Below are 144,179 nucleotides of genomic sequence, written 5' to 3' on the forward strand. Positions count from 1 at the left end.
CCCAAAATGCGCATAGTGAAAACACCTCATGAGTGGCACGATGTATGGCTTCATTCCACACTGTAAACCATAACCTATACATTCTCTAGTAGGATGTACACTTCAAATGCCAGATTACATGCACCGGTACTGATGTGATTGTGCCTACAGTCTTTTTGAACACACCAAACAAACTAAACGCTTGGCTGTTCCTGAGTGGGCCGGAGTTCCTCATCAGTTCAAGGATGAGGTGCAAAAGAGAAATGACACCCTGAACCATATTCAAAGACTGGTGAGCAGTAATTTACACCGGGATGTTGGCAAGATTGTCTCAGGCAGAAGGGCCACAGAGTGGTAGGCAGAAAAAGTTTTGATCAATGTTGAACCAAACTATGTCCTTCCGTAGAAATGGTGGAACACGTGAGGCAATACTGACCTTACGACTTATCTTAGAAGAAAGATTAAGGAAAGGCAAACCTACGTTTCCAGCATTTGTAGACTTGGAGAAAGCTTTTGACAATGTTGACTGGAATACTCTCTTTCAAAATCTGAAGGTGGCAGGGGTAAAATACAGGGAGCGAAAGGCTATTTACAATTTGTACAGAAACCAGATGGCAGTCATAAGAGTCGAGGGGCATGAAAGGGAAGCAGTGGTTGGTAAAGGAGTGAGACATGGTTGTAATCTCTCCCCGATGCTATTCAATCTGTATATTGAGCAACCAGTAAAGGAAACAAAAGAAAATTCGGAGTAGGTATTAAAATCCATGGAGAAGAAATAAAAGCTTTGACATTCGCCGATCACATTGTAATTCTGTCAGAGACAGCAAAGGACTTGGAAGAGCAATTGAACGGAATTAACAGTGTATTGAAAGTAGGATATAAGATGAACATCAACAAAACCAAAATGAGGATAATGGAATGTAGTCAAATTAAATCGGGTGATGCTGAGGGAATTTGATTAGGAAATAAGACACTTAAATTAGTGAAGGAGTTTTGCTATTTCGGAAGTAAAATAACTGATGATGGTCAAAGTAGAGAGGATATAAAATGTAGACTGGCAATGGCAAGGAAAGCGTTTCTGAAGAAGAGAAATTTGTTAACATCGAATATAGATTTATGTATCAGGAAGTCGTTTCTGAAAGCATTTGTATGGAAGTGAAACATGGACGATAAATAGTTTGGCCAAGAAGAGAATAGAAGGTTTCGAAATGTGGTGCACAGAAGAATGTTGAAGATAAGGTGGATAGATCACGTAACTAATGAGGAGGCATTGAATAGAATTGGGGAGGAGTTTGTGGCACAACTTGACTAGAAGAAGGGATCGGTTGATAGGACATGTTCTGAGGCATCGAGGGATCACAAATTTAGCATTGGAGGGCAGCGTGGAGGGTAAAAATCGTAGAGGGAGACCAAGAGGTGAATATACTAAGCAGATTCAGAAGGATGTAGGTTGAAGTAGGCACTGGGAGATGAAGAAGCTTGCATAGGACAGAGTAGCATGGAGAGCTGCATCAAACCAGTCTTAGGACTGAAGACAACAAGAACAACAACAACTACTACTACTACTACAACTATGTCTTAGGCAGAATCCACTTTGCCAAACTTTTCTTTGATAGTTTCTACGATAACTAATGGTTTGTCGGTGGTAAAGGTGTCGCCACTAGTCCTGGTCTCACCCCAAACCAGTGAGCACAACCCTTCTCCCAGAGAGTGGCCAGGGAGTGATGGCGACAGGGTCATAAGAATCAACAGTAAAGAGATAGCCAGCTTTTTGGAGCACAGCATCCGGCCTGATGTTCCAGAATGACAAGCAACTATTCCTGGGCATACATAGGAAGGTAGCAGCTCAGGTATTAGAAGCATGATCACTGTGCTGTCAGGGGGTCTACCAAAGGAGTACATAACAACCCCACCACATAAACTGGCTACTGTGCTGGTTATATAGCATGCGTTGGACAACAGAATTGAGTAAAAGATGGAAGAGACAGTCAGGCCACACACCCAAAACGCTGTATATGGTGTTGTTCTCCAGTTGGTTTACGCTATGGAGTCAAAATTTTGTGGAGCAGGTCAAACCCTAAGGGGACCAAAACGCCGAAAAAGAAGGATGAAACAAGAAGAAGAGGAACAAAATCGAAAGGGACAGCAGAACGAGGAGGATAGCTGGGCCGACATAAACAAGGACACCAAGAAAGGAGAAGGAGGGGGAAGAGGGGAAGGAATGAGGACAGGGAGGGGCATAGGGAGGGGCATGCAGTCCAGGAATAAAGGAAGGGCAACAACTGCGTCATCCATGAACTCACAAGAGTGCCATGAACCCCTGGTGGGGGAGAGGAGAAGGGGAACAGGAATAGCCTATTGTTTTAGTAGTAAATTTAAAACCTCAAGCAGTCAGTGCATGGTATTAAAATCATATGTAAAAACGGTGTCAAAATAGCGTTATTCCTGACATACACTTGTCACGACTTTCCTTTCCCATCTCCCTCCTTACCACAGTCAATCATTACATTTAAGATGATGGATGTAGACCAGTTTTGCCTTATACCTCCTCTTTCCAATATATCAGAATTTAATACTAGAAAATTGCCCCAAATTCCATTATATACGCGAAAGGGCGTATTCGACCACCCACTCCTCTTCTCCGGAATAAAATGTGGAGTGGCTAGGGCTTCCTCTAGGGTAGAAGGGTCGCCTGGTGCAAGTCTTTCTAGTTGACACCACTTCGTAGACTTGCATGTCGACGGGGATCAGATAATTAAGATGAAGACAACACAACAACCAGTCCCTGGGCGTAGGAAATCTCCGACCTATCTGGGAATCGAACCCAGGCACCTCAACATACTGTTCCATCGCGCTGACCACTCACAGAATTGAAAGACCCCAATTACATTGTACCGCTATATGGGCTGTGCTCAGAAGTACCCAAATAACTTACATTGTGAATCAAAAGCAAATACGGGAAATGTACACACTTAGTATTTAACCGCTCATATTTAGTAGACGAAAAGGTTAAAATAAATGTCTTCCTGTACCAAATTACTGGTGGGTTATTTAGGAACAACATATTTCAGTTACACGTGTGAAACTTTTAGCACAAAGCTTAAATGTCAATAAAGTAAACATTCTGTTCATGCATACTTTCAGCTGTGTCATCTAAGATTACATGACATGTTGTTAAAGAGTACTCACTAAGATAAATCACAAGAAATTTCACTATGTCCTTCATAACATGTGCATCCTTAATGCCACCACTGCTAGCAAATATTACACTTGATCCAGTCTTCTGTGATAGGCTCCTTGTAGATTTCACCACACCCTGTCCAATTCAAAACCCCTTCTTGGAAACAAGTCGGTGTCAGGTTTTCGCTTACCTAGTTCTTCAGCGTCCTCATGACCTGGGACATACACTAGTTCATAGGATTATTTGAAAGTGCAGTGCATCTATTTAACAGTTCACATACAACAGGCTACTGCAACATATTCTAGTGCACTGACCCAATCTTTTCAATACTTACATCACTGCGATTTCAAACAGCCAATGAGCTTTAGGGTAAGTTACAACGATTTTAGTAGGTCCGTATCCTGTAGAGGGTCCACAGCTCGTGGTCTCACGGTAGCATTCTCGCTTCCCGAGCACGGGGTCTCGGGTTCGAATCCCAGCGGGGTCAGGGGTTTTCCTGCCTCGAGATGACTGGGTGTTGTTGTGTAGTCTTCATCATCATCATCATTCATCCCTATTGGAGGAAGGCAATGGCAAACCACTTCCACCAGGACCTTGGCTAGGAAGGCAGCACGGGTCTCTGTAACGAAGTATGGGACATCATCATCATCCTGTAGAGGAGAGTGATCCTGAGATCATCAGCGAGCTCAAATGGTCAAGCTGTCCACAAAACTCTGTTGCATAGTTATAGAAAACAGGTGTTGCAGGTAACATTTCCAATGCTTTTGTTGTCTTCTTTGTTTACCTGCATAGGGATCTTGAGAATAAAAGAGAAGGCTATTATGCCACATATCGATGCAATGCGAACAGTATTTTTCGTTGACCCAGTTTGAAAGGAATTAATCAATGTTCATATGGTGTACACTTTGCATTTCCTATTTTTTTTAAATCAGTATCCATATTCTGTAAACCACTCAACTAAATGGCTGAGGGTTCTTTCCACAGTATCACATAAGAGGTATTGCCTCTGTACATGCTACTATTATTTTTACGGTTCGATACATAGAGGTTTGCAGTATATTCCTCGATTTCTCTAGTAACAGTACCCAACGCTCATAAGTGTGCTTTTACAGGACAGTTGGTTTCTGTCTTCAGGCGCCAGCCAGTCCAGATTTCTCAGGATGTTTGTGATGCTCTCTTGTGAATCAAACAAACCTGTACTCATTTGAGCCACCCTTTCTATACATCTGAAATTTTCTCATAGTTCTATTTGCCATGGGTGTAACAAAGAGCAATATTAAAATAATACACAAAATAGGTGTGTTGTAAATAGTTTCTTAGCATCCTGTCAGAGCCTATGTCAACAAACCCTTTCACATCCCTAAAAACCGTTACACCCAGGTGTCTGTAAAAGTTGATTTATTCCATGTGTAACTCATTAACGTAGGAATCATAGGACACTAAGTTTTAATGTTCTATAAAGAGCACAGCACAATATTTCTGAATATTTAAAGCAAGTGCCAATCTTTGCACCAAAATTGAATCTTATTAAGATCATAGTGATTATACAGCTTTCATCAGATAACACGTCATTATGGGCAACTGTGTCATCTATAAAAACTCTGAAATTACCGTTATTCTCTGCTAGTTTATTAACATAAAATATGAACAGCACGTCAAAACAACGCAATGGGCTATACCTGAAGTTTTTTTTACTTTGTCAATGACTCTCCCTACCAAGAAAAGCTCAATTCAGTAACAAATTACATTTAACATCCCATGAAATCATACCTTCATCAATAAACATTGCTATGAAAATGAAAAATACTGTATCCATCTGACTGCACTAAATGATATATTTCATGTAACGTGTGATAAAATTGTGACTTGGATTTCACATAATCAATGTACTGAATCTGTGCTATCTGGCATGAATGATGTCTTTCTGTTTGACACACTGATTCAATGATTATATCAAATACAGGGCTATTACAAATGGTTGAAGCGATTTCATAAATTCACTGTAGCTCCATTCATTGACATATAGTCACGACACACTACAGATACGTAGAAAAACTCAAATTTTTGTTCGGCTGAAGCCGCACTTCAGGTTTCTGCCGCCAGAGCGCTAGAGAGCGCAGTGAGACAAAATGGCGACAGGAGCCGAGAAAGCGTATGTCGTGCTTGAAATGCACTCACATCAGTCAGTCATAACAGTGCAACAACACTTCAGGACGAAGTTCAACAAAGATCCACCGACTGCTAACTCCATTCGGCGATGGTATGCGCAGTTTAAAGTTTCTGGATGCTTATGTAAGGAGAAATCAACGTGTCGGCCTGCAGTGAGCGAAGAAACGGTTGAACGCGTGCAGGCAAGTTTCACACGTAGCCCGCGGAAGTCGACGAATAAAGCAAGCAGGGAGCTAAACGTACCACAGCCGACGCTTTGGAAAATCTTACGGAAAAGGCTAAAGCAGAAGCCTTACCGTTTACAATTGCTACAAGCCCTGACACCCGAGCAAAAAGTCAAACGCTTTGAATTTTCGGCGCGGTTGCAACAGCGCATGAAAGAGGATGTGTACAGTGCGAAAGTTGTTTTCAGTGATGAAGCAATATTTTTTTTATGGTGAAGTGAATAGACAGTGCGAATCTGGGCGGTAGAGAATCCTCACGCATTCGTGCAGCAAATTCGCAATTCACCAAAAGTTAACGTGTTTTGTGCAATGTCACTGTTTAAAGATTACGACCCATTTTTCTTCTGCAAAAAAAACGTTACAGGACACGTGTATCTGGACATGCTCGATAATTGGCTCATGCCACAACTGGAGACCGACAGCGCCGACTTCATCTTTCAACAGGATGGTGCTCCACTGCACTTCCATCATGATGTTTGGCATTTCTTAAACAGCAGATTGAAAAACCGATGGATCGGTCGGGGGTGGAGATCATGATCAGCAATTCACGTCGTGGCCTCCACGCTCTCCCGACTTAACCCCATGCGATTTCTTTCTGTGGGGTTATGTGAAAGATTCAGTGTTTAAACCTCTACCAAGAAACGTGCCAGAACTGCGACCTCACATCAACGATGCTTTCGAACTCATTGATGGGGACATGCTGCGCCGAGTGTCAGAGGAACTTGATTATCGGCTTGATGTCTGCCGAATCACTAAAGGGGCACATATCGAACATTTGTGAATGCCTGAAAAAACTTTTTGAGTTTTTGTATGTGTGTGCAAAGCATTGTGAAAATATCTCAAATCATAAAGTTATTGTAGAGCTGTGAAATCGCTTCAATCATTTGTAATAACCCTGTATATATATTGCCCAATATATATCTGCTTAGTTTATTTGGTTTTGTTTTGTTTTGTTTGTTAGGGCCTTAGGATGTGAAACAGCTGAGGACATGAAGCGGCCAATGTTGTTCTAGTAACACATCTGTGGTACATTGCTCGTAAGAATCTGAGTCATCCACACAATGAAAACTTCTCATTACTTTTTGAAATTGCAGCTCATAACTTACAACTTGAAGAACATTAGTGGTATAGATTTATAGAGATACTGTAATATGAGAGGCTGATTTTCAGCAGTTGACAATGCTTTCATCATTACAGAAAATCTTAACGTACATAAAAATTATGTATCATTTAGTGAAAGCCAGAGAAACTAAACAATTCCCATCGATAAACATATATTAATTTCCATTAAATAAGGCAACGGAAATACTTGTGTTAGACTTACACTGTCAATTACTCACTTTCTTTATGGGCCAAAGTAAAGCACTTTTTTTCATGTACTTTTGCGATTTTCATTACCACCTCATCTGTGTCCCATTTTGTGTGAATTGTGTTGTTCTCTTGTTGCATTCATAGTTGAAGGTCTCTCCGTTGCCTCAAGTGCAACAACAAATGTCTGGCCAGCAGCAGTCTGATGAAGAAGAGCATACACGACAATATTACAAGAATGGAGATTTAACTTATCACTGTATTGCTGCTACTGGTCATTTCTTCAACTGTTTTACACTAAACCCATCCCACAGAAGTCCCCCTGACTATCTCTGAATTCTGCAGCTAAAGTTTCTGAGTTCTATACAGGGTTCTGCTACATTACTGTTATGTCACTATTCGTAAGGTTGGCTGTTGTTACTACTTGGCAGTCAGTTGCAAAATCCTCTTTGGAAATTTAGACTGTTGGTCGTTGTGCTTTCTTAAATAATTAAGCAAAACTATGGCGTTGTGTCTGACTCCATAGTAATTTCGTAAAATATTATGTGGACCACTGGTTTCTATTCTTTTCGAATGGTGTAGCATTTACATCCTGTGTGACGTATTTAGTTTTGTGATCCAACTGTATGCATACATTCTTAACGTTACTCCATGAGCTGTACAGTTTGTTTGAGCCATAGTTAAGTAGGCTGGCCTCTGAGACAATGAGAGCGCAGTTGGCAGTGGCACATGCTGAACAGAGTTGTTGTGCAGTGGGTTGTGTGGTGGCCCTTACAGGCGCTCTGTCGAGATGACAGAAATGAGATTGTGAGAAATGTGGAAAGTATGAATATTGGCTACAGCGCTAACAATGTCACACTGCACCATCTGTACAGCAGACACAGAAGTAAATTCATTCTGAGATCAATCAGTTCTAAATAAGCATTCTAACCATACAGCTGGCATGTCAGAAATTTCGGAATGCTGCAGTTTTACACTAGTATAATGCAGCACCATACAAGCTCCTGCCAAATACTTTTGAGTAATCAAATAATGTAGAGGACTGGTTAAAATATCTTACAGGCTTGCAACTGGATAATGCATTACAACCACCAATATTTCCCCAGGTCAAAGTATCAGCAGTTGTCGAAGGGGTCACATCCCTGCATTAACTTAACTTGCTTGAGCATTCTATACCGCAGAAGAAATTAAAGTTTCAGGTAGTGACCTGACGTTTTTTGATAATTGTAGGAGTATTTTCAATCGCTGAGTTTTTAAAGGTTATTCAAAAATGTTTTTGAGGCTGTTCCCTCAAAATAGACGTTACATATGTTACTTTATATCTGTTATTGTTGCACCAATAAAAGTGTAACTGGAGAAGTTGTACGTATTACACAATGACAGATATGAACGAATAAAAATACAAGTAATTGCTTTTTATTTAAAAGATAACAAAGTCATGTAGTTAAGCTTTGTTTTACTCCACATACCCTCATAATAGTGTTACCTTTTTGATAGAATGTGTATGATCTGCTCGTTGTTGCACTCCCTGGCTATGTCAAAGGGGGTGTACCCCTCGTGATCTCTGGCAGTCCTGTCAGCTCCCACCTCAAGCAGTGCAACAGCTGCCTCAGTGGAGCCATTCTGTGCAGTGCAGTGCAGTGGCGTCCTCCCAGTCTCACTCATGGCATTGGGGTCTGCAGCGTATGATGCCAGTAGCCGCACCACGGCTGCCTGGTCATTCCATGCAGCCCTGTGCATAGGTGTGGTGAGCTTTTTGGACCTGGCGTCCACATCCACCCCACTCTCAAGCAGGCATCTCACCACCTCCACATGTCCCTTGCCTGCTGCCCTGCGCAGGGCCATCTTGATGTGTTTGTCGCTCTCCATTTGTGGATCTGCCGCCAGCAACACCCGCACATCTTCCACAGCTCCATCTCTTACTGCCTGCGACAGTCTCCTGATTCTCTCCGCACTAGAAAGGCTCCTGCACAAAATATTGAGATTTCTGTACTTTAAACACACATACACACATACCAGATTAAAGAAGGTATCATAGATGGGAAACTATGAGCATTCTGATCATGCATCTGCCCACTGACCAATCAGAAACCTCTCTCCTGTGGTACACAGTAGTCCAAAAGGCAGTGTGTAAAGAAAGGTTTTAAAACAGTATCCCCAATTAAGGTCATCACTCACTTTGCACTAAAAATTCCTACAGTCCATTTCACAACTAATTGACTTGCGATGTTTCGTCACAAATAATTCCTGACAGCGAGTTGCTTTTTACTGGCAGATGCAATTGTTATCCAATCCTTGACTTCTGAAACATACGCGTAATACAGCTACCATTAGCCCCCTGGCCACAACTTACCTTCTGACAATTTGGAAAACATGAAACTAATCACATTGCTAGGTACCAAAGAAACATCTCGAGATGGCTACTTGGAATTTCAGTCCAGTTATTGGTAAATTTTCTGACACACTGTCGCCAAATAGAAAAAAATTCTGGTTTTCCATGATATTTATCACTCGAAATATTTCAGATATAAAAATTATACTAAATCCATTCACCCCCCCTCCTCCCCCCCCCCGCCCTCTCTCTCTCTCACTCTCTCTCTCTCTCTCTCTCTCTCTCTCTCTCTCTCTCTCTCTCTCTCTCTCTCTCTCTCTCTCTCTCTCTCTCCCCCCCCCCTCTCTCTCTCTCTCACCCACCCACGCACCCACCCCCCTGCACACACAGTGTGTGATGGTGCCTGCAAATTAATACATGTCCACACATAATCAGCCATCAACTAAAAGCAAACACGCACACTCACATGCAGGCTCACATACTCAACCATGTTCAGTCATTTGCACACTTTCTAACCAGATTCTTGTGCCTTCCATGTGTCTGAATGCAGCAGCAAAATCTGTAAGCTTGGAGAGAAAGTTAATATTTCATGCACTTGTGTACATTACCATCATACATCTTCCTGTAAACCACCCTTGCCTTCTTGACCACACTGTATTCCTCACGTGATTGATGTAAGTACTGAGAAACAACACTGTGTCATTGGTATATGACAGCCTCACTAAAATAAACATAAAAAACCATACCTACAACCTGTTAACAAAAAATATGTGTTACATGTGGAGACGAGTAAAATACAACGAATTATTTATAAATCAAACGTAATTAAGAATAAATTAATTTCTCATTCTGTGGAAGGAAATGTTACAGCTAAGAAATCAAGTGTAAATCAACCACGCACCCAGTATCTTTTTCTTTAAATACCATATGCACATGCAGATGTTGATCTAGCTGTTTTCAACAGGAAATGAGTTTCCAGAATGAGATTTTCACTCTGCAGCGGAGTGTGCGCTAATATGAAACTTCCTGGCAGATTAAAACTGCGTGCCCGACCGAGACTCGAACTTGGGACCTTTGCCTTTCGCGGGCAAGTGCTCTACCATCTGAGCCACCGAAGCACGACTCACGCCCCGTCCTCACAGCTTTACTTCTGCCAGTACCTCGTCTCCTACCTTCCAAACTTTACAGAAGCTCTCCTGCGAACATTGCAGAACTAGCACCCCTGAAAGGAAGGATATTGCGGAGACATGGCTTAGCCACAGTCTGGGGGATGTTTCCAGAATGAGATTTTCACTCTGCAGCGGAGTGTGCGCTAATATGAAACTTCCTGGCATATTGAAACTGTGTGCCCGACCGAGACTCGAACTTGGGACCTTTGCCTTTCGCGGGCAAGTGCTCTACCATCTGAGCTACCCAAGCACGACTCACGCCCCGTCCTCACAGCTTTACTTCTGCCAGTACCTCGTCTACTACCTTCCCAACTTTACAGAAGCTCTCCTGCGAACCTTGCAGAACTAGCACCCCTGAAAGGAAGGATATTGCGGAGACATGGCTCAGCCACAGTCTGGGCGATGTTTCCAGAATGAGATTTTCACTCTGCAGCGGAGTGTCCGCTAATATGAAACTTCCTGGCAGATTAAAACTGCGTGCCCGACCGAGAATCGAACTTGGGACCTTTGCCTTTCGCGGGCAAGTGCTCTACCATCTGAGCTACCCAAGCACGACTCACGCCCCGTCCTCAAAGCTTTACGTCTGCCAGTACCTCGTCTCCTACCTTCCCAACTTTACAGAAGCTCTCCTGCGAACCTTGCAGAACTAGCACCCCTGAAAGAAAGGATATTGCGTAGACATGGCTTAGCCGCAGACAGGGGGATGTTTCCAGAATGAGATTTTCACTCTGCAGCGGAGTGTGCGCTAATATGAAACTTCCTGGCAGATTAAAAGTGCGTGCCCGACCGAGACTCGAACTTGGGACCTTTGCCTTCGCGGGCAAGTGCTCTACCATCTGAGCTACCCAAGCACGACTCACGCCCCGTCCTCAAAGCTTTACTTCTGCCAGTACCTCGTCTCCTACCTTCCCAACTTCACAGAAGCTCTCCTGCGAAACTTGCAGAACTAGCTCCCCTGAAAGAAGGATATTGCGGAGACATGGCTTAGCCACAGTCTGGGGGATGTTTCCAGAATGAGATTTTCACTCTGCAGCGGAGTGTGCGCTAATATGAAACTTCCTGGCAGATTAAAACTGCGTGCCCGACCGAGACTCGAACTTGGGACCTTTGCCTTTCGCGGGCAAGTGCTCTACCATCTGAGCTACCCAAGCACGACTCACGCCCCGTCCTCACAGCTTTACTTCTGCCAGTACCTCGTCTCCTACCTTCCCAACTTTACAGAAGCTCTCCTGCGAACCTTGCAGAACTAGCACCCCTGAAAGGAAGGATATTGCGGAGACATGGCTTAGCCACAGTCTGGGGGATGTTTCCAGAATGAGATTTTCACTCTGCAGCGGAGTGTGCGCTAATATGAAACTTCCTGGCAGATTAAAACTGCGTGCCCGACCGAGAATCGAACTTGGGACCTTTGCCTTTCGCGGGCAAGTGCTCTACCATCTGAGCTACCCAAGCACGACTCACGCCCCGTCCTCAAAGCTTTACTTCTGCCAGTACCTCGTCTCCTACCTTCCAAACTTGACAGAAGCTCTCCTGCGAACCTTGCAGAACTAGCACCCCTGAAAGGAAGGATATTGCGGAGACATGGCTTAGCCACAGTCTGGGGGATGTTTCCAGAATGAGATTTTCACTCTGCAGCGGAGTGTGCGCTAATATGAAACTTCCTGGCAGATTAAAACTGCGTGCCCGACCGAGACTCGAACTTGGGACCTTTGCCTTTCGCGGGCAAGTGCTCTACCATCTGAGCTACCGAAGCACGACTCACGCCCCGTCCTCACAGCTTTACTTCTGCCAGTACCTCGTCTCCTACCTTCCCAACTTTACAGAAGCTCTCCTGCGAACCTTGCAGAACTAGCACCCCTGAAAGGAAGGATATTGCGGAGACATGGCTTAGCCACAGCCTGGGGGATGTTTCCAGAATGAGATTTTCACTCTGCAGCGGAGTGTGCGCTGATATGAAACTTTCTGGCACATTAAAACTGCGTGCCCGACCGAGACTCGAACTTGGGATCTTTGCCTTTCGCGGGCAAGTGCTCTACCATCTGAGCTACCCAAGCACGATTCACGCCCCGTCCTCACAGCTTTACTTCTGCCAGTACCTCGTCTCCTACCTTCCAAACTTTACAGAAGCTCTCCTGCGAACCTTGCAGAACTAGCACCCCTGAAAGAAAGGATATTGCGGAGACATGGCTTAGCCACAGCCTGGGGGATGTTTCCAGAATGAGATTTTCACTCTGCAGCGGAGTGTGCGCTAATATGAAACTTCCTGGCAGATTAAAACTGCGTGCCCGACCGAGAATCGAACTTGGGACCTTTGCCTTCGCGGGCAAGTGCTCTAGCATCTGAGCTACCCAAGCACGACTCACGCCCGGTACTCACAGCTTTACTTCTGCCAGTACCTCGTCTCCTACCTTCCCAACTTTACAGAAGCTCTCCTGCGAACCTTGCAGAACTAGCACCCCTGAAAGAAAGGGTATTGCGGAGACATGGCTTAGCCACAGTCTGGGGGATGTTTCCAGAATGAGATTTTCACTCTGCAGCGGAGTGTGCGCTGATACGAAACTTTCTGGCAGATTAAAACTGCGTGCCCGACCGAGACTCGAACTTGGGACCTTTGCCTTTCGCGGGCAAGTGCTCTACCATCTGAGCTACCGAAGCACGACTCACGCCCCGTCCTCACAGCTTTACTTCTGCCAGTACCTCGTCTCCTACCTTCCAAACTTTACAGAAGCTCTCCTGTGAACCTTGCAGAACTAGCACCCCTGAAAGAAAGGTTATTGCGGAGACATGGCTTAGCCGCAGACAGGGGGATGTTTCCAGAATGAGATTTTCACTCTGCAGCGGAGTGTGCGCTGATATGAAACTTCCTGGCAGATTGGAAATGAGTTTGTACAGACAAGCAGATCTTAGTGTTCTTACAATTATGTGAAATGATTCATATATTTCCCATCTAATGGCGAGATACACTACATGAATTTTGTAGGAGTATACAGTGGCAACGATCTGGAAGCAGTTTCGACCACCACAGTGATTTCTTAGGCATGACCAGGCGGAGCCTGCATACATATGTAGGATTTCCCAGACCGCACACACAGTAACACTGGTAATACTGCCTTTTGAGGTACACAGAGCTATGACAGAGGTCAAGGCCATGTACTGATCCTACAACTGTGGATCAAACCATGGACTGATGACCTCAGATGTTAGGTCGCATAGTGCTCAGAGCCAATCTGAATCAAACCATGAAATGTCGAATCAGCAACTACAGCATGGAGCAACCAAAAGTGTTCATGTGCAAACATCTGTATCTGTGCCTACCACCTGCCCTGCTGTAATGACAATCCCAACCTGGTGGATCAGCGGCACTGTAAGACATTAGCCTTCCATGTGCTCCCATCATAGTAGATGGTGTCGGAAATTCCATGCGGCTTTTCGTGGGTGATGCTGTAGTATACAGAGAAGTTGCAGCATTAGAGAATTGTAGCGAAATGCAGGAAGATCTGCAGCGGATAGGCACTTGGTGCAGGGAGTGGCAACTGACCCTTAACAAAGACAAATGTAATGTATTGCGAATACATAGAAAGAAGGATCCTTTATTGTATGATTATATGATAGCAGAACAAACACTGGTAGCAGTTACTTCTGTAAAATATCTGGGAGTATGCGTGCGGAACGATTTGAAGTGGAATGATCATATAAAATTAATTGTTGGTAAGGCGGGTACCAGGTTGAGATTCATTGGGAGAGCCGTTAGAAAATGTAGTCCATCAACAAAGGAGGTGGCTTACAAAACACTCGTTCGACCTATACTCGAGTATTGCTCATCAGTGTGGGATCTGTACCAGATCGGGTTGACACAGGAGATAGAGAAGATCCAAAGAAGAGCGGCGCGTTTCGTCACAGGGTTATTTGGTAAGCGTGATAGCGTTACGGAGATGCTTAGCAAACTCGAGTGGCAGACTCTGCAAGAGAGGCGCTCTGCATCGCGGTGTAGTTTGCTCGCCAGGTTTCGAGAGGGTACGTTTCTGGATGAGGTATCGAATATACTGCTTCCCCCTACTTATACCTCCCGAGGAGATCACGAATGTGAAATTGGAGAGATTCGAGCGCGCACGGAGGCTTTCAGACAGTCGTTCTTCCCGCGAACCATACGCGACTGGAACAGAAAAGGGAGGTAATGACAGTGGCACGTAAAGTGCCCTCCGCCACACACCGTTGAGTGGCTTGCGGAGTATGAATGTAGATGTAGACATCATTACAGCACATGTCATTGAACCAGCACTTCAATTGGCAACTACTCATCTCACTGTCACTTCCAATGCCCACTTGCTCCAGTTCATCACATATTCTGGAAGGCTGTGTTAGTGGAAGTCTACATTCTGTATGCTGGAAGATTCATGTGGGGATTTCAGTGCAACTGAGTAATTGGCAGTTAAGAGAAGGGGAATTATGTACTTTACATCCATTGTCGCAGGAGCCACCTACGTCATCTACAGTGGCAGGTGGTTCTGCTTTACATGTGTGGCTACTTGGGCTGGCAGTTAACCCCAGCCTATCGGGATGTGCCTGAGGTGTGAAATGAGGACAGCTTCCCACCACACTCTGATGACCTGTGGCAAGTAAATAGCCCATGAAACAGTTTGGTGAGGAGGGGCATTCCTCTCACTAATGTCAGTGAGTATAAGAATGACTTATGAACTGGGCAACAAATAACTGCATGTATGAATGTGGAGGCAGTCTCAAGGTCTACAAGGTGCTGTTCCAGAACGTTTACCACTCCATTTATATCACCACTTTCTCTACAGTTTTGCTCAAAAACTACACTCTCATTAACTTCAGTAACAACAATAAATTAGTCGAAACTGCCGCAGGGTTGCCAGCAATCAGTTTCTACATGTTACTGGTTGCTTTGCCATATTTGGAGTACTGTATGTACAAATTCTGAAGAAGAGCTGACAGAAGATGGATGAAGCTAATGATTTAGTTACAACAATGTTACATACACTATCTAAACAAAAAAAACTATTACTCTTCAGGTTTTATAACTTTATGATTCTGGAAATAATATTTTCGTTTCAAATTTTTTTTTTCCTCTCTCATTTTGTGAAGAAAAATGTCTCATCTGATGATAGCTGGCTGCAAAAAAGAAGGTAATCTCGAAATATTATTGCATTATCTTCAGAAGAATTTGTGGATATGTGGCATACACAAACAATAATGTAAGTGAAATGCACTGTAAAGAAACGAATGATTCAGTCCTATCTGAATCAATGAAGATGACATGAAATGAAATTTCAGTGCAGACCTCTCAGTTATGCCCAACATGCAGTGTAATAAACCTATGATATAACAATCTAAAATTTCTGTCATGCCATCACTAAGGCGTGATTTCAATAAAGACACTCTTGAAGATATTGCCATGTGATACTAACTGGTATAATACTGCCTGTGTTCTGCTAGCAAATGTGTCAGGCAGTTGAAGTATCCTGCTAATGATTTATTTTATCGATAGTATATGCATTCATGAAGATTGTCATTTTCAATTTAGTACAATTTCTCGTTTAACGGCCCATTATCGTTGCAAGAACTGCCATACATTTATGCTCACAGTTAACTAAAATCACGTCTCCCAAACACATGAAATCAGCAACTAGTTAGGTTGTTAATAGGCATGTCTAATTCCATGACTTGGGGCTTTGTATAATCGCTTTTCAGTCCTGTTAGTTGGACACATATTGCCAAAATTTGTTTGTTTTCCTGCATATCTTCCTTCCTCTTGATCAGTAAACTGTCGATCAGCATTTTATGTTCATCCTACTGACATGTCGTCTTCATGTTGAAAAATATTCTACTAATTCAAGACAGGTTCCATGTCAGCTGCATGTAACGTTGCAGGCCACAGCCATCCTTATCGAATGGCCTTTTTAACAACAATAGTGTCTTAAGTTATTCTGTAATGTTGACTGTGGAGGCCTTATCTTTTCTAATGTTGAACATAATGTTAGTCATCTTTTTGCACTTAAGTTAGTCATACATGTTGTCAAAGCACACAAACAATATGGCTCATTTTCATCTGCGGGTCAGGTACAATATGTACCTGTATATTCTGTCAACGGCTCTAGCATCCTCATAATTTCATTTAAACTTTATTGGTATTAGCCTAGATCCTTGTTTAGTAGTGGCTTTTGTCTGCTTTTGACCAGGCATGCTAAAATTTGTAGGCAGCATTAAGTAACATCAATCTATAGCCTTGCAGTGACATTCTTAGTTCTTTGAATGCTGCTAGACCCTCGATAGGAAATAATGAGCCTCCTTAAAGTTCATTGTATACATTTGTCGAGTCTCTCCCAATCATAGCCAATATATGCTCAAAAAAATTTGAAAGACATTTCATCATTCCTGATTCTTCATTTCTGAAGGTGATTTGATCATCTTGCTTATTCCTTGTTTGGTGAAAAGTAGAAGTACATTGTCGTTAGATATGCAGCACAGGTTTTAGATAAATGACGTCGAATTCCAGGAACTGATATAATAAGAAGGGGTGGGGGGTGGGGGGTCATTCCAGCATCTGGTAACGACTTATAAGGTGTCTGGTTACATCTGAGGTAAATGAGCAAGATCGCCCTCATGCCCTTCCCCCCAGGGAACCCCTGCCCACTTCCCTTCCACCTCTCCCTTCACTAACCCCATTTCTCTCTAGACAAACAGGAGGGCTTAGAAAAGCAGGAAACTTGTAGACCAATAGGAATCGTGTTTCCCATCCTCTCCTTCCTTTCAGTATTAAGAATCCATTCTGGGTGTGTCCTTTCATTCAAGGACTGGAGGCTGAAATGGAACAACGATCAGGGTGTGAGTATTTGTTATAAATATTCATATTAATATTCCAGTTACCTACGTTTCGTAAATTGAGGTCCTATCCATTGTTGGAATATTTGCTATTGTAGTGTTGGGCAGTTGGATGCGAACACCGCGTAGTGTTGCGCAATTGGAGGTGAGCCGCCACCAGTGGTGGATGTGGGGAGAGAGATGGCGGAGTTTTGAGAGCGGATCATCTGGACGTGTGTCCGCCAGAAAGAGAAAATTTGTAAGACTGGATGTCATGAACTGATGACTTTTGAACACACAGGATTAGTGTGCGAGTATTTGTTATAAATAATTTTAATGTTATAACAGTTACTCTAGTTTCGTCATTTTAGGTCTGTCGGCTGTAGTGAGAGATTTAAGATGTGGTTATTGCTTATAAAAGAATTTATGGTTACTCCATTTACACAAGTTTTGTGCCACTGTTCTCAACATCATGGCATAATTCTCTCAGCCAACCACAATGGAACCTGTCCCCAAAAATATCTGACTGCTCTATCAATCATGCACTAGTGCACTCCATTTGAAGGCTGTTCTTTGCAGAATAATTGTTAGGTTCTTAATATATTTGTGTTGTTCCAGATGCACAAAGTGTCTGTGATCTTGTATTGCTAATTTACTGATTTCCATATATATCATAAGCAATCCCCATAGTACATTATTTAACAACAAATACTCCCTTCTAGAGACGTTAACTGCAAAACAAATAAAATCTTGTTACATACAAAGAGTACATTACTAGTGTGTGTAAGATTCAAAATGAAGGCACTGTCCTACTATACAAAAAGTGGTGTCACGGCATATTCTGCAAAAAATACCATGCGTTTTAGTCCTCCAATATCTATCGCTCTTCTACTAATAATAGAAACATCATCTATACTAATTTCAGCACTCGTAACAGGAAATGACGTGTTAAACATTGTGGTTCATAAGTCTCAAGATGCAGCTGGTATAAGCCATGTACACATCGCACTACTCCTCTTATTTTTTCAGTACTCTCAGCGAGTATGCTGCAAACTGGTAATAAATATTAATGTAGGACAACGCAGTATATAGTTGTTTTACGTAATTTAATGATATTACAGCATATTCTGCAAAATGACGTTAGTCCATCACCTCAGCAAGGTGAGCGATTTCCTTCCAGTGTGTGTAGGAGTGACGTAATATGAGGAATGCATTGGACTATGCCCCCAGTTCACATGGAAAAAAAAATTGTGCGACTTCGCTATTGAAGTCATAAGAAAGCCGAAGTATATCCACCCAAATGAGTGTGAGCATAGTGCAGTAACAATAAACAGGTTCTACATACCAAGCGACAAAGTCCTCCAGATAACGAGAACATCTGCCAGTATACGATCAAGATGTTCCTACATGTTCCCATCTGTCAATAAACCTTGACGACTCAGCCCAACTGTCTACAACGTTATGAGTCACCTAATGCAGACGTCTACAAAATGAGATCGACAGGAAGTGCAAAATGGCTAAGCAGGGATGGCTAGAGGACAAATGCAAAATAGTAGAGGCATATCTCACTAGGGGTAAGATAGATGCTGCCTACAGGAAAATTAAAGAGACCTTTGGAGAAAAGAGAACCGCTTGTATGAATATCAAGAGATCAGATGAAAACCCAGTTCTAAGCAAAGAACGGAAATCAGAAAGGTGGAAGGAGTATATAGAGGGTCTATACTAGGGCGATGTACTTGAGGACAATATTGTGGAAATGGAAGAGGATGTAGATGAAGATGAAATGGGAGAAACGATACTGGGTGAAGAGTTTGACAGAGCACTGTAAGACCTGAGTTAAAACAAGGACCCGGTAGTAGACACCATTCCATTGGAACTACTGACGGCCTTGGGAGAGCCAGTCCTGACAAAATTCTACCATCTGGTGAGCAAGATGTATGAGACAGGCGAAATACCCTCAGAATTGAAGAAGAATATAATAATTCCAAAGCAGGTGTTGACAGATGTGAGAATTACCGAACTATCAGTTTAATAAGTCACAGCTGCAAAATACTAACGCGAATTCTCTACAGAGGAATGGAAAAACTAGTAGAAGCCGACCTCGGGGAAGATCAGTTTAGATTCCGTAGAAATGTTGGAACACGTGAGGCAATACTGACCTTACGATTTTATCTTAGAAGAAAGATTAAGGAAAGGCAAACCTACGTTTCTAGCATTTGTAGATTTAGAGAAAGCTTTTGACAATGTTGACTGGAATACTGTCTTTCAAATTCTGAAGGTGGTAGGGGTAAAATACTGGGAGCGAAGGCTATTTACAATTTGTACAGAAACCAGATGGCAGTTATAAGAGTGGAGGGGCATGAAAGGGAAGCAATGGTTGGGAAGGGACTGAGACAGGGTTGTAGCCTCTCCCCGATGTTATTCAATCTGTATATTGAGCAAGCAGTAAAGGAAACAAAAGAAAAATTCGGAATAGGTATTAAAATCCATGGACAAGAAATAAAAACTTTGAGGTTCGCCGATGACATTGTAATTCTGTCAGAGACAGCAAAGGACTTGGAAGGGCAGTTGAACGGAATGGATAGGGTCTTGAAAGGAGGATATAAGATGAACACCAACAAAAGCAAAACTAGGCAAAATGGACTGTAGTCGAATTAAGTCGGGTGATGCTGAGGGAATTAGATTAGGAAATGAGGCACTTAAAGTACTAAAGGAGTTTTGCTATTTGGGGAGCAAAATAACTGATGATGGTCGAAGTAGAGAAGATATAAAATGTAGACTGGCAATGGCAAGGAAAGCGTTTCGGAAGAAGAGATATTTGTTAACATCGAGTATAGATTTAAGTGTGAGGAAGTCATTTCTGAAAGTATTTGTATGGAGTGTAGCCATGTATGGAAGTGAAACATGGACGATAAATAGTTTGGACAAGAAGAGAATAGAAGCTTTCGAAATGTGGTGCTACAGAAGAATGCTGAAGATCAGATGGGTAGATCACATAACTAATGAGGAGGTATTGAATAGAATTGGGGAGAAGAGGAGCTTGTGGCACAACTTGACCAGAAGAAGGGACCGGTTAGTAGGACATGTTCTGAGGCATCAAGGGATCACCAATTCAGCATTGGAGTGCAGCGTGGAGGGCAAAAATCGTAGAGGGAGACCAAAAGCTTGCACAGGATAGAGTAGCATGGAGAGCTGCATTAAACCAGTCTCAGGACTGAGGACCACAGCAACAACAACAATGCAGAAATTCCATAGTACATTGCTATGAGCAAATACCACTGCTCATTATTTTAACAACATTGACTAAGTTCTCGTCGCTCATTACTGATAAGAGATTTACTGATTCTCCATCAGCATCTCAAAAGACGCACACGTAAATACAGGCGAGTTAGCCCTGTTTCGAGGCAACATGGAACTATCCACAACACCGTTGGCGTCAACGTTCTCAGTAAAAGACTCCAGCAAGTGCTCCTATCTGTTCGAGACACGCAACGTGTCTGAGGCGCATTTAGTTAAGTGTGAGCCAGGGGAGCGTCATCACAGTCCCATCTTTCGGGCAACACTAGCTCATTCGCTACCAGTTTTTTTTTTTTTTTTTTTTTTTTTTTTGAGCCATCAGTCTGGTATGACGCAGCCCGCCTCCAATTCCTCTCCGACTCTGCCCAGAACCTCCTCATTCCTCACCTCATCAGTCTACTTAATTTTTTGCTTTCGTCTGTAGCACCACATCTCAAATGCTTCGGTTCTTTTTTCCAGTTTTCCCACAGTCCATGTTTCACTACTATACAATGCTGTACTCCAGACGTACATCCTCAGAAATTTCTTCCTCAAATTAAGGCCGGTATTTGATACTAGTAGACTTCTCTTGTCCAGGAACGCCCTTTTTGCCAGTGCTAGCCTCCTTTCGATGTCCTCCTTGCTCCGTCCGTCATTGGTTATTTTGGTGCCTACGTAGCAGAATTCATTAACTCCATGTACATTGCGACAATTAATCCTGATGTTACATTTCTCGTTGTTCTAATTTCTGCTACTTCTCATTACTTTCTTCGATATAGTCTCAGTCCATTACCTGTGCTAATTAGACTGTTCATTCCATTCTGCAGATCATGTAATTCTTCTTCACTTTCGATCAGGATAGCAATGTCATCAGCAAATCGTATCACTGATATCCTTTCACCTTGACTTTTAATTCCACTCCTGAACCTTTAATTACTTCCATCATTGCTTCTTCAGTGTAGAGATTGAACAGTAGGGGCGAAAGACTACATCCCAGTCTTACACCCTACGGCGTACTTAATCTGAGCACTTATTATTTCCACTTGGCTGTTGTACATAATGTATATTACCCGTCTCTCCCTATAGCGTACCCCTATTTTTACAAAAAATTGGAACATCATGTACATTTCTGAACGCTTTTTCCAGGTCGACAAATCCTATGAACCTGTCTATATTTTTCTTTAGTCTTACTTCCATTATCAACCGCAACATCACAATTGCCTCTCTGGTGCCTTTACCTTTCCTGAAGCCAAACTTATCTTCATCTAACACATCCTCAATTTTCTTTTACATTCTTCTGTGTATTATTGTCAGCAGCTTGAATTTTTCTGTGTATTATTGTCAGCAGCTTGAATGGATGAGTAATTAAGCTGATTGTGCGATAATTCTCGCACTTGTCAGCTCTTGCAGTCTTCAGAATTGTGTGGATGTTTTTCCGAAAGTCAGATGTTACGTCGCAACATTCTACACACCAACGTGAATAGTCGTTTTGATGCCACTTCGCCGGCCGGTGTGCCCGTGCGGTTCTAGGCGCTTCAGTCTGGAACCGCATGACCGCTACGGTCGCAGGTTCGAATCCTGCCTCGGGCATGGATGTGTGTGATGTCCTTAGGTTTAAGTAGTTCTAAGTTCTAAGGGACTAATGACCTCAGATGTTAAGTCCCATAGTGCTCAGAGCCATCTCACCCATTTTTTTGATGCCACTTCCCCCAGAGAGTTTAGAAATTATGATGGAATGTTATCTATAGCTCCTGCCTTATCTGACCCTAAGTCTTTCAAATCTCTCTTAAATTCTGATTCTAATACTGGATCCCCTATCCCTTCTAAATCGACTCCTGTTTCTTCTTCTATCACATCAGTCCAATCTTCCCCAACATAGAGGCCTTCAGTCTACTCTTTCCACTTAACTGCTCTCTACTATGCCTTTAGCAGTGGAATTCCCTTTCCACTCTTAATGTTAACATCCTTGCTTTTCATTTCACCGAAGGTTGTTTTCACTTCCCTATATGCTGAGTCAGTCCTTCCGACAATCATTTGTTTTTCGATGTCTTCACATTTTTTGTGCACTTATTTTGTCTTAGCTTTTGTGCACTTCCTAATTATTTCATCTACATCTACATCTACATTTACATTTATACTCCGCAAGCTACCCAACGGTGTGTAGCGGTGTGTGCTGCAACTTCTCTGTATACTACAGCATCATCCGCGAAAAGCCGCATGGAACTTCCGACACTATCTACTAGGTCATTTATATATTGTTGTTGTTGTTGTGGTCTTCAGTCCTGAGACTGGTTGGATGCAGCTCTCCACGCTACTCTATTTAATGCAAGCTTCTTCATCTCCCAGTACCTACTGCAACCTACATCCTTCTGAATCTGCTTAGTGTAGTCATCTCTTGGTCCTTTTTACCCTCCACGCTAACCTGCAATCGTAAATTTGTAATCCCTTGATGCCTCAGAACATGTCCTACCGACCGATCCCTTCTTCTGGTCAAGTTATGCCACAAACTTCTCTTCTCCCCAATTCTATTCAATACTTCCTCATTAGTTATGTGAGCTACCCATCTAATGTTCAGCATCCTTCTGTAGCACCACATTTCGAAAGCTTCTTTTCTCTTCTTGTCCAAACTTTTTATCGTCCACATTTCACTTCCATACATGGCTACACTCCATACAAATACTTTCAGAAATGACTTCCTGACACTTTAATCTATACTCGATGTTAACAAATTTCTCTTCTTCAGAAACGCTTTCCTTGCCATCGCCAGTCTACATTTTATATCGTCTCTACTTCGACCATCATCAGTTATTTTGCTCCCCAAATAGCAAAACTCCTTTACTACTTTAAGTGTCTCATTTCCTAATCTAATTCCCTCAGCATCACCCGACTTAATTCGACTACAGTCCATTTTGCCTAATTTTGCTTTTGTTGGTGTTCATCTTATATCCTCCTTTCAAGACCCTATCCATTCCGTTAAACTGCCCTTCCAAGTCCTTTGCTGTCTCTGACAGAATTACAATGTCATCGGCGAACCTTAAAGTTTTTATTTCTTGTCCACGGATTTTAATACCTATTCCGAATTTTTCTTTTGTTTCCTTTACTGCTTGCTCAATATACAGATTGAATAACATCGGGGAGAGACTGCAACCCTGTCTCACTCTCTTCCCAACCACTGCTTCCCTTTCATGTCCCTCGACCCTTATAACTGCCATCTGGTTTCTGTACAAATTGTAAATAGCCTTTCGCTCCCTGTATTTTACCCCTGCTACCTTCAGAATTTGAAAGAGAGTATTCCAATCAACATTGTCAAAAGCTTTCTCTAAATCTACAAATGCCAAAAACGTCGGTTTGCCCTTCCTTAATCTAGCTTCTAAGGTAAATCGTAGGGACAGTATTGCCTCACGTGTTCCAACATTTCTACGGAATACAAACTGATCTTCCCCGAGGTCGGCTTCTACTAGCTTTTCCATTCGTCTGTAGAGAATTCGTGTTAGTATTTTGCAGCTGTGACTTACTAAACTGATAGTTCGGTAATTTTCACATCTGTCAACAACTGCTTTCTTTAGGATTGGAATTATTATATTCTTCTTGAAGTCTGAGGATATTTCGCCTGTCTCATACATCTTGCTCACCAGATGGTAGAGTTTTGTCAGGACTGGCTCTCCCAAGGCCGTCAGTAGTTCCAATGGAATGTTGTCTAGTCTGGGGGCGTTGTTTCGACTCAGGTCTTTCAGTGCTCTGTCAACCTCTTCACGCAGTATCGTATCTCCCATTTCATCTTCATCTACATCCTCTTCCATTTCCATAATATTGTCCTCAAGTACATCACCCTTGTATAGACCCTCTATATACTCCTTCCACGTTCCTGCTTTCCGTTCTTTGCTTAGAACTGGGTTTCCATCTGAGTTCTTGATGTTCATACAAGTGGTTCTCTCATCTCCAAAGGTCTCTTTAATTTTCCTGTTGCAGTATCTACCTTACCCCTAGTGAGATAAGCCTCTACATCCTTACATTTGTCCTCTAGCCATCCCTGCTTAGCCATTTTGCACTTCCTGTCGATCTCATTTTTGAGACGTCTGTATTCCTTTTTGCCTGCTTCATTTACTGCATTTTTATATTTTCTCCTTTCATCAATTAAATTCAATATTTCTTCTGTTACCCAAGGATTTCTGCTAGCCCTCGTCTTTTTAGCTACTTGATCCTCTGCTGCCTTCACTACTTCATCCCTCAAAGCTACCCATTCTTCTTCTACCGCATTTCTTTCCCCCATTCTTGTCAATTGCTCCCTTATGCTCTCCCTGAAACTCTGTACAACCTCTGGTTCTTTTAGTTTATCCAGGTACCATCTCCTTAAATTCCCACTATTTTGCAGTTTCTTTAGTTTTAATCTACAGGTCATAACCAATAGATTGTGGTCAGAGTCCACATCTTCCCCTGGAAATGTTTTACAATTTAAAACCTGGTTCCTAAATCTCTGTCTTACCATTATATAATCTATCTGAAATCTGTCAGTATCTCCAGGCTTCTGTCATGTATACAGTCTTCTTTTATGATTCTTGAACCAAGTGTTACCTATCATTAAGTTGTGCTCTGTGCAAAATTCTACCATGCGGCTTCCTCTTTCATTTCTTTGCCCCAGTCGATATTCACTTACTACGTTTCCTTCTCTCCCTTTTCCTACTACCGAATTCCAGTCACCCCATGACTATTAAATTTTCGTCACCCTTCACTGTCTGAATAATTTCTTTTATTTGATCATACTTTTCTTCTATTTCTTCGTCATCTGCACAGGTAGTTGGCATATAAACTTGTACTACTGTAGTAGGTGTGGGCTTCGTATATATCTTGGCCACAATAATGCGTTCACTATGCTGTTTGTAGTAGCTTACCCGCACTCTTATTTTATTTATTCATTATTAAACCTACTCCTGTATTACCCCTATTTGATTTTGTGTTTATAACCCTGTAGTCACCTGACGAAAAGTCTTGTTCCTCCTGCCACTGAACTTCACTAATTCCCACTATATCTAACTTTAACCTATGCATTTCCCTTTTTAAAATTTCTAACCTACCTGCCCGATTAAGGGATCTGACATTCCACGCTCCGATTTGTAGAACGCCAGTTTTCTTTCTCCTGATAACGACATCCTCTTGAGTAGTCCCTGCCCGGAGATCTGAATGGGGGACTATTTTACCTCCGGAATATTTTACCCAAGAGGACGCCATCATCATTTAATCATACAGTAAAGCTGCATGTCCTCGGGAAAAATTACGGTCGTAGTTTCCCCTTGCTTTCAGCCGTTCGCAGTACCAGCACAGTATGGCCGTTTTGGTTAATGTTGCAAGGCCAGATCAGTCAATCATCCAGACTGTTGCCCCTGCAACTACTGAAAAGGCTGCTGCCCCTCTTCAGGAACCACACGTTTGTCTGGCCTCTCAACAGATACCCCTCCGTTGTGGTTGCACCTACGGTACGGCCATCTGTATCGCTGAGGCACGCAAGCCTCCCCACCGACGGCAAGTTCCATGGTTCATGGGGGGAGGTCATTTATATATGTTGTGAAAAGCAATGGTCCCATAAAACTCCCCTATGGCACGCCAGAGGTTACTTTAACGTCTGTAGACGTCTCTCCATTGATAACAACATGCTGTGTTCTGTTTGCTAAAAACTCTTCAATCCAGCCACACAGCTGGTCTGATATTCCGTAGGCTCCTACTTTGTTTATAAGGCGACAGTGCGGAACTGTATCGAACGCCTTCCGGAAGTCAAGAAAAATAGCATCTACCTGGGAGCGTCATTCCTCAGCGGCTTCTATTTCTGTATTGCTGAGTTTCCCTGAATATTTTTGTGTTTCCTCCTTTCATCAATCAGCTTAAGTATTTCTTCTGTTACCCATGGTTTCTTCACAGTTATCTTCTTTGTACCTATGTTTTTCTTTCCAATTTCTATGGTTGCCGTTTTTAGAGATATCCACTCCTCTTCAACTGTACAGCCATTTGAGCTACTCCTTATTGCCGTATCTATAGCCTTACAGAATTTGAAGCGTATCTTGCCATTCCTTAGTACTGCCCTATCCCACTTCATTGTATACTGGTTCTTCGTGACTAATCCCTTTAACTTCAGCACACTCTTCATCACTACTAGATTGTTGTTTGAATCTATATCTGCTCCTGGGTACACCTTACAATCCAGTATCTCATTTCGGAATCTCTTTCTGATCATAATGTAATCTAAAATTCCCTTATCACACGGCCTTTTCCACGTACACTTCCTCCTCTTGTGATTCTTGTTACTAGCTGAAATTTATCACAGAACTCAATTAGTCTTTCTCCTTGTCCCAAGCCCATACTCTTCTGCGAACTTTTCTTCTACTTCTTCCTCTACAACTACATCCAGTCCCCATGACTATCAGATTTGCATCTTCCTTTACGTACTGTATTACCCTTTCAGCATCTTCATATACTTCCTCTACTATTCATCTTCAGGTAGCGATTTCAGTGTGTATACCTGATCTATGCTTGCCACTTCCCCCAATAATTTTAGAAATTCTGATGGAATTGCTGTTGGTTTCCTGTCCATTCTGATAAGAACAACCCTATCACTGAACTCTTCAGCGTAACACACTCTCAGCCCTACCTTCCTGTTCATAACGGACCCTACGGCGGTTACACCATTTTCTGCCGCTGTTATCCTATATCCATCTCACCAGAAATCCTTTTCTTCTTTCCATTTCAGTGCACTGACCCCTACTGTATCTAGACTGAGCGTTTGCTTCTCCGATTTTCTAGCTTCCCCATCACGTTCAAGCTTCTGACATTCCAGACCCCAACTTGCAGAACGTCATCCTTTCATTGCTTATTCAATCTTTTACTCATGGTCACCTCGTCTTTGATAGTCCCCTCCCAGAGATCCGAATGGGGGACTATTCCGGAATCTTTTCCCAAGAGCTCGTAACGACACTTTTTTCAATTACAGGCCACCTATCCTGTGGATACACATTGTCTGTCTTTAATCCAGTGGTTTCCATTGCCTTCTGCATCCTCAGGCCCTTGATCATTGCTGAGTCTTCCTCCTTTAGGGGCAGTTTCCCATCCCAAGGACAAGAGAGTGCCGTGAACCTCTGTTCACTCCACTGCCCTTTTTGAGAAGGCCTCTGGCAGCGTGAGGGTGACTTCTTATGACGGAAGTCTTCGGCCGCCAACGTTGATTATTAATAATAATTAAAGCAGAGGCGAGTTTCGAGCCCTAAAGAAGCTACCAGTAGACCGTTGGCGCCGCCAGGAACTGCCGTAAAATGGCCTACACAAGCCCATCTTCTGTGTCATTAGCGGTAAAGGCTGAACAATTTCCGCCTTCGGAGGCCCCTTCCACTAACTATCTGCGAACGGTCAGAGATTCCATTTAGACCTGCTCTTGCTGGCAGGAAGCAGAGGCCTCAATAGAACACACCTGCCCAGACATCAGTTGCACAATTGTTCAAAGATAGCATCCACCAGAATTTCCCGTGAAAGAGAAATGAGATTAGAATGATGCGTGAGCTGTTAGAAACGGCGAGTGCGTCTAAAAAAGTGAATCAAATAATTTTTATTTTTTATTTACTCTCAGAGAACCAAATAAATGTTCTCCTCCAGGAGGCTAAAACGTATTGACAGTCCACGCATTAATTCTATGCTGAATTAATCTCTATGTTACTTTGCGGGTTTTAAAGTACTGGCTGCAGTTTGGAGACTATTTGGTAGTATTAAAACATTGGTTACTTGCGTAAACATGCAAAAATGCTTATGTTCGAGTATAATGACTTTTCTGGACACTAGAAATCTACTCTGTAGGAATCAGCATGGGTTTCGAAAAAGACGGTCGTGTGAAACGCAGCTCGCGCTATTCGTCCACGAGACTCAGAGGGCCATAGACACGAGTTCACAGGTAAATGCCGTGTTTCTTGGCTTCCGCAAGGCGTTCGATACAGTTCCCCACAGTCGTTTAATGAACAAGTAAGAGCATATGGACTATCTGACCAATTGTTCTTAGATATCAGAACGCAGCATGCCATTCTCAACGGAGAGAAGTCTTCCTCAGTAAGAGTGATTTCAGGTGTGCCGCAGGGGAGTGTCATAGGACCGTTGCTATTCACAATATACATAAATGACTTGTGGATGACATCGGAAGTTCACTGAGGCTTTTTGCAGAAGATACTGTGGTATATCGAGAGGATGGAAAATTGTACTGAAATGCAAGAGGATCTGCAGCGAATTGACGCATGGTGCAGGGAATGGCAATTGAATCTCAATGTAGACAAGTGTAGTGTGCTGCGAATACATAGAAAGAAAGATCTCTTATCATTTAGCTACAAAATAGCAGGTCAGCAACTGGAAGCACTTAATTCCATAAATTATCTGGGAGTACGCATTAGGAGTGATTTAAAATGGAATGATCATATAAAGTTGATCGTCGCTAAAGCATTTGCCAGACTGAGATTTATTGGAAGAATTCTAAGGAAATGCAATCCGAAAACAAAGGAAGTAGGTTACAGTACGCTTGTTCGCCCACTGCTTGAATACTGCGCAGCAGTGTGGGATCCGTAGCGGATAGGGTTTATAGAAGAGATAGAGAAGATCCAACGGAGAGCAGCGCGCTTGGTTACAGGATCATTTAGTAATCGCGAAAGCGTTACCGAGATGATAGACAAACTCCAGTGGAAGACTCTGCAAGAGAGACGCTCGGTAGCTCGGTACGGGCTTTTGTCGAAGTGTCGAGAACATACCTTCACCGAGGAAAGCAGTATATTGCTCGCTCCTTCGTATATCTTACAAAGAGACCATGAACATAAAATCAGAGAGATTAGAGCCCACACAGAAGCATACCGACAATCCTTCTTTCCACGAACAATACGAGACTGGAATAGAAGGGGGAACCGATAGAGGTACTCAGGGTACCCTCCGCCACACACCGTCAGGTGGCTTGCTGAGTATGGATGTAGATGTAGATGTTCTGGCGACTAATTTTGTAGAAGGCTTGCTCAGAATCAGTCACGTAATGCTATGTTAGTGATAGGTTCGATCAACATGCATGTGTTACGTGAACTCAAAACAGAATTGCTGGAGTGAAGAAGACGCGCAATCCATGGTTCAAGATCAACGTTGCTAAATGGATTGATATGAAAAATATAATAACGTTGTCAGAAAAAAAGTGTTTTGTGATCAAATACAGGGTCTCCATAGAGACACTTTACAACCTCAAAATTTTCGTACAACGGCAGTTGTTAAAATATTTTAACAAAATTTCTGTTATCGTAGTCAGTGTTTACTAAAGTTTTTATATACACTTAAGTTCTGTGTTTCAGATAATGTGTTGTTGGAAGGAACTGAACCTCTATAAAATGGCAACTCCTCAACACAAGGCACAATGTGTGTCCTGGTTAATTGAGACAAACTCGGATGTTCAGACTCAACGAAACTTCGTTCTGAAGTATGGAAGAAATCCACCATCGCGCCCTTCAATCTGTGCATGGCCCAAAAAATTTATGGAGACAGGGACAGTATTGGATAAAGGGAGGAGCGGGGGACCAAGAACCTGCGAGGGAAACATCGACCGCGTTTTAAACGTCTTCACCCGTTCACCTACTGCTGCCAGAAAGTTGCAACTACCACATCAAGCTGTGCATAAGGTCCTCCACAAGATCTTACGGTTGTACGCTTACAAAGTGCAACTATTACAGACACTTGAGCAAAACGACGAGCCAAAACAGACAGAGTTTGCACTCAACATGCTGGAACGCATTTCGGAGCATGAAACATTCCTCAAGTGAGTTTGTTTCAGTAACGAGGCAACTTTCCATGTTTCTTGGACATTAAACAGGCGGAGTGTGAGAATCTGGGGACCTGAACACCCCCATGTGACTAGGGGAGCTTCACCGGGATAGTCCAAAAGTGAATGTGTGGTGTGGAATCATGTGCGACAAAATAATCGGTCCCTTTTTCTTCAACGAGTGAACAATTGCTGCAGATGTTTAGCTCGACCTTCTGTCGGACTATGTAGCACCGCAACTGTTTGACTTACAACCAACTATCATTTTCCACCACATTAGGGACTGCATGTTCGTTGGTTCCTCAATGAAATATCTCCGGACAGATGGATTGGGAGGGATGGGTCAATTCCTTGGGCACCGCGTTCGCCAGATATCACTTCACTGGACCTTTTTTATGGGGGTATGAAAAGCAGATAGGGGGCATTGCTGACTTGAAGCAAAGGATTCGTAATGACATTGCCACCATTGATGCTACAGCGAACATGGCAAGAAATCGAGTACCGTCTTGATGCGCTTCTGCAACTAAAGGCGCCCATATGGAGGCCTGTTCAACACTGTCAAAAACACTTTTATAAACACAACTTACAATAAAAGAAATATTGTTAAAATATTTCAACAACTGCCGTTGTAATAAAATTTTGAAGTTGTAAAGGGACTTTATGGATATCCTGTATATTTAGAACTATCTTTAGATGTGAGATACGAAGTATAAAAATTCACTCAAGTCATGCCGTAATTTGTTGAATCGAACATTACAACTGAAGTAAAAAAACTTCTCAGGAGGAAAGATTCATTCCAACTGCCCTAAGGGCAATTAGTCTCACTAGACTTTTTCTGCATATTCCACATACCATCAAACCTTCGGGAAGGCGGTGCTGTTTCGGCAGTACGTAAACCCCAAATACTAAGCGTTGTACCCAGTATTGGTTCTATAAGTTTTCGACTCCAGAAACTGGACTGATGAATCTGTTTCCACGTAGATGAACAGTCTGTCATCCACTGCCTCCAAGCATTAAGAAGTGTAATGTTTAACGACTTCCATACTGATTTTGAAATATATTTTGCCAATGATGAACAGAGAATCATCCATCAGGGAACACAGAATTCCACCAATATAACTGCCAATACAACTGTTTGTATAATCGATATCCAAATTAAATAAGTAGAATTATACACACAGAGAGCATAGATTTATAATTCACTATCTGGCATTATTGCCTGGCCAGTTTTTCGATAATTATTCCAAACTAAAACCTTTGGAGTACTTGTGAAACTTTGACAGAACTAGTCCGACCGTATTCTTCGGTATTAGTTTACAAGAAAGTATATAAATGTGTGCCATTGTTGCGTGGTCATGGATTGATATAAGAATCGACAGGCAGCCAGCTGTATTTAAGCTATGGTTAAAGTTAGAAACCCATGTTTGTTGTAGCATATATAAGCGTGGGGCTGCACAGCTAATTCATGTGTTAGATTATGTTGTTATTTTTATTATTTTTTTTTAAGTAACAGTTTGTGAATGCTCTGGCCAGGCGGGGAACCAGTATCACAGTTGAAAGAAAAAGTCACCAACACCAGGTAATGTACAGGGTGTTTAAAAAATGACCGGTATATTTGAAACGGCAATACAAACTAAACGAACAGCGATAGAAATACACCGTTTGTTGCAATATGCTTCGTACAACAGTACATTTTCAGGCAGACAAACTTTCGAAATTACAGTAGTTACAATTGTCAACAACAGATGGCGCTGCGGTCTGGGAAACTCTATAGTACGATATTTTTCACATATCCACCATGCGTAGCAATAATATGGCGTAGTCTCTGAATGCAATTACCCGAAAACTTTGACAACGTGTCTGGCGGAATGGCTTCACATGCAGATGAGATGTACTGCTTCAGCTGTTCAATTGTTTCTGGATTCTGGCGGTACACCTGGTCTTTCAAGTGTCCCCGCAGAAAGAAGTCACAGGGGTTCATGTCTGGCGAATAGGGAGGCCAATCCACGCCGCCTCCTGTATGTTTCGAATAGCCCAAAGCAATCAGACGATCATCGAAATATACATTCAGGAAATTAAAGACGTCGGCCGTGCGATGTGGCCGGACACCATCTTGCATAAACCACGAGGTGTTCGCAGTGTCGTCTAAGGCAGTTTGTACCGCCACAAATTCACGAAGAATGTCCAGATAGCGTGATGCAGTAATCGTTTCGGATCTGAAAAATGGGCCAATGATTCCTTTGGAAGAAATGGCGGCCCAGACCAGTACTTTTTGAGGATGAAGGGACGATGGGATTGCAACATGGGGCTTTTCGGTTCCCCATATGCGCCAGTTCTGTTTATTGACGAAGCCCTCCAGGTAAAAATGAACTTCGTCAGTAAACTAAATGCTGCCCACATGCATATCGCCGTCATCAATCCTGTGCACTATATCGTTAGCAAATGTCTCTCGTGCAGCAATGGTAGCGGCGCTGAGGGGTTGCTGCGTTTGAATTTTGTATGGATAGAGGTGTAAACTCTGGCGCATGAGACGATACGTGGACGTTGGCGTCATTTGGACCGCAGCTGCAACACGGCGAACGGAAACCCGAGGCCGCTGTTGGATCACCTGCTGCACTAGCTGCGCATTGCACTCTGTGGTTGCTGTATGCGGTCGCCCTACCTTTCCAGCACGTTCGTCCGTCACGTTCCCAGTCCATTGAAATTTTTCAAACAGATCCTTTATTGTATCGCTTTTCGGTCCTTTGGTTACATTAAACCTCCGTTCAAAACTTCGTCTTGTTGCAACAACACTGTGTTCTAGGCGGTGGAATTCCAACACCAGAAAAATCCTCTGTTCTAAGGAATAAAACCATGTTGTCCACAGCACACTTGTACGTTGTGAACAGCACACGCTTGCAGCAGAAAGACGACGTACAGAATGGCGCACGCACAGACTGCATTGTCTTCTATATCTTTCACATCACTTGCAGCGCCATCTGTTGTTGAAAATTGTAACTACTGTAATTTAGAAAGTTTGTCGGCCTGAAAATGTACTGTTGTCCCAAGCATATTGCAACAAACGGTGTATTTCTATCGCTGCTCGTTTAGTTTTTATTGCCGTTTCAAATATACCAGTCATTTTTGAAACACCCTGTATATACTTGTACATTTACGCAAACACTATGAAAAATATGGAAAAAGACGTAAAAAAAATGTTTGAAATATATAACATTCCGGAAAAACAAAAAAATATGGTAAATAAAAATCCGGAAAAAATGTCGAATCTCATGCACTGTAGTAGAATTGTCTTCAGTGATACGTCCTGCTTCGAACTGAGCCTCGATGACCAGAAAAGTCTTGAGACGCCCCAGACAGCACTGGTGTAGCAGCCTGAATGTAATCCCCCATACAGCTGGACAACCAGGAGTGATGGTCTGGGGTACCATTTCTTTTCATATCTGGACCCCTTCGGTTTTCACTCCCACCACCTTTACAGGACAGTGGTATGTACTCGATTTTTTACACCCTGTTTTGCTGCCCTTCATGGCGAGCCATCCTGGGCTAAAACTTCAACAAGGTAATGCCCACCTCCACATGGCGAGAGATTCTTCGTGCATGCCAAACGTAACGTTGGCTAGCATGATCGCCAGATCTCTCCCAAACTGAGAACGTTTGAGGTATCATGGGCAGAGCCCACCAACCGCCTCGGGCTGTTGACGATCTAATGCTCCAGTTTCACAGAATTTGGCACGGTTTTAGACAGTATGGGACTGTGATGGTACTCACCCAAGCTAGACACTTTAAATAAGTGCGCCACAGACATGTTGCGCTTCTCGGACAGATATGAGTATTTTGCTGGGAACACGTCAGTGATGTGGTGACTAAGTTCCTTACAGACTTGCTACGAGGCTAATACATCTCTATTCACAAGTGCGTCTTTCGAGAAGCTGAGGCAGAATCAGTAAAACCGTTATCAGTAATGAAGAAAAATTGCTCTGAGCACTATGTGACTTAACTTCTGAGGTCATCAGTCCCGTAGAACTTAGAACTACTTAAATCTAACTAACCTAACGACATCATACACATCCATGCCCGAGGCAAGATTCGAACCTGCGACCGTAGCGGTCGCGCGGTTCCAGACTGTAGCTCCTACAACCGCTCGGTCACTCCGGCCGGCAGTAATGGAGAAATGAGATCTTCATCGATATTGTTAAAATAATTTACTTATACAAATAAATGGTGGAATGTTTGCTTCAGGTCAGTCACAAGCTTGTGGACAGCGCCAGTTGACTCATTGAGATTTGCTGAGACGCAATGCGCGATCGCAACATCTATGACTGCCTGCATATTTTACTGGCAGAGGTGCTTGTCACCTCAAAGGCTCTATCTCTTGGTATTTAGGTTTTTTTTGTAGTATACTACCAGTGTTCCATTTTAGTTTTGTTCACTCATTTTTACATACGCTGATCGTAAATCTTGTTTTATGTCGAATTAAGTCCTTTGTTAATTCTGTGTTGCATCACACCAGGGTACGATTTAAATAACGTCTACAGTGAATTGTCAAAACCAATTGCAATACTGCATCTCCTGTCATTAGCTGGCTGTAAGGTCAATTTCCAAAAGCCAATACATTAAAAAAAAAAAAAAAAACTTCGTGAGAGTGTTATTTTCAGACCACATTCGTTCTCAGAATCCATACGCTGGTGCCCAACATACAGGTAGCTGCCCTGTTGGTAAGATCAATTAAGTTTGACACGTGGGCAAAGTGCAATTTGATTCTGAAGACTCCATCACACAGGTAGATCTTCTATTTACGAGATCCACGCACCCCTTTCAGAATACCGCTTCCTGACAGATATAGTTTACATTTCTTCTGTTGTTGTTTAAGTTTTGGACCCAAATCATTTTCTCTCATAGCACAGCAATGTGTTTTGTTTGTTTTGACACGAAGAATGGTAACAAGTCTAGTTCACTAAAATATAAAAGGGATAAGCGAACAGGTTACAATGGTGGATGATGTTCTCGCTCATGATTTCCAAACACTACCACTAAAGGTTCTTCGATGCAAGATTTTGTAGTAACAGAAGCCACGGTCCTCCATCGAATCCATCCACCCACCCCCTCCGCCCTCCTCCCATAGCTGCTATCCCCACATACCTCGTGGGAGAAAATGTGATACTAGTGTTTCAAAATAAAAGATCAGTATATCAGTGACAATGAAAGTTTGAGGCAGCACTGGAGGTGTGCTCGGATGGCCTAATGATCCAGACAACTGCTTGCAGTAAGCAGGAAGCTCAGGTTCAAGTCATAGTGTGGCACAAATTTTCAGTGGTCTCTATAGACACTCATGCTCATAAATTAATGATAATGTCGATACATGGTAAAACAACGCTCTGGTGGGGGGTTTGCGGGTTAAAATCACTTTAGGGTATGACCAGGTGGTACATTTGACCTACGGTCGACGCACAGTGGCGCTGGCAGCAGTCCACATATGCAGAGGTGTTTTGGTGCATGCCAGAGGACGGTGCAGCGAGTAAGTGTGCAGACGTTTTCAGACGTGCTAATCGTGACTGTGTGTTGAAAATGGCTCAAAGAACACCTATTGATGACGTTATGAGGGGTAGAATACTAGGGCGACTGAAGTGATATCAGGTGTTCCACAGGGAAGCGTCCTGGGACCTCTGCTGTTCCTGATCTATATAAATGACCTGGGTGACAATCTGAGCAGTTCTCTTAGGTTGTTCGCAGATGAAGCTGTAATTTACCGTCCAGTAAGGTCATCCGAAGACCAGTATCAGTTGCAAAGCGATTTAGAAAAGATTGCTGTACGGTGTGGCAGGTGGCAGTTGACGCTAAACAACGAAAAGTGTGAGGTGATCCACACGAGTTCCAAAGGAAATCCGTGGAATTCGATTACCTCATTAAATAGTACAATTCTCAAGGCTGTCAATTCAACTAAGTACCTGGGTGTTAAAATTACGAACAACTTCAGTTGGAATATTGCTGCGCGGTGTGTGATCCTTACCAAGTGGGATTGACGGAGGACATCGAAAGGGTGCAAAAAAAAGGGCAGCTCGTTTTGTATTATCACGTAATAGGGGAGAGAGTGTGGCAGATATGATACGCGAATTGGGATGGAAGTCATTACAGCAAAGAAGTTTTTCGTCGCGGCGACATCTTTTTACGAAATTTCAGTCACCAGCTTTCTCTTCCGAATGCGAAAATATTTTGTTGAGCCCAACCTACATAGGTAGGAATGATCATCAAAATAAAATAAGAGAAATCAGAGCTCGAACAGAAAGGTTTAGGTGTTCGTTTTTTCCGCGCGCTGTTAGGGAATGGAATAGTAGAGAGATAGTATGATTGTGGTTCGACGAACCCTCTGCCAATCACTTTAATGTGAATTGCAGAGTATTCATGTGGATGTAGATGTAGGCTGGTCAAACACAGCAGGTCGAAACACAGGCCCTCCGTGTTCCACGAAGAGTGAAGATTATGGCAACGATTCCAGCAGACAGGAAACGCGTCCAGGTGCTACAGTACGGGACGTCCACAGACAACAACACCACAAGAAGACCGATATCTCACCATCAGTGCCGACAGACGGCCACGGAGTACTGCAGGTAGCCTCGCTCTGAACCTTACCGCAGCTACTGGAACAGTTGTGTCCAGAAACACAGCCTACAGACGACTGAACAGACACGGTTCATTCGCCCGGAGACCTGCAAGGCGCATGCCACTGACCCCTGGTCACAGGAGAGCCCGTAAAGCCTGGTGTGAAGAACAGAGTACACGGTCATTGGAACAGTGGTCCCAGGTTGTGTTACGGACAAGTCCAGGTATAGCCTGAACAGTGATTCTCGCCAGGTTTTCATCTGACATGAACCAGGAACCAGATACCAACCCCTTAATGTCCTTGAAAGGGCCCTGTATGGAGGTCGTGGTTTGATGGTGTGGGGTGGGATTATGATAGGTGCACATGAACCCCTGTATGATTTTGACAGAGGAACTGTAACAGGCCAGGTGTATCGGGACGTCATATTGCACCAGTATGTCCGCCTTTTCAGGGGTGCAGTGGGTCCCACCTTCCTCATGATGGATGATAACACACAGCCCCACCGAGCTGCCGTCGTGGAGGAGTATCTTGAAACAGAAGGCGAATGGAGTGGTCTGTCTGTTCTCTAGACATAAACCCCATCGAGCACGTCTGGGATGTTCTTGGTCGACGTATCACTGCACGTCTTCAAACTCCTACAACACTTCAGAAGCTCCGACAGGCAATGGTGCAAGAATGGGAGGCTATACCCCAGCAGCTGCTCGACCACTTGATCCAGAGTATGCCAACCCGTTGTGGGGCCTGTGTACGTGTGCATGGTGATCATATCCCATATGGTGTCGGGGTACATGCGCAGGAAACAGTGGCGTTTCGTAACACATGTGTTTCGGGACGGTTTTCTCAACTTAACACCAATACTGTGGACTTACGGATCTGTGTCGTATGTGTTCTCTATATGCCTATCCTCTTGGTGCCAGTTTTGTGTAGTGCCTCGTTGTGTGGCACCACATTCTGCAATTATCCTTAATTTATGAGCATGAGTTTATTTAAGTGCCCAGAAAATCATTTAAAGAAAATCCAAATTTCAAAAAAATGGTTCAAATGGCTCTGAGCACTATGGGTCTCAACTGCTGTGGTCATCAGTCCCTTAGAACTTAGAACTACTCAAACCTAACTAACCTAAGGACATCACACACACCCATGCTCGAGGCAGGATTCGAACCTGCGACCGTAGCAGCGGACTGGAGCGCCTAGAACCGCACGGCCACCGCGGCCGGCTCCAAATTTCATTTAAACACACTAGAAACAAGCCATCTCCTCACTTGTGTGCTTAATATCTGTTTTTTTTATCTCTCCTACTGCTATTTCTGCTTAGTCCTCCTTCAACATATCTGTCTGAGAACCTCCACATACTATATCCACAGTTACCAAATACTCATTCACATAACATCTACGTTTTGTTGTATGATAGTGGATCAACACCATGCTTGAACATCCATTTCCTTCAGGACTGGTATATCATGTACGAAAATCATAACTGAGAGCACAAATTGTCGTAAACACACCGATACATAATGAATCTTTAGGAAAGGATATGCTTCATATGGCACTTTCCCAGATAATTACATTTGAGTGATTCTGAACTAAAGATCATTCCACTGTCACTCCTGAGAAAGGTGTACATCTCTTATGCTCACTCACTCAGAATTTCACCATATCTCACCTCATCTTCACTTCAAGCATTAGGTCTGGGTTTTTTTGCCTCTTATTACTTCCTCTATCTTCCTAAAGTTCTTCTCCCAAGTGGGTTAAATCTTCTTATATGGAAAGGTAATCTTTTTCCACCTATTCTTTTGAATATTGCCGACTTTCTTGTACTTTATTGAGAATCGAAATCAGTCAGCTCTCTTGTGCATCCCTTTCTGACCTTAGAGACCTGACTTTTCTTAGGATTTTCTTATACAACTTCAATAGTTTTTCTTATTTCGTTTTATTCTTTGGACATCTCTTTATTGTTGAGCTGATTTCTTCCCTATGACTTTGTCATACTCAGATGTGACATCGTAGCCTAAATAGTTAAAATGCTGGAACTCTTACACTGTCAGCCACAATTTTTGTCTCTACAAGGTATTTTCCCTTAAAAGCCATTAATTGCGTCACTTTCCTGAAAACGTCAGACAGTGCTCTTCGCAAATCTTAATTAATGAATGTATTTCCCTTTGCAACTAATCTTCATTCTCCAGCAGTAACGTGGCATTGTCAGTTCAACTGGGGATTTGAGTTAGTATTAATTCTCCCATTAATATCTTCTTCCATTCCCAGTCTGCATCATCAAAATGAATGTTAAAAAGTGTGGGTGAAAAATGCTGCTTTCTAGCCAAACTCCTTTTCTTGCACTTATAGGCTGTATAAGAAAACCATTTATATCTAAAATTGCGGTTGTGTTTGAATAGACTCTTCGAAATGTACACAAGAAAAGATAAATTAATTTGCCTATACTATTTCCTCCATTTTTCGGCCGGCCGCGGTGGTCTCGCGGTTCTAGGCGCGCAGTCTGGAACCGTGCGACTGCTACGGTCGCAGGTTCGAATCCTGCCTCGGGCATGGATGTGTGTGATGTCCTTAGGTTAGTTAGGTTTAAGTAGTTCTAAGTTCTAGGGGACTAATGACCACTGCAGTTGAGTCCCATAGTGCTCAGAGCCATTTGAACCATTTCCATTTTTCGATTATTTGTTTAGTTATAAACACTGCATCTGTTGTCAAACTGCCCCTCCAAAGTGGTTCTGTGGCTAAAAAACTCTCAGCTATAACCTTCAGCCTTTTGTTTACTACACTTGCAGAAACTTAGTACGTGGTGTCCAGTAATCCGATTGCTCTTTAGTTCTCGCAAATGTTGCTTGTGACCATGCTCCTGAAATAACTACATTTCTCTATCGCATATTAAATAACTGTATTAGTCTCTTATGTAGACGAGTGTCTCCATGTTTTAGCAGTTGAGGATCTATGCCATCCACACCATTAGCTTTTCTTTTTACAGTTGAGGGCTTCTCTCTCGTGCTCTGACAACCTTATGTTTACTGGACGCCCGGCGTCGCCTACATACACCAGTCCACATTTGCACCCGATTTCATGAACTCCGGCGGCATGAAGCTTGTCAATTGTATCTTTTGTCGAGCCCAGAATGTCTTTTATTTTGTTGTTGCTACGAAAAATCAGCTTAATACCTGCCCGACAGAGAATTTCGCCCGGACGTTCAGTGACCCCTTGTACATATGGTAGCACGACGGTTTTCCGTGCTTCGTTCTGCATTTCCCTATTGCCCTTCTCCTTTGGCGGCATAGTTTTATGTATCATCATCATATGGTAGCCGTTTGCTCCAACAATCTGTGCAACGTGTTTGTTCATTCCACCAGTCTTTCTAATGTCCTACCCACTGTGATTGTTGGATGTTGTTTAAATGGGAAACTTCGTTTTTTGTTCGACTGAACATCTTCATTGCTTATAAGCTATAATTTACCTTCTATGAATACATTCTTCTACTATGCTTGTAACCTATCCCAAGATACATTTCACTGCTCGATTCCTCTTTTGTTCAGAGACTTAAAAAATATGATGTCCCTGTATTGCTTCAGTGAGATACTTGCGATAAGCTCTTTCGTTTTTCTTTACAACTTCATCTAATTCTGGTGTCCAGATTTTACCCTTCCTTCTCTCTCTTTTCTCTACGGCGTCATTAGATGCTTTCTTAACTGCAGTTTTAATATTTTTCCGTTCCTTTTCTATTTTTTTTCCACTCGTTCTTTCAGCTCTAGTTTTCGATTAACGCTCATCTAGTACTGACCTCGGTGCCATGTTCATTTAGTATATATACCGCGTGATCAAAAAGTCAGTATAAATTTGGAAACTGAATAAATCACGGAATAATGTAGACAGAGAGGTACAAATTGACACACGTGCTTGGAATGACATGGGGTTTTATTAGAACAAAAAAAAAATACAAAAGTTCAAAAAATGTCCGACAAATGGCACTTCATCTGACCAGAGTAGCAATAATTAGCATAACAAAGTAAGACAATGTAAAGATGATGTTCTTTACAGGAAATGCTCAATATGTCCACCATCATTGCTCAACAATAGGTGCAGTCCAGGAATAATGTTGTGAACGGCACTGTAAAGCATGTCCGGGGTTATGGTGAGGCATTGGCGTCAGATGTTGTCTTTCAGCATCCCTAGAGATGTCGGTCGATAACGATAGACTTGCGACTTCAGGTAACCCCAAAGCCAATAATCGCACGGACTGAGGTCTGGGAACCTGGGAGGCCAAGCATGACGAAAGTGGCGTCTGAGCACACGATCATCACCAAACGACGAGCGCAAGAGATCTTTCACGCGTCATTTTGTGAACTTTGTTTTTTTTTTGTTCTAATAAAACCCCATGTTATTCCAAGCACGTGTGTCAATTTTTACCTCTCTACGTACATTATTCCGTGGTTTATTAAGTTTTCAAATTTATACTGACATTTTGATCATCCGGTACTTCCTAGATTACTTACTTCATCTCTTCGTATGTCAATTTTTTGTTCAAGCCTCATTTGGAGTACATAACTGTTTCAGGTATCACAAAAAAAGTCTGTATATTCTTATGCCTCCTACCTCGCGCCGGCCGCGGTGGTCTCGCGGTTCTAGGCACGCAGTCCGGAACCGTGCGGCTGCTACGGTCGCAGATTCGAATCCTGCCTTGGGCATGGATGTGTGTGATGTCCTTAGGTTAGTTAGGTTTAGGTAGTTCTAAGTTCTAGGGGACTGATGACCTCAGAAGTTAAGTCCCATAGTGCTCAGAGCCATTTGAACCACCTTATCTCGCATTTCAATTTTATGTTAATGATAAAGTACACTATGACAGACTCAAATCATCGAGCTGGCTGCGTGTAACTTTCATTTGTTCTCCTCAATGAATACTGCCTTAACGTAGCACTATATATGAGTGAGGAAGTTTGCATGCTCTGGATCCAGAAGGCTGTGCCAGCACTAACTCAGCTACTAGAAGGATCACTGGAGCTGGACTTGCGAAAGGGGAGAGCCAGACAAAGTGTGACCCACAATAGCTTATTGGTGCCTTTCTCCTACCCTAACTCTGTCCTTACTATTTCCTTCTCCTCCATCTCCAGTTGAAGGATATTGGGAATATTAGGCCCAGGGAAGCTCCCTAGCCCTTGGAAAATCCCACTGCCCAACTATCCTTGAACAGGCGTTGAAAGGTGGCCAGGTGAATTATCCAGTTACTACAATAGTTGAATTCTTTTATCTCGGCGGTTCGCGCATGCCCGCCCAGACGCGGGAGATTGCTGCGTTGCCAGTTGCAAACGACGCACCCGCCGAGAGAAGCAGCGCCATAGTTCGCATACTTGCGTTTAGGGAGGGAGCGCGCAGTCTATGAAGTAAAGCCTCCAGGGCCGCATTAACCCTTTCGCTGCTACAGAGACGTGGCTCCCCGCATTCCGCGCTGTGGGCGATTTTTTCATCACTGCACTGCTCGCCTGTGCAGGCACACGGTGTCCCGACTGCTTTGACACACTTTATCATTTGATTTCACAAAACCTATTTGGCCCAAGAATTTCATTTTTACACATCGCAGCAGCGAAGCAAAGAATTGCGTCAGACAATCAAGTAGCTCGGCAACGTACGAGCCGAAATTCTGCTCTAAATAATACTTTTAATACTTGCGCAAAAGAGTAAATCTCAATATGATTAGTGAAACAGCGACAGCGGAAGTGAAGATATAGAAACAAAACAGATAACATGAATATTGTATGTGTGCCTTTTCATTGTTTTTAATTGGTGTGAAAAGAAGTATTGGAGGACAAAATTAGAAAAACCGAATTTTTTTTTGATTATTATGAAGAGACAAAGCACTAGAAATTTCAAAAAATTACATGAAGTAATGATATTGTCTTTAAATAAAGAAAATATTAAGCACTGAACAAGGTTTGATCTGAGAACCTCTCACTTGGCAACCAAACACCCTAACTATCACACTAGCGCAGCGCAGCTCAACAGAGTTCTTGTAGGACTGCAAAATATCAAGCAAAATACAGACAAACACTATTGGTATGATTATGAATTACTCACGCTTCGTCGAAGTACAATAGGAAATAAACAATTACCGGTGTTCTTTATTGCGAAGAAGCGGTTCGTGAGAATGATACAAACGCCTTTCCTTGCTATCGCCTGAATTAGGAGGCTTACTGCTTGTTGGGTTTAATTAATTAATAGAATATGAAGCAATTGGTATAAAGAATGATTTTTCCAAACTTTCTATAAAAGAAAGTCTGCTCTCAAGACTTTCTTTATGAGTGAACGTTTCTAAAACTGAAGACACTCGTCCGTGCTCTGCTCTGCAGTCGAGATCCGGCAACGTCGCTCTCTGTTCATTGGCCGACTGTGTTTTGTGACGTCAGGTGCGCAGAACGGACCTAAACTCGGCCTCCGTCGTAAATGACGCGCACTTTAGTACCCAAAGCAGCTATGTTTGAAGGTCAGGTTTGACCGTATCAGCCAAAAAGATACGAAAATGAGCCTTTTTTTTCTTCTGCTTTATCCGAAAGCTAAAAAAAATGGGAATTCGGTTTTCTACTTCGTTGGTGCCCCCAGGTGGCACCACGAGTGCATAAATTGTGCATGTGTAATGACAACTCACCGCATGCGAGAGACGGCAGCTGCATCGGGTGGTGCTGCTACAACAAGGGGCCCGCCGTCGTAGCCGTGGGGCCTCTCCGCCATGGTGGCTGCAAGTCTGCGCAGAGAGACACTGTGCGGGTGAGTCTGTCCGCACGTGGACCAGCTGCATGCTTGCTGCAAGTAGTGTAAAGGTAATAGGACACACACAGTCGCAACACGGATAGTTTGTCAATTAACATGAATGACTTTCCTGTAAATTAAACAAGTTTCTACGCAACTTCTTCTACTACATTCCCCACAGATGTAGCTTTGCATGTCTGGTGACAAACTGTTCAAAATGAGGCACGAACTAAAGATATACACAAGGGCCCACAATGTTGTTGGACTGACAGGATTGTTTGACAGGACACTTCAAATACATCACTACAGTAATGATAACACGGAAATTAGAAGGGCACTAATCAGGCTGTCTCAGATCTTTAAATGACCTCATTGCAACATATGATCAACCGACAGTGTTCACACCATTTGTATCTGAGTTTCATGGACTGGGCTATAAAAGGGCTAGACCAATAGGACGATGGAAGGTTTCGAATTTAGCAGAGAACGTAATTCAGAAACGGCAGCAGTGCTGAAAGATGACAATTCATGACACTAAGGAGCTAAGCCACTGGGAAATTTAACTGCCCTTAAAAATATTGTCACAGAAATTTCAGTACTTCCCTATATATAAAAGTTGATATTCACGGGCAAACAAGAACTCTCGCGCAATAGACCAGCTGCAATGCTTCGTCCAATTGCAATGTTGACAAAGTGTCTGAGGGAGAGCAGTAAAGAGAAGTGCTGTAAATTTGTCAAAACCTGGCATTCTATCAGAGTTTGTACGCCAATAAAATTCAGTGTAACCATACGCTAATGTACTTGACAAACGGGAAGTGCCTAGAAGATACACTCCTGGAAATGGAAAAAAGAACACACTGACACCGGTGTGTCAGACCCACCATACTTGCTCCGGACACTGCGAGAGGGCTGTACAAGCAATGATCGCACGTACGGCACAGCGGACACACCAGGAACCGCGGTGTTGGCCGTCGAATGGCGCTAGCTGCGCAGCATTTGTGCACCGCCGCCGTCAGTGTCAGCCAGTTTGCCGTGGCATACGGAGCTCCATCGCAGTCTTTAACACTGGTAGCATGCCGCGACAGCGTGGACGTGAACCGTATGAGCAGCTGACGGACTTTAGCGAGGGCGTATAGTGGGCATGTGGGAGGCCGGGTGGACGTACCGCCGAATTGTTCAACACGTAGGGCGTGAGGTCTCCACAGTACATCGATGTTGTCGCCAGTGATCGGCGGAAGGTGCACGTGCCCGCAACCGTCTCCATGAAGCTGGGCTACAGTCCCGCAACCCGTTAGGCCGTCTTCCGCTCACGCCCCAACATCGTGCAACCCGCCTCCAGTGGTGTCGCGATGAGAGTCGTTTCTGCCTTGGTGCCAATGATGGTCGTATGCGTGTTTGGTGCCGTGCAGGTGAGCGCCACAATCAGGACTGCATACGACCGAGGCACACAGGGCCAACACCTGGCATCATGGTGTGGGGAGCGATCTCCTACACTGGCCGTACACCTCTGGTGGTCGTCGAGGGAACACTGGATAGTGCACGGTACATCCAAACCGTCATCGAACCCATCGTTCTACCATTCCTAGACCGGCAAGGGAACTTGCTGTTCCAACAGAACAATGCACGTCCGCATGTATCTCGTGCCACCCAACGTGCTCTAGAAGGTGTAAGTCAACTACCCTGGCCAGCAAGATCTCCGGATCTATCGCCCATTGAGCATGTTTGGGACTGGATGAAGCGTCGTCTCACGCGATCTGCACGTCCAGCACGAACGCTGGCCCAACTTAGGCGCCAGGTGGAAATGGCATGACAAGCCGTTCCACAGGACTACATCCAGCATCTCTACGATCGTCTCCATGGGAGAATAGCAGCCTGCATTGCTGCGAAAGGTGGATATACACTGTACTAGTGCCGACATTGTGCATGCTCTGTTGCCTGTGTCTGTGTGCCTGTGGTTCTGTCAGTGTGATCATGTGATGTATCTGACCCCAGGAATGTGTCAATAAAGTTTCCCCTTCCTGTGACAATGAATTCATGGTGTTCTTATTTGAATTTCCAGGAGTGTATGTTCCGAAACTTTTTGAGAGCATAGAGACAAGCAGACGTCTCTCGGCACACTGCGACTGTATTCTCCGCTCAGTTGGGATGCTCATCCAAAGTTACACCCAAGTTCAGTCACCAACTTTCTCTTCGGAATGCGAAAATATTTCGTTGACCCCCAACCTACATAGGTAGGAATGATCATCAAAATAAAATAAGAGAAATCAGGGCTCGAACAGAAAGGTTTAGGTGTTTGTTTTTCCCGCGCCCTGTTCGGGAGTGGAATGGTAGAGAGATAGTATGATTGTGGTTCGATGAACCCTATTCCAAGCACTTAAATGTGAATTGCGGAGTAATCATGTAGATGTAGATGTATAAAAATCTTATGCCATACGGTAAATGGGGAAATAAATGAAACGCTTTGTTACAACATAACCATGGTTTTTATTTACGGTAAGCTACTTAAAACATTGATAGTAGAGGTTTCACTTGTCAGCTGGAATTGGTTTGTATCTTCCTTCTCTTTTTTCTTTGAAGCACCTTGTGTAGCTTTTTCTACCATGACTCGCTTCCTGAACTTCTCAGTGAAGTGACCAACAGTACTCCCCCACGATGTTGGTGTTCCAGCGGCCTTGGTAGCAATTTTTCCATCACAAGTTTTTGATGAATCGATAAACAACCTCCAGCCTTCCTTTTTGTATTCAATGCCAAACTCATTCATCAAAATGTCTGAGCAGTACACTAAATAAACTTCTTGTTAAAAAAAACCTTGCAAAATTGCTGCTCTCTACTCTATACATGTATATGCTGGTTCCAACTGCCAGTAAGTTCTTTTCTTTTCATCTAGAGCCAAGCAATTCAGCTTTTTCTTTCGTTAAGCCCAGATCCCTAATCAAATCGTTAAGCTCGGTCTGAGTAAACAATATGGGTACTAGACTTTCTGTATTACAACGGATTACATCATCATCTGATTCATGTAAATCAGGTTGTACATCAGAAAATACTATTGTTGGAATAGAATTTAAATCATCTGGTGGTTCAGGAACTGGTCGGATGGCGCACGTAAGATTAGGGCAGTTTTCGAATTATGACCAGTAATATCAACACTGCAAAAGTAGCAATCATCGGAATGATTTCTTGGCTCCATCCATATCATAGGAACAGCAAATCTAAAGGATTTTTTCTCCTTATTGGGCCATTTTCACAGACCTTCAACACACACATAACATACCTTACGCAGCGCCCAAGATTTATCCTGATCACCAAGTTTAGATCAAAACTATGATAGATAAAACTTTTTCTCAAAGTCTGTAATGTTTCTTTGGTGTTTTTTAATCACAAATTCGTCACAAAATGGTTCAAATGGCTCTGAGCACTATGGGACTTAACTTCTGAGGTCATCAGTCCCCTAGAACTTAGAACTACTTAAACCTAACTAATCTAAGGACATCACCTGGTCGAGGCAGGATTTGAACCTGCGACCGTAGCAGTCGTGCGGTTCCGGACTGCAGCGCCTAGAACCGCTCGGCCCCTCCGGTCGGCAATTCGCCACAGATGAAACAAAAACTGTCAGCAGAGTTTTTACAACCACGATCAGACATTGTACTGAGCACACGTACAGGAAATGCAGAAGTGAGGTTAGGCTGACAGTAAACAAAACACCATCTGTTAACACAAAAATAAAATCAACCATACCTGCCAGCAAATGTTTTTCAGCAGTGCTACCAACGTCATCTACATTACACCTCCTTTTTATTTTAACTACATAAAAGCTGTTAAATTCTTTAAAAAATCGTTTAATTTAATAAATTTAACTGTAAAATGCGAAGAATTTCCCACGCTAAAAAGAAAAAAAAAAAAACAAGAATATGATACATTCAGCAAAAAAGTTTTTCTATCGTTGGCCAGTGTAATTTGTCAAACCACTTTTAGTAATACATTCTGTTGAAATAATTCCTGTCTTAACGGTGCCACTAGTTGATAAGAAATAGTTACCTTTTCTTTATTGGTCGTAATTATAAGGTTAATGGGAATCTGAACTTACAAGAGTATGGATCCAAGAATCAGTTCCTTACTGACTTATGCCGGGAAGAGCATACGTCGTACAATGCAAAGTGTCGCTGATTCGTTGGTTGGTTGATCTGGGGGGGGGGGGGGGGGGAGAGGAGGGGAGAGGGGACCAAACAGCGAGGTCATCGGTCCATAAGTGTCGCTGACATGTCGCAATTACTTTAGAGGCTGAAGTCAAGGTCATTTTCTATATCCAGTTTAGATTACATGTGTTCGATGATGCAGCATCCGACTGTCGTTTATTCAAGGGAAAATGTATTTGTTTGAGATTTATTCTGTCGTTTCCTGTGGAGTATGTAAGTGTCGTTTGCAAATATCTAGTGACTTTTACTGGTAGATGTGCAGTTAGAGGCCAAGTACAGACCAGTTCTATAGGTCCCAATATTTGGTGTTTAGTGGACGAGTGCGATGCTGCTGAACTGGGTATGCACTCGCGAGGGAATTGCCTAGCCCTACATGTAGAAACCTGCCCCATAAGTTTTAGATGGGAAGAAATGCTGAAAGAAACTCAGTGTCAAAATTGTAGCTGCTAAGACGAACTGCAAGTATTTTTTTAAAAATGCCGATATTTGTCAAATTTATAGCTCGCTAGGTCGCCCTTGTCGTAGCTGCTGCACACACCACATGTTTGAAAGGAAACATATCACCACGAAAGGCTTTTCAAGAAATACTATTACTGAGACATAACGTGTAAACATAGCTTTAGCCGTCTTACACAAAAGTAAATTTTGAAAGTGCTCTCGTATTATAGGATACTTGTTCTGATTCATGACCATCATCTCCTTCATTCGCTGAGGCTTCACACACTGTCACATGGTACTTGTCCATCTAGTTGTCAATATCCCATGTCCTGCATGTGCAATGAAAGTTTCATGTTTTTTGGTTATGTGGACAGTCTCTGACTTACACACACACACACACACACACACACACACACACACACACACACACACACACACACATCAGTGGACATCATTCAGCTTCCAGGCATTAGGTTCCACATCTCCTTATAGCCAACTGACGTTATCGGTATGTTTTATAGAATCCTAATTGAAGATACTGTACAGAAATGCGTTTTACCCGTTGACTTCTATACGCCTTTTTGTTGTTTCTTTTATTAATATTGAGCCTCCATACCCCAGGAGCTACAGCATTAGATACCAGGTAAATACACTGTCTGACAAATGAAGTAAGCACACAGAAGGAGAGGAGGAATTGAAATGAATTTCATAGGTTGGGACGATATGTGAAGTTATTTTGGTGAGTAAAACTCGAATCAGATTTACAAACAACTCGTTAGTATGAGCCAACCTACCTCAATGATGATACAACCGCCCTGGCGGGGATAAATGCACTGATTCTCTTAGGAAGGGTGTCCTCTCCCGAGGGAAGTTTGTCCACAAGATCGTAACTGGTCTCTAATATCCTGGATAATGGCACTGGAACAGAGTTGGCGTGTTTGCTGATCCTGCATATGTGCTATCCCGGACAGACCTGAGGATCTTGTTGGGCAAGGTATTAGCTCAACATAATATAAACTGTTCATTAGGGATACATGCTGTATGCAGAAAAGCTTTGTCCTGTTGAACATGACAGTATGATGCTTTATCACAGGAAACTTGAGGATGTAGGGTGTCCATTGCATGCCATTGCGCCTTCATCGTTCCTTCAACTACTACCAGGACCTGAAGTGGTATGGGATAGCTGCCCATCCCATGACGCCTGGAGAAACACCATGCCTATAAAATACATTAGAAGAATGGAACCTACCTCCATGTCGCCCCCACGCTTGCCAACAATTATCACCTTGCACAGTGCAGAACCGCAATGCATTCGTGGTCACAGTGTGAAGTCATTCATCAGCAGTCCATAGTTCCTGGTCACGGCACCACTCCAAACACAGTCATATGCGTTGTGGTTTTCATGGGAGTTTACACACAGGGTAGTTCCCTAGTATGGCTGCTGCTAGCATCTGCCCAATGGTTCAGTATGGCACAGAACCTTGCTGGACTTTATACCTTGTTCTCTGACTGCAGGCCCAGATGCAAATAGGTTATGATGTGGTCAGTGCAGAATGCAGCGATCCCCCCCATCTTCTGGCAGCACGGACAAATTACTCAGCTGATTCCCCGAGAAGGCAAAGATTCAGACACGAAAACTGGCAGTGCTTTAGTAGTAAAAAAAACCTGTCCTCGCCTCTGCAGTAGCGCATAATCGAGATTTCAATCCGAACAGGACGCGATGGCACACGCCTTTACCAAACTCCGCTGCGGCTGACACTTTGAAAGTACGTCAACATCAGACACGCCCGTGATATCTAGGAGGGGGGTTTTGTATTGAGAGTGAAGAGCCGCCACATACGGAGCCGGCACTGGAGGACGAGGCTCACCAAAGAGGAAATGAGCCCCTATATAGCCACTCGCATCTGGAGGCAGCAGAGGCGAATCTGCCATTTTGTGGCACTTCGCTTCCAGCTAAGTACATTCCTCCAGCAGTCCACTTAATTTTACACCTTACAAAACTTCGATGACAACCAAGCGAAATATTACCTGGCTCTGCACTCCCACCTGCTGTGAGCAGGACAGCTGTATGTTCAAGGTAAGACTCACTAGTTACTTAGACATCGATAAACTATCGATTAATCGATTGCATCTGCACTGCGTCACTATCGGTAGTATGTTTCAACTATCGATATCCCTACTGTTTATAATGTAATTCTTTTTTTTTTTTTTTTTTTTTTTTAACTGGCGCCTGAAAAATTGTCGGTTTCTATTAACTCCGGGGCGTTTGGAGCGCAGGTATTTAATCAAAAATAAATATTGTGGCACCTTATACAGTCTAAGTTGTTTAAATACTAAGTTGTTAATAGATGGTCGCTGTGGGGGAGGGGTCGTGGAAGAGGGAACTTTCTTGTTTGTGTTCCAGTGACGACAACTCACGTTCGTGCGCATCTCGTACCGATCAGATGCCTATGGTGAAAAGTACACACACGTAAATAACACGAATTCGTGAATGTGCATCATACCGATTTTCATCTCCAAATGTGTGAGCTTGCTCACTTGTAGCAAAGAATACAAATGTAAATACGGCAGTTGTAATACAGCGCACATTAACAACCCTACCACAGCAAAGGTCGAAATTTAATAATGATTGTGGTGTTGCTTACGCTGCTAAATACTGCATTTTCGGGCAACAACAAAGTTATTATGTGGCAGGTGGCATTAGAGCACAGTTAATAAAGTCATTTCACGTAATAATGAATAAACTAGGCAGCACTCATCTTTTCGTGTTTCCCGCGCTGGTCTCGTTGTAAAATCATGGCTCAATCGTCGAAAATCTAGGTGTTTACGATTCCAAGCTGGCATGCAAAGAGCCCTAGGTTTTATTCTGCTATATTCCAAAAGTTTTGTAGATGCGTTTCGCAAAGCATTCTTGAACATCGAACCTTTCAATGTTAGCACAATGGTGATGTAAAAAAGTAATCAGCACTCCGAATTCAAGTTAAACTTCTTTTTTATTGCGATTGTTGCAATATCACATAACACACAAAACATCACTTCACAATACGAAACATACTCGAAAACATATTCCTCACTGTTAAAGTTCACACTTTATAAGGTGACTACAATATGCGTCTTTCCAACATGACGTCCAAGACTTGACTTTCTCAAGGACCGACTCCCTAACTCACTAATAATCGCTTATGCGCCCAAAAACCAGAGCTACAAGTACGTCAAAGATCACAGTGACAAAAGAAACAATACATATAAGAATAATATCATTGCAACGCAAACATATCGACGCATCAAAGTACATCTACATTAATGAAATCAAATCTGAATGTTGTCTGAGAAACATGTTAACTATTTTACAGAAACACAGTAGAATATTGCTGGTATCGAGAGGTTGACTTGAGCTGCCGTAAAGGTTACGTAATTCAAGTACCATTGCAGCACCTAGCAGAGGAAAAAAATGACATTTTAAAGATTTGTTGAGCGTTTCTGATCGTACTGCACAACGCATTTTGAAATAAATACAATTATTGTCATTGTTAATTAAACACAGCTGCTAATGTCCTCTTCTGTTTCTGTTCCTGAGTCCTCATTGCGCTCACAAGTGTTTTCAGTTGTACACGTCAATGTGTAAAGTGATTCGAAAACACAAAACTCTGACGTACTTCTAATGCTGCTGCGTCCCTTCTGCCTTTTCAGAAGCACAAATTTCATTCGCATGTTGGCTGCCCATCTTGTGGTCGTTTAGCGGTGCTTGTTCCTTCTAGGGCTCACCAGCTGCCGCAAAACTGAATATAATAAAAGCACAATCCGTCGAGTGTCAATTTTTTTTATTTCCAAGGTGGCTGGACATTAGATATACAGCTGTATTTATTTGCTATCTGCTTTCACAGCATTATAATGCATATTCATAACAAATTCGCCGGGCGCGGTGGTCTCGCGGTTAAGGCGCTCCGTCCGGAACCGCGTGACTGCTACGGTCGCAGGTTCGAATCCTGCCTCGGGCATGGATGTGTGTGATGTCCTTAGGTTACTTAGGTTTAATTAGTTCTACGTTCTAGTGGACTGATGACCTCAATAGTTAAGTCGCATAGTGCTCAGAGCCATTTGAACCATAACAAATTCGGACGAAATGTGAAGGTCTCAGAGAACGTGACACAGAAGTAATCTCTTCTTGCCAAGACTTGACTGTGAATGTCCAGGAATGTCTTTGCACAACTTCAAATCCTGTAGATATTTCTCAACCCTTTGTGCGTCACATTTCGACAAAAAATTTGGGGAATTCTTTTTTATTGTGATGAATATTTACCGTATATGTTGCACATATCACATATCCATTGTCAAAGTTCTTTTGAAGCTAATGGTTAATAAATAAAATACTGATTCCAAATGGCATCATTAGACATTACATAATACACTACTGGCCATTAAAATTTCTACACCACAAAGATGATGTGCTACAGACGCGAAATTTAACCGACGGGAAGAAGATGCTGTGATATGGAAATAATTAGCTTTTCAGAGCATTCATACAAGGCTGGTACCAGTGGCGACACCTACAACCTGCTGACATCAGGAAAGTTTCCAACCGATTTCTCACACACAAACAGCAGTTGAACGGCGTTGCCTGGTGAAACGATGTTGTGATGCCTCGTGTAAGGAGGAGAAATGCGTACCATCACGTTCCGACTTCGATTAAAGGTCGGATTGTAGCCTATCGCGATTGCGGTTTATCGTATCGCGACATTGCTGCTCGTGTTGGTCGAGATCCAATGACTGTTAGCGGAATATGGAATCGGTGGGTTCAGGAGGGTAATACGGAACGCCGTGCTGGATCCCAACGGCCTCGTATCACTAGCAGTCGAGATGACAGGCATCTTATCAGCATGGCTGTATCTGACCGTGCAGCCACGTCTCGATCACTGAGTCAACAGATGGGGACGTTTTCAAGACAACAACCATCTGCACGAACAGTTCGGCGACGTTTGCAGCAGCACGGACTATCAGCTCGGAGACCGTGGCTGCGGTTACCGTTGGCGCTGCATCACAGACAGGAGCGCCAGCGATGGTGTACTCGACGACGAACAGGGGTGCACGAATGGCAAAACGTCATTTTTTCGGATGAATCCAGGTTCTGTTTACAGCATCATGATGGTCGCATCCGTGTTTGGTGACATCGCGGTGAACTCGCGTTGGAAATGTGTATTCGTCATCGCCATACTGGCGTATCACCCGGCTTGGTGGTATGGGGTGCCACTGGTTACACGTCTCAGTCGCCTCCTGTTCGCCTTGACGGCACTTTGAACAGTGGACGTTACATTTCAGATGTGTTACGACTCGTGGCTCTATCCTTCATTCGATCCCTACGAAACCCTACATTTCAGCAGGATAATGTACGACCGGATGTTGCAGGTCCTGTACGGGCCTTTCTGGATACAGAAAATGTTCGACTGCTGCCCTCGCCAGCACCTTCTCCAGATCTCTCACCAACTGAAAACGTTTGGTCAATGGTGGCCGAGCAACTGGCTCTTCCACACAAGCTTCATTCAGATCTTCAGAGCTTCATTCAGCTTATCCATCAAATCTTGCTAGAATATAACATCCCTGATAAGACAGTGGTAGCGGTTACAGACAACGCTGCAGTCACGAAAAAGCTTAAGGATTCGAGATTCACCCTGTTTTGACTATCGCATCAACACTGTTTCTAAGCAGAACATTTTCCAAAATGTTATTCAACACAAACGCTACTGTGACTTTCTTTCATAACTCTACACTACCCAGTGAAAAACTGAGCAATGTTAAAAAAACAGCAAAAAAAAAAAATTAACCGAGACTGATACAAGAGATGCCGACTCGATGGAACAGCTCATGCCATGTGCTCAAAACAATTTTGGAATTAGGAAGTGAGTCTGAGATTGCCATCAATTAAAGTTCAAATCCAAGGCCTACCCTCACTGCAGAAAATTACTTAGGCCGGTATTACACTTGAAAGGTCACTGTTGGATTCCTTTCATGTTAATTTCTTAAATCTGTTGTCATTTACGGCATAAATTCCTCTTCTAAATTTATTGTGGCGCTTCTGACTATCTGCGAGGAGACTGAGTAGTGCAACGTGTTACTTTTACACATAAACAAGAACGATCTGTCACACTAGTACACTTTAAAGCACAGTTTATATCTAATTCATATATGTAATTCATGTCACACAGTCTCATACCGAACCTACATCCGGTTTCTTTTATATATTGTATATGATGATCCTGTCATCCCCCTTCCCTTCTGTGTGAGAGGATGAATGAGCAAATATATTTCTAGAATGAGATTTTCACTCTGCAGCGGAGTGTGCGCTGATATGAAACTTCCTGGCAGATTAAAACTGTGTGCCCGACCGAGACTCGAACTCGGGACCTTTGCCTTTCGCGGGCAAGTGCTCTACCAACTGAGCTACCGAAGCACGACTCACGTGCGGTACTCACAGCTTTACTTCTGCCAGTACCCGTCTCCTACCTTCCAAACTTTACAGAAGCTCTTCTGCAAAACCTTGCAGAACTAGCACTCCTGAAACAAAGGATACTGCGGAGACATGGCTTAGCCACAGCCTGGAGGACGTTTCCAGAATGAGATTTTCACTCTGCAGCGGAGTGTGCGCTGATATGAAACTTCCTGGCAGATTAAAACTGTGTGCCCGACCGAGACTCGAACTCGGGACCTTTGCGTTTCGCGGGCAAGTGATCTACCAACTGAGCTACCGAAGCACGACTCACGTGCGGTACTCACAGCTTTACTTCTGCCAGTATCCGTCTCCTACCTTCCAAACTTTACAGAAGCTCTTCTGCGAACCTTGCAGAACTAGCACTCCTGAAAGAAAGGATACTGCGGAGACATGGCTTAGCCACAGCCTGGGCGACGTTTCCAGAATGAGATTTTCACTCTGCAGCGGAGTGTGCGCTGATATGAAACTTTCTAGTTGCATGCTTGAGGGTAGCAACAAACCTGTCTGCTAGAGAACAGTAGGACCAACGTCGGAACAGGTAGCTACGCTTTCTAAAAGCAAAGAGGTTTCTATCCTTAGTATGGTTCTGTCCGTCCCTTGTCATGTTGGTACAGGAAGCTGCCTCTCTGGTCACTTCCGTTTGTATCTGTGAAGCACGCTCGGTAGGAGCGCAGGTCAGTCTGTCCGCGGCGAGCGTCTGAAGTGGTAAGATCTCCGGCTAAGCGCGTGTCTGCTAAGTCCGCACGACAATGGATTTCTTAAGTTCAGCCTAACTGAAAATTTAATCAACTTTATTTCAGGTTTAGCTCTAAAATATCTAATGTTATCTTAAATTGTAACGCAGTGTATTTCGAGTATGAACTTCAGAATATTTTACAGTAGTTGCCTTGTCACTACTTTGTGAGTAAAGTGGAACCACGTGTTGATCAGTAACTCTAAGATCATCAATCTGAAATGCGAATGTGCGTGAGATTATAACGTCTCGCCTTAACAATATTTTTCAATATAGCAACTTTTCTTTATGTTCAACCCACGTGGGGTGAACTTTGTGAGACCAATACCACGTGCTTATACAATTGTTTCAACCATCAGGTTAATAGTAAGACGATAGTAACCAGTTCGAGGTTTTTGTTTTGTAAATTGCTTTTCGATCTAATTTAGTTTAATTATCAAGATTATTGTGGAGTACACTCTTTGTGTAAACCAAGTTGACCACGTGAAGCATGTGGTGTAATCATCAAAGTAACCCTCAGCTATTCTTTTCGGAAAGATTTCACAGAGAGTTACTATGAATTTGGTATACTAGTGTGTGGTAATTACATGACGGACAGGATAGAGCTACGAATGTAACTTCTTTAGGTGAAAATTGAATCGGTTGGTTGTGGTTAACTTCCTCTTGCATATGTTTCAATGTTCTTCATGTGTTATTTTATGAATGCAGTGTTGTATGTAGTCTCCCAATCTTGGCCCCACATTTAATGTGTTCCGTAAGATTACAAACTCACATTTTCACAATCCTAAATAAGGCACCAGCTTAGTTATGACTCAAGTTTAATATGCTGAAATTTCAATGATCAATGTTAAAATAAATTTCCAAATATAAACTGATTTATTTCTTTTTATTTAAATTCTCTTTTTTATATGTGTATCACCGTTTTTCGTATGACTTAAAAGATTATAATTAATGTTAGTCTGGTTGGAAATTTGGTAAGCTATACTGCATACCTGGTGAAACAGTTGCACAGTAATGCAACGTTAACTTCCTCAGATAGCTCACAGCTTTTAACCCGCTTTTACTGTCTATCAGCACTGCTTTCACATAACAAAATAAAGCAACAACATTACACACTATCAAATGGCTTTGTCAAAGATTGGATCAAAGATGTGTTCAAATATTCCGTCAAATATATTTGACAGAGATCTTTGACGTAGTGCTAGAAGGGGTATTACACTGTCATCATATTTTTCGTCAGAGTTCAAGATGGCTGACAACAACAACTTGTTATTAACCGCAGCAGTTCCATGTATCTCAATTGCACTGTGTGCATGTGCGGAAGAGAAGCGGGAGAAAAAAAGCAAACATAGCTGGGCGGAGCCGTGGGTTTTACAACGACACGATAAAATCATTCAACAAAACTTGTTACGTGGCCTTATAGTGGAGGATGTCAAGTCGTACATCAATTACTTACGAATGGATGAGCATGCATTTCAGTATGTGCTCAGGAACTGTTTCCTCACATCACAAACCACAATACTCACTTCAGAACTGCTACATCTGCAGAAGACAGGCTCACTGTAACACTCCGATTCCTTGCTACAGGAGAGGGTTAGGTTAGGTTAGGTTAGGTAAAGTCAGGTCTCCAATCTTCGTAATCTATTTTTGTATACAGCGTGCCGCACGTTGTAAAGCTCCTCATCGGCTTCATACATCTCTCTTAATTTTTTAGTTGTTGGCACACACCAATTGCATTTACCCGCAATGTTTATAAAACACTACAGACGACAGAATGCAGCGATGCTAGCGCTCCATGTGGTAACATGTCACATTGCAGTGAACAGAAGACAGGCTACTTCTTTGATCAAATCTACAGCAAGGCCCTAGATTTGATCAAATATTGGACGACATTTGACAAAGTTCCCTATTACGCCATCAAATATCTTTGACAAAGATATTTGACAAAGAAATTTGATAGTGTAATATCGGCCTTAGCTGTGCAAGGGATTTTAGATCTTCATGAACCTTTTGAAGTGTCAACGACAACACTCTCAGGGGAGTCATACATCACTGCTTCCATAGTTATACCTCTTACACAATGTATTGCTGCGAAGTTTCCAGGCTCGTAAAGGACCTTAACAACTAATAAAAACCAAGTGTTCTGGATTCCTTGATTAAATCAAGCAATGAAAGAGTGAAACGATTTAACACGTTGACTGTTAATATGTTTGTGACATTATTAGACCCTAGGTTTTAAAAAACGTGTTTCAGGACATTTTAAGAGGCAGAGAACGCTGCACAAGTATGTTAGGAAGAGTATACTGCTGTCATCGCATCAACTATACGAGTAATACCTGAAACAACATCCATGAGCAGTGTTATTACGTCTACTGCTAGGTCTAACAGTTTGAAATCGGATGATCCACATTTTTTGCCCAAGTAACAATAGCGTAACGTCGATGTCGTTACACCAGTCGGTGATTCCATAATTGACCTACAGCAGTATTTTGAAAAACTTGTAACAGACAAGCATGCTTCTGTATGAGAATACTGTAAAAAAAAAAAATCTAATAGTATGTTGCGTGGCATGGCCAGCAAATTTTTGTTGTACCAGCGTCTTCAGTTCCAGCAGAGAGGGTTTTCTCCAAGGCGAGACAAATAATTTCTGAAAAACGCAACAGACTAAAGGAGAAGAATTTAAACACCTTACATGCATCCTTTAATACTGTATTTTAAACAACAGACTAAAAGACGAGAATTTGAACACCGTAGTTTTTACAAAACAATATGTGCATATCTTGTAGAGTTGTATTTTAAGCAATAAAAATTGTTAAAAAGTTATTTTTCATTTGAAATACCTGCCCAAAATAATCGATAGTTAATCATTACACTGAAAGCTTTTTAAATTACTATCGACAATATCGGATGTTTCAACTACCGATGTTTCAGTAACACTGAAGACAACCATCTCATCTCACAATGATTAAAATTCTTCTGGGGATTATGCCGCGTCATTGCTAGAAACTAACAATAATAAACTAAAACGGACGATTCGGCCGAATTGCAATGTGTGCGTGCCCTGAGGAAGGTCATTGCAATTCGGTCGAAACGTCGGTTTTAGTTTATTATTGTTGTTAGTTTTTAGCAACAACTCGACATAATACCCAGAAGAATTTTAATCACTATGACACCGGCAGCGGAAGCCTATGTTCTTATATCTTATTTCGTTGTTGTTGTTATCTTCAGTCCCGAGACTGGTTTGATGCAGCTCTCCATGCTACTCTGTCCTGTGCAAGCTTCTTCATCTCCCAGTACCTACTGCAACCTACATCCTTCTGAATCTGCTTAGTGTATTCATCTCTTGGACTCCCTCTACGATTTTTACCCTCCACACTGCCCTCCAATACTAAATTGGTGATCCCTTGATGCCTCAGAACATGTCCTACCAACCGATCCCTTCTTCTGGTCAAGTTGTGCCACAAACTTCTCTTCTCCCCAATCCTATTCAATACTTCCTCATTAGTACTGCGATCTACCCATCTAATCTTCAGCATTCTTCTGTAGCACCACATTTCGAAAGCTTCTATTCTCTTCTGGTGTAAACTATTTATCGTCCATGATTCACTTCCATGCATGGCTACACTCTATACAAATACTTTCAGAAACGACTTCCTGACACTTAAGTCTATACTCGATGTTAACAAATTTCTCTTCTTCAGAAACGCTTCCCTAATATTTGCTGTATTGAAAGCCACTCAATGGGGTATATTTCACATTTGCAAGAACGATCTCACTGAAGTAATTAAGTCCATCGAAACACTTAGAAACTAACCTCTCGTCTGACGAAAACGGTCTAAAGACGCAGTGGCAATTTCTCCAGATCTGTTGACAGTGATATTTTGAGTTACCAATTTACTGAGTGACTGAAATGTAGTTCGGGTACCTGTGAACATAACAATATGTTAGAATTCATTTTCTAAACACGAACTATTACGCTACTGTATGGCTACTTACATATTAATTACACTATTAATATTTTCTCAGTTGTTTCTTTAATACATAATTAAAGCCAACGGAAGAACAAACGTAAAACTTACTTGCCAATGACAGATTTGTTGAGATGCAATTTTCTGTGTGGGCGCATGTAATTTTTTCATACGGTGGTAAGTCGCAGAAATCGCAGAAGTAGCAGAAATCGCAGAAGTAGCAGAAGTCACAGAAATCGCAGAAGTAGCAGAAATCGCAGAAATAGCAGTGGCGGAGGGATACGCGACCTACGTTCCTTAACTGCGACTCTTAACTGCGACAAATCACAGTTAAGAATAGCAGATACTGAATAGTAGCATTCACAGAAATCACTTATATTGGAAAATCGCAGTTTAGCCCATCACTACCTCTGGCCTCCAAACTGCCGCTAATCCAGGGCTTAACAACTGGCCGGTTTTGAGCGTCTGCTCAAGCACGTGCTCGCCAGCCGGTGCAAGGTCGCTGAGAAGGGAGGGAGGGGTAGGGAGGGGAAATGCGCGCGTACGTTTGAATAGGGCCGCAGCTGTATCGATTTCGCGCCGACTGTGTAACGATTAAAGTACTGCGGTCAGCTCTAACAGTCATTTCGCTGGTTAAGAATCGTGTCAAGTCGCCGTTGTATAACCCCAGCCGTGCTTTCGCAGTTCAACCCCCCATTGGGAGGAATTTGTATCTGTTTACAGAAAAAGATGGTGTTGCGAAATGTTTGGTATGTCACAAAACCCTGAATTCTTTTAGGGAATTTAATTTGCAGCGACATTATATGTCGTACCACGCGAAAGACCAAGGAAGTGGAAAATGTGATGGACCAGATCGTGCACAGGAAGTTATTAAACGTAAAAGGAAGCTATCCGAAGAGGATCTGGACGACGAAGAAAAATCAACTGAGGCAGCAGCTCTCGGAGTGAGTTACAAAATTGCTTTGCTTTTAGCAAAATCCCCGCGCCCCTTCGCTGATGTCGATTTAACAAAAGAATGACTGTGGCATCTGCAGCGGAGCATTTGTGTCCATCTCAAAATGGTTCAAATAGCTCTGAGCACTATGCGACTTAACTTGTAAGGTCATCAGTCGCCTAGAACTTAGAACTAATTAAACCTAACTAACCTAAGGACATCACATACATCCATTTCCGAGGCAGGATTCGGACCTGCAACCGTAGCGGTCGCTCGGTTCCAGACTGTAGCGCCTAGAACCGCACGGCCACTCCAGCCAGCGTGTCCATCTCAAGTTGAACAGTTTCGGATTGTGCCATTATCTAACATGACCATTATGCGTCGCATACAGGACATGGCAGACGACGTCCAGAGCCAGCTTGTAAATATCTGTAAAGATTTTGTGGCGTATTCTCTAGCTCTGGACCAAAGTGTTGATAGCACTGGAACAGCGCAGATTGCCATATTTATTAGAGGTGTTAAGAGAGATCTTCAGGTGAGGGAGGAGCTCCTCAATGTAGTAGCCATGAGGAACACTACAACCGGAGGTGATATTTTAAGTAGTGTTGAAGAAAGTGTTGAAAATATAGGATTATCGTGGAATTCTTTAGTTTCAGTGTCTACAGACGGTGCACCAGCGACGACAGGGAAAAAAATCAGGTTTCGTTGCGCTGTTGAAGGAGAAAACGCAAAAACTGACAGTGCCGAATGAAATAAGGGGTGTTCACTGTGTGATCCTCCAGGTAAACCTATGTGCAAAGAGTATCACTCCAAAAAATGTGATGAGTGTTGTTGTTCGTACAACCAGTTATATAAGGAAGTATGGGCTACAAAACAGGCAATTTAAAAGCTTTCTTGAGGATGTAGAAAGCTAGTATGGCAGCCTACCTTATTACAGCAAGGTCCGCTGGCTTAGTCGTGGCGAATTATTAAAACGATTTTTTTGCCTATTAGATGAGATAAATATGTTCGTGGAAATAAATAACATGTGTGTTCCTGAACTGAAACAGCCTTCATGGAAATGTGATCTCGCGTTCTTAGCAGATTTAACTAGCCATCTGAATGCTTTGAACATTTCACTATAAGGCAAAGATCTGCTAATTACTCATTTCATAGATCGAATACGAGCTTTTAAAATGAAATTGACACTTTGGGCGAGTCAGCTGCAAACAGTAAATCTAGTTCACTTTCCTAAATTATCATCCATGCAATATGTTCACAAAGACGGTGAACGTTATTCGCATAGTTTAGTTGCCGTTAAGGAAGAATTTGATCAACGCTTTCAAGATCTGACAGCACTAGACAGTGATTTTGATCTGTTCTCCTCTCCATATTCAGCGAATATTGAACAGACTCGTCCTGAGCTGCAACTAGAAATTATTAACCTGCAGTATGACAGAGAATACAGAGACAAATTTCAGAACAAGAAAAATATTTTGGAACTCTACAGATAGGATAGATTTCCTCGTTTGCACAAACTGGCGGCTACAATAATATCAGTGTTCGGTTCCACGTATGTTGGTGAACAGCTGTTCTCTGCAATGAAATGTAACGAGAAGCGCCTGAGAAACGCATTGTCTCATCGAAATTTAAAGTGCACGCTGCGCCCACAGTGCACAAGAACAATTACTCCGAATATAGAGGCAATTGTAAAGGGCGAAAAGTACAAGATAACCGAGAATCCCGCACTTCAGTGACACCTTTTATTGTGTAACAGTTCACAAAGTAATACGAATGTAGAGGCATGCACTAAGCTAATAAAATTATGTGGCACGTGTACACTCTCCTTTATTTGTTTCATTTGTCGCAGTAATAATTGGTGAGCGACATCCCTGCAGGTGGCCGCAGATTCACATTGACTGGCGGCAGCTGTTGTGTGCCCCACGTGGCTCTCCCCACTCTCCGCTCTGGTCCGGTGGTAGGGGTAGCGCCTTGCTTCTCACAGCTTGCTTGTATGTTGTTAAGCCCTGCACTAATTAATCCGTGCGCTGCGAAGCGCGACAACAATATCTAAGATTCCAGAGCTTGTGTACGCGCGCTGTAGCTAACGTTTAAATCCTAAGAGAGTATTGCCAACTCTCAAATGAACAGCTCACCCAATCGCGAGACAACGGACAAATGGGTAAGGTGTCACGGCACATAGCAGCAACAGCAGACGAAATGAAGGTGTCACACGATGTGGTAACAATGTTGTCTAAAGTTAACTACAGTTTAAACCACAAAGGCTGTAAACATGTCAGCATTGGTATGATTTCTCATCGAGAGTTCTATCTGGTGGTCGTCCTTGAAAACCCTTAATTTTGCAACGTCAAACTGATGTTATCCACTGATGAATGGTATTAACTATCCATTACGTCAATACATGTTCCTATACTGTTCCACGGCAATGTTCATTCGCCGTCTGTAATTCTGGGGGATCGCACATTCACAGTACGAGACTTCGCTGGTACAGTTAAAATATTTTACGTCAGTGAGTGTGTACGTCTCCAGGAACAGACATATAAGAATCTAATGTACACAAGCCATAGCATAAAGTATGCTGTAGACTGTCGACTAAGGTGGCAATCGTATGTCTCCACTGGGATAAGATCTTTTGGAGTCTACTCCCGGAACACTGCTCACTTTTATGAATTACACTCGAAATACACGCAACAAAAAAAGTTTTGCATCACCCCAGTTCCCAGAACCCCTGAAGATAGACGTTGACTGTGGATATTGTATCACAGACACAGTCCCTTTGACTGTTCAGAGATGTCACTAAACCCGCCCAAAGGTGTAAACAAGCGTGCATGAGCAGCGCCTGTTGAAGACGTCGGGGGTCCGACAGCCGATCAGTTACAGTCATTCCACCAGGAAGGAGGTACACGGCTCGTGTTGTCTGTAGTTCAACCGTGCCTAGACGGTCAGTACCGCGATTCGATCGCATCCGCATTGTTTCTGCGCGAAGCGAAATGTAGTGTGAGGAGGGCTATGCGAGAGGCGTTCAATGAATTCGAAAGTAAAGTTCTATGTACTGACTTGGCAGAAAATCCTAAGAAATTTTGGTCTTATGTCAAAGCGGTAGGTGGATCAAAACAAAACGTCCAGTCACTCTGTGACCAAAATGGTACTGAAACAGAGGATGACAGACTAAAGGCCGAAATACTAAATGTCTTCTTCCAAAGCTCTTTCACAGAGGAAGACTGCACTGTAGTTCCTTCTCTAGATTGTCGCACAGATGACAAAATGGTAGATATCGAAATAGACGACAGAGGGATAGAGAAACAGTTAAAATCGCTCAAAAGAGGAAAGGCCGCTGGACCTGATGGGATACCAGTTCGATTTTACACAGAGTACGCGAAGGAACTTGCCCACCTTCTTGCAGCGGTGTACCGTAGGTCTCTAGAAGAGCGTAGCGTTCCATAGGATGTGAAAAGGGCACAGGTCATCCCCGTTTTCAAGAAGGGACGTCGAACAGATGTGCAGACCTATAGACCTATAACTCTAACGTCGATCAGTTGTAGAATTTTGGAACACGTATTATGTCCGAGTATAATGACTTTTCTGGAGACTAGAAATCTACTCTGTAGGAATCAGCATGGGTTTCGAAAAGGACGGTCGTGTAAAGCCCAGCTCGCGCTGTTCGTCCGCGAGGGCCATAGACACGGGTTCACAGGTAGAGGCCGTGTTTCTTGACTTCGATACAGTTCCCCACAGTCGTTTAATGAACAAAGTAAGAGCATATGGACTATCAGACCAATTGTGTGATTAGATTGAGGAGTTCCTAGATAACAGAACGCAGCGTGTCATGCTCAATGGAGAGAAGTCTTCCGAAGTAAGAGTGATTTCAGGTGTGCCGCCGGGGAGTGTCATAGGACCGTTGCTATTCACAATATACATAAATGACCTGGTGGGTGACATCGGAAGTTCACTGAGGCTTTTTACAGATGATGCTGTGGTGAATCGAGAGGTTGTAACAATGGAAAATTGTACTGAAATTCAGGAGGATCTGCAGCGAATTGACGCATGGTGCAAGGAATGGCAACTGAATCTCAATGTAGACAAGTGTAATGTGCTGCGAATACATAGAAAGATAGATCCCTTATCATTTAGCTACAAAATAGCAGGTCAGCAACTGGAAGCAGTTAATTCCATAAATTATCTGGGAGTACGCATTAGGAGTGATTTTTAAATGGAATGTTCATATAAAGTTGATCGTCGGTAAAGCAGATGCCAGACTGAGATTCATTGGAAGAATCCTAAGGAAGTGCAATCCGAAAACAAAGGAAGTAGGTTACAGTACGCTTGTTCGCCCACTGCTTGAATACTGCTCAGCAGTGTGGGATCCGTACCAGATAGGGTTGATAGAAGAGATAGAGAAGATCCAATGGAGAGCAGCGAGCTTCGTTACAGGATCATTCAGTAATCGCGAAAGCGTTTCGGAGATGATAGATAAACTCCAGTGGGAGACTCTGCAGGAGAGACGCTCAGTAGCTCGGTACGGGCTTTTATTAAAGTTTCGAGAACATACTTTCACCGAAGAGTCAAGCAGTATATTGCTCCCTCCTACGTATATCTCGCGAAGACACCACGAGGATAAAAGCAGAGAGATTAGAGCCCACATAGAGGCATACCGACAATCCTTCTTTCCACGAAGAATACGAGACTGGAATAGAAGGGAGAACCGATAGAGGTATTCAGGGTACCCTCCGCCATACACCGTCAGGTGGCTTGCGGAGTATGGATGTAGATGTAGATGTAGATGTAGAATGGCTCTCAACAAGGGAAGTGTCCAGGCGTTTCGAAGTGAACCAAAGCGATGTTGTTAGGAGATGCAGAGAGACAGGAACTGTCGATGACATGCCTCGCTCAGGTCGCCCAAGGGCTACTACTGCAGTGGATGACCGCTACCTACGGATTATGGCTCGGAGGAATCCTGCCGACAACGCCACCATGTTGAATGATGCTTTTTGTGAGCCACAGGACGTCGTGTTACGACTCCAACTGTGCGCAATAGGCTGTACGATGCGCAACTTCACTCCCGACGTCCATGGCAAGGTCCATCTTTGCAGCCACGACACCGTGCAGCGCGGTACACATATGCTCAACAACATGCCGAATGGACCGCTCAGGATTGGAGTCACGTTCCCTTCACCGATGGGTGTCGCATATGCCTTCAACCTGAGAGACGTGTTTGGAGGAAACCCGGTCAGGCTGAACGCCTTACACACACTGTCCAGCGAGTGCAGCAAGGTGGATCTTCCCTGCTGTTTTGGAGTGGCATTATGTGGGGCCGACGTACGCCGCTGGTGGCCACGGAAGGCGCCGTAACGGCTGTACGATACGTGAATGCCATCCTCCGACCGATAGTGCAACCATATCGGCAGCATATTGGCGAGGCATTCGTCTTCGTGGACGACAATCCGCGCCCCCATCGTGCACATCTTGTGAATCACTTCTTTCAGGATAAGGACATTGCTCGACTAGAGCGGCCAGCATGTCCTCCAGACATGAACCTTATCGAATATGCCTGGGGTAGATTGAAAAGGGCTGTTTATGGACGACGTGACCCACAAACCACTCTGAGGGATCTACGCCGAATCGCCGTTGAGGAATGGGACAATCTGGGCCAACAGTGCCTTGATGAACTTGTGGGTAGTATGCCACGACGAATACAGGCATGCAACAATGCAAGAGGACTTGCTGCTGGGTATTAGAGGTACAGGTGTGTACAACTGTCTGGACCACCACCTCTGAAGGTCTCGCTGTATGGTGGTACAACATGCAATGTGTGGTTTTCATGAGCAATAAAAAGGATGGAAATGATGTTTATATTGATCTCTATTCCAAATTCCTGTACAGGTTCCGGAGCTCTCGAAACCGAGGTGATGCAAAACTTTTTTGATGTGTGTATATAAGACCCATGTTTTAATGGTATTAGCATTAGGAATATTACAATTACTTTACAGAAATTAATTAATTAACCTCCATATGCTTTTGTTCTCAATTATATTTAATTATCCTTCATCGTCGATGTAAATATGATTATATGTAATTTCTTTAAAATAAGCTGTAAATATTTGTTCTTTTATTGTGGGAGCACGTCATTTTTGAATAGTTGGTACAAAGATCTTATATATGAAACTATATAACTGTACTCTAATGAAACAGTATCGGAAACTGTCAGAGTCAAGTGCTTTATGGTTGGGTGACGTTTTGCATTACAGTAATATTTAATAATGAGTGTAGCGATAATTTTACATTCTATGGTTCTGTAACGCATCGTCGGAAGACTGGTAAAAATAATACACGGCATGACTGATCTTTTAGATGCATGTATATCTCAATTTCTTTCATTACACCCATGATTTTTCCTTTATTTAACTTATGCAATATTTGAAGTGATCCACCTATATTAGCTATTTTGTGGTTGGTTTCTTTTAAGTGTGCACCAATTGTGTATGGTTTATTGTCGCTTACTGCCGTGTTTCTTTAAATCGTGTACTGACTTTTATTCCTGTGTGTCGTACATAAAATTTTGGGCATTCTACATAGTCAACTTTCTAGATTCCTTATTGTGAAAACGGTTCTGGTTTATGTGGTATGTGTCTGAATAATCGCTATAGGTTGTTAGTGGTTCTGCAACTAGGGTATAAGTTTGTATTGGTGAAACATCGAGAAATTTTATCGGAAATAATGGCCATACAAGGACTTTATTTTTGTGTGTTTCGTTTTTGTCTCTGGTTAAAGTGACGTGCTCCGACAGTAAAAGAACACATATTTACGAGTTATTTCAAAGAAATTACAGTGATATTTACACCAATGACAAATGATAATTGAGTATAACTGAGAACAAAAGCATATGCGGGTTGGTTAATTAATTTCCGTAAAATAATTGTAACCTTCGTAGTGTTAAATACGTTAAAACACGGGTGTTACATCTAAGAGCTTTGCAACTAATGCTCGAAAGTAACGTGCTTCTAAAATAGTGTAAAACATGGCATAATTTACTACTAAAAATTATCCATAAAGTAAGTTATAATGTATATCTACAGATATGACTCGCCCCTACATCAAAATCACAAGTGTCACTAATGTATCCAGTGAATAACGCTTCTGTTTGAGATACCTGAAAGCGGCTTAAGGCCTAAATTGTACAATCGTACATGAAATAAAGATGAAGACATCATGATATCTTACCAAAAATTTATCGCAGCTGCAGACCCTATCGCATTGAAAATTATACAGTACATTACACTGAGTGACGATTTATCAGTTAATGTCAGCAACACTAAAATTGCATATCGTCTACAGAAGTACGTCATTGGACGATCAAAAGGAAAATCAGTAAGATGTGGGGGAAAAAAATGGCTCTGAGCACTATGAGACTTAACTTCTGAGGTCATCAGTCCCCGAGAACTTAGAACTACTTAAACCTAACTAACCTAAGGACATCACACACACGCATGCCCGAGGCAGGATTCGAACCTGCGACCGCAGCGGTCGCGCGGTTCCAGACTGTAGCGCCTAGAACCGCTCGGCCACTCCGGCCGGCTAAGATGTGGAGAAAATTTTTACTTCTCATAATACTGCTAGCTCTTTTTAAATGTTAGTAAATGTAAGAAAAAGCCTATAAAAGAAGAAAAGAACAACTGTAATCCATCACAACTTCACTTTTAGAAGATAACAATTCGTACAGGGTGTTTCAAAAATGAGCGGTATATTTGAAACGGCAATACAAACTAAACGAGCAGCGATAGAAATACACCGTTTGTTGCAATATGCTTGGGACAATAGTACATTTTCAGGCGGACAAACTTTCGAAATTACACTAGTTACAATTGTCAACAACAGACGGCGCTGCGGTCTGGGAAACTCTATAGTACGATATTTTCCACATATCCACCATGCGTAGCAATAATATGGCGTAGTCTCTGAATGAAATTACCGAAAACCTTTGACAACGTGTCTGGCGGAATGGCTTCACATGCAGATGAGATGTACTGCTTCAGCTGTTCAATTGTTTCTGGATTCCGGCGGTACACCTGGTCTTTCAAGTGTCCCCACAGAAAGAAGTCACAGGGGTTCATGTCTGGCGAATAGGGAGGCCAATCCACGCCGCCTCCCCAAAGCAATCACACGATCATCGAAATATTCATTCAGGAAATTAAAGACGTCGGCCGTGTGTTGTGGCCGGGCACCATCTTGCATAAACCACGAGGTCTTCGCAGTGTCGTCTAAGGCAGTTTGTACCGCCACAAATTCACGAAGAATGTCCAGATAGCGTGATGCAGTAATCGTTTCGGATCTGAAAAATGGGCCAATGATTCCTTTGGAAGAATTGGCGGCCCAGACCAGTACTTTTTGAGGATGCAGGGACGATGGGACTGCTACATGGGGCTTTTCGGTTGCCCATATGCGCCAGTTCTGTTTATTGACGAAGCCCTCCAGGTAAAAATAAGCTTTGTCAGTAAACCAAATGCTGCCCACGTGCATATCGCCGTCATCAATCCTGTGCACTATATCGTTAGCGAATGTCTCTCATGCAGCAATGGTAGCGGCGCTGAGGGGTTGCCGCATTTGAATTTTGTATGGATAGAGGTGTAAACTCTGGCGCAAGAGACGATACATGGACGTTGGCATCATTTGGACCGCAGCTGCAACACGGTGAACAGAAACCCGAGGCCGCTTTTGGATCACCTGCTGCACTAGCTGCGCGTTGCCCTCTGTGGTTGCCGTACGTGGTCGCCCTACCTTTCCAGCACGTTCATCTGTCACGTTCCCAGTCTGTTGAAATTTTTCAAACAGATCCTTTATTGTATCGCTTTTCGGTCCTTTGGTTACATTAAACGTCCGTTGAAAACTTCGTCTTGTTGCAACAACACTGTGTTCTAGGCGGTGGAATTCCAACACCAGAAAAATCCTCTGTTCTAAGGAAAAAACCATGTTTTCCACAGCACACTTGCACGTTGTGAACAGCACACGCTTACAGCAGAAAGACGACGTACAGAATGGCGCACGCACAGACTGCGTTGTCTTCTATATCTTTCACATCACTTGCAGCGCCATCTGTTGTTAAAAATTGTATCTACTGTAATTTCGAAAGTTTGTCGGCCTGAAAATGTACTGTTGTCCCAAGCATATTGCAACAAACGGTGTATTTCTATCGCTGCTCGTTTAGTTTTTATTGCCGTTTCAAATATACCGGTCATTTTTGAAACACCCTGTAAGTATCGACAGGTAATACTAAGAGATGATGTGAAATGTTTTGGTCACGTAAGACCAGTATTAGGGAGGGCGCAAGGAAAACTTGAGTTTTGTTAGAAGGATTCTGGCAAAGTGTGGCCCATCTACAAAGCGTGTTGTTGGTGCGAGCAATCCTACTGCCACAGTGCGTAGAGTCGTTACCAGTCAGACACCGACAGGCAACGGCGCAAGTTGTGATATTCGCGTTGTGTGGACTCACTCCGTCCCGAGCATCCCATAGAGACAGAACATTCCGCACTGCTGTTCCATTCCCACTCGCAGGGGAATGTATTTAATCGTAGAGAAATCCTTCCACAGGCTAGATAAGATGAGTTCTCTTTTCAGACAGAGAAGAGTACCATCCTCATTAATTAAAGGCTGATTGGAGAAAATTGTGCTACTGGGTGTTCCCAAACGAATGTCGAAGTTTTAAGCCTTTGCAGTGCTTATAACATTCAACTTACAATTATACACTAAAGCTCCAAAGGAACTGGTATATGCAAGCGTATTCAAATACAGAGAGATGTAAACAGCCAGAGTATGGCGCTGCGGTCTGCAACGCCTATACAGGGTGTTACAAAAAGGTACGGCCAAACTTTCAGGAAACATTCCTCACACACAAAGAAAGAAAATATGTTATTTGGACATGTGTTCGGTAACGCTTACTTTCCATGTTAGAGCTCACTTTATTACTTCTCTTCAAATCACATTAACCATGGAATGGAAACATACAGCAACAGAACGTACCAGTGTGATTTCAAACACTTTGCTACATGAAATGTTCAAAATGTCCTCCGTTAGAGAGGATACATGCATCCATCCTCCGCCGCACGGAATCCCTGATGCGCTGATGCAGCCCTGGAGACTGGCGTATTGTATCACAGCCGTCCACAATACGAGCACGAAGGGTCTCTACGTTTGGTACCGGGGTTGCGTAGACAAGAGCTTCCAAATGCCCCCATAAATGAAAGTCAAGAGGGTTGAGGTCAGGAGAGCGTGGAGGCCACGGAATTGGTCCGCCTCTACCAATCCATCCGGCACCGGATCTGTTGTTGAGAAGCGTACGAACACTTTTACTGAAATGTGCAGGAGCTCCATCGCGCATGAACCACATGTTGTGTCGTACTTGTAAAGGCACATGTTCTAGCAGCGCAGGTAGATTATCCCGTATGAAATCATGATAACGTGCTCCATTGAGCGTAGGTGGAAGAACATGGGGCCCAATCAAGACATCACCAGCAATGCCTGCCCAAACGTTCACATAAAATGTGTGTTGATGACGTGATTGCACAATTGCGTGCGGATTCTCGTCAGCTCACATATGTTGATTGTGAAAATTTACAAATTGATCACGTTGGAATGAAGCCTCATCCGTAAAGAGAACATTCTCACTGAGATGAAGATTGACACGTTGTCCGATGAACCATTCGCAGAAGTGTACCCGTGGAGGCCAATCAGCTGCTGATAGTGCCTGCACACGCTGTACACGGTACAGAAACAACTGGTTCTCCCGTAGCACTCTCCATACAGTGACGTGGTCTACGTTACCTTGTATAGCAGCAACTTCTCTAACGCTGACATTAGAGTTATCGTCAACTCACGAAGAACTGCCTCGTCCATTGCAGGTGTCCTCGTCGTTCTAGGTCTTCCCCAGTCGCGAGTCATAGGCTGGAATGTTCCGTGCTCCCTAAGACGCCGATGAATTGTTTCAAACGTCTTAACGTCTTCCTGTCAGGACACCTTCGTTCTGGAAATCTGTATCGATACAAACGTACCGCGCCACGGCTATTACCCCGTGCTAATTCATACATCAAATGGGCATCTGTCAACTCCGCATTTGTAAACATTGCACTGACTGCAAAACCACGTTCGTGATGAACACTAACCTGTTGATGCTACGTACTGATGTGCTTGATGCTAGTACTGTACAGCAATGAGTCGCATGTCAACACAAGCACCGAAGTCAACATTACCTTCCTTCAATTGGGCCAACTGGCGGTGAATCGAGGAAGTACAGTACATAGTGACGAAATTAAAATGAGCTCTAACATGGAAAATGAAGCGTTTCCGGACACATGTCCACATAACATCTTTTCTTTATTTGTGTGTGAGGAATGTTTCCCGAAAGTTTGGCCGTACCTTTTTGTAACACCCTGTGTAAGACAACTGTCTGGTGCAGTTGTTAAATGGGTTACTGCTGCTGCAGTGGGAAGTTATCAACATTTAAGTGAGTTTGAAAGTGCTGTTATAGTTGGCCCACGAGCGACTGGACACAGCATCTCCGAGATAGTTGGGATTTTCCCATACGACCATTTGACGAGTGTACTGTGAATGGTGCGAATCTGGGAAAACATCAAAATCACCGACATCGCTGTGGCCCGAAAAATATCCTGCAAGAACGACGACTGAAGAGAAACGTTCAGCGTGACAGAAGTGCAACTCTTCCGCAAACTGCTTCAGAAATCCGAAGAAATTCTGTTCGTATGTAAAGTACACAAGCGGCAAGACGCAGTCAATACCTTCGCTGCGAAGTGCCGATGGTACTATTACCGACGACTGTGTCGCTAAAGCGGAGTTATTGAACGCAGTTTTCCGAAATTCCTTCACCAGGGAAGACGAATGGAATATTCCAGAATTTGACACACGAACAGCTGCTAGCATGAGTTTCTTAGAAGTAGATACCTTAGCGGTTGCGAAGCAACTCAAATCGCTTAATACGGGCAAGTCTTCAGGTCCAGATTGTATACCGATTAGGTTCCTTTCAGATTACGCTGATACTATAGCTCCCTACTTAGCACTCATATACAACCGCTCGCTCACCGATAGATCTGTACCTACAGATTGGAAAATTGCGCAGGTAGCACCAGTGTTTAGGAAGGGTAGTAGGAGTAATCCATCGAACTACAGACCTATATCATTGACGTCGGTTTGCATTAGGGTTTTGGGGCATATACTGTATTCAAACATTATGAATCACCTCGAAGGAAACGATCTATTGATACGTAATCAGCATGGTTTCAGAAAACATCGCTCTTGTGCAACGCAGCTAGCTCTTTATTCGCACGAAGTAATGGCCGCTATCGACAGGGGAACTCAAGTTGATTCCGTATTTCTCGATTTCCGGAAAGCTTTTGACACCGTTCCTCACATGCGACTTCTAATAAAGCTGCGGGCCTATGGGGTATCGTCTCAGTTGTGCGACTGGATTCATGATTTCGTGTCAGGAAGGTCGCAGTTCGTAGTAATAGACGGCAAATCATCCAGTAAAACTGGAGTGATATCAGGTGTTCCCCAGGGAAGCGCCCTGGGACCTCTGCTGTTCCTGATCTATATAAATGACCTGGGTGACAATCTGAGCAGTTCTCTTAGGTTGTTCGCAGATGATGCTGTAATTTACCATCTAGTAAGGTCATGCGAAGACCAGTATCAGTTGCAAAGCGATTTAGAAAAGATTGCTGTATGGTGTGGCAGGTGGCAGTTGAAGCTAAATAACGAAAAGTGTGAAGTGATCCACATGAGTTCCAAAAGAAGTCCGTTGGAATTCGATTACTCTATAAATAGTACAACTCTCAAGGCTGTCAATTGAACTAAGTACCTGGGTGTTAAAATTACGAACAACTTCAGTTGGAAAGACCACATAGATAATATTGTGGGGAAGGCGAACCAAAGGTTGCGTTTCATTGGCTGGACATTTAGAAGATACAAGTTCACTAAAGAGACAGCTTACACTACACTCGTTCGTCCTCTGTTAGAATATTGCTGCGCGGTGTGGGATCCTTACCAGGTGGGATTGACGGAGGACATCGAAAGGGTGCAAAAGATGGCAGCTCGTTTTGTATTATCACGTAATAGGGGAGAGAAAGTGGCAGATATGATACGCGAATTGGGATGGAAGTCACTAAAGCAAAGACGTTTTTCGTCGCGGCGAGATCTTATTACGAAATTTCAGTCACCAACTTTCTCTTCCGAATGCCAAAATATTTTGTAGAGCCCAACCTACATAGGTAGGAATGATCATCAAAATAAAATAAGAGAAATCAGAGCTCGAACAGAAAGGTTTAGGAGTGGAATAGTAGAGAGATAGTATGATTGTGGTTCGACAAACCCTCTGCCAAGCACTTAAATGTGAATTGCAGAGTAGTCATGCAGATGTAGATGTAGATGTAGATTTCGATGCTCGGCCATCAACAAGTGTTAGGGTGCGAACCATTCAACGAAACATCACCGATATGGGCTGTCGGAGCCCAAGGCCCACCTGTGTACCCTTGATGACTGCACGACACAACCCTTGATGTCTGGAAACATGTCGCATCGTCGGACGAGTCTCGTTTCAAGCGCCTACGGGTATGGAGACAACCTCATGAAACCATGGACCCTGCATGTCATCAGGGGAGTGTTCTGTAATGGTGTGGGGTGTTTGCAGTTGTAGTCATATGTGAACCCTGGTACATCTAGATGAGACTCTGGCAGGTGACACGTACGTAAGCATCCTGCCTGATCACCTGCATCCAGTTATGTCCACTGTGCATTTGGACGGACTTGGGCAGTTCCAGCAGGACAATGCGACACCCCACACGCCCAGAATAGCTATAGAGTGGCTCCAGGAACACTCTTCTGAGTTGAAACTGCTCAGCTGGCCACCAAACTCCCCAGATATGAACATTATTGAACATATCTGGGCTGCCTTGCAACGTGCTGTTCAGAAGAGATCTGCACCCCTTCGTACTCTTACAGATTTACGGAGAGCCCTTGTAGTGGGACGCGAAATTGAAGCGTCACCCATCCACCAGTGTCAGCCCAGTTTGCAGGTGAATATAAATTCAATTTAGTGTTTTGTTTATGTATTTTGTAATATTTGTAATGTTTGTGAATTATCTAAAGTGTTGTATTTATTTTTATGTTTCATGTACGGAGAGGGCGGCGCAACGAACGGAGACAGCATCTTCACTGCCGGGACCAGAGAGAAAATTGCTGGCCACTATATGTCGCGGGTCGACAGCCAAAGAGCAACACAAGATCCTGAACCCGAGTTGTTGCGTCGTGCTTCTAAAAACTGAAAAAAATAAGCATTTGTAATGTCTCTACAACAATGACGTCATAGAAAGTTTAATCATGTTGTAGATGTTCAGTCCTATCTTGTCAAGGCTCATGTTCACGGCTATATATATATATATATATATATATATATATATATATATATATATATATATATATATATATATAGTAAGTCACCTAACGTTACCGCTGGATATATTTCATAAACCACATCAAATACTGACGAACCGATTCCACAGACCGAACGTGAGGAGAGCGGCTAGTGTAACTGGTTAATACAAACCATAAAAAAATGCACGGAAGTATGTTTTTTAACACATACCTACGTTTTTTTAAATGGAACCACGTTAGTTTTGTTAGCACATCTGAACATACTGAACATATAAACAAATACGTAATCAGTGCCGTTTGTTGCATTGTAAAATGTTAATTACATCCGGAGATATTGTAACCTAAAGTTGAAACCTTCGACGTTCAGTTGCGTGCAGTTCTACCTGTTTACCGATGAAGTGGGTTTCACGATCCACGGGGCAGTGAATTTACGGAACATGCATTACTGGTCTGTGGACAATCCTCGCTGGCTCAGACAGGTAGAGCGACAGCGACCGTGGACTATAATGTACGGTGCGGAATCACTGGCGACCACCTCATTGGTCCTCACTTCATTGCAGGGGCCCAAACAGCTGCAACATACATCTCGTTTCTACAGAATAATCTGCCAATGTTGCTCGAAAATGTCCCACTGGAAACGCGTCGACGTATGTGGTGTCAGCATGATGGTGCACCTGCACATTCCGCTACACTAGGCTGACCCTTGACAGGATGTTCGACGGGCGTTTAACAGGACGTGGAGGACGCATAAATTGGCCAGCCCGTTCTCCTGATCTTACACCTCTGGACTTCTTTCTGTGGGGTACATTAAGGGGGAATGTGTACCGTGATGTGCCTACAACCCCAGAGGATATGAAACAACGTATTGTGGTAGCCTGCGGCGATATTACACCAGATGTACTGCGGCGTGTACGACATTCATTACGCCAGAGATTGCAATTGTGTACAGCAAATGATGGCCACCACATTGAACATCTATTGGCCTGACATGTCGGGACACACTCTATTCCCCTCCGTAACTGAAAACGGAAACTACGTGTGTATGTGTACTTCACCCCTCATGGTAATGTACATGTGCGTCAGTGAAAAAGACCAATAAAAAGGTTTCAGCATGTGGACGTAATGTGCTGTTCCAGTCTCTTCTGTACGTAAGGTCCATCACCGTTCCCTTTGGATCCCTACGTAATTCGGTGCTCTGCGATACACACGATCGAACAGTGGAGGAGTGGTACTCAAGCGTTTGTTGAACCCACAATTTTTTATGTCCCCTGCTTTTGCCCAAGTAACTTTCATTCTACATATTCCCTTTCAGTTATTTTTTGTTGGCTATTTTATGAAACATTAGTGTCAATATATTTTATAGAAAATTCCTTTGAAATAAAAAATAAATAAACTTATTATGGGTGCAACAACCCCCCGCCCCCTTAGGCTTCCATGCTATAGAAAATTTCCCTAAGTGAGATTTCGTATTTCTCACCTCTACAATAACGCAACTTAGTTTCTTGTTGGCTGGTATTCTTGATATTTACAACAATCGGTTCACTTTCAGAGGTAGTAATTGTTGATGTCAGTCAGCTGCTATTTATCTTGTAAACTTGCAGTGATTTAGTGCAGTTTCCAACACGTAGGCCTCCAGTAAGTTTGGTGTCCTACACAGAAAAAACAAAACCAAGTAAAAACTTACTCATGTTGTCAACAATGCACCAAGATAAAGGAACTGTTGGAGGAGTGAAGAATAAAACCGAGATACATGGTGGAATTGATACCATTGATCAAATGGCGCGTATGTACACTTGCAAGAGGGGAACAAAGAGGTGGCCTCTATCTGTATTTTACTCTCTCATCGACATTTGTGCTATCAATGCCACCACCATATTCATCCAGCAACATCCAAAATGGAATGAAAAGAAACACAACTTTATCTTCTACAAGCTGGGATGGAACTAGTGAAATTGCAGGTAGAAGAAAGAAGTGCCAATGCAAGAGGGTTGTCTAACCAAATTGTTCAATCAGTGGAGACTGTTCTACAAAAGAAAATCAAAGCAGTGACAACAAGAGCACGTCCGCCTCCTGCAGGGAAAGGTCAGTGCCATATTTGTGTAAGAAAAGCTAAAACAGAGAAGCGGAAGTACAACAATCTAAGTAAACCAAAACAGTATTGTGAACAGTGTCATAAACATGTGTGTAACACACCTCTTCAGAAAAAATTGTGAAGTGTGTCTCTTGCCTTGAAGTTGAGGACTCAGAGTAGTCTATTGTATATGAACACATCTTTATTTCGTATTGTAATATGTCAATTTTTTATTCACTCAATCCAATATTTCTAACAATTAACAACACGATTAAACTGATGCCGTAGTTAAAATACATAAACCATTTTGAAAGTTGTAATAATTTTTCGTCAGTAAACTTATTTAATACCTGTGGGCTCACCGAACACGCCCCCACCCCCCCTTATGCATCCAAGTTAGAAAAAAAGGCTTGGGTGTCCTAGGGTTAATATTAACAAAACTAAACAGCATATTTGCTTACATTTCATGTTAAAGCACGTCTCAATAGCGTGCTACCATTCCATTATTTCAAAGGTATTAATAACCAGCACAAAAACTGCTAAACTAAAAGGCAGACGATGCACTTTGGTGATCTTTGGATGGCGGGTGAAGTGGTTTGGCTGTAGGATCAGATCTGGTTCCGCAGTGTCGGAGAAGAGTCGTGTTGTCTGCCGTTGTCGGTGTCACTTAAGCCGTTATTAGCAATGTGTGGTTATTTGGACATGTACTTGACAACAATCCGAGAGTAATTACGGAAATACGGAGTTCATTACTATTTGTTGAAGAATGGAAATTATTTGTGGCTCTGAAGTGGAATCTAATTGTGCAGTGTTTCATATACTGCTAGTAAAAACCGAGTAGCATCCCGTATAAACACACTAATTGGAAATTCAATTATTTCTAACATATGAGTTCCTCGCTAAGAGTTTATTACAGTCTCAAGATATGGGATTCAGGACCTATGTGCTGTTCTCTGCGCAGGGGATAAATAGGCCACACGTTTCTAATTACTGCACGTTTTGTTCCCAGCTGCTTTCTCGCATTTTTTATTTTATAGCATTTTACTGTAAGAGTAAATTTCTTATTTTTCGGCTATCGCATGGAATGGCTTTTTTTTCTAAGTGTAAGAGGAGTAAGCTGTCTGCAGCTGGTCTAAATTTTGATGCATGGGTCTAAGTATAGTTTTACGTGTCAGGAAGTCATTTCTGAAAGTATTTGTATGGAGTGTAGCCATGTATGGAAGTGAAACATGGACGATAAATAGTTTGGACAAGAAGAGAATAGAAGCTTTTGAAATGTGGTGCTACAGAAGAATGCTGAAGATTAGATGGGTAGATCACATACCTAATGAGGACGTATTGAATAGGATTGGGGAGAAGAGAAGTTTGTGGCACAACTTGACCAGGAGAAGGGATCGGTTGGTAGGACATGTTCTGAGGCATCAAGGGATCACCAATTGGGGGGCAGCGGAGAGGGTAAAAATCGTAGAGGCAGACCAAGAGAGGACTACACTAAGCAGATTCAGAAGGATGTAGGTTGCAGTAAGTACTGGGAGATGAAGAAGCTTGCACAGGATAGAGTAGCTTGGAGAGCTGCATCAAACCAGTCTCAGGACTGAAGACCACAACAACAACAGCGTGTCTAAGGGCTGCTATGTGGTATAGGCGAAGAGATAAACGGGAGCGATTGCGATACCTTATATCGTTCTGATGCTGATCCTGGTTTTGTGGTAGCTGATGATCGCCATGAAATGGATGGTAATACTGCTGAAGAAAATAAGTTGTTGAGAGAAGAGCCTTGTGTGATCTGCACTACACACAATTCCTCAGAGCAAACTCACTACTTTTGTGGAAAAAAATGATTTCAAGTGGGGTTGTTCTGAGCCTGTTACAGTAAGAAATCCACCACAGCATAAACATTCTGATAGGGATAAAGCCAGGACTAAAAGCCGCGATTCGAATTTTGGGACAAAACCGTACTAAATCTCAAATATTTCTGGTTCAAATGCCTCTCAGCACTATGCGACTTAACATCTGTGGTCATCAGTCGCCTAGAACTTAGAACTAATTAAACCTAACTAACCTAAGGACATCACACACATCTATGCCCGAGGCAGGATTCGATCCTGCGACCGTAGCAGTCGCGCGGTTCCGGACTGAGCGCCTAGAACCGCGAGACCACCGTGGCTGGCAAATATTTCTGGCACTTATTTCATGAAGAAATATTAAGAGCACATACCACGTGATGGAATGGAGAAGATGAAGAGGTGTATTAAGTGTCCTGGGTCCAAGAAAAGGAAAACGGCGTACAATTGCACCAAAATGTATCAACCAATTTACCTGCAGTATTATACAAAGATATGCTTAGATTACGAGAAAGTATCGTGATTTAATATTTCCAGGTCATTTGATTAGTGTTTCCGTTTTCATTTTCTGTAATTTTTCGTTTATATTCGAGAATGTTGTAACGATATTATCAGACGTTTGAAGACTGTACATATACATGGTGTATCGCGTTCGTTGCAGAGAATAATTTACCTGTTATACGAACTAGATGACTATTTACTTAATTTTCGACAGCTAATGTGAAGTTACATGATTAAAGGTTTTACGAGGTCTGATGGCAACATATTTATACTTATTATGCACATTTGAGCCATGTTTCAAGTTCAGGGTTAAGCAAAACTGGGTTGCTCTTTACACATTATTTACAAATGTTAGGTGAATGTAATAAATACCACAATCCTTAAAATCCCAATACTGACTTTCAGTCACCCAGTGTATCATACTCTTTTTCACGCTGGCCCGGCAATTCAACGACATAAGTGCGGGAGTGAGTCTGTGCGTTTACGTTTAAATTGTGCGTGATGTCTATTATGAGTGGCGTTAGGTTACACTCTAAGGACACTGTGTGTAAAGTGTATAATTTTTTAAAAGCGCAAGAAAACTGTCAGGAAAAGGTGTGTGATTTTTATGAGATAGACGCACAAATCATCGGCAGAATCAATTCTCGGTAAGAACACTACGACGCATCTCTGAGGAAGTTAATAAAAGTGTAATCGAAAATAAAGATGCCCTAGGGCCAAGCTATTACTCTTCCAAAAAAGAAAAAAAGAAACATTACACGCCAAAAACCTATCAAGCGTTGACGATTCCCAGAAAGACGTAATCAGTCACTGAGTTCAAAATTTTTTTAGTTATGGTGAATACTCAATATTTAAAAAACTTAAAAGCTGTTTAAAAACCTACAATAGACTATGCAGGAGGTATTATTTCTTTGTATAAAATTTCAAGAAAACTTGGATTTAGATATCGGAAACCTAATGACGGACGGGGGTTTTTTATTGATAGAAAAGTTAGTCGCAAAAACTAATTTTTAAGGCGAGTGCATGAGATAATGAATGAAGGCACTGTTGCGTGGCTAATCCCAAAATAAGGTCTCCTATTTTTTTTATAAGTTCATAGACCTGTTTATTTCTACAATGGTTTACACCAGTTTGTAGCTTGAACATTTATCTACACTATTGGCCATTAATATTGCTAATAAGTCACAGCTGCAAAATACTAATGCGAATTCTTTACAGACGAATGGAAAAACTGGTAGAAGTCGACCTCGGGGAAGATCAGTTTGGATTCCGTAGAAATACTGAAACACGTGAGGCAATACTGACCTTACGATTTATCTTAGAAGAAAGATTAAGGAATGGCAAACCTACATTTCTAGCATTTGTAGACTTAGAGAAAGCTTTTGACGATGTTGACTGGAATATTCTCTTTCAAAATCTGAAGGTGGCACCGGTAAAATACAGGGAGCGAAAGGCTATTTACAATTTGAACAGAAAACAGATGGCAGTTATAAGAATCGAGAGGTATGAGAGGGAAGCAGTGGTTGGGAAGGGAGTGAGACAGGGTTGTAGCCTCTCCCCAAGGTTGTTCAATCTGTATATTGAGCAAGCAGTAAAGGAAACAAAAGAAAAATTCGGAGTAGGTATTAAAATTAAGGGAGAAGAAATAAAAACTTTGAGGTTCGCCGATGTCATTGTAATTCTGTCAGAGGCAGTAAAGCACTTGGAAGAGCAGTTGAACTGAATGGACAGTGTCTTGAAAGGAGGATATAAGATGAACATCAACAAAAGAAAAACGAGGATAATGGAATGTAGTCGAATTATGTCGGGTGATGCTGAGGGAATTGGATTAGGAAATGAGACGCTTAAAGTAGTAAAGGAGTTTTGCTATTTGGGGAGCAAAATAACTGATGATGGTCGAAGTAGACAGGATATAAAGTGTAGACTGGCAATGGCAAGGAAAGCGTTTCTGAAGAAGAGAAATTTGTTAACATTGAATATAGATTTAAGTGTCAGGAAGTCTTTTCTGAAAGTATTTGTATGGAGTGTAGCCATGTATGGAAGGGAAACATGGACGATAAATAGTTTGGACAGGAAGAGAATAGAAGCTTTCGAAATGTGGTGCTACAGAAGAATGCTGAAGATTATATAGGTAGATCACATAACTAATGAGGAGGTATTGAATAGAATTGGGGAGAAGAGGAGTTTGTGGCACAACTTGAAGAGACCGGTTAGTAGGACATGTTCAGAGGCATCAAAGGATCACAAATTTAGCATTGGAGTGCAGCGTGGAGGACAAAAATCGTAGAGGGAGACCAAGGGATGAATACACTAAGCAGATTCAGAAGGATGTAGGTTGCAGTAGGTACTGGGAGACGAAGAAACTTGCACAGGACAGAGTAGCATGGAGAGCTGAATCAAACCAGTCTCAGGACTGAAGACCACAACAACAACATTGCTACACCAGGAAGAAATGCAGATAATAAACGGGTATTCATTGGACAAATATATTATACTAGAACTGACACGTCATTACATTTTCACGCAATTTGGATGCATAGATCCCGAGAAATCAGTACCAAGAACAACCTCGTCTGGCCGTAATAAAGTTCTGAAATGGAAAAACTTTCATCTGCACATACGCGCCTTTGCTCGAAGCACTTCAAGGAGAAGTGTATTGATAGGTTAGTTATTATTTACAATGTATATTTATAATTTATATTTACACTGTCTGTCATTTTTAAACCTGATGTTTTTATAGGGCTAAGACTGGAGGGAATTGGCTTAAGTAGTGATGCTATCCCAACACTTTTTTATTTTCCGGAGCATATGAGATCGAAGAGGCCTAATCTCCGTAAATCACACACTAGAAGGCGTTCGTTAGACGATGCATCGTCTTCTGAAATCTGTGCTTCCAATGTCTGTAAGTCTGAATGTTGTTAGAATGTGTGTGATAATTGCGAGTCAGTAAAATATTGTATTAGAACAGAACTGTAGCACGCTACGTTAAGTGCCATTTTTTTCTACCTTCTAATACTATTAAATAAATGTAGGCTCCAAAATTATTTTCTGAAACTTCAAAGTCTCACCTTTCATCAAAAATATCATTTTTTTAAAAAAAACTGATAGTTTAAACTTCTGTAAAAATAGTGGGAAGTGAACCTTTGAAGCGCACCTAAAACTGATACTCTAAATTGGACCTACTCCGGAAGTCGACAATTTTGCACCTATAGTTGACGTAATTCCCATGTCCCATTTTCTTTTATAAGTGACTAGAGCTCAAAACGTGGCGAATCCAAAGTTTCGAGTTTTGACACGAGCCCTGTTTAAAAGAATTTTAACGACGTTTTACTTTAATTAATAGTTTATAGTAATTTCGTCCCGCTGCCCACCAGAGGGGCGTCCAATGTATTTGTTAGATTTTATAAATGGTACTGTGAACAAATCCACGACAAATGTAGTTCTGGCATACTTTTTCGCAAATAAAAAAGTAATTTTTGTTGGAAGCTGTGATACTCGCTATTTTTGGCTTCATTAAAACAGCAAATAGTTAATACTTCCAGCCAGAAGGTAAATACTTGTTTATAAAGAATGATTAATGTATAATAAGTCGTCGTATACTGACGGTGGAATTTCCTAAATAATGTAATTCGTCCTCTTTGGGCGGCAATATAATCAGAAAAATAAGGATAGATATGCGATCCTTCGTATAAAAACGTGTTACGTCAAAGTTTGAGTGAAGTGCAAAAAAAAAAAAAAAAAAAATTAAGAACTGTTATAACTTATCGTGACGACACACGAGCAACTCAAAGAGGACAATGGCTATCTAAGTAAAAGAGCGCTCAATGGAGATGAAACGGACATCAAAATCTACCGTCAATGTAGTACTAAGCTTAAGCTACGATATATGTTTTAGTTATAACAAATATTTGTTCTGGGAATAATGAATCATTTAGCAGTGTTCATTCCTATCATCTCCTCAGTATTGTTTCCATTTTAATTATGCATTTTGCTAAGATTACAGACACCAAGGTCAGCAGTCGAATGTGCGTGTTACATTGATAAAAAGAAAATTGTTTTATCGTCTTCTTGCATCAGCTTTAATATTGAATTTCCCTTTTGTGGATTGTTACAGTTGTTTTTGCGCCCTTAATAACTTTCTGGTCCCTTAGGAAACTGTTTTGTCATAACAATAATTTCACCTCCGAGTATGATCGTATCTACGATCATGAAGTAATTAGAAAGACGATAATGCAATTTCTTAATCAATAGCATGCTAGCTGTGACTGCTTCAAGCCACGCGAAACTGCAATTAAAAACTATTCACATTTCATAATGCAATATTTTATGACAATGGTCAGTCCATGATTCTTACGCCAATTGTGATTGATAAAAAAGTAAGCGGAATCTCAAACTCCAACTTTTCAATTGAATAACATCACTTTTATTTTGTTAAGCCTGGTCCACACGCAACGATCTGTCTGCGCAGACATCGGCGCAGATGTCTGTACGTGCAAAAGATCGCTGCAAATGTGGTGTGTTCACACGACACAAACCCCAATTTACTACTCGCCCGCCATCTGTCGGTGTACAACAGAAACATCAGTGGCAACCGACTGCGCTCCCCGTAAACGTCAAAAATTTAATTCAGTTATTTTGCAACATAGAAGTGGAGGAAGTTCTGTTGTGGTCTGTGTTCGCAACTTGTGTTGCAAAAAACATTCAGACCGACCGCAGGAAACAGAGAAAGCGGTAAAAATGGTGTAGACAGTGGCTGCTAAAGCGAAAGCGGTTTTCTCACGTAAATTTACTCCGAGAGTTGCAGGGCGAACCTAACGACTGGCGAAATTATTTGCGGATGGATGTCGAAACTTACAATTATCTCTTAAAGCTTGTAACCCCTCATATTATGAGAAAAAGTGCTTGTATGAGAAGTTCAATTTCTCCTCATGAACGGCTGGCGGTAACATTAAGATTCCTAGCAACAGGAAGGAGCTGCAAGGATTTGGAATTTTCAACTGCAATATCGAAACAAGCGTTGAGTGAAATAATACCCAACACATTGAAGCTATTTACGCTGTCCTGAAGGATGAGTTCAAAAGGCAAGTCAAGTAAATTAAATCTGCCAAGTTACAGATAATATTTTTGGTGTTGTAGACGTGTTTGAAACACAGTAGGCCTATATTATTAGAGATTATTACCTACGTGGCCAATGAGCTATGGTTTACTTTGTTTCTGAGTAGGCATTTTCAGTTCGCTACTGTGTAGAAGCAAGCTGTTACAAACTTTTGTTACAGGATACAAAACTTCGCTCTGAATTCTAGACAGGATTCGCAACGAATTTTTTTTTCCCTACTGTTTCTCTGTTCGCCGAGGCGTCAACTGCCCGCAATTTTTCAATTAGAGCATTGTATGCTGCTATCTCTTTGTCTCGGTCACTATATTCTTTACTTTTAATCTTACACAAGCGTGGGTGGTTTCTATATATTTCACTGACGAGTATCAGCCACTTTAATGCCCTATGCGTACAAATACTGAGCAAACAGCTGTTTCGCGCCAGATTTGCGGCGATCTCCTGTCCACACGCTCCAAATTGTCTGCGCAGATGTGGCTTGAACCCACAGACTTGAGAGGATTCGCTCTAACCTACAGCTCCAACTTCCAGGTTTGCACACACCTCAGGTTGGAGCAAATCTTCTGTCCACACGCAACGATCTGTCTGCGCAGATGTGAAGTGCGCAGACATTTGCGCAGATAGATCGTTGCTTGTGGACGGGCCTTTACATCACAAAGCGTTTGGCAGTCAATTGAGAAATGTGGGGAAAATACGATACAAATATCGGACAGCAGACCGTTGATTTGAAATCCCACCACGTTTTGCTAACAGTCACGTGGTTTATGTTGGAGCCAGCCCTATAGCTTCCGCCAGTCTACTAGCATCTATGGTCGAAGGTCGTACGAGAATTCCTTCAGAAAGCGACACCGGCACATCTACGCAGCAGCGATCTGCAGGATAAATTGTAGTGCGGGCCAACCGGTCGCCTTACCTTCGTGTAGTATCCCACGGGAGAAAAGCTAGTAGACGTCTAGGTTTAGCGCTGTCGACCGCGCAGCTCCTCCGCGCGGCACAAACAGCTGAGGCCCGCAGCCACGCTGCCTCTTGCCCCCTCCCCTCACCCCCCCCCCCCCCCAACCGTAGCCCTGACGTCATGAGGCGGCGTTGCCAGCTCGGCTCACAGCGTGCGCGAGAAAGAGCCGATTCTGCACGTAGCGTTCGCATGCAATAGAGGTGGGCCAAACGGTTATTCTGGAGTAACCATTATCACAGTTCCAGTCATTCTTTGATACCCGTTATTTTTACGGTTATTAATAACTGTCAAGTTATTTTTCGCTAGCGAATACTGTAGAGGTGGGCCAAACGGTTATCCTGGAGTAACCGTTATCACAGTTCCAGTTATTCTTTGGTAACCGTTACTTTTACCGGTTATTAATGACTGTCAAGTTATTTTTCGCTAGCGAATACTGTAGAGGTGGGCCAAACGGTTATTCTGGAGTAACCATTATCACAGTTCCATTCTCTGATACCCGTTATTTTTACGGTTATTAATAACTGTCAAGTTATTTTTCGCTAGCGAATACTGTAGAGGTGGGCCAAACGGTTATCCTGGAGTAACCGTTATCACAGTTCCAGTTATTCTTTGGTAACCGTTATTTTTACTGGTTATTAATGACTGTCAAGTTATTTTTCGCTAGCGAATACTGTAGAGGTGGGCCAAACGGTTATTCTGGAGTAACCATTATCACAGTTCCATTCTCTGATACCCGTTATTTTTACGGTTATTATTAACTGTCAAGTTATTTTTCGCTAGCGAATACTGTAGAGGTGTGCCAAACGGTTATCCTGTAGTAACCGTTATCACAGTTCCAGTTATTCTTTGGTAACCGTTATTTTTACCGGTTATTAATGACTGTCAAGTTATTTTTCGCTAGTGAATACTGTAGAGGTGGGCCAGACGGTTATTCTGGAGTAACCGTTATCACAGTTGCTGTTATTCTTTGGTAACCGTTATTTTTACCGGTTATTAATGACTGTCAAGTTATTTTTCGCTAGCGAATACTGTAGAGGTGGGCCAAACGGTTATTCTGGAGTAACTATTATCACAGTTCCATTCTCTGATACCCGTTATTTTTACGGTTATTAATAACTGTCAAGTTATTTTTCGCTAGCGAATACTGTAGAGGTGGGCCAAACGGTTATCCTGGAGTAACCGTTATCACAGTTCCAGTTATTCTTTGGTAACCGTTATTTTTAACTGTTATTAATGACTGTCAAGTTATTTTTCGCTAGCGAATACTGTAGAGGTGGGCCAAACGGTTATTCTGGAGTAACCATTATCACAGTTCCATTCTCTGATACCCGTTATTTTTACGGTTATTAATAACTGTCAAGTTATTTTTCGCTAGCGAATACTGTAGAGGTGGGCCAAACGGTAATTCTGGAGTAACCGTTATCACAGTTCCAGTTATTCTTTGGTAACCGTTATTTTTAACGATTATTAATAAATGTCAAGTTATTTTTCGCTAGCGAATATTGTAGAGGTGGGCCAAACGGCTATTCTGGAGTAACCGTTATCATAGTCCCAGTTATTCTTTGGTAACCGTTATTTTTAATGGTTATTAATAACTGTCTAGTTATTTTTCACTAGCGCATACTGTAGAGGTGGGCCAAACGGTTATTCTGGAGTAACCGCTATCACAGTTCCAGTTACTCTTTGATAACCGTTATTAATAACTGTCAAGCTATTTTTCGCTAGCGAATACTGTAGAGGTGGGCCAAACGGTTATTCTGGAGTAACCGTTATCACACTACCAGTTATTCTTTGATAACCATTACTTTTAATGGTTATCATTAACTGTCAAGTTATTTTTCGCTAGCAAATACTGAATACACCGACGGGGCTACAGTTAAATAATGGCATAGTTGGAATCCATCAGTTAAGTTATCAGTATAACTGTGAGTAGTCTGAAATGGTCGGAATGTCGTATGAATCATGTCATAACCTTACCTAATTAACACCGGCTACATTTTAGTTGATGTTAGAACGATTATTAGCATTTCATACCATATGTATGTAGGTTGTCGGCCGCTATTAGAAATATTATCTTCGCAGCTTGCAACAGAAAGTACGCGGAAATTCGCAACAGCACTGTTTAAGTAAAATGTTAACAATGTGCGTTTTTAAGTATGAAGTAATATGTAAACTGAATACTGTAGGTTAAATTCGAAGCTTAATTTCCTGTGCTGCTCACTTAATAGAATCAGTGTACAGCCTAGTAATACAACAGAAAATATACGTAATGTGACAGATTCGTTTACTCCTGTCCTGTACAAGATAGTCATTTTGGGGAAAGTATGGGTACGCTAATCCAAGTTTTATGTGATATTTGGAAATTTGCTCGATTTCTCCTGCTACAGCATGTTTATAACATATGAAGACATGCAGATCGAAAAGGTTGACAGTGTTACATTTCTGGGACTACAACTCGATAATAAATTCAGTCGGGAAGGGCGTACCACAGAACTGATGAAGCGCCTAAACAAGTCTGTATTTACAGTGTGAATGATGTCAGATGTAGGAGACATAAATATAGGAAAGCTTTCCACTACACCAACAAAATCTGCGGGAATCGGACACTTGCCTTGAACAATATAGGTCAACCATATACCAAAACACCAGTACCCACAACTAAAAGTACGAAAATTGGAATCAGACATTTCCTTTGACCTACATAGGTCAACCTCAGATGACGATACCAAAACAGCAACACCTACAACTATGAAAATGGGAATCGATTTCTGGTGACCTATATAGGTCCACCACAACTGTTGTTGTTTTGGTCTTCAGTCCTGAGACTGGTGTGATGCAGCTCTCCATGCTACTCTATCCTGTGCAAACTTCTTCATCTCCCAGTACCTACTACAGCCTACATCCTTCTGAATCTGCTTAGTGTATTCATCTCTTGGTCTCACTCTACGATTTTTACTCTCCACGCTGCCCTCCAATGCTAAATTTGTGATCCCTTGATGCCTCAGAACATGTCCTACCAACTAATCCCTTCTTCTGGTCAAGTAGTGCCATAAACTTCTCTTCTCCCCAATCCTATTCAATCCTATTCAATACTTCATCATTAGTTATGTGATCTACCCATCTGATCTTCAGCATTCTTCTGTAGCACTGCATTTCGAAAGCTTCTATTCTCTTCTCGTCCAAACTATTTATCGTCCATGTTTCACTTCCATACATGGCTACACTCCATACAAATACTTTCAGAAATGACTTCCTCACACTTAAATCAATACTCAATGTTAACAAATTTCTCTTCTTCAGAAACGCTTTCCTTGCCATTGCCAGTCTACATTTTATATCCTCTCTACTTCGACCATCATCAGTTATTTTGCTCCCCAAATAGCAAAACTCCTTTAGTACTTTAATTGTCTAATTTCCTAATGTAATTCCCTCAGCATCACCCGACTTAATTTGACTACATTCCACTATCCTCGTTTTGCTTTAGTTGATGTTCATCTTATATCCTCCTTTCAAGGCACTGTCCATTCCATTCAACTGCTCTTCCAAGTCCTTTGCTGTCTCTGACAGAATTACAATGTCATCAATGTCAGCAAAGTTTTTATTTCTTCTCCATGGACTTTAATACCTACTCCAAATTTTCTTTTGTTTCCTTTACTGCTTGTCCAGTATACAGATTGAATAACATCGGGGATAGGCAACAACCCTGTCTCACTCCCTTGCCAACCACTGCCTTTCACGCCCCTCGACTCTTATAACTGCCATCTCGTTTCTGTACAAACTGTAAATAGCCTTTCGCTCCCTGTATTTTGCCCCTGTTACCTTTAGAATTTGAAAGAGAGTATTCCAGTCAACATTGTCAAAAGCTTTCTCTAAGTCTACAAATGCTAGAAATGTAGGTTTGCCTTTCCTTAACCTTTCTTCTAAGATAAGTCGTAGGGTCAGTATTGCCTCACGTGTTCCAATATTTTTACGGAACCCAAACTGGTCTTCCCCGAGGTCGGCTTCTACTAGTTTTTCCATTCGTCTGTAAAGAATTTGTGTTAGTATTTTGCAGCTGTGTCTTATTAAACTGAGTGTTCAGTAATTTTCACATCTGTCAACACCTTCTTTCTTTGGGATTGGAATTATTATATTTTTCTTGAAGTCTGAGGGTATTTCACCTGTTTCATACATCTTGCTCACCAGATGGTAGAATTCTGTCAGGACTGGCTCTCCCAAGGCCGTCAGTAGTCGCAATGGAATGTTGTCAACTCCGGGGGCCTTGTTTCGACTCATGTCTTTCAATGTTATGTCAAATTCTTCACGCAGTATCGTATCTCCCATTTCATCTTCATCTACATCCTCTTCCATTGCCACCACAACTACTGATGGGAAAAAGCCAACACCTACAACTGCGAAAAATGAAACCAAAACCACAACCCCAAAAACCCACAAATCAAACATCCCCACATAAATTTAAACACATTCAATACTCCATAACTCCATTAATACACAAAACATCACAACTAGAAAAAAAAAATTAATTACCACCAACAAATTCCGGCACTGCAAACTAGATCAGCCAGACCCCCCCCCCCCACCCCCCACACTCACACACACAAAAAACAACTCATAAACACCGTGCCTCAATGACACTCACACACCACATCTTTACGTAAAAGCAGACGGGTGGAATCAGACGCTTCCATTGACCCCCCCCCCCCTTCTTCTCTTTAGATGAACATCTTAACAGAGACTAATAGACCAGCTTAGGTAAAAATTCTGCTATATTTCAGTTTTGACAGCACTTGGTCGCAACAGTCATGATCAGGTATTCCGTGTAATGATAAATTTATTAAAAGTGCATACTGTGTCTTGTTCTCGAAGTGTATCAATTCCGTAAATATTAGCAGTTACTGTAATATTATCAGATATTTTGACAGTCTCCTGAAAAATGATGAGTATAATAATTATTATATTCAACTATATTATGTTATACTGTCTGACATCACTCGCGTTGGCCAGCGGCTATTTCCGAAGAAGTATGAAAATATTTGTTCGCTCCAGTTACTATCCTTTCTGGAAACATCACTGGGGTCTAAGACTGGAGTCACTGTGTCAGGAACACAGACAACACAGTTATTCCATTACCAACTTCCAGGTTACCTGTAGTGGTAGTCCGATAACTGCTAGACAACGAGAACGGTGAGCCAATAACGATAAGTGCCAGAGGAGAATACCGATCTCCGACAGTTATTTCCATAGTCGCTCGAATTCCTTATGGTAACTCGCCTTGTACTACCCGTCCAAGCTAAATTAACACATAAGGCGGTGGCTCAAGGGATCGACTGTACTTGTTAATGCCTGTACTGCAGCTCCTATCAGCCTCAATTGTTTGTGCTAGAAGTAAGGAAGACCCACGAAATAGTACACAGTTCTTATCAACAGATGGCGCGCAGTCTCACAGTTATTCCAATGGCCTATAGAATGCCTCCCAAATGCGCAGTACGATCTTCGGTCAACAGATGGCGCGAGGCACTGTTGACACTAGACAGTTATTGAAATAACTGCCAGAATCACAGGAACGGTTATCGCAGTAACCGTTACTTCTCAGTAACCGGTTATTTCTATCAGTTACGTTATTTTTTGCCCCCACCACGGCCAGAGCGTCTCATGCTGTGCCAGTTAACACAGGAGCTATACATCACGTTCACTCAGGGAAAGATGAACAGTCTCCCTCCCTTTGTGATTTAATTTTCACGGCAACAAATGAGAACATGTGAAATAAGCTTAGAAGCAGCATCGCAGACGTCGCCACCTTGTCTGGCAGAACGACGTTAGTCAGTTGGTCCCGAAAAAGAAGGTGTACATTCTCGTCCTCGTCCTGAATTTTTATTCAGATCTTTAAAATGTTAAGAATGTTCGAGAGCGGCTGGCGCAACAATCTCGTCGCGCTCTCACTTGTAACGGCACACAGCTGTTTCCGCAGCTCTTGATGAACTGCGCGTGATTTCGATTGTTCTGTTGCCTAATGCACAGAAATTACACACCAATAAACTGATGAGAAATATGATTACAATGATGATTTGATTAAGGGCTTAACATGCAAGACAGATCGATAATGCAGAAAATTGGCGCCTACGTTTTCGCTTCAGAGTGATCAACGTTGAGCGTGTTAGCTCAGCTCAAATTCCACTGCAGAGTGGAAGTTCATTCCGAAAGCTATAATCGTTGCTTACACAAATTTAAGTTTAATTAACATTAATACTGTCAGTCTTCAATCTTTGATAAGGAAGACGTTTGCCAGACGTCCCGGTTTTTCGGGACAGTCCCGGTTTCGGATTTAAAAAATGAGCGTCCTGTATATTGCTTTTGGGACGCCAGTTTAGCCCCGGTTTTGTGATGCTAAAGAAATGCTGTCATACCATCTATTTCTTCCCAAATGGCAAGCGTCGGCTAGTATTTTAACTGCGACTGCTGACCAGACACAACTCAACACTTCCCCTCTCCTAAACTTCATATAATCATCTTTGTTGTTCCTTACTTCCCACACTCTCTCTTCCTACATATTCCCATTTTCCTGTATTCATTAAGTTGTTTTATTTGTTGCAGTTGTCTTTGTATTCCACATAGGCTGTAATTTCAATAGTTAAGGGTTTCCTTTTAACTTGTACTAGTATTACTGTCCATGTTTAACTCCCCTTGTAGTTGTCTCATCAAATACTGTTCATATTTTACCTTGCTCATTTATTTAATGAAAACTGGTACATAGTCACTGCTTTGATTATAATGTTAATGTTAAAATGCAGTACCACAACACTCACTGTAGGTTCCCTCAAACACCTCGATTTTCCCGCATTTATTAATTTCTGTTTATCTTATTGATTTTGCTTAAGTTCCTTATGTATTCTGTATTTACATTGACAACTGTCTCGTCTTTTTTAGTTGGTTGTGTATCACTCTCCATGTTTCATACCTATTGATGCAGCTTTGTCTAGTAATAATTTTATCTTATTTTATTAGTTTTGTTTATTAATAGAAACTGTTATGTAGGCATGCTATTCCTATTTTGTGCTAAAGGTTTTCCCGTCAACTCCATTGTTATTTATGTACTGCTCATCTCAATAAAATTCTTTTGGGTTAGAGACCGCCTTGTCATTTATAAAATTCCAACGTTTCGGCGTCTGTTGCAAGACGCCTTCTTCAGGGAGTGTTGCTAACTGCTGAATGAGCGCAAGTGTGGGTACATATATACTATGGAAGAGTGTTGTGATTGGATGTGAGGATGAGGAGAAAGGGTACTAGGAGTTCATTTTATTGGCGTTTGCATTGCGTCTTGTTATTGGCGGAAATAGGCGTTTTCCATTGGAGTTTCCTTTACTGCCTGCCATTGGTGGAAATCGGCGAATAGGAGACTTAGCGGCGACTGCAGCGTAGCGTTGTTTACTAACTGCCTGGTATCGAATAGGCCGCGTCAGCGCTCTGTGTACCATCCTCCGCTGTGGCCTACCGCACGCCTGTTGCTTTGCGCGAGCTGTCCTTCCGCAAAGCTGTCACAGCAGGCAGCCAAGACGCTGGAAGTCTGTACCCGTCTTCTCTGTTCATATTATCGGGTCGATTGGCTATTTCTATAGCCTCTCTAATCTTCCTCCTCAAACTAAACGGCTGTTTCGCCAGTACTCGGACCTCTCGAAATTCGATGTTCATCCTGCACTGCTCATGATGTTCTGACACCGCTGATTTGCTATATTGTTTGAGGCGGATATATCTCTCATGTTCAGTTAGCCTCGTCCTTCTTGGACGCCCAGTCTCACCTACATACACCAGTCCACATTCACACTCGATTTCATAAACTCCGGCGGCATGAAGCTTGTCAATTGTATCTTTTGTCGAGCCCAGAATGTCTCTTATTTTGTTGTTGCTACGAAAAATCGGCTTAATACCTGCCCGACGGAGAATTTTGCCCAGACGTTCAGTAACCCCTTGTACATACGGTAGCACGGCGGTGTTCTGTGCTTCGTTCTGTATTTCCCTGTTGCCCTCCTCCTTCGGCGCCATGGTTTTGCGTATCAGCCTCATGTCGTAGCCATTAGCTCCAAAAATGGTCCTGAGGTTCTGCAGTTCAGCTTGCAGGTTGTATTCATCGCTGATCCTGTAGGCTCTCTTAGTTAAAGTTCGCAGGGCCGAATTCTTTTGCATAGGATGGTGGTGGGAGGATGCATGCAGGTACCTGTCCGTGTTGGTGGGCTTCCTGTAAACTCTGTGTCCAAGCTTCCCGTCTGGCTTACGATAAACTTCTACGTCGAGAAAGGGCAATACCCCGTTCTTTTCAATCTCCATGGTAAAATGAATTTTGCTGCGCTGCTGGTTAAGATGTTTGTGGAAGTTCTGAAGCTCTTCTTCTCCGTGTGGCCAGATAACAAAGGTGTCATCCACGTATCGTAGCCAGCATTCCGTGCGTAATGGCGCGGACAGGAGTGCTGTTTCTTCGAATGCTTGCATAAAAATGTCTGCTGCAGCTGGCGAAAGAGGGGAACCCATAGCAACACCGTCCGTCTGCTCGTAAAAATCCAACATTTTTACGGCTGACGTCCCACATAAAATCGTACAAGGCCAGGAATATCTGTGCACAGGCCAGCAAAGCTTTATTGCGGGAAAGGATCCGTCACATTCGTGGTAGTCTCGACGTGAACAACATAAAACTGTGTGAACTGCACCTCTTTCTGAGTGTGAAACTGGATGAGGATGACTGGCACAAGGTCGACAGGTTAACCTTCCAGCAAGCTGCCAGATCAAGTGAATGTACCACCAGTCACCAGGTGACGAAGTTCGACAAATTGCAACGGAAAACAAGAGATGAAGGACCAGTTTTGGATACGCGACGAACAGTGGTGAACCTCTCCAGCCACACCTTGAGCGATGGAGCCACAAAAGTTTTGGCGAAAGGGATGAACTATGCAATCGCACCAAAACTAGTACCGAAAGAAGACATTATCGAATCAGTGGAGGCCTCGGTACGCCATCTACCACAACCAGAAGCAGACAAGATCCGACAAGAAATAGTACGAGTCTTGGCTCACGCAAAGCCTCCGAAGCAAAACATCAGTAAAGAGGAACGTCAGGCCATCAAGGAACTGAAGAACAACTCTCAGATTGTGATAATACAGGCGGACAAGGGAAATGCCACCGTAGTGTTGGACATAGTAGATTACGATAAGCGGATGGAGGATCTTTTGAAGGAACCCATTTACCATAAACTTAAGGGGGATCCGAAGGTCAAGATAGTGAAATCGACGCAAGCGCTGCTGAAGCAAACCAGGATGAATTTTGACACGACCCGTAGACTCATTCCACAGGTGCCACAGGCACCAAGAATATATGGGGTACCAAAGATCCACAAAGAAGCCTTCCCTTTACGGCCGATAGTGAGTAGTATCAACTCGCCGACCTACAAATTAGCGAAAGAATTGGCTCCGAAGCTTAGACGTTTAGTGAGACATACAGATGCATACGTCAAGGACTCCACCCATTTTATAGCACTTTTGAAAGAGGAGCGGGTCTCTGATACGGATTTGATGGTCAGTTTTGACGTGAAATCTTTGTTCACGAATGTACCCGTGACGGACACCATGAACATCTTAGAGGAATGCATGGCACCTGACATCAGCGAGCAAGTGCGCCACTGTTTGACGACCACCTATTTTAGGTGGAAAGGGGATTTTTACGAGCAGACGGACGGTGTTGCTGTGGGTTCCCCTCTTTCGCCAGCTGCAGCAGACATTTTTATGCAAGCATTCGAAGAAACAGCACTCCTGTCCGCGCCATTACGCCCGGAATGCTGGCTACGATACGTGGATGACACCTTTGTTATCTGGCCACACGGAGAAGAAGAGCTTCAGAACTTCCACGAACATCTTAACCACCAGCACAGCAAAATTCATTTTACCATGGAGATTGAAAAGAACGGGGTATTGCCTTTTCTCGACGTAGAAGTTTATCGTAAGCCAGACGGGAAGCTTGGACACAGAGTTTACAGGAAGCCCACCAACACGGACAGGTACCTGCATGCATCCTCCCACCACCATCCTATGCAAAAGAATTCGGCCCTGCGAACTTTAACTAAGAGAGCCTACAGGATCAGCGATGAATACAACCTGCAAGCTGAACTGCAGAACCTCAGGACCATTTTTGGAGCTAATGGCTACGACATGAGGCTGATACGCAAAACCATGGCGCCGAAGGAGGAGGGCAACAGGGAAATACAGAACGAAGCACAGAACAGCGCCATGCTACCGTATGTACAAGGAGTTACTGAACGTCTGGGCAAAATTCTCCATCGGGCAGGTATTAAGCCGATTTTTCGTAGCAACAACAAAATAAAAGACATTCTGGGCTCGACAAAAGATACAATTGACAAGCTTCATGCCGCCGGAGTTTATGAAATCGAGTGTGAATGTGGACTGGTGTATGTAGGTGAGACTGGGCGTCCAAGAAGCACGAGGCTAACTGAACATGAGAGATATATCCGCCTCAAACAATATAGCAAATCAGCGGTGTCAGAACATCATGAGCAGTGCAGGATGAACATCGAATTTCGAGAGGTCCGAGTACTGGCGAAACAGCCGTTTAGTTTGAGGAGGAAGATTAGAGAGGCTATAGAAATAGCCAAGCGACCCGATAATATGAACAGAGAAGACGGGTACAGACTTCCAGCGTCTTGGCTGCCTGCTGTGACAGCTTTGCGGAAGGACAGCTCGCGCAAAGCAACAGGCGTGCGGTAGGCCACAGCGGTGGATGGTACACAGAGCGCTGACGCGGCCTAGTCGATACTAGGCAGTTAGTAAACAACGCTATGCTACAGTCGCCGCTAAGTCTCCTATTCGCCGATTTCCACCAATGGCAGGCAGTAAAAGGAAACTCCAATGGAAAACGCCTATTTCCGCCAATAACAAGACGCAATGCAAACGCCAATAAAATGAACTCCTAGTACCCTTCCTCCTCATCCTCACATCCAATCACAACACTCTTCCATAGTATATATGTACCCACACTTGCGCTCATTCAGCAGTTAGCAACACTCCCTGAAGAAGGCGTCTTGCAACAGACGCCGAAACGTTGGAATTTTATAAATGACAATGCGGTCTCTAACCCAGAAGAATTTTATTGACATTGACACCGGCCGCGGAAGCCTACGGTTACATATGTACTGTTCAGTTCTTACTATTTCATTGCAAAGATGTCACTTACTGTATGTTTCTACTTCAGTTTAGATGTGTTACTTCTCTTCCAATGTTGTCTGCTAACATTTAACTTCTTAGGTGACAATACTCAGTAAATGACTGCTGAAGATGGCCTTGTAAGCCGAAAACCGGTTAGCAATAAAAGTAATATTTTAGAACAAAAGCAAACTGATGCTTTTCATTTATTATCACTGTTAGGCAAAATAATGATTTTTGTTTCATTGTTGCACCTGCCAGGGTCTATCAAGGGCGTTTATTGCGCGTAACGCTTCCTTCTGTTATTAACGCTTGTCTTGCGATTCTGTTCAGTTGAGGCGTTACAGGTACGTGGTTCTCTGTCCGAGGCTAAGTTCATATTTTTGTGTGTGTGAAGTGAGCTCCGAAAGTTTTCCTATCAACACAAATGTACAGAGGGATGATCTTTTCGTCAAACGAGAAAGACATGACTATGAAGTGGAATGTGGAATATTTAAGTCGTATTTTTCCATTCCACATGGAGGAAGGGTGGATATTACAGACCATTTAGGGAGCCAAAAGCATAAATCAAACATGTCCTCCGCTAGTATTTAGAAAGAGACAACTGTTTTTATTTGAAAATCGTCAAAACAGAGCCAGTGAGTAGCAGCAGCGCAATTAACAATGTGTTATCATACCGTTACACATCATATGTGTTTCAAATGTGTAGACTGTACTTCTAGGCTAAGTTGCAATATTTTTAACGACCCTGTCACACCGAGGAGTGTGATGTCGGGCAGAACCAAAACAACATAACTTTTGAGAGCAGTTATGGCTCCTGACACTGTCAAACAAATATGCGACGATATTTCAGTGGTCCGCTGTAGTTCAATAGCTACAGATGCGAGTAATCACAAGACCGTAAAAATATTTCCATTAATAGTTCAATATTTTCCATCTCAGAATGGCATTCAAGGAAAATTGCTTGAATTTGTTACGCTGCCAAATGAAACAGCCTCTACAATAACTATGTACTGCCTAACTGAATTAAAAGAAAATAAAATTGATAAGAGAGAGTGTATTGCATTTCGCGGTGACAATGCGTGGAGGAGTGCGAGGAGCAGGTACAAACAATGCATTTGCTAGACTGATAAGTGAAGTAGACGAAAATCTTTCAGGAATTGGGTGCCCTGTTCGCATACTGCACACTGCAGCCAAGACAGTGGCTGACGTGATTTCAATTACTTCTCCACATACAGAGTGCGAACGGAGTGTCTAAAGGAGTTTTGTGAGTTGCATAGATTGCGTTTTTGTCACATACAAAAACAAGGTGGTTATCTTTTTTTGTTGCTGTAGAGAGAGCAATGAAATTCTATGATGCTCTTAAAATGTTCTTCCTCTTAGAAGAAAAGGCACCTAAATTTCTGACAACCGTCTCCCAGAATCCGTTAACGGAACCATGTCCGTGATTCCTGCATAGTAAGTTGCTCGTCTTTCAAGACAAATACTTATAAACTTGAGAAAGCAGACAGCAGTGTTATAGAAGTGGCTGCGAATTTGGAAAATACTAGCAAAATTACAGAAGTACCGGGCGTGAGTCGTGCTTCAGTAGCTCAGATGGTAGAGCACTTGCCCGCGAAAGGCAAAGGTCCCGAGTTCGAGTCTCGGTCGGGCACACTGTTTTAATCTGCCAGGAAGTTTCAAAATTACAGAAGAAAGTGTTATTCCACTCAAAGTGACATCTCTCTTGAAGAACTTCAAGGACGCATTAACTAGTGAAATTCAAAAATCTCATTTTGATGTAGAAGAGCTTTATGAAACGTGTATAACTTATTTAGAAAAATGATCAATAAATACATGTTGGTGGACACAGAACCTGAGTGGAGCAATGTGACAAGCACAGTAACATTTGTACAGGGAAGAGGATAGTCAGTAAATGAAAGTTTATTGTTCGACCAATTTTCTTCACTCAAGCAGTGCACTGAATCAGAAATCAATAAAAATAGCGGTAACTGGGGTAGTAAATCGTGCCAGAAGAAATAGACCTACTTCTTCCGACAGATTGGATGCGAAGAACATTAGTCTCAGGTGCTGAATCTGTGTGAATGCGTCTTCAGTATTCCAGGGCATAATGGTAACCTGCAACCAGTATTTTCTTACATGTGTGTGTAGTGGACTGAGCAACGAAAATGGATTACAAGCACCAATGGTCGAAGCAATATTTAAATATGTTTTTCATTATCAAATGAGTTGCTCTAATTTCATTAATACATCATACAGCGGAAAGATCTTCTCCCCGAAGCTCAGAATTCAGATAAATATGAGGCGTAGGACAACAAATTATGTGACCTTTGCTCTTCAACATACAGTGTTGCAGTAAACAATTTTGTACCTCGTATTAATGTTTGGAAATTTAAAAAAAAATATTGTGTTACAAGTGCTATTAATGTAAAATGTTATTGCCATTTGAATCCTCCCCCCTTGGGTTTTATTAAATTAATTACAGTATAAGGTGTTCATTTATTTTTTTATTGTACTAAATGAATTGGATACAGCAGTAATTTAAACAAATACTTCACTTTTTTAACGTTAAGAAAAAGTGTCGGTTTTTTTATTCACAAATTATGGCTGTCTTTAGCTAATTTTAGAGAAACGTCCCGGTTTGCTCGCGACAAATGGTGCACGAACTTAATAAGTAATAGCTTATCAGTGCACTGGTACGACATTGTATAGGTCTCAGAGAACTGATCTAGTCATACTCTTTGTAGGATTCTTGTAAGAACAGCGTGTAGCTGTGAATGTAGACCTTACGCTAATGTAAATATTTTAGAAGACTCATCGCCATTTGAAGTTATTTTCGTTAATGGTAGACATCAGCTACGCAGTCAGAATCAGTGGAGACTGTACATGAGTAATTAATCGGAAGTATGTGTGAGTGTGTAGACAACGATGTGTCATCAGAGAGTTGTCAACTACACTGAAAAGACTGACTGCAGCTGTGGTTTACAACCAATAGATCATTGGTTCGATATCGACACTGGCTGGCAGTGAAGATACAGTCTGACTAAGGTAAATAAACGTTACCATTCGTATCTAAAACTGTGTGTTATGGACGTGTACTTGTTGTTTAGTACGGAGTTGGTGGCAGTGATTGTTATACAGGGTGATTCAAAAAGAATGCCACAACTTTAAAAATGTGTATTTAATGAAAGAAACATAATATAACCTTCTGTTATACATCATTACAAAGAGTATTTAAAAAGGTTTTTTTTTCACTCAAAAACAAGTTCAGAGATGTTCAATATAGCCCTCTCCAGACACTGGAGCAATATCAACCCGATACTCCAACTCGTTCCACACTCTCTCTAGCATATCAGGCGTAACAGTTTGGATAGCTGCTGTTATTTCTCGTTTCAAATCATCAATGGTGGCTGGGAGAGGTGGCCATATCCTTAGCATACCCCCATAAGAAAAAATCGCAGGGGGTAAGATCAGGGCTTCTTGGAGGCCAGTGATGAAGTGCTCTGTCACGGGCTGCCTGGCAGCCGATCCATCGCCTCGGGTAGTTGACGTTCAGGTAGTTACAGACAGATAAGTGCCAATGTGGTGGCGCTCCATCCTGCTGAAATATGAATTGTTGTGCTTCTTGTTCGAGCTGAGGGAACAGCCAATTCTCTAACATCTCCAGATACTGTAGTCCAGTTACAGTAGCACCTTCGAAGAAAAAGGGACCAAAAACTTTATTGGCTGAAATGGCACAGAAAACGTTCACCTTAGGCGAGTCACGTTCATACTGTGTTGTTTCCCGCGGATTCTCAGTGCCCCATATACAGACATTGTGACGGTTGACTTTCCCGTTTGTGTGGAAAGTTGCTTCATCACTAAACACCCATTCTCTGTAAACTGTTTATACCAACGTTTAATACACCACCTATCAGCAGGTTTAACACCATACTTCGTTCGAAATGCACGCTGAACAACTGTCGTCGATTCACTTCTGCCGTACTCAATAACACAAAAAGCTTTCTGTTGAGCGGTCGCCATCTTAGCATCAACTGACGCTGGCGCCTAGTCAACAGCGCCTCAAGCGAACAAATGTACAACTAAATGAAACTTTATAGCTCCCTTAATTCGCCGACAGATAGAGCTTAGCTCTGCCTTTTGTCGTTGCAGACTTTTAAATTCCTAAAGTTGTGGTATTCTTTTTGAGTCACCCTGTATTTTGTGTGAAAATTTCACACAGCAATTTTCCAGAGTGCTTTCTTCAATCAGCTAGTTAGAGTTACAGCACACCAACTGCCGACATATTCAGTTTCATCTTCCAAAAGGCGGGGAAGTGTTGGTGTTTCAGTATGGCATTCGTTATGTGTGGTAGGTACTCCATAGCTTTATCCGTGACTTCCTGGAGGACACGGTTTTGTTGAAGCTGCATGGGCAGCTGTACCTGTACACGCCATCCAAGCTCTGTTTGACTCAATGCCCAGGCGTATCAAGGCCGTTATTACGGCCAGATGTGGTTGCTCTGGGTACTGATTTCTCAGGATTTATTCACCCAAATTGCGTGAAAATAATCACATGTCAGTTCTAGTATAATATATTTGTCCAATGAATACCCGTTTATCATCTGCATTTCTTCTTGGTGCAGCAATTTTAATGGTCAGTAGTGTAAAATTCCTTGTAGTTGTGGACAGGTTTATATTGGTACCACAAAGACAAGTGTCGACACCCATCTTATTGAACATAAGAGGTATTGCCGGATGGCAGTAGCAGAACATGTTTACCAGAAACGCGTCATACCTAAAACCTCGCATTTCTTTCCTAAATTCCTAAGGGATCAAACTGCTGAGGCCATAAGAACAACACAGACACACACAGACGCGCCCGCACACACACACACACACACACTCACACATCAGTGCCCAAGGTAGGTTTGGAACCTCCGGCGGGAGTGGCCGCGCAATCCGTGTCATGGCGCCTCGAACCCTGCGGCCACTCTACGTGGCTTCGCATTCCTATGTGCGCATACAAAGAGAGGCTATCGAGATTGATAAACAACGTAATAATTTCGACAGGAAAGAGGAAGGTGTTATACCGGATAAAATTTTGATGTCAGCTTTGCACCGGAAGCATGTCGATCGATTACTTTGACTCGAGGCCGGCCGATGTGGCCGTGCGGTTCTAGGCGCTTCAGTCTGGAACCGCGTGACCGCTACGGTCGCAGGTTCGAACCTGCCTCGGGCATGGATGTATGTGATGTCCTTAGGTTAGTTAGGTTTATGTAGTTCTAAGTTCTAGGGGACTGATGACCACAGATGCTAAGTCCCATAGTGCTCAGAGCCATTTGAACCATTTTTGAACTTTCAATCGAGAATGTTGGCGTTACCAGAGACACTCAGATAGCAAGCGCCTGGTGATGGACAGCGGCGCCGTCTGCACGGCCTATATAATGAGCGCTTCCTCGAGTTCTCCTTGCACTTCGCCGCGTCGGAGGACGTCTCCCGCAGTTGGAGACGAAACGCCGGGGGAGAGTTTTATACATCGGCCACACCCTACTAGCCCGGACGTAACTATAGTAGCGGCCGTGAAAGCCTACATTGTGTGACTATCCGTTATCTAAAACTTCCTGGCAGATTAAAACTGTGTGCCAGACCGAGACTCGAACTCGGGACCCTTCTTCCACAGTGCTAGCTAGCTCTGCAAGGTTTGCAGGAGAGCTTCTGTGAAATTTGGAATGTAGGAGACGAGGTACTCGCAGAAGTAGAGCTGTGAGGACGGGGCGTGAGTCATGCGTGGGTAGCTCAGATGGTAGAGCACTTGCTCGCGAAAGTCAAAGGTCCCGAGTTCGAGTCTCGGTCCTGCACGCAATTCTAATCTTCCAGCAAGATTCATATCAGCACACATTCCGCTGCAGAGTTAAAATCTTATTCTGGAAACATCCCCCAGGCTGTGGCTAAGCCATGTCTCCACAATATCCTTTCTTCCAGGAGTGCTAGTTCTGCAAGGTTCGCAGGGGAGCTTCTGTGAAGTTCCGAAGGTAGGAGACGAGGTACTGGCGGAATTAAAGCTGTGAGGACGAGGCGTGAGTCATGCGTGGGTAGCTCAGTTGGTAGAGCACTAACCCACGAAAGTCAAAGGTCCCGAGTTCGAGTCTCGGTCGGGCAGACAGTTTTAATCAGCAAGGAAGTTTCATATCAGCGCTCACTCCGCAGCAGAGTGAAAATTTCAATGCGTTACCTAGTTCTTCAACATCACTACAGCATGGGGTTCGTACAATTGTTGCCAGCATTCTATGAAGCTGTTGTAAGGTGTCAGGCAAATCCAACACCTTCCATGAAAATCCTGACATGATAAGCAAATCCAGTAGTATGTCACATAGCTCCGAATAAATGGTGACATTAAATTAATCAAAGTAAAACGAGTAACGAGTGAGCAAATGGAATACCACAGACTAACACAAGAGTACCTAAATGCATGTCGTACCTTCCCACCGAGAGACCGACGCAGTTCCGAGGGGAGAAACGAGAACAGAAGCCGAGAGCAGAACCGTGTTAAGCTAGAAGCCCTACGATAAGGGACGGACTGGACACCCACGCCGCCAACCTACATGTACGACTACCACCCGCACGTTTTAGCGTGAGACTTTTTCGTGTCTCAGGTACGTCAAGGACCACCCCCCAGCCCATGTTAAAAGACAGAGCCCTCCAGAAGAACAGTATAGATCTTACGATAACGCTAGAAGGACCACACCAGCTGCAGGTTTTAGCGTGAGACTTTTTGGCGTCTCTGTTACGTTGCAAACTTTAAAAACATTGCCCCACCACAAAAAGTATAACGTTTCTCATTGGATAGACAGAATCTATTTAGGCGGAGCTTAAGGTTAACATTGAGACCCTGATTGGTCACATGAAAACACAGCCAGATAGCTTTTTTAAATCTACTTCGGTAAATTGTAGTAAGGAGAAGTTAGGAGAGTTGCTTCCGAGATGGCGATGTGAGCGGAGCTGTGCTGCCCACCGCCGCCCTGACGCTGCCGAAACACCGACAAGGTAATGAACGCACGCGATGCCGCATTTTTGAGCTCATAAGGCTTCACTGTAATTTACGACAAGTTAGATAATTAAAGATAATTGTGGGTCACTGTAGACCATTTTGATAGTTTTCTCTTTTGTGAAACTTAAATTTAAACCTAGATTATAGATGTGATATGGCATAGGTCATCCTTCGATCCATTGTAGAACTTGGAAACCCATTCAGGGAATATTCGTTCACATTTTTGTTGAACGCAGTTCGTTTTTACCATCCTGTATTAAAACTTTTCCTTTTATCAATAGTGCAATTTATAAACGATATTTTGTGAGTAGAATGAAACTTCCAATGGTAAACTTAACTGCTTTTTCGACGTTATTTTACCAGCTAACTAAAAATAGGAAAGCCTTGAACCCTTTCCACTATATTTAGTTAGTATTAAGATTCTTTTACAGGGAGTGCAGTGGAGCTGACGCTGAGATCATTTAGTATTTGGTCCAAATGGTCCAAATGGCTCTGAGCACTATGGGACTCAACTGCTGTGGTCATTAGTCCCCTAGAACTTAGAACTACTTAAACCTAACTAACCTAAGGACATCACACACATCCATGCCCGAGGCAGGATTCGAACCTGCAACCGTAGCAGTCGCACGGTTCTGGACTGCGCGCCTAGAACCGCGAGACCACCGCGGCCAGCTAGTATTTGGTTATATCATCGCTAGTCTCACTGAACTCTTCTGAATTCTACATGTGATGTGTGGTCTGGCGTCTCCTTACCAGCAACAGGTCCCAGGTTCAAAATAGTCAATTCCCTACAAAACACGGTCATACTATAGCTGATACTATAGCTCCCTACTTAGCACTCATATACAACCGCTCGCTCACCGATAGATCTGTACCTACAGATTGGAAAATTGCGCAGGTCGCACCAGTGTTCAAGAAGGGTAGTAGGAGTAATCCATTTAACTACAGACCTATATCATTGACGTCGGTTTGCAGTAGGGTTTTGGAGCATATACTGTATTCAAACATTATGAATCACCTCGAAGGGAACGATCTATTGACACGTAATCAGCTTGGCTTCAGAAAACATAGCTCTTATGCAACGCAGCTAGCTCTTTATTTGCATGAAGTAATGGCCGCTATCGACAGGGGATCTCAAGTTGATTCCATATTTCCTTTTGACACCGTTCCTCACATGCGACTTCTAATCAAGCCGCGGGCCTATGGGGTATCGTCTCAGTTGTGCGACTGGATTCGTGATTTCCTGTCGGGAAGGTCGCAGTTCATAGTAATAGACGGCAAATCGTCGAGTAAAACTGAAGTGGTATCAGGTGTTCCCCAGGGAAGCGTCCTGGGACCTCTGCTGTTCCTGATCTATATAAATGACCTGGGTGACAATCTGAGCAGTTCTCTTAGACTGTTCGCAGATGATGCTGTAATTTACCGTCTAGTAAGGTCATCCGAAGACCAGTATCAGCTGCAAAGCGATTTAGAAAGGATTGCTGTATGGTGTGTCAGGTGGCAGTTGACGCTAAATAACGAAAAGTGTGAGATGATCCACATGAGTTCCAAAAGAAATCCGTTGGAATTCGATTACTCGATAAATAGTACAATTCTCAAGGCTGTCAATTCAACTAAGTACCTGGGTGTTAAAATTACGAACAACTTCAGTTGGAAGGACCACATAGATAATATTGTCGGGAAGGCGAGCCAAAGGTTGCGTTTCATTGGCAGGACACTTAGAAGATGCAACAAGTCCACTAAAGAGACAGCTTACACTTCACTCGTTCGTCCTCTGTTAGAATATTGCTGCGCGGTGTGGGATCCTTACCAGCTGGGATTGACGGAGGACATCGAAAGGGTGCAAAAAAGGGCAGCTCGTTTTGTATTATCGCGTTATAGGGGAGAGAGTGTGGCAGATATGATACACGAGTTGGGATGGAAGTCATTACAGCATAGACGTTTTTCGTCGCGGCGAGACCTTTTTACGAAATTTCAGTCACCAACTTTCTCTTCCGAATGCGAAAATATTTTGTTGAGCCCAACCTACATCAAAATAAAATACGAGAAATCAGAGCTCGAACAGAAAGGTTTAGGTGTTCGTTTTTCCCGCGCGCTGTTAGGGAGTGGAATGGTAGAGAGATAGTATGATTGTGATTCGATGAACCCTCTGCCAAGCACTTAAATGTGAATTGCAGAGTAGTCATGTAGATGTAGCGTCGTTGCGCGAAAGTGGTAGGGAGACACGATATAGAACAAACAGACACCACCATGAATGTGTAGACTGTGGTTCATGTGTTCAGTAATTCACACAGAACAGACTTCTGAAACCTGTCTCCCAGAGTTTGCAGTCTTTATTACCTCTCGCAATATCAGGCAGTTAAACGAGTTTTAGGGCATGTTGCAAAGATTTTAACGGGGCGGTATTGTGCAGACAAAAGCGTCACTCAGATCAACAAGGAGTTAAATGAGACGGTTACGAGGAAAGGCAACCTTCGTGCAAAAGCATGTTGGGTAAATTCAGAAAACAGGCGCTGAAAATAAAATTTGCTATAGCTTCCCTAGCTGTTTCGTTTACCTGCACAGGGACTTTGAGAATAATGAGAGGCAACACAGGCAATATTTTTTCCTGGCGCAGGTCGCAAACGAGTGAATCAGTACTGATAAGGTGAAGGCCTAGACACAACCATTTACTGTACAGTACTCATCAACGTTTCTGAAGATCTCTCCTAGAACAGCTACACTTCGTAACCGATTGTAGTACATGGTAGAGGATGCTTTCCATGATTCCGCATTCTGTTCCCACTCACCTCTCGTACGCAGCTAAGGAAGAATGAGTGCGAAGTTGCTTCTGTGTGCCTGCAGTAATTCTCACTCCATGGTCCCTTACGCCGACGGTGTGCAGTACACTGATGCAGTCCTCAAGTAAACTTTGAAGTGTTCTACCTTCGGGCATCTTCCAGATCAGGTGTTTCGCTACTTCTGCGGCGCTCTTTCGTGGATGACACAGACCTGTGGCCACTAGCGCTGCCATTCGTCCTACAAATTCTTACCTTCTGTCAGTTCTAATGGCTGTAAGCACTATGGGACATCAGTCCCCTAGAACTTAGAACTACTTAAAGCTGACTAACCTAAGGACATCACACACGTCCATACCCGAGGCAGGATTCGAACCTGCGACCGTAGAGGTCACGTGATTCCAGACTGACGCGCCTAGAACCGCACTGCTGCACCGGCCGGCTGAATGAATGAATCACTAGTTTTGTTTGCACATCTTCATTGCGTGAAGAAGCTGAGTAGAGAGCACCACCATTTCTGTCGTTGTAAAATTGCGACTAGCGAAGACAAGGCGCTGTTTGTTGTGTGGTATCACGTGACGAAAGCAGCACGGAAGGCAAGCACCTGGCAGAAGAGATATTGTTCCGCGGTACGTGAAGTTCAGACATGCCGGGAGTGGGTTGCATCTTCCACAAACAGAGCGGCTTTCGGTCAGTGAACAAAGTGTGGGAGCTATGCAGGAGGTGCCGTTCCGAATCAGCTTGACACGCATCTCGTGAATTAGGGATTTCTCGGACCACAGTATGAAGAATTTTACGCACCAGATCGCACCTGCAGTGGTATAAGATCCAGGTAAGACACGCATTACAAGCATATGATGGAACTTATCTAGCAGTTTTTGCGACTGAGATCTTAGTACGAATTGAAACCAGCATTGAGTAGCTTCAACGAATTTGTCTTTCAGGTTGTAAGTAGGCTGTTTAGGTTTTTATGTTGGTAACGCCACGTAGCGCTCTATATGAAAATCACTCGCTGTGCTGTGTGCACTCTGTGGCTGGTTTGCATTGTTGGAAGATTCGCTATTGTAGCGTTGGGCAGTTGGCTGTTACAAGCGCGTAGCGTTGCGCAGTTGGAGGTGAGCCGCCAGCAGTGGTGGATGTGGGGAAAGAGATGGCAGAGTTTTGAGAGCGGATGATCTGGACAGAGACAGTAAATTAGTAAGACTGGATTTCATGAACTGATATATACATATATTATGAGTTTTGAACACTATTAAGGTAAATACATTGTTTGTTCTCTATCAAAATCTTTCATTTTCTATGCCTATCAGTAGTTAGTTCCTTCAATAGTTTGAATCTTTTACCTAGCTGGCAGTATTGGCGCTCGCTGTTTTGCAGTAGTTCGAGTAATGAAGATTTTTGTGAGGTAAGCGATTCATGAAAGGTGTAGGTTATTGTCAGTCAAGGCCATTCTTTTGTAGGGATTTTTGAAAGTCAGACTGCGTTGGGCTAAAAACATTGTGTGTCAGTTTAAGCGCAGTCATTTATAATTTTTCTAAGGGGACGTTTCAAGATGAGGCAGCTTTCCACATAACACTTTGAATTAAGACGCACAATGCGAGAATCTCGGTTTCGTAATGTCCACACGTTACCTTACATCACGTCAGTCATTGGTCGCATCTTTCTTGTCGAAAAAATCAGTAACAGCAAACATCTGTCTGTACATGCGAAAACAGTTTGAAGAACCCAAGTGGGGGACTGCAGCCAGAGGTGTTTTTCCAGATTTTCTTAATGGAACATTTCTTGACAGGTGAGATGGTCCCACGGTCTGGTCTGCAAGACGGGCAGACTTCACTTGTGGGGCTACGCAAGGAATAATGTCTACGCTACCCAGCTAACTCGTTTGGAATGATTAAGAAGAAGGGTAGCATATGCTGTTGCTTGTAACACACAAGAAATATTCGGACACAAGGAACGCCGCCAAACGAATGGGGTGAAATCGAATTTCTATTAGACACTCTTCGATCAAGAAATAATGCAAATCTTAAAACTGACTGACATCGTAACAAAAACTTGGTGTTTTATTCTTTCGTTTCCCACAAACGTCAGATCCGTAAGTTCCATGGTTCTTGTAAAGTAAATGTTGATAAACGTACGAAGAATTAGGTCCACTCTGTATACTGCCGTTATCCAGCCATTGAACAGCTGCGACCGAGCTTCAGTGGTAGTTCCCATACCGTATCCCGACAAAGCCTGGGTATTTCTAGAGCCGACTGATTACGGTTGAGAGTCGCTGATACATAAATCGCAGGACTCTATATTTTACCGTTCTGTAAAGTGCACAGTATTATATTTACTAACACTTTCAGAAAGTGCCAATTTCTGCACTGTTTTTAAACCTTATGGAGATCTGAATATCTCTGCAGGTTTTGATCAGGCAGCACTTCATCACAGATAACTGCGTCATTTAAAAAAGCGCTGTCGTTGTTACTGACATAATCTGCCCTGTCATTAACAAACAAAGTGGACAGCAGGGATACCGACACACTTCCATGCGGCACGCCAGAAGTTACTTCCTGCCGATGGCTCTCCATCCAAAACAAGCAGCTGTTTCCTCTCCCCCCCCCCCCCCCCTCACCCCAAAGAAAACCTTACTCTAGCCACAGATTTCATTGTATATCTCATACGATCATACGTTCATTAATAAACGTTGCTATAACAACGATTAAAATCATTTTTGGAAATGGAGGAATACTGTATTCACTTAACTGCCTTGATCCATTGCTTTCGGCAGTCATGTCAGAAGAATGAATTAATGCTCTGAAGCGAGTCATTTTACATTCACATCACAAATTAATTTGTAAACATGCCTACACACTGCACGTTTTTAAGTTTTTATCAACTTACCGATTGGAGTTAATAATTCCCACAAGTAACATTTTTCACATTACACTGATAGAAACACTAACGCGGAATAGAAGGAGTTGTCAAGAAGAAACTTTTTCAGTTCGTTTACCGATTTTACTTTGCTGTCTAACAGACATTTTATATCCCTGGTAAGTGATCAAAAGTCTTAGTTGCAGGAATGTGCACCCCTTCTTGTGCTAAAGATAACCTTAACGTGTGAGTTGGATTTCGCATGACTGAAGTTTTCTTACTCTGGTCTTGTTGGCACAGAGGAGGTAATACTGTAAGAGATAGACATTCAATAATTATATCAAACATTTGATGACCTAATTCGTTTGTGGGGCTTTGACACGCAACACATCTGAGGTCAGAGGCATCCAGCGCTGTCCTAGTGATATACCAACAATACACTGCATATCTAAAATATGAGCCTTCAGAACGTGTTCTAAAATGTTTTGGGACTTTAAGATTCAGTATATTTACATTTTTTTAAAAAAAATTTCAACCAATTCTTAAAAGACAAAAATTCCCGGGAGAATTATTATGTTATCATTTCTTGAAGCTACAAGATTTTTAAAGATATGGCACCCAAATCAATTCTTAGTTCAGTGTGAGTAAGAAAAATATAAGTTCAGGTATTGTAGTGTTCTTGGAAAAAAAGGGTGTAAGACAAGCCTAATTACGTGTGAACTGGATCATCCAAACATACATTTCTTACTCGTTGTATTCGTAGAATTTTTTTTTAGTGTTGGTTACTTTTGTAGTGTTATCACAGTCCCCTATTAAATGATCAGATTTGTCTGAGTCGCAGTTTCCCAGAGTGCCACCTGTGGCATCGCTGTCAGCAGCTGCACGGGTCTGGCTAGAGCAACCATGCAGCAGGCTTGTGGCAACAGCTGCGAACCGTGTGCCGACATGTCACCAGGCTGAGACAAAAATTGATTCACTGAGGGTTGTGGCAACCTGAAAAGTCGAAAAATTTTATTGAGCATCCTCTATTGTGAGAGTGAACGTTCACTTCACCTGACTAACGTTAGTATTTTTTCTAAAAGCAGTGTTACACCTGTATGTCAATAAAATGATTTGAGGTCTTCCCCAATTATCTTTGATTAAACAGTAACTGATAATATGGTTACAGGTGATGGGGCCACAGTTTGGGGTAAATATTGGTACCAGTGTCACGTTGTAATTAAACACACAAACTGTTGCATCATCAGTACTGCAGTCACGAAAATAAAATCAGTCGACGGTCAGAAGTGAAGCTGCAATCCCATCACAGAGTTATATGGAAATTAACTGTGTATGATGCAAAATACACTAATTTAAGATAGCGCCACGTGTGCTACTACCATGATCTTTTCAGAAATGATGTAGAAGATTGCTTCAGAAAAGTGACATGAACGCAGTCCCTTGGCAACATCAACAACCGATGCTATTTTCCCCGATTGTGCCTTTAAAATGATTGCATATTAAGCTATCGACACGCTGAGAGTCGTTGAACACATCACCCAGCTGCATTTACATTACTTGTGTGAAGAATTTATAAGCTAGAACATACGCATTTTTCATGCAGAGAACCGTTGTTGATTCGTAATGATGGAAGTATTTATCAGTTGTAGTTTAGATTTGTGAAGGTTGCTGGAGAAATATTTTTTCAGGCTGTTTCCTCACAGAACGATCTCTCAAATAATGGTTCAAATGGCTTTGAGCAGAATGGGACTTAACATCTGAGGCCGTCAGTACCCCTAGAACTTAGAACTACTTAAACCTAACTAACCTAAGGACATCACACACATCCATGCCCGAGGCAGGATTCGAACCTACGACCTTAGCGGTCGCACAGTTCCAGACTGTAGCCCCTTCAACCGCTTGGCCACCCCGGCCGGCAAAGATTTCTCAAATTTGTGAATAGATACTTCTTATTGTGAGACTTGTTGATGTACTACTGGAGCATTTAGCAAAAATTTAGAAATTTGTGTTACGGTCTTATGGGACCACACTGCTGAGGTCATCGGTCCTTAAACTTACACAGTAGTTAATCTTACATAAACTAACTTACACTAAAGATGAAGCACACATCCATGCCCAAGGTAGGACTCAAAACTCCAATTGGGGGATCCGAATGGAGCATATACATTTACTACATAATGACAGGTACAAATCACTGATGACACGTTAATATTTTTAATTCGTCATCAAAAAACGGAAGGATGTATAGCAAGGTTTGTTTTGTGCCACATATGTTCGTTGCACTGCTACCTTTGTAATACACTCCTGGAAATGGAAAAAGGAACACATTGACACCGGTGTGTCAGACCCACCATACTTGCTCAGGACACTGCGAGAGGGCTGTACAAGCAATGATCACACGCACGGCACAGTGGACACACCAGGAACCGCGGTGTTGGCCGTCGAATGGCGCTAGCTGCGCAGCATTTGTGCACCGCCGCCGTCAGTGTCAGCCAGTTTGCCGTGGCATACGGAGCTCCATCGCAGTCTTTAACACTGGTAGCATGCCGCGACAGCGTGGACGTGAACCGTATGTGCAGTTGACGGACTTTGAACGAGGGCGTATAGTGGGCATGCGGGAGGCCGGGTGGACGTACCGCCGAATTGCTCAACACGTGGGGCGTGAGGTCTCCACAGTACATCGATGTTGTCGCCAGTGGTCGGCGGAAGGTGCACGTGCCCGTCGACCTGGGACTGGACCGCAGCGACGCACGGATGCACGCCAAGACTGTAGGATCCTACACAGTGCCGTAGGGGACCGCACCGCCACTTCCCAGCAAATTAGGGACACTGTTGCTCCTGGGGAATCGGCGAGGACCATTCGCAACCGTCTCCATGAAGCTGGGCTACGGTCCCGCACACCGTTAGGCCGTCTTCCGCTCACGCCCCAACATCGTGCAACCCGCCTCCAGTGGTGTCGCGACAGGCGTGAATGGAGGGACGAATGGAGACGTGTCGTCTTCAGCGATGAGAGTCGCTTCTGCCTAGGTGCCAATGATGGTCGTATGCGTGTTTGGCGCCGTGCAGGTGAGCGCCACAATCAGGACTGCATACGACCGAGACACACAGGGCTAACACCCGGCATCATGGTGTGGGGAGCGATCTCCTACACTGGCCGTACACCTCTGGTGATCGTCGAGGGGACACTGAATAGTGCACGGTACACCAAACCGTCATCGAACCCATCGTTCTACCATTCCTAGACCGGCAAGGGAACTTGCTGTTCCAACAGGACAATGCACGTCCGCATGTATCCCGTGCCACCCAACGTGCTCTCGAAGGTGTAAGTCAACTACCCTGGCCAGCAAGACCTCCGGATCTGTCCCCCATTGAGCATGTTTGGGACTGGATGAAGCGTCGTCTCACGCGGTCTGCACGTCCAGCACGAACGCTGGTCCAACTGAGGCGCCAGGTGGAAATGGCATGGCAAGCCGTTCCACAGGACTACATCCAGCATCTCTACGATCGTCTCCATGGGAGAATAGCAGCCTGCATTGCTGCGAAAGGTGGATATACACTGTACTAATGCCGACATTGTGCATGCTCTGTTGCCTGTGTCTATGTGCCTGTGGTTCTGTCAGTGTGATGATGTGATGTATCTGACCCCAGGAATGTGTCAATAAAGTTTCCCCTCCCTGGGACAGTGAATTCACGGTGTTCTTATTTCAATATCCAGGAGTGTAGTATCTGTATGAGCTCCAGTTGATTGTCCCGTGTAGCACAGTCTAGTGCGGTGTCCCCATTCTCATCCCTGGCCTCAGTGAAGCTCCTGCCTCTAAAAGAGCAGCCACCACCTCCGCGTGGCCATAGTCTACCGCCCAGTGCAGAGGCGTCATCCCCTGGTGGTCTCTGGCATTGAGGTCAGCACCGGAAGCCGCCAGCAGCCTCACCATATCAGCGCGGTCAAATGTGGCAGCGAAGTGCAGCGGCGTGTACATCGCCACCGTGATCCTGGCATCCACCTCTGCCCCATTGTCGACCAAGCACCTCACCACTTCCACGTGCCCTCTTTGTGGTGCACAGTGGAGGGCTGTCCTATTGCACACCTCCACCGCCCCCACATCTGCACCCGCTTTGAGCAGCAGTCGGAGCTTCTCCACTGAACCCTGCTCAGCTGCCTGGATCAGCCTCCTGCCCTTCTCTTCTTCAGAAAGGCCCCTGCACAAAACATTGAGATTCTTAGACTTAACTATAATCACACAAACTAAATGACAGAAACCATCATACACATGTGAAACTCTGAGCAATTCTGAACATGCACCTCTCCACTGAGAAATTACAAATCTAAAAATCTCTGTTCTACGATACTGAACAATATAGTACAGATCAGCAGTATCTCCTTGACAAAGTCTTCAACCAGATAGCATTAAATTTCCTGCATTCCATTTCATAACTAGTGCAGTTGCCACTTTCGGTCATTATTCCTTCCAGGAAGTGAGTTCCTCTGGGCCAGGGTGCTAGCGTCAAGCAGATGACCTCCACTGAACATATACTTAAAACAGTTGCCACTGTCGTCCTATGTGTAGCAACCCATGAAACTAATTATATCCTTGGGCATTTACAGATAATGTCCTCTGGTGGCAGGAGAAAATGTCAGTCCAAATATTTGTAAATTTTATAACACACTGTCCTCACAGAGATAATATGTCGCTTCATATGAAATCAGAATCAGTTACTCGGAATATCACAACTGTAGAAATGACACTAAGTCCATTCTTTGCGAGTCCCCTCACACGCACTGCGCATGTGTAGGTGGATGATAATCACCCCACATGCACACACAAACATCCACTAAAAGATGCAGTCGTCAAAACATTCATGTGCACCTGCACACAATGTCACACTTAACACATAACTGTACACTACCATACATACTAAAAACTATAAAAAATAAATAATTTTCGTGGAAACTCTCACGTCTGCTTTAAGAAAAAGTATAAAAATTACAGAATAAGGAAAATACTGTTTTATTACTGTAACACTTGCTTACTGCACCAATAAATGTTGCTGTGAGTGTGGATGTTCTACATATGTAGATACATAACTCACAGTATGTGAGAGATGGGAGCATTATCAATCTGAGAAGTGTGACAGGGAGGCAACTGCAGTGCAGCTGTGACAGGAGTCTGGCCGTCACTGCTATGGGACTGACAGTGAGTTCTGGGGGTGCGTCCTCCCTTTGTAGTGGCTGGTGCACTGCACAGAGAGACACTGTGTGGGCAATCAGATTCACATATGGGATACTTACCACACTTAGCACGACTGAGAGTATATCTACAAAGATGATACAACACCCCCTGCTAACAAGAATGAATGTCAGTGAATAGGTATGACTTACCACTAAATTAATCAGTTTCTACACTGCTACTCCTACATTCCCTGTGGTTTTACTTCAGCATGCAAAACAACGAACTCTCCGAAAGGAGGCACAAATTAAAGGTAAATATAAAGCAAAACAGTATTTCTCGACTGACATGGGAATACTGATGCAGCAGTCAGAGTACATTACAGCAATAATTATGACACAATTAATAAGGCCTTTAATCAGGCTGTCTGAGCCCTCTAAAGCTACTTAAATGTGCCATTGTGATCATCAGACAAAGCATTTATTACTCGTGTGTCAGGGGCTTGACTATAAGAGTTGCAGCCAATGAGCAGGAGAACAGAAGGCTTTGAACTTAGAAGGAAGGCAATTGAGAGAAAGTAGCAGTGCAGAAACTTGGTAACTCATGAGAGACTGCAACTAAGCCAATAGGTAGTTTAGCTGTCACTGGATATATTATCATAGATAAACGTTAGTCAATAACCAGAACTGATATGCAAGAGAAAACGGGCGCTCTCATTTGCCAGGATTGCAACTGCAATCTGAATGAATGAGTGGGAAAGATCAGTAAAAAGAAATTATATAAATGCTGTAAAATCTTTCATCTGATCAGAGGCTGACGGTGCAACAAACTTAAAAATTTGTTTTTATTGGTGCAGTCAGCTTAATCATATTTACCAGATCTGGAATGGAATACTAAAGATTTAAGAACCAGGAAGTAGTTAAAGTCAGCTCGCTGTGAGGAGATTTGGAACCTAGTGTCTTGCAGCAGAATGATATTCACTAGAGAGAGAGAGAGAGAGAGAGAGAGAGAGAGAGAAGGAAGAGGGAGAGGAGAAGAAGAAGAAAATGGAAACATAATGTAGTAAGTGGACATACCAACTTACTATACAAACAACATCTAGCTTTCTATAGCCATGCAAGAAACGTGAATGAGAACGTTTATGATAAATTGACATTATGACAAGCAGATGGACACTTGCCATGGAATAGTGTGTGAAGTAAATGAAGAAGGTGACAGTCAGGAATCACAAGAAGTGCCCTATTAAATTTACTTCTGAGTAAAACAGTTGCAGCTGTAATTATTCAGGGCTATATATAATATCTCAGCAACAGATTTCTTGGAAAGAAGACAGTGGTTATATGTCACTTTTTCAAATATTAATTTTCATGTTCAATTAAGTTGAATAAAAGTTATGGAGTTGAATGTCATACACTGATAGACTGATATGGGAAGCTTTCTGAAATGCATAATAACAATAAGAATAGTCAAACTCACCGAAAGTATGAAATTCAATAACGTTTGTCTAGTTTCAGCAGAACCAACACTGGTACCTCATATCAGACAATATGGAGCAAAATTAGGGACACAACGAGAAAATTAACAGTAAACTATCTTATAAGGAATACCTAAATCAAGGTATGTGTGTCGTTCACCATACATTTTTAGCACCATGTCACATTTTACAAATATCTTTGTGCATAACATCAGCATCCAAATCAGATCTATACACAAAAACAAAATCGAAAGCCTTAAAGAAAAACAACACCCTACTAACAAAAATAACATCATATTATCTACTTTTAGTTTTAAAAAAAAACATCAATGTGACTACTTTCTTGATGAAATAAAGATGTATTCACATGCATACATCCACCCTACAAGTTTACTTATTGAAGAGAGCGACCTAAGGCATGAAAAGTACATAGAAACTTTATTCTCATTATAAATTAAGAAAAAAGGTAAAGTACTAAGTCAGAAACACTAAACAACACGTATATATGGTAACAGCAATAAAAACAAGAGGAGTATAAAACAAATAATACCACCATGGAAACATCATAATTTAGAGACAATAACAAATTATTATGAAAAAATAAAAATATAACAATGATCTCGAATGAAATTTTAATTAATTCCAGACAAAAACATAATTACCACCAAACGTTTAAAAATAATAAAAAAAACATCTGAAGTTTTACACATCATTTATTTAAAATGATAACTATGCAGATATGTAATATTGCTGATCCACTGTCATCCAAGCTGTCAAGAAAACAAATAGCACACATAAAAAGGGACTGAGGTCAGATATTTGTCTCCAGTGTACACCTAAGCAGAAGCTAATAATTCTAAAAAAAAGACAGGACATGGCAGCAACGATATTACATATAAGCTGAAAATACCTAACGATGTATTACAACTTCCCTGATCATAGTTACAGGCCATTATATTAAGATCATCACTTAGTTATGTATTTACAGGGCACATAAAGATGACAGTATGTCAAAACAGGCTCACTATGACTGATTTATAAAACGCAAACAATTTAAAGAGCAGTGTAATTGGCTGATACTCTTAGTAAAAAAATAAATTGTCCTATTGTGCAGATGACATTCCAGATAATTAAACACAGAAAATACAGACGGGTCAAAAAAAAATGTATCCACTGTTTAAAAGTCCATAACTGGCAAACTAAGTGTCGGAGTTGTCTCTACTTTGGTAGTCTAATAGTTTGTAGTTCCGGCAATCGCCACGAAAGCGTTGTATTGCGTTGTTTTGTTTTGTGAGATGACAAATCGCCAGATAGTCAGTGTTTCGTCAGTCCAGCTAACTCCCGTCGTGTGTTACAATAATTCACTCGCTCACCACCGAAGTCTGTGAGACAGTGTGCCCGTGAAACTGGAGTGAGTCGCTCACGTGTTCGGCCAATTTTGAAGACAGCAACATGGAAGTGCTATATCCCACGATTGCTACACACAGTGAACGAGGACGAGCCAGATCGTAGAATGGGGTGCTGCGAGTGGTTTACCAACATGGTGCGCAACGGTGAAGAGTCTCCAGAGATGATTGTGTGGTCTGATGAGGCACAGCTCCAACTCAATGGTACGGTAAATCGCCACAATTGCATCTACTGGGCCGCCGAAAATCCGAACGTTCATGCAGACAAAGCCGTGAATTTTCCAGGAGCAAATGTGAGTTTTCTTACCAAGGGCTCGATTGAGTCATTCTTCTTAGATGGCACAGTTAACGGTGAGATGTACTTTCAGAAGCTTCAGGCATTCATTTTTACCTGCCATCCGAGACTTGTATGGAGACGGAAGAGTTTACTGCCAACCAGATGGTGCCCCAGCCCACTACCAAAATCGTGTTAGGGCGAGTCTCGACGAAAATCTACCACGAAGATGGACAGGCCGTTCGGGTGCTGTGGGGTGTCCACCACGTTCTCCAGACCTAACTCCTTTGGACTTTTACCTGTGGAGAACACTAAAGAACGTTGTTTAGCGACAAAAGCCACGCACAGTGGATGAACGTCGAGAATCCATCGTACATTCGTGTGCAAATATCCAACTGAACACGCTGCACTCAGTAGTTCGTGCTGCAGTTAGGCGGCATCGTTTGTGTGTGGATGTTAATACTGACCATTTCGAACACCTACAGTGATATTTTAAAGTTGGACTTTAAGATACACTTTCACCAAAAATGAGACAACTCCGTCATTTAGTTTGCAAGTTATGGACTTTTAAACAGTAGATACATTTTTTTTACCCCTCTGTATATTGCTGCCCTCTTTGTTGGCATAATTAATGCTTCTTTCAGCACTGGTGCACTCCCTAGAGAACTTAAGCTATCAATAATAAAATCACTCTATAAAAACAGTGTCTAGCAGATCTTTATCAGATTTGTTTCTCAAAAATTTTTGAAAGAATAATGTATGGAAGACACTCTACTTTCTTGAACAAAAGTGGGACATGTGCCAAAAAGCAAAATCGTTTCAGAAAAAATTACATTAACTGAAACTACTATATATAATTTTCTAAAAGTTTTTCGAAATTCGATCGATTGTGCTGAAGTGAACTGTGGATTGTTTTTCGAGTTATCTAAGGTATTTGACAGTACTGAGCACAAAACTTTGCTTGACGAAATATACTGCTATGGAGTCTGTGGCACTGATTATATGTGGTTAAAATAATACTTATCTTATAGATACCAGAAGGTAGAAATAGTTCATGAAGGCAAATCCTACTTTTCTGCATACAAGGAAGCTACTCATGAAGTAACACAAGGATTGGTGTTGGTATACCTACTGTTCTTGATATTAATAAATTGCTTACCAAGTTGTTTAAAAGAAGTTGATGCTGTACTGTGTACTGACATTACTAATCTCTTTTCTAACACTCAGAATGTGACTGACTTACACAAAAATAGGAATAACAACTGAAGAATGAATTAAATGGTTTAAAGATAATAGTCTATTTGTTAATGAGAAGAAAACGTTACGGATGAATTTCAGGCATAAGTCAAATAAAGTAATCCCTAATATAATACTGAAGTTAGCCAAACAGAAAATACTACAAACTTCAAATACTAAATTGGTGGAAATTTGGTTAGACGAGCATCTTGAATGGTAAAACATAAAGAATGGCTCAATAAAAAAATTAAGTAAATACTGTTACACATTTATAATGCTCAAAATTTCTGCAGTGGAGAAACAGTAATGAGTTTTGAGTATGCATTCATGGATAGTCTACTGCAATATGGTGTCTTATTTCTGGATACTTCAAATCTAGAAAAATAGTCTATACTGTTCAAAAATGAACAAGATGAATTATAAAGTTGTTGCACACTTGGGAATCTAGGGATATATTCAGATAACAGAAAAGTGTGACTCTTCCATCTGTATATACCTATGAAAGCATAAGCATTTTAAAATCCCAGATCTTTGCTTTGAACAATGATTACCGGAACTATGAAACTAGAAACAAAACTAACTTTCATAAAGAAGTACATAAGAGAGTCCCGTATCGTAAAAGTGCAATACATCATACCAAAAAATTTTAGTGCCTTTCCCTTAAGAATTAAAAAGATATCAAAGCTGCAGATTATACTTATACGTGGAAGCTTTTACAGTGGTGATCAGTACATGAATTTTATGTATTAGATAAAATCCATAAATTAAGTTAAATATAGCCATGTGCCACTGGATTTAATGTAAACTTAGAATTTGTTTGATTTATGGCTGTCTCTATGATTTGTATCTGTATCTGTATGATTTCTTTCTGTTTATGTATTTAATTGTCTGTATGACATGTATACAGTCACTATTATGTAAGTTCTTTTTTATCAACATACGCCAAGCCCCATTTCACTGAATACGATAAAATGGATGGTCAATAAATACCATATGTCAGAATTTCTCTGTCTGACTGTGATGTACTCCGCTTGACATGTTCATGTGTGTCTAGTTCTTTTCCCAGTATTCCTCGTCCTCTTGTGATTCTTGAACAGAGTACAGGCTATTACTGTCTGAAATTCATTGTATAACTCAATTAGTCTTCCTCCTCTCTCACTCTTACGGACAAGCCCATATTCTCCCACAACCCTTTATTCCATTCCTTCCCCTACAACTGCACTCCAATACCTCATGAAAATTAGATTTTCATCTCCATTTACGTACTGAATATTCCATTCAATATTCTCATATACTTTCTCTATCGCTCCATTTCCTTCTTGCAACATCAGCATGTATACCTGAACTATGGTTGTAAGCATTCATTTGCTTTTTGAATTTGATGAGAACTACGCTATCACTGAACCATTCACAGTACCACATTCTCCGCCCTATTTCCATGCTCACAATGAACTCTACTCTTATTATAACACTTTCTGCTGCTGTTGACATTACCATACATTCGTCTTTTTCTTTACATTTCATTTCAGTGACCCCCATTATATCTAGATTGAGCCATTGCATTTCCCATTTCTGATTTTCTAGCTATCCTACCACATTGAAACTTCTGTTAAACTCGGCAGGAAACACTGTAGTGTGGGGTAGCCGCACGGTCTGATGAGACACCTTGTCACAGTCCGCTTGGCTCTACCTGTCGGAGGTTCGAGTCCTACTTCGGGCATGGGTGTGTGTGATGTCCATAGTGTAGGTTAGTTTAAGTGAGATTAAGTAGCGTGTAAGGTATGCGACAGATGACCTAAGCAGTTTGGTCCCGTAAGATCATAGCACAAATTTACAAAACACTGTAGGCTTGAAAACACACACACACACACACACACACACACACACACACACACACACACAGCACTGTGAAAAACAGACATGTAGCCTGCCTCATGCTTACTTGGTTTCTTCTGATGGCTCAGCCAGCAGTCGACTCACTTCAATCAACTCTCCAGGCTCGTTACGCATTGCGTCTGCCCAGCCCTGCGTTGCCATCACCCCTAAGTTGGCCTTTATGAAGGCGACTGCCGCTGACGCGAGGATTCGGCACGAATGCCTCACGGCGAGCACCGCTGTTGCCGCTGCGGTCTCCACAGCCAGCTGAGCGACCAACTGCTTCTCACACTCACCCTTCAGGGCCAACAAGCCGTACCTGTCTGCGGCTGCCAACAGCTGGGGGGCCACTCTGGGCACCTGTGGGGCCTGCAGGGTGTACATGTAGGCCAGCAGCAGGCTCAGCACTGGACCCTCCACGTCAGTGACGGGGATCTCGCCGCTGCTGGACTCCAGGGTGTCGGGCTGGAGCATGGCGGCAAACACTGGGCTCCTGGAAGCCAGGACCTCCCTGTGTGCTGCCAGTCGCGTATCACCCGCCAGCAGTGTCACCGTAGAGCCACCTCCTGCGTCGAAAAGAGCAGCCAGTTTCACAGTCACCGAGTCCTCGACTTTGACACCAGTTGCCATGGTCGTTGGTCCTGAAACATGGCATCACTGAACAGCTCATTTCTCTAACACAGCATCCTCAACACTTCACAAGGCAGAGGCAGACCTGGTAAATGTTGTCCATCAATAGTCAATTAAACCCAGTTATATCCTTGCTATACCACACAGCTGCAAATCTTCAACAACAAAGTATCAACATTCTCCTTCTTGCTTTAACGCTCTTTTTTCGTTATGGTTTTAGGGCGCAAAACAGCTACGGTCATTAGCGCCCGATCTGTGACTTAGGAAAAGCTAAAAGAACAAAACTGGAAACCAGCAGCAATGTGAGGGAAACTCAAAAAAGTGGGGAAACCAAAACAGAAGCTTAAAAAATCACTATAGAAGGGGGGTAGTCTGTCCCGAAATAGAGCTTCAAATTACTGACGTCATCTCACTGGCACTAATGAACTCGAGAACGCGATCAGCTGATCACGTGTTATCTGCTAAAATGGAAGATATATCAGGCGACAGCTGTAGACGGGAGCATAACGGAGTAACATAGAGGCACTCGAGTAAAAGGTGTCTTACCGTCCGCAGTTGAGAGCAGTGGGGACAGAGTGGGGGAGGATCGCCACTTAAAAGATGTCGATGGCTAAAAGGACAGTGCCCTGTCCGGAGTCTAGTTACCTCCTCCCGACGACGAGTTCGGGAGGAAGAGGTCCAAGCACAGGGGAGAGCTTTCACGTCCCGCAATTTATTAGTGGGAAGTGTCGACCAATGTGCATGCCATAAAAGAGCAACACGACGACATAAAACACCCCGTAGATCGGCGAAGGGAACCATGCGAATAGCTGGCCGAAGAAGAGAGACTGCAGCCTTGGCCGCTATATCGGCCGCCTCATTTCCACAGATACCAACGTGTACTGGGATCCAGAGGAAAGCCACAGAGAAGCCCCCTAGTGGAGCAAGTGGAGGCAGTCCTGAATCCAGTGGACCAGAGGGTGGACAGGGTAGAGAGCTTGGAGACTGAGGAGAGAGAGTTCTTTGGACAACATCACGAAAGAAGGAGATCCTTTGTCTTTAATTTATGTCTACAATGCACCACCACTGATGAAGTGTTTCAAAATGGATTTCTCGTGCAGTATAAATGAGACCTGAAACAACTACACAGATGCTTTGCTGAACTACTTACACTTATAATCTTTCCATGTACTTAGAAAAACAGTGATGTTTTCCAACTGCAACTTGGTTACTCTGCTCTTACCGGCTTTACACTGCCATGCAGTAGAGCTAACATATCAGCTGCTCCAGAGGGAAACTGCCACAGTCTTGTGGCAACTCCTTCTTGACACTCAACGCTTTCCAACAGTACAACACCCAACGATGCACAGGACAAAATGTTGATGCAGGAATAGACAAAATTCCATCCATTCAACTAACCTACACTATGTGATCAAAAGTATCCAGCATCTACCCAAAACATACGTATTTCATATTAGGTGCATTGTGCTGCCACCTACTGCCAGGTACTCCATATCAGCTGCCTCAATAGTCATTAGACAGCGTGAGAGAGCAGAATGGGGTGCCCTTCGGAGCTCACGGACTTAGAACGTGTTCAGATGACTGGGTGTCACCTGTGTCATACGTCTGTACGCGAGGTTTACACATTCATAAACATCCATAGGTCCACTGTTTCTGATGTGATAGTGGTCACGTATAGCGCAAAAGTGTACAGGCCGCCCTCGTCTCTTGACTGACAGAGACCGCCAACAGTTGAAGATGGTCATAATGTGTAATAGGCAGACACCTATCCAGACTGTCGCACAGGAATTCTGAAATGCATCAGGATCCACTGCAAGTACTATGACAGATGGGCGGGAGATGAGAAAACTTGGATTTCACGGTCGAGCGACTGCTTATAAGCCACACATCACGCCACTGAATGCCGAAAGACGCCTTGCTTGGTGCAAGGAGCATAAACATTGGACGGTTGAACAGTGGTAAAACGTTGTGTCTAATGACGAATGGCGGTACACAATGTGGTTATCCGATGGGTATGACGAATCTCCACTGAAGATCATCTGTCAGCATGTGTAGTGCCAAGAGTAAAATTTGGAGGCGATGGTGTTATGGTATGGTCGTGGTTTTCATGGAGGGCGCTAGCACCCGTTGTTGTTTTGCATGGCACTATCGCAGCACGGGCCTACATTGATGTTTTAAGCACCTTCTTCTTCCCATTGCTGAAGAGCAATTCGACGATGGCGACTGTATCTTTCAATACGATCGAGCACCTGTTCATACTGTCCAGACTGTGGCGGAGTGGTTACAACGAGAATAACATCTCTGCAATGGACTGGCCTGCACAGAACCCTGACCTGAATCATACACAACCCCTTGGGGATGTTTTGGAACGCCGACTTCGTGCCAGGCCTCACTGATTGACATCGATACCTCTCCTCAGTGCAGCACTCCGTGAAGAATGGGTTGCCATTTCCCAAGAAAGCCTCCAGGATCTGATTGAACGTATGCCTACGAGAGTGGAAGCTGTCATCAAGACTAATGGTGGGGACCAACAGCACATTGCATTCCAGCATTAGCGATAGAGGGCGCCACGAACTTGTAAGTCATTTTCAGCCGGGTGTCCGGATACTTTTGATCGCATAGTGTATGGGCTGTCGTTTTGGATCTGATCTCACATTACCAAAGTAGTCGAGATGATGCTGACAAGAGGATATTTTTGTTGATGATACTACCCCATTAAAAGATCTAATTCTTGTTCAAGAAATTCTTGATTACAAATTATACAGCGTGAGTGGAAATCTGTCTTACGTTTTTGTAATTATTTAGTTTCAAAAACAAGTTAGCTGCTCTCCTCACACTGTGGTTACAAAGACTCACAACATCGGCATTCCCTCTGGGTACGTCGCCAAGGAAATGATATTCCTACATTGTACTGGTATGACTCACTACTAACTGTTCTGGGCAGTCAGCAACCATTGTTGTCAACTGGCACATGTTTGTTCATTTCCAACTCAACAGTGATTTAGAAGAAAGTCCCAAACTAAAATATACCACAGAACCATGCCAAAAGTTTTCTGTACTCTTAGAATGACCCCTTGGTATTACTCCCTACATCACAACGGTTCCTGCAGAAGGTTTTAAAAAATGTTTAGTTTAATGTTAGTATCTGTATTTATTAACATATTCTATACAGTTAACACTGAGAAAATATTTACATTTTTGCTTTCTTTGTAAACATACGGATCTCTCCCATTAACGGTAGAATTATTACTGTAATATCCCTTTACTTTTAAATATATTTTTCTTTTTGCATATATAAATTATTAAACAATCATTAATTTACAAGGCTGCTACAAAATTTTTGCACTCACCACAAATCACTCCCACTGACCAACCAAAAAATTTCCCAAACGCAAAATGATTCATTGCGCGGTCTCTTTAGAAACGTAAAATGATAGCTATTCAAAAAATGTGACTCATCCGCTTCACCCAACTTATGAATCAGCCTCAAGCTACTGCTGTGATGAAGAGTGTTGAAAACAACCACAGGAAAATAAATGTTAGTTTTAAATAAGTATTTGTTCATTCATTTTATGTTTTTCACACTCTCTGTTTTCAGATGGGTAATATACACTTTAGGAAGAAGAAATGCTAAAGGAAGAAACTTATATCGGTTTCTGTGTCAGAGCACTTGCAGTGAAACACAGATTGGATGGACACGTAAGTGACACGACTTTGGGTGCTTTGTTAAATCACAGGTCCAACTGATTTGTGAGGTATAATACGGACCAACAATCCCATAATGGAAGAAACAGTTTCTTGAGTCTCTCCATGCATAGATGATTTTACTTGAGGTGACATTACCTCTTCTATTAGAGTAGAACTGCAATGTCTATCCCAGTGCAACACAGATTTCATGAGGTTTCTATCACTTAGATGGCTAACACAAACAAGTGTGTGGCTCATTTGGATGCAGCAGCTGATATACTGGTTTCCAACTTTGATACCAGATAGATACTGTTTCCTCAAATGTGCCGAAGGTGCAGTGCTATTAAGTTAGAACATGTTCCTCTTATCAATTTTTTTGCATCGTTTCACGATTTGTGTTTCCATCCAGGATTGTAGGTACACAAAGACATCTCGTGTCGCTATCAGACAAATTGTCCATCATCTTAGTTCTGAATTGACTGACTGACCTCTCTCACTGCCTCGTCTCTAGTTCCCACAGCGCCACAGAGTGACCCGAGCTGAAATCCAGTGTAGCTGCAACAGTGCCTCTAAGAGGGAGTGCACAACAGAAATTCCGGTTTGTGGCTGCTACGAAACTGTGGGAGTATTTCTGGCAAAGTGCCCAGTGCTTATACCTTCCAAGTGACAAGGCTACCAAATAATCTCTTGTCAGTTGAATGTATGTGTATCACTGAAAGCAACACAACACGAATAAAATTCCAATTAAAAGAATAACTTTGTTTCCTTACGTCAGTTCTACACTTCTGGCAGTTTATACACTACTGGCCATTAAAATTGCTACACCACGAAGATGACGTGCTACAGACGAGAAATTTAACCGACAGGAAGAAGATGCTATCATACGCAAATATTAGCTTTTCAGAGCATTCACACAAGGTTGGCGCCGGTGGCGACACCTAAAACGTGCTGACATGAGGAAAGTTTCCAACCGATTTCTCGTACACAAATAGCAGTTGACCGGCGGTGCCTGGTGAAACGTTCTTGTGATGCCTCGTGTAAGGAGGAGAAATGCGTACCATCACGTTTCCGACTATGATAAAGGTCGGATTGTAGCCTATCGCGATTGCGGTGTATCGTATCGGGACCTTACTGCTCGCGTTGGTCGAGATCCAATGACTGTCAGCGGAATATGGAATCGGTGGGTTCAGGAGGGTAATACGCAAAGCCGTGCTGGATCCCTACGGCCCAGTATCTCTAGCAGTCGAGATGACAGGCATCGTATCTGCATGGCTGTAATGGATCGTGCAGCCACGTCTCGATCCCTAAGTCAACGGATGGGGATGTTTGCAAGACAACAACCATCTGCACGAAAAGTTCGACGACGTTTGCAGCAGCACGGACTATCAGCTCGGAGACCGTGGCTGCCGTTACCCTGGACGCTGCATCACAGACAGGAGCGCCTGCGATCGTGTACTCGATGACGGACCCGGGTGCACGAATAGCAAAACATAATTTTTTCGGATGAATCCAGGTTCCGTTTACAACATCACGATGGTCGCATCCGTGTTTGGCGACATCGCGGTGAACGCACATTGGAAGCGTGTATTCGTCATCGCTATACTGGCGTATCACCCGGCGTGATGGTATGGGGTGCCATCGGTTACCGTCTCGGTCACCTCTTGTTCGCATTGACGGCACTTTGAACAGTGGACGTTACATTTCACATGTGTTACGACCCATGACTCTACCCATTCGATCCCTGTGAAACCCTACATTTCAGCAGGATAATGCACGACCGCGTGTTGCAGGTCCCGTACGGGCCTTTTTGGATACAGAAAATGTTCGACTGCTGCCCTGGATAGCACATTCTGCAGATCTCTCACCAACTGAAAACGTCTGGTCAATAGTGACCGAGCAATATGGCAGTCACCTCTCTTGACGAACTGTGGTGTCGTGTTGAAGCTGCATGGGTAGCTGTACCTGTACACGCCATCCGAGCTCTTTTTGACTCAATGCCTAGGCGCATCGAGGCCATGATTATGGCCACAGGTGTTCTGTGCACTGATTTTTCCGGATCTATGCACCCAGATTGCAATCACAGATCAGTTCTAGTATAATATATTTGTCCAATGAATACCCATTTATCATTTGCATTTCTTCTTGGCATAGCAGTGGGAAACTGTGCCAGTACTTGTGGTGTGGGCCACGTGGATAACAGAGACCCGCAGAGCTGTTCCATCACCAGGGCTGCCACGCTCTGTCACACTCTACTGGTCTGTCCCGTGTCAGGTGGCTACCTGGTGGGGACCCTTTGTGTCCCTCGGCCAATAGCAGCGAGAGAGGACAGCCGGGTCCTGGGCAGCGATCACATCTTGCAGCAGGTGTCTGGGGGGTGGTCTGGGTCTGGCTGTATGTTGGAGGAGGTGACACAGGCTGTCCCACCACCAGGTATGGCACTGATGTCCCCTGTCAGGCAGCAACTTGGTGGCCAGCACCTCGCAAAAAACAAAATTAGCTGAGCAGGTCATTGCTCTGCTGTTTGTAGCAAACACATTTTGCCTTCTCCATTGTACAGGAAGCTGATACGATTCTGCGCTGTGCGTACATAAATGCTTCGTTTGAAGTCTTCGATAAAAAATAGCAGTTGAGTAGTATAAAAGAACGAGATGTGGCCTATTCCAAAGTAACTGTTTTTGTCCTGATCTACATAATACACTACTGGCCATTAAAATTGCTACACCAAGAAGAAATGCAGATAATAAACGGGTATTCATTGGACAAATATATTATGCTAGAACTGACATGCGATTACATTTTCACACAATTTGGGTGCATAGATCCTGAGAAATCAGTACCCAGAACAACCAGCTCTGGCCGTAATAACAGCCTTGATACGCCTGGGCATTGAGTCAAACGAAGCTCGGATGGCGTGTACAGGTACAGCTGCCCATGCAGCTTCAACACGATACCACTGTTCATCAACGGTAGTGACTGGCGTGTTGAGACGAGCTAGTTACTTGGCCACCATTGACCAGACGTTTTCAATTGCTAAGCGAGATGTGGGGAATGTGTTGGCCATGGCACATTTTCTGTATCCAGAAAGGCCTTTACAGGACTTGCAACATGTGATCGTGCATTATTCTGCTGAAATGTAGGGTTTCGCAGGGATCGAATGAATAGTAGAGCCACGGGTCGTAACACATCTGAAATGTGACGTCCACTGTTCAAAGTGCCGTCAATGCGAACAAGGCACCCCGTACCATCATGGCGAGCGATACGCCAGTATGACGAATACACGCTTCCAATGTGCGTTCACCGCGATCTCGCCAAACACGGATGCGGCCATCATGATGCTGTGAACAGAACCTGGATTCATCCGAAAAAATGGCGTTTTGCCATTCGTGCACCCAGGTTCGTCGTCGACTACACCATCACAGGCGCTCCTGTCTGTGATGCAGCGTCAAGGGTAACCGCAGCCACGGTCAACGAGCTGATAGTCTGTGCAGCTGTAAACGTCGTCGAACTTTTCGTGCAGATGGTTGACGTCTTGCAAACGTCCCCATCTGTTGACTCAGGGATCGAGACGTGGCTGCACGATCCGTTACAGCTGTGCGGATAAGATTCCTGTCATCTCAACTACTAGGGATACGACGCCGTTGCGATCCAGCACGGCGTTCCGCATTACCCTCCTGAACCCACCGATTCCATATTCTGCTAGCAGTCATTGGATCTCGACCAACTCGAGCAGCAATGTCGCGATACGATAAACCGCAATCGCCACACGCTACAGTCCGACCTTTATCAAAGTCGGAAACGTGATGGTACGCATTTCTCCTCCTTACACGAGGCATCACAACAACGTTTCACCAGGCAACGCCGGTCAACTGCTGTTTGTGTATGAGAAATCAGTTGCAAACTTTCCTCATGTCAGCACTTTGTAGGTGTCGCCACCGGCGCCAACCTTGTGTGAATGCTCTGAAAAGCTAATCGATTGCATATCACAGTATCTTCTTCCAGTCGGTTGAATTTCGCGTCTGTAGCACGTTATCTTCGTGGTGTAGCTGCTTTAATGGCCAGCAATGTACATAAAGTAATGTAGACATAATGCCGTAATCATGACTGGGTAGATCTGCACCAGTCACATCACGTGTTGCCACTATACCTCGCAGAGGTGGCCTGCAGCCACTGTTTCTGCCTGGTTCTGTGTAGTCTGAGTCACTCCACGTCCCTTAAGGTAACCCTCTCCAACTTACAGAACACTAGGTGGTGGTGGTGGTTAGTGTTTAACGTCCCGTCGACAACGAGGTCATTAGAGACGGAGCGCAAGCTCGGGTTAGGGAAGGATTGGGAAGGAAATCGGCCGTGCCCTTTCAAAGGAACCATCCCGGCATTTGCCAGAAACGATTTAGGGAAATCACGGAAAACCTAAATCAGGATGGCCGGAGACGGGATTGAACCGTCGTCCTCCCGAAAGCGAGTCCAGTGTGCTAACCACTGCGCCACCTCGCTCGGTGAACATTAGGTATCAGTGAATATATGACTAAAAAAAAGAATGAATGACTCCATCAATCAAAATTGGAACCCTTTTTAGGGTTCTGTATCTCAATTGATAAAACCTGAACCCTTATACTAATAGACCTTTGTCCATCTGTCAGTCCATCAAACTGTTAAAAAGCCTTCAACTCAGGAACCGGTAGACGTATCAAGTTGAAATCCTTGTCAAATACTAAGGTTCACGGTCTCTCGGCGGTGCAAAATATCGAAGCTTCTAATGCAGTCAAATGATACGCCAAGTTATGTCGCATATTTTGGTAGACACAAAATCAGTCATCAAAACCTGTTCAGTAGTTCCCGTTGACACAGAATCATGCAATTTGTCATAAGCACGGTTTCACAGTAAAAGTACAGGGAAAAATTGTGAATTGTTAATTTATAGTTATATCACAAGAACAAATTTTGTCACTTGTTATCCGACTTCGAACTTGAAACACTCTCGAAAGTCTTGGACTTTCTGGGATTGGTATCCTACCAGTATCAATGTAGATAACAGGCAAAAATTGTTGTTCCCTGGGGCTATGTATGAACGACCTTTTCCAATAATTTTAATTGTCTTAGACGAAGCAGGCGGTAAAAATAGGCATACCTATTCCGACAAATAATTTTCCACGCAGTAATGTACACTCCTGGAAATTGAAATAAGAACACCGTGATTTCACTGTCCCAGGAAGGGTAAACTTTATTGACACATTCCTGGGGTCAGATACATCACATCATCACACTGACAGAACCACAGGCACATAGACACAGGCAACAGAGCATGCACAATGTCGGCACTAGTACAATGTATATCCAACTTTCGCAGCAATGCAGGCTGCTATTCTCCCATGGAGACGATCGTAGAGATGCTGGATGTAGTCCTGTGGAACGGCTTGCCATGCCATTTCCACCTGGCGCCTCAGTTGGACCAGCGTTCGTGCTGGACCTGCAGACCGCGTGAGACGACGCTTCATCCAGTCCCAAACATGCTCAATGGGGGACAGATTCGGAGATCTTGCTGGCCAGGGTAGTTGACTTACACCTTCTAGAGCACGTTGGGTGGCACGAGATACATGCGGACGTGCATTGTCCTGTTGGAACAGCAAGTTCCCTTGCCGGTCTAGGAATGGTAGAACGATGGGTTCGATGACGGTTTGGACGTACCGTGCACTATTCAGTGACCCCTTGACGATCACCAGAGGTGTACGGCCAGTGTAGGAGATCGCTCCCCACACCATGATGCCGGGTGTTGACCCTGTGTGCCTCGGTCGTATGCAGTCCTGATTGTGGCGCTCACCTGCACGGCGCCAAACACGCATACGACCATCATTGGCACCAAGGCAGAAGCGACTCTCATCGCTGAAGACGACACGTCTCCATTCGTCCCTCCATTCACGCCTGTCGCGACACCACTGGAGGCGGGCTGCACGATGTTGGGGCGTGAGCGGAAGACGGCCTAACGGTGTGCGGGACCGTAGCCCAGCTTCATGGAGACGGTTGCGAATGGTCCTCGCCGATACCCCAGGAGCTAGAGTGTCCCTAATTTGCTGGGAAGTGGCGGTGCGGTCCCCTACGGCACTGCGTAGGATCCTACGGTCTTGGCGTGCATCCGTGCGTCGCTGCGGTCCGGTCCCAGGTCGACGGGCACGTGCACCTTCCGCCGACCACTGGCGACAACATCGATGTACTGTGGAGACCTCACGCCCCACGTGTTGAGCAATTCGGCGGTACGTCCACCCGGCCTCCCGCATGCCCACTATACGCCCTCGCTCAAAGTCCGTCAACTGCACATACGGTTCACGTCCACGCTGTCGCGGCATGCTAACAGTGTTAAAGACTGCGATGGAGCTCCGTATGCCACGGCAAACTGGCTGACACTGACGGCGGCGGTGCACAAATGCTGCGCAGCTAGCGCCATTCGACGGCCAACACCGCGGTTCCTGGTGTGTCCGCTGTGCCGTGCGAGTGATCATTGCTTGTACAGACCTCTCGCAGTGTCCAGAGCAAGTATGGTGCGTCTGACCAACCGGTGTCAATGTGTTCTTTTTTACATTTCCAGGAGTGTATATATCTGTAGCAGGTACTGCAACAGTGACTGCCAAAGCAACCAATACAAGCACAGCTCCATACTTTACGGAATCTATGATAACACGCAATAACTTGCTATGTTAAAAAGTCATCTAATCTTACAGCTATGCTAGGAGGCAGAGTAGGGTCTCATTCCCATGTGTTCACACTGGACCCCAGTATTGCTTGCGCCATGCCCAGAGGGTGACCAGACAGCTGGTGGACTTTCACAGGCGTGCCATGAACTTAGTAAAGAGAGAGGCGAAATAAGGAAGCGTAGAACAGGAAAAAATAGGCAACTCACTACTAGAGAAACCACTTTTGTTTTACAAAAACGTACGGCCAAATTTTCAGGAAACATTCCTCACACACAAAGAAAGAAAATATGTTATGTGGGCATGTGTCCGGAAATGCTTACTTTCCATGTTAGAGCTCATTTTATTACTTCTCTACAAATCACATTAATCATGGAATGGATACACATAGCAACAGAACGTACCAGCGTGACTTCAAACAGTTTGTTACAGGAAATGTTCAAAATGTCCTCCGTTAGCGAGGATACATGCATCCACCCTCTGTCGCATGGAATACCTGATGCGCTGATGCAGCCCTGGAGAATGGCGTATTGTAACACAGCCGTCCACAATATGAGCACGAAGGGTCTCTACATTTGGTACCGAGATTGCGAAGACAAGAGCTTTCAAATTCCCCCATAAATGAAAGTCAAGAGGGTTGAGGTCAGGAGAGCGTGGAGGCCAGGGAATTGGTCCGCCTCTACCAATCCATCGGTCACCGAATCTGTTGTTGAGAAGCGTACGAACACTTCGACTGAAATGTGCAGGAGCTCCATCGTGCACGAACCACATGTTGTGTCGTACTTGTAAAGGCACATGTTCTAGCAGCACAGGTAAAGTATCTCGTATGAAATCATGATAACGTGCTCCATCGAGCGTAGGTGGAAGAACATGGGGCCAAATCAAGACATCACCAACAATGCCTGCCCAAACGTTCACAGAAAACCTGTGTTGATGACGTAATTGCACAATTGCGGGCGGATTCTCGTCAGCCCACACATGTTGATTGCGAAAAGTTACAATTTGATCACGTTGGAATGAAACCTCATCTGTAAAGAGAACATTTGCACTGAAATGAGGATTGACACATTGTCGGATGAACCATTCGCAGAAGTGTACCCGTGGAGGCCAATCAGCTGCTGATAGTGCCTGCACACGCTGTACACGGCACGGAAACAACTGGTTCTCCCGTAGCACTCTCCATACAGTGACGTGGTCAACGTTACCTTGTACAGCAGCAACTTCTCTTGACGCTGACATTAGGGTTATCGTCAACTGCACGAAGAATTGCCTCGTCCATTGCAGGTGTCCTCGCCGTTCTAGGTCTTCCCCAGTCGCGAGTCGTAGGCTGGAATGTTCCGTGCTCCCTAAGACGCCGACCAATTGCTTCGAACGTCTTCCTGTCGGGACACCTTCGTTCTGGAATTCTGTCTCGATACAAACGTACCGCGCAACGGCTATTGCCCCGTGTTAATTCATACATCAAATGGGCATCTGCCAACTCCGCATTTGTAAACATTGCACTGACTGCAAAACCACGTTCGTGATGAACACTAACCTGTTGATGCTACGTACTGATGTGCTTGAGAGCAATGTACTGTAGAGCAATGAGTCGTATGTCAACACAAGCACCGAAGTCAACATTACCTTCCTTCAATTGGGCCAACTGGCGGTGAATCGAGGAAGTACAGTACATACTGACGAAACTAAAATGTGCTCTAACATGGAAATTAAGCGTTTGCGGGCACATGTCCACATAACACCTTTTCTTTCAAATAATGGCTCTGAGCACTATGGGACTTAAAAGCTGTGGTCATCAGTCCCCTAGAACTTAGAACTACTTAAACCTAACTAACCTAAGGACATCATACACATCCATGCCCGAGGCAGGATTTGAACCTGCGACCGTAGCAGTCTCGTGGTTCCGGACTGAGCGCGTAGAACTGTTTGGCCACCACCACCATCTTTTCTTTCTTTGTGTTTGAGGAATGTTTCCCGAAAGTTTAGCCGTACCTTTTTAACATCCTATATATATATATATATATATATATATATATATATATATATATATATATGTGTGTGTGTGTGTGTGTGTGTGTGTGTGTCGAAGTGAAAGGAAGATTACTTCTAAATGAAAATTTTATTCGGCGTAGACAGTTAGTATTTGTGCAGAAAAATTTTCCATTTCGATGTGGAACACATTAAAAACAATACGAAATGTACTGAAATGATGATGATGAAGTCCCATTCTCCTTGACAGAGCATACAGGAGGGATGCCGGATACCCACACCGCTGTACTAGGCCAGGTCCTAGTGGAGGTGGTTTGCCTTTGCCTTCCTCCGACCATAATGGGGATGAGTGATGATGATGAAGACGACACAGCAACCCCCAAGTCATCTCGTGGCTGCTGAAAATCCCTGACCCCGCCGGGAATCGAACGCGTGACCCCGGGCTCGAAAAAGCGAGAACGACAGCGCGAAACCACGAGCTGTGGACGTACTGAAGTGAACTGTTGTGAATAGTCTTCCGTCAACTAAATAGTAATTTGTTGCGGTAGGTCTTGTTCCTCACGCATTTTGAATAAAACTCAAAGCAAAACATGTACAGAATTAACTGTGAACTGGAGTCTGCTGCAAATATGAGTAACCACCTGGTCGAGGCACTGTGCAGTGTGCAGCGAACTGTACTCAAGTCTGACGCCACGCCACTACTCCCCGCCGTCGTGGTAGAGCGGTTGTTGCCCCTCTCCCTTCCTCTCTCCCTCTCCCCTCCTCTCCCCCTCCCCCCACCCCCTTTCAGCACTACGGACACAGGTTCCAACCTGTCGGGCCGCGTGACGTCACCTCCCGGCCCCAGCTGTTTTGCCTGCACTTTGAGCAGCAATACAGAAAAAAGTCCATACATATTTTCTCAGAATCATTCAAGCACTAGGCACAAACAGATGCAGAGCACACACAGATAAAGAGCTCAAATAATATTCTTAGTGGCGTCATGTTAACTTTTATTTTACAATATTAAAATTTTACAATTTATTTATTTAAAAATTCATCTAGACTGTAAAAACCTTTTTCTAGCGGAAATATTTTTAGTGCTTTCTTAAACTTACTCTTGTTATGAATCTCTGCCTTTATTTCAGGAGGAAGAGCATAGGCCGGCCGCGGTGGTCTCGCGGTTCTGGGCGTGCAGTCCAGAGCCGTGCGACTGCTACGGTCGCAGGTTCGAATCCTGCCTCGGGCATGGATGAATGTGATGTCCTTAAGTTAGTTAGGTTTAATTAGTTCTAAGTTCTAGGGGACTGATGACCACAGCTGTTAAGTTCCATAGTGCTCAGAACCATTTGAAGAGCATTGAAGAGTTTTTTTCCAGTGTAGTGAACACACTTTTGCGCCAAGCCCACATTTTTATGCGCACTGTGTATATCATTCTTCGTCTGTGTTATGCTCAAAATAATTACTGTTTGGTTGAAACATGTCTATATTTTTGCCGACAAAACAGATGAGAGAAAAAATATATTGGCATGTAGTTGTGTATACTTTAAGTTTTCGAAAGTTATTTCTACACGAGTCTCTTGGGCGCAACCCACATATAACCCTTAAAGCTCGCTTCTGAGCAATGAACACTTGCCTCGCTAATGGCTGGTTGCCCCTCCCCCCCCCCCCCCAAAAAAATGCAATATTCAACGAGTGAGTGAAAATAGCCATAGTATGCCACTTTTGCAGTGTTAGGTTCAACACATGTAGTGACAACCCGTATAGAATACTTAGCAGGAAGCTTCCTACAAAGATGTATAAAATGCAAAGACCAGTTTCTTTTCTTGTCAATGTGCCCTCCAAGAAATTCTGTTGTGTCTATTATTACTATTGGCTGATTACCAATTGTCACACTTATTCTTTTCCTGTTTTTGTTGTTTGTTGTTGTGGTCTTCAGTCGTGAGACTGGTTTGATGCAGCTCTCCATGCTACTCTATCCTGTGCAAGCTTTTTCATCTCACAGTATCTACTGCAACCTACATCTGTCTGAATCTGCTTAGTGTATTCATCTCTTGGTCTCACTCTGCGATTTTTACCCTCCACACTGCCCTCCAATGCTAAATTTATGATCCCTTGATACCTCAGAACATGTCCTACCAACCGATCCCTTCTTCTGGTCAAGTTGTGCCACAAACCCCTCTTCTCCCCAATTCTATTCAATAACTCCTCATTGGTTATGTGATCTACCCATCTAATCTTCAGCATTCTTCTGTAGCACCACATTTTGAAAGCTTCTATTCTCTTCTTGTGCTAAATATTTATCTTCCATGTTTCACTTTCATACTTGGCTACACTCCACACAAATACTTTCAGAAACGACTTCCTCACACTTATATCTATACTCGATGTTATCAAATTTCTCTTTTTCAGAAACGCTTTCCTTGCCATTGCTGTCTAGATTTTATATCCTCTCTACTTCGACCATCATCAGTTATTTTGCTCCCCAAATAGCAAAACTCCTTCACTACTTTAAGTGTCTCATTTCCTTATCTAATTCCCTCAGCATCACCCTACTTAATTTGACTACATTCCATTATCCTCGTTTTGCTTTTGTTGATGTTCATCTTATACCCTCCTTTCAAGACACTGTCCATTCCGTTCAAATGCACTTCCAAGTCCTTTGCTGTTTCTGACAGAATTACAATGTCATCGGCGAACCTCAAAGTTTTTATTTCTTCTGCATGGATTTTAATACCTACTCCGAATTTTTCTTTTGTTTCCTTTATTGCTTGCTCAATATACAGATTGAAAGGCTACAACCCTGTCTCACTCCCTTCCCAACCACTGCTTCCCTTTTGTGCCCCTCGACTCATAACTGCCATTTGGTTTCTGTACAAATTGTAAATAGCCTTTTGTTCCCTGTATTTTACCCCTGTCACCTTTAGAATTTGAAAGAGAGTATTCCAGTCAACATTGTCAAAAGCTTTCTCTAAGTCTACAAATGGTAGAAACGTAGGTTTGCCTTTACTTAATCTTTCTTCTAAGATAAGTCGTAAGGTTAGGATTGTTTTTGTACAGAACGGAATAAAGCTGGTGTTACTGAGAGAGACCAGTCACCATGAACCAATTAACCACATCTGAGAGTATGTGATTAATGGACTCTTCAAGATTACTATCTGTTCTACTGCTCATAAAAATTGTGGTATCAGCAGCAAATAATGTAAATTTACATGGCAGGCTTGTACATGATGGTCTATCAATTATAAAATTCAGGAATAATAGTGGTCCAAGAATTGACCCCTGACGCACTCCGCCGGTAATGGGACTCCATTCAGAATGTGAGGAAACATCACATACTTCACCTGAGCTATTCAAGACAACTTTTTGTTTTCTGTCTTGGAGGTACAATGTTGCCAATTGCTTGCAACGCTACTTATTCCTCCTAATTTTGCTTTTTGCAAGCTAATCTGGTGATCAACATAGTGAAACTCTTTAGACAAATCACAGAGAACACGAAGTGCTAGGATTTTTTCCATTAAGGGTTTCTAGGACTTCATTTGTAAGTGCATTGATTGCGTCTTCTGTGAATGGCCCTTTAAAAATCAAATTGGCTTGCTGAGAAATCCATTCTTCATGATATGATCAGTAATTCTTACATATATTAGCTTTTCTAGAATTTTAGAGAAAGCTGCCAGCAGAGATAAAGGTTGACAGTTAGTTCAGTTAGATCGTCCTTTTCGTACAGGGGCTTCACAATGGCATTCTGAATTCTGCTCGGAACAACATATTTCTGAAGGGAAGCATTGAAAATACGACAGAGTATGTCCCTTATACAGCCACAAGAATATTTCAATACATTTCAATAAATTACTAGAAATATTACCAAACCCTGCAGAGTTCTTACCTTTTGGTGACATGATTATTTTTTTGAATTTCATCTACAATGCGTTTGAAAGGTGTCTTTGAAGAAATGCGTTAAAAAATAAATTATGTGTTTATGGCGGCAAATTAACTTATCCCTTATTACAACACAATGTGAATGCCGTAAAGTCACTTCAGAAACGAAACAATTTGCTTTACGAAATCTGCAACGTAAATTCATCAAATTGCAATAACAGTTCTCAAAAGTATTTGAAATTCTGTCCAGTGCACATTGAAATGAATCATTCAGAATGACAGTAGAATTATTGTTATCAACATCTGCACAACTTTTTCTGTGCAAAAGCTGTGTATCTCTAGCTCTTCTACGGTCAGTCCGTCCCTTTAATGTTCTTTATCGTGGCAGCCTAAAACAAATATTGTTTCCCTGTAATAAGAAACGCTGTGGCTACTCAAAATGAAGACACTGAAAGTTGGGTACACACTAAATCTTGTGGCAATGGCGGCAAACGAACACAGAGTTAGTTCCGTTTACTCTTATACCAAATTAACTGAACAAAAGACGGTAGCTGGCCGTGGTGGCCGAGCGGCTCTAGGCGCTACAGTCTGGAACCGCGCGACTGCTACGGTCGCAGGTTCGAATCCTGCCTCGGGCATGGATGTGTGTGATGTCCATAGGTTAGTTAGGTTTAAGTAGTTCTAAGTTCCAGGGGACTGATGACCTCAGAAGTTAAGTCCTATAGTGCTCAGAGCCATTCTGAAAAGACGCTAATAAACAACGTTTGTTGTCCCCGACGGCTTCGTTATTACGTTTCGTTTTCCACTGTTGAAAACATCAACAGTTGCGGCGCTCCAGCTGTCCAGTATACGAGTGTTACTGCAAATGAACTATCTGCAACGTTTAGACATCACTGTCCCTGGAATGCAACTTCACGAAACGTTGTTACTTTCGTGTATAGTTTCTATCATAGCACCTGATCATTAAGCCTGTTGGTAGCAAAGACGAAGGAAAACTTTTCTTGTGTTTGTGTGTGCGTGTGGCGCGCGCGCACACGTGTGTATGTGTGTGTGACTATATTTCCTCAACTAATGGCTATATATACACATGATTTTGTTTTCTTTTGTCTAGAGGAAAGTAGTATCACACGAAAGTTGTGAACAAATCAATGATGATTTGCAGAAAATAAGTGTGTGGTGTAATGACTGGCAGTTATCTCTCAATATTAGTAAGTGTAACCTACTGCGTATAACAAGACGAAAATCCCCATTAATGTACGAGTACAAAATAAATAACCAGTCTTTGGACGCGGTAACGTCCGTCAAGTATCTGGGTGTGACTATTCGAAATGATCTCAAATGGAATGATCAGATTACACAAGTAACGGACAAGGTGAACTCTAGATTGCGGTTTATTGGCAGAATCCTGAAGCGATGCAGTCCTTCAACAAAGGAAATTGCTTACAGTACGTTAGTTCGACCAGCTTTAGAGTACTGTTCGTCTGTATGGGACCATGACCAGTTGGGTCTGATTCTAGAGATTGGGGAGGTCCAAAGAAGAGCGGCTAGATTCGTGACTGGCGCATTTAGCCATCGCGAGAGCGTTACAAATCTCATAGAAAGTTTGAAATGGGACACACCTGCTAAACAGCAGGGGCTGCTCACTAAATTCCGAAATCCGATCTTCGCCGAAGATGTAGGGCATATATTATTACCACCAACTTTCAAATCACGTTATGACTACCATTAAAAGGATAAGGGAAATTAAAGCTCGTACTGAGGCGTTCAGTCGTTTTTCTCTCGCGCGATCAGCGAGTGGAACATACGGGGGGTGGGGGGATATATGTAGATGTAGAAGTTCCTTCCGAACTGTATAAGTTTAATTAATTAATTAATTTGAAAAATGTTTACTTCAATTTTCGATGCTCACGTATTAAAATTATGATCGCTATTATCATTGTGAATGTCCATATTGCTATTACTTTCTCTACGCAAAAGTTGTGTCTATCTAGCCGTGCGCTTTCACTCTGAGCCGCTAGCATTCTCCATTTAGGCGTACAATGAAACAAATACAGTTTCCGCACAATAAGCGGGAATCGGAATTCGTATTGAAATTGAAGAAATTATAAATTAGGAAGTTGCTTCAAATTTTGACGTCCCGGCAGCAAATGACCACGCAGTTTGTCTTACAGAAAAGTAAGTGAAATACCGACGCCGACATGCAACGCTACTTACACACTCCGTTAGTACGATACGTTTTGATTTACACTGCTGGCAACATAATTGACGTAGAAGCTGTCGCATTGTAGCTGCGCGGTATTCATGTTTTACTGCAAATGAACCACGTAAACACGAAAGCCCACAGAATGCGATTTCGCGAAATTCCACTGACACCAGTGGACGTAGCTTTTGAGGCCACACATTTAGCGACTCGCCACTTCCAGCTACGCACACTGCTCCAGTAGTGAACTGCCTGGATGTCTGACTTCATAATATCGCGTCTTACAGAACTGGCTCAGCGCTCCTACCTGCTGTACGCTCGGGACACACGCCTGCCCTGTTGCGTAGACGGAAGTCGGCGATGCACGCTCTGTCTGACACGTTTCGCGAAAGACTGCCCAACAGCCAGCGCCGCAGCAGCTCTGACGTCACGCGGAACCCTCCCTCCCTCCGAATGCTGGCGGAAGGCCAACGGCGCGAGTCGTGACCTTCGCGTCTTCCAGACTATCTCCACGAACGACTTGCTGCGACTGACGTCATACAGTAATACAATACGCACACGATGCACGGACAGTATCAAGAACGATATGAAATTAATCAGTGCCACCTACAGGGTGTTTCAAAAATGACCGGTATATTTGAAACGGCAATAAAAACTAAACGAGCAGCGATAGAAATACACCGTTTGTTGCAATATGCTTGGGACAACAGCACATTTTCAGGCAGACAAACTTTCGAAATTACAGTAGTTACAATTGTCAACAACAGATGGCGCTGCGGTCTGGGAAACTCTATAGTACGATATTTTCCACATATCCTCCATGCGTAGCAATAATATGGCGTAGTCTCTGAATGAAATTACCCGAAACCTTTGACTACGTGTCTGGCGGAATGGCTTCACATGCAGATGAGATGTACTGCTTCAGCTGTTCAACTATTTCTGGATTCTGGCGGTACACCTGGTCCTTCAAGTGTCCCCACAGAAAGAAGTCACAGGGGGTCATGTCTGGCGAATAGGGAGGCCAATCCACGCCGCCTCCTGTATGTTTCGGATAGCCCAAAGCAATCACACGATCATCCAAATATTCATTCAGGAAATTAAAGACGTCGGCCGTGCGATGTGGCCGGGCACCATCTTGCATAAACCACGAGGTGTTCGCAGTGTTGTCTGAGGCAGTTTGTACCGCCACAAATTCACGAAGAATGTCCACATAGCGTGATGCAGTAATCGTTTCGGATCTGAAAAATGGGCCAATGATTCCTTTGGAAGAAATGGCGGCCCAGACCAGTACTTTTTGAGGATGCAGGGACGATGGGACTGCAACATGGGGCTTTTCGGTTCTCCATATGCGCCAGTTCTGTTTACTGACGAAGCCGTCCAGGTAAAAATATGCTTCGTCAGTAAACCAAATGCTGCCGACATGCATATCGCCGTCATCAATCCTGTGCACTATATCGTCAGCGAATGTCTCTCGTGCAGCAATGGTAGCGGCGCTGAGGGGTTGCCGCGTTTGAATTTTGTATGGATAGAGGTGTAAACTCTGGCGCATGAGACGATACGTGGACGTTGGCGTCATTTGGACCGCAGCTGCAACACGGCGAACGGAAACCCGAGGCCGCTGTTGGATCACTTGCTGCACTAGCTGCGCTTTGCCCTCTGTGGTTGCTGTACGCGGTCGCCCTACCTTTCCAGCACGTTCATCCATCACGTTTCCAGTCCGTTGAAATTTTTCAAACAGATCCTTTATTGTATCACTTTTCGGTCCTTTGCTTACATTAAACCTCCGTTGAAAACTTCGTCTTGTTGCAACAACACTGTGTTCTAGGCGGTGGAATTCCAACACCAGAAAAATCCTCTGTTCACGTTGTGAACAGCACACGCTTACAGCAGAAAGACGACGTACAGAATGGCGCACCCACAGACTGCGTTGTCTTCTATATCTTTCACATCACTTGCAGCGCCATCTGTTGTTGAAAATTGTAACTACTGTAATTTCGAAAGTTTGTCCGCCTGAAAATGTACTGTTGTCCCAAGCATATTGCAACAAACGGTGTATTTCTATCGCTGCTCGTTTAGTTTTTTTGCCGTTTCAAATATACCGGTCGTTTTTGAAACACCCTGTATGAAAATTTGTCCGCATCTCGTGGTCGTGCGGTAGCGTTCTCGCTTCCCACACCCGGGTTCCCGGGTTCGATTCCCGGCGGGGTCAGGGATTTTCTCTGCCTCGTGATGACTGGGTGTTGTGTGATGTCCTTAGGTTAGTTAGGTTTAAGTAGTTCTAAGTTCTAGGGGACTGATGACCATAGATGTTAAGTCTGATAGCGCTCAGAGCCATTTGAACCATCTATGAAAATGCCCGTGACAGGCCCAAATGGCCGGCCGCGGTGGACGAGCGGTTCTAGGAGCTTCAATCCAGAACAATGCGACTGCTTCGGTTGTACTACAGTATAATGTAGATAAACTCAAAGAATGCAATACTTCAGGGAGAAGACAGAAGAAAAACAAGAGTACAATGAGACAACTCCCTCAGTGTGTCTACCGCAAATAGTACGGGAATAATGTCTTCCTTTCTTTAACCTTTCTTTGATACACATATAACATTTTCTCTTTTGTTTTGTTTTTCATTAACACGAGCCGAAAGGCTACCAAAGCTGTCTGAGCTTGACATTTCCTGACAAATGAACTGTTGCTTGTACAAGTATCCTTGAACCATGTACAGGCGGGGGGATTTTGGGTGAGCTTGATCAAGCACGGTCGCGCAAGTGTTTTCGTCAAGCACGTCCTCAGTGCGGGACATGGAGCTCCTATATAATAGGCTGAATAGCCCGACATGTTTTTCCCCAACTCTGAGCAATCGGCAGTGTTTATCTTGTGGGTGATGAACCTATTCACACAACTTTATACGATATTTCTTATAAAATATTTGGTATTGCTCGTAGAAGCGTTCTAAACAGCAATTAATGTGTATGGGGGTATCTAGAATGCCCTTTTCATATAACGGGAACACTGAAACATAATAATACTTTGCTGTATGAATCTAGGATCGCAACTTGCGTAATAGTTTGTAAATAGTAAATGTAACGAGTTAAGAACTCGGTAAAAATGTCTTTAAATATGGCTGTTATTTAGTAACAACCTCTGCCTATTTATCAATTTCTACCCACATACAGGCACTTGTAAAAGTGGTGTTTATTCTCCCCCCCCCCCCCTTCCGACCCCTCTGTGCAATAAAAATCTCGCATTTCTTGACGTTCTTACTTGTGATTAAAAGACGTTTTCTGTCACAGACAAACTAATTTTTACTAACAGTTTCATCTATCGTTTAACCAGTATTCATTTCTACTTCATGATAGGTTTGTTGCTTCTTGAGTTGCGTCAAATCTAGTCACGTTACCTGTGCAGGTTCCCTCACAATTACCAGTCCGCTATAACAATATCTTAACCATCACTCGTCCTACAGTAGCCATATAAGAAATGCCGTTAAGTTGTATGTCTGTTTATGACGACGACATTAACACATCGCAGCCGGCCGCGGTGGACGAGCGGTTCTAGGCGCTGCTGTCTAGAACAATGTGACTGCTTTGGTCGCAGGTTCGAATCCTGCCTCGGGCATGGATGTGTGTGATGTCCTAAGATTAGTTAGTTTTAAGTAGTTCTAAGTTCGAGGGGACTGATGTCCTCAGATGTTAAGTCCCATAGTGCTCAGAGCCATTTGAACGATTAGACCCAAGTGCAGTCAGATGTGTCACCAAGCAAACTCTGGTAGTATGGGATAAACGCTAAAAAGAAGACAGTCATACGGCACATCAACAAAGTAGTAGTAATATAACATTCTATTCCCCCTTTATTGGAACGCATATAATGATATGGCAGTTACTTCCGCAGATCTGAAAAATTCGTTGTTGTACAGAAACTACCAGCAGGCACACAGCGCAGCTAAATGCACCGACAGAACATGGGCATATTAATTCTTCCCCCCCCCCCCCCCCCCTCGCAAAAAAATTAGTTAGAGAAAAGTTATTCCTTTTTAGTTTGAAACGTTATAGGAGTGAATTCAGCCTTTAGATACAACAACGAAAGCTAAATGGAAAGAATTTCACGTCCCATATAAAGCAGCGATCGCGGAATATAAGGAGAACGATGAGCGCTAAGCACAGGAAAGGCATCTGAACGAGATAACTGTGAGATACTGCAGAGATTAACCGCAAGGATTTGCTCTCTTGACAGCGGCAGTTTACCGTAGGTCACCGGAAAAAAAAAGTAGAAAAGTATACGATAAATTAAACTGCGCCCGAACTGGTGTAACATTGTGTCCTGCCCGCGACGTACTAATGTACTATTTTCCTTTCCTATCGAAATATCAGAAGTTAAAGATATTATTTAATCTTTGTTCCAATTACCCCCGCTGCAAGTCAGCGAATATGTACGACCAGGATAATGAGATCGGCGTAGCATTATCATCTGTATTCTGTTCTGTATAAGAATGCGCGCACGTCTTTTCCTTCTCTCTTTAGTCGCGCACCTTTCCGACAGCATTTAACGCTATCAGATTCCTATATTCTTCCATTTTGTTTCAAATGAAC

General features: G+C 43.0%; 2 protein-coding genes across 4 annotated transcripts; both read right to left on the minus strand.

The window, feature by feature from the left end:
* Positions 1-3,015: 3,015 nt before the first annotated feature.
* Positions 3,016-85,321, minus strand: LOC126295383 (26S proteasome non-ATPase regulatory subunit 10-like). 3 transcript variants are annotated; one of them, XR_007552481.1, is made up of 5 exons: positions 85,224-85,321; positions 43,501-43,596; positions 8,348-8,827; positions 6,894-7,063; positions 3,016-3,779 (listed from the first exon to the last, which is right to left on the minus strand). XR_007552481.1 is itself a non-coding variant. In XM_049987865.1 (5 exons), exons 3-5 carry the CDS (start codon positions 43,581-43,583, stop codon positions 7,003-7,005), a joined length of 624 nt encoding a protein of 207 aa, XP_049843822.1. In that variant the 5' UTR covers positions 43,584-43,596; positions 59,264-59,374; positions 85,224-85,321; the 3' UTR covers positions 6,556-7,002. The 3 variants fall into 3 exon arrangements, 2 of the variants coding, with proteins under 2 accessions (XP_049843823.1, XP_049843822.1); XM_049987865.1 differs by lacking the exon at positions 3,016-3,779 and adding an exon at positions 59,264-59,374 and having other exon boundaries at positions 6,556-7,063; XM_049987866.1 differs by lacking the exon at positions 3,016-3,779 and having other exon boundaries at positions 6,492-7,063.
* Positions 85,322-112,848: 27,527 nt separating this feature from the next.
* On the minus strand, positions 112,849-139,985 carry LOC126295420 (ankyrin-3-like). Its single transcript, XM_049987897.1, has 4 exons — positions 139,904-139,985; positions 120,620-121,193; positions 114,211-114,357; positions 112,849-113,319 (listed from the first exon to the last, which is right to left on the minus strand). The coding sequence occupies exons 2-4, from the start codon at positions 121,180-121,182 to the stop codon at positions 112,887-112,889; spliced, it is 1,143 nt and encodes a 380-aa protein (XP_049843854.1). The 5' UTR covers positions 121,183-121,193; positions 139,904-139,985; the 3' UTR covers positions 112,849-112,886.
* Between the last annotated feature and the right edge of the window lie 4,194 nt (positions 139,986-144,179).

The sequence above is a fragment of the Schistocerca gregaria genome, chromosome 11, assembly GCF_023897955.1.
Source record: "Schistocerca gregaria isolate iqSchGreg1 chromosome 11, iqSchGreg1.2, whole genome shotgun sequence".
Lineage (NCBI taxonomy): Eukaryota > Metazoa > Arthropoda > Insecta > Orthoptera > Acrididae > Schistocerca > Schistocerca gregaria.

Bases quoted from the DNA above. Each gene is read 5' to 3' on its own strand.
- LOC126295383 (XM_049987866.1), bottom strand. From the start codon at position 43,583: ATGGCGGAGAGGCCCCACGGCTACGACGGCGGGCCCCTTGTTGTAGCA. The intron at 8,828-43,500 runs GTGAGTTGTCAT...TATTTTGTGCAG, and splicing joins GCTGCCGTCTCTCGCATGCG to GAGCCTTTCTAGTGCGGAGA. The intron at 7,064-8,347 runs GTAACACTATTA...CTTCTTCATCAG, and splicing joins ATACACATTCTATCAAAAAG to ACTGCTGCTGGCCAGACATT.
- LOC126295420 (XM_049987897.1), bottom strand. From the start codon at position 121,182: ATGGCAACTGGTGTCAAAGTCGAGGACTCGGTGACTGTGAAACTGGCT. The intron at 114,358-120,619 runs GTAAGCATGAGG...CTCTCTGTGCAG, and splicing joins GAGCCATCAGAAGAAACCAA to TGCACCAGCCACTACAAAGG. The intron at 113,320-114,210 runs GTGAGTTATGTA...TGTTTTGTGCAG, and splicing joins GCTCCCATCTCTCACATACT to GGGCCTTTCTGAAGAAGAGA.